At 40.3% G+C, this 144179-nt stretch overlaps 4 protein-coding genes across 8 annotated transcripts; 3 read left to right on the top strand and 1 right to left on the bottom strand.

The window, feature by feature from the left end:
- Positions 1-3830: 3830 nt before the first annotated feature.
- LOC124124369 lies at positions 3831-18857 on the bottom strand. Its single transcript, XM_046487508.2, has 2 exons — positions 18697-18857; positions 3831-6628 (listed from the first exon to the last, which is right to left on the bottom strand). Exons 1-2 carry the CDS (start codon positions 18758-18760, stop codon positions 5223-5225), a joined length of 1470 nt encoding a protein of 489 aa, XP_046343464.1. The 5' UTR covers positions 18761-18857; the 3' UTR covers positions 3831-5222.
- On the top strand, positions 9630-15722 carry LOC124129353 (piggyBac transposable element-derived protein 3-like). Its single transcript, XM_046492878.2, has 6 exons — positions 9630-9855; positions 11507-11653; positions 11913-12363; positions 12697-13182; positions 13521-13702; positions 13999-15722. The coding sequence occupies exons 1-6, from the start codon at positions 9738-9740 to the stop codon at positions 14331-14333; spliced, it is 1719 nt and encodes a 572-aa protein (XP_046348834.2). The 5' UTR covers positions 9630-9737; the 3' UTR covers positions 14334-15722.
- Positions 18858-22385: 3528 nt separating the features above from the next.
- Positions 22386-41056, top strand: LOC124124368 (zinc finger FYVE domain-containing protein 21-like). 2 transcript variants are annotated; one of them, XM_048403751.1, is made up of 8 exons: positions 22386-22519; positions 24285-24341; positions 30739-30907; positions 31222-31303; positions 34346-34443; positions 35511-35519; positions 37047-37180; positions 37493-41056. In XM_048403751.1, the coding sequence occupies exons 1-8, from the start codon at positions 22397-22399 to the stop codon at positions 37538-37540; spliced, it is 720 nt and encodes a 239-aa protein (XP_048259708.1). In that variant the 5' UTR covers positions 22386-22396; the 3' UTR covers positions 37541-41056. The 2 variants fall into 2 exon arrangements, with proteins under 2 accessions (XP_048259708.1, XP_046343463.1); XM_046487507.2 differs by lacking the exon at positions 35511-35519.
- A 27296-nt stretch (positions 41057-68352) lies between these two features.
- LOC124124371 (ectonucleoside triphosphate diphosphohydrolase 8-like) lies at positions 68353-125159 on the top strand. Of its 4 annotated transcripts, none has more exons than XM_046487512.2 (7): positions 68353-68493; positions 88978-89876; positions 110812-110998; positions 115600-115841; positions 119974-120266; positions 122079-122241; positions 124023-125159. In XM_046487512.2, the coding sequence occupies exons 2-7, from the start codon at positions 89537-89539 to the stop codon at positions 124235-124237; spliced, it is 1440 nt and encodes a 479-aa protein (XP_046343468.2). In that variant the 5' UTR covers positions 68353-68493; positions 88978-89536; the 3' UTR covers positions 124238-125159. The 4 variants fall into 4 exon arrangements, with proteins under 4 accessions (XP_046343468.2, XP_046343469.2, XP_046343470.2 ...); XM_046487513.2 differs by lacking the exon at positions 68353-68493 and adding an exon at positions 70386-70497; XM_046487514.2 differs by lacking the exon at positions 68353-68493 and adding an exon at positions 80657-80750.
- The last annotated feature ends 19020 nt before the right edge of the window (positions 125160-144179 follow it).

The raw sequence follows: 144179 nt of genomic DNA, 5'->3' as shown, positions 1-144179 counted from the left end.
TATTATGATTCGTACTAATATGGATAAATACTCTGGACCCATTTACCACCAAACATTTGCTCTGACATGACAATAAATACCGGGGGGCGCGGTCGGGTAGCCTTGTGGTTAAAGCGTTCACTCGTCACGCTGTTCTAACCCGGGTTCGATTCCCGACATGGGTACAATGTGTGAAGCCCATTTCTGGTGTCCCCCGCCGTGATATTGCTCGAATATTGCTAAAAGCGGCGTAAAACCATACTCACTCACTCACTCAATAAATACTGTATTCGACGTAATAAGCGCCCAGGGCGCTCTCAAAATTAGAAATAGGTCGACTTGACCTGGGAACACCAGGGTCCCGCTCCACAAAGCGATCTTAGCGCTACGACTGTCGTAAGTTTATGTTAAAGTATAGGAGTTACTATTGTCTTCGTGCATAGATTGCTTTGTGGAAAGGCCATAGGACACCCCTGTCAATCGGCATCGATAACACAATCAAAGGCTCAATCGTACGAAACTGCATTTTTAATGTAGAACTATTGTCCGGGGCTCATAGTGCTAAGATAACTCCCATTCTACAACATAGGCTCACAACATCTTACTATTGCTTTGGGAAACATGGCCCAAAAAAGTCATTTTGATTCTTGAAGTCCATGAGTGAGAGAAATTCTGTGATAAGCTGGTGATAAGAGAAATTGGGATAAAAATGACCCTTCCAATAGAAGTTATGGTGGGGAATGGGTCCGGTGTATTTATCATCATAATGAATACATAATACACTGGCTAATTGAGGATGGAAAATGGGGAAAATACAAACATTTGAGTATTCACATTATTAACAAAGGTTTGTGCGTGCCCCTAACAGACATCTGGCAAAGTATGTCCGGAAACAACTAGGACATTGAACAGATGTCATGCATGTCTTGATTATAATGTCACAATACCAAGAATGTGACGTCAACATGACTTGATGAAACGTCACAATTTCTGGATCTAAATGTCATGGCTACAACTTCTATAAATGATCGTGATATAAAAATGCCTACAACATTGCTGGAAGATATAAATATGATATCAAAACAAGTACTGGTGTACTATGGATCAAAACATCTTTTTACACAAGTACATCTTGGTTTAAACCAAAATGAATTAATTTGAGAAATCATATTAATACAAATACTACATTCCTCAAAGGTAGAAGAAAAGGATTGCTTCATTCTGAATTATTTCACTAAAAAATATCTAATCAAAATCCACCTAGGTAGAATCTACTTTGCGTTGCCTACAGTCTACTATTATGTCCTGTAGGGAATAACATATTGTCCAGAGTGTCCATGGGGTTTTGACCCCTTTTCCTATTGCAATAATGGCCACCAGTCACATCCATCAAGAAGAGGAACGGAAAAGAAAATGACTCCCTACTCTTTAAGCAACAACTACCACTCGACTTATAAACAAACATCTTGTCACATCACATAAACCACCAGTGAGAAATGACCTGTGTGTGATATCACCCATCGATTGTTGGATTGCTTTAAACATTCTAGAACCATATCCTTTGTCACACAACAACATTCATGCATTAGCTCAATCATATCTTTACAAAATGTCTAAGAAAATCTGTAAAACATCATATAGAACTGGTTCAACCATATATAACAGGATTATTACAGGATTTTCACACAGAGTAGAAATGTCCTGGAAGCACAAATGTATAGAACATTGTAGAAGGGAAACAGAAAAAATATATATTGCATTCCGAGGGATGCACAATAATATTCATTGTACCTAATTCTTGACAAGAAACATAATGGTCCTGTAATTAAAGTAATTTTCAAATCTTACACTGTAGTGCACAATTCTTACATTACATTACGGGACCCTCACTGTACCTGTAAGGACCCTTGAAATTAATTATTAGGGGGTCCCCTGGACCCCTAATTTTGTTGGTCAAGGTAAGACCCTGTTATTAAATTAATGTAATAAGGCATCTTGAGGTATAAAGCCTAAGCAGCCTATACACAACAGCCTCCCACCCTCCCTTTAAACCCCTCAGGTGCACATCCTGGAGGGAGGGCCAAACAAAGTCAAATATCTGTAGAAACATCCACAAGCACAGTGAAGTCAGGATCATCTTCAGTGTTCAAAATTAAGGGGGAGGAGGAGTATTTGAATCTAGGGACCCCCTAAAACATTTAACTTTGTGGTTATGACAAGGCCAACTTTGGCATTTACCCATTATTTTGAACATTGATGATGATTCAAGAACACTGAACATCCTGCAACATGCTGTTAAAGAACACTACATGGCCTGCAACATACTGTTGAACAACACTACATGACCTGTAACATTCTGTTGAACAACACTACATGGCCTGCTACATGCTCTTCAAGAACACTACATGGCCTGAAACATTCTGTTCAAGAACACAACATGGCCTGCAACATACTGTTGAACAACAATACATGGCCTGCTACATGCTCTTCAAGAACACTACATGGCCTGCAACATACTGTTCAACAACACTACATGGCCTGCAACATACTGTTCAACAACACTACATGGCCTGCAACATACTGTTCAACAACACTACATGGCCTGCAACATTCTGTTCAACAACACTACATGGCCTGCAACATGCTCTTCAACAACACTACATGGCCTGCAACATTCTGTTCAACAATACTACATGGCCTACAACATTCTGTTCAACAATACTACATGGCCTGCAACATGCTCTTCAAGAACACTACATGGCCTGCAACATGCTCTTCAAGAACACTACATGGCCTGCAACATACTGTTTAAGAACACTAGATGGCCTGCAACATTCTGTTCAAGAACACTACATGGCCTGCAACATTCTGTTCAAGAACACTACATGGCCTGCAACATGCTCTTCAAGAACACTACATGGCCTGCAACATACTGTTTAAGAACACTACATGGCCTGCAGTCTCAGTGCTTGCTACCGCAACACAAAGATCTGAGGACATCCCATTACAGGCCACATCATGTCACATATTATGCTATACACTTTCACCAACTTTAACACTTGGTCCTCAAGGGTTACATGTGTGTATCAACAAGGGCACAGTCAAAACAAGAAGAATTGAGACATCTATATCGGCAACCACATAGGTTTCCTACTGCTTCAGAAATAATCTAAGTGACTTAAAAAGTTGACATCAAAAGGTACAGCTTCAGTCCGAAGCCATGCTGGTTGAAGTGTGTGCACATGCATAAGCTAGTATGTGATTTAATCCACTCGTCTGAAACCTTAGTCTATTAAAATTTTCTTTGGTCTAAGCACAGCCAATAAGAGTCCACATTATAACACTAAAATCTATTACAAATGATGTTATAACACAGTAAGAGCTAGGTTCGGGCAAGTAGACTTCAAAGGTTTATGTCACAGACTGACAAGCTAATGCAAATCCTAAAAATGTGGGATTTGGAAGCAAAGCCTGCTTTGAATGCAGGGGAAAACGACAAATTGAAATAGTATTCATAACAAGAATCACCCTTGGCTTGGGAAATATGGACACAAATTGTGACGGACGGACAGATGGAGCCCGTTTCAGTATCACCTACAAATGATGGTGAGGGAGGACGTCTTGAGGAAAGTACAAATGTTTGCATAACAATATAGTTCAACATGTTCAAAACAGAAAAAAAAATAAATATCCGAAAGAGAGTGAGTGAGTGGGTTGGGTTTAACGCCACTTTTAACAGTATTCCAGTTATATCACGACGTGTCAGCTTAATGTGGGAGGAAAGCCCGAAGTGATGCAGGTCTCAGACGTTTACCACTTCGGTGAAACCCACGAGCACAGGTATGGTGCTGACAAACCTAGAAACATAATCGGGTCGAACCGGGATTCGAACCCACAATCATAGGTTTCTGGCGTGCCCAAGGGACGCAACTCTGCACAGCAAATCGCGACGCCTTGGCCACCCGTGCCCCCTATCCGAAAGAGACAAATATTCAGATACAGACATAAACACAACAACTACACTATGTATTGTCATTTGCTAATGATTCTTAATGATTACACCATAGTCAACATGGCCAGCTAATTATGCAGCATCACACACTCACAAATAATAACGTGGTTACAAACAATCATCTCATTGCACAGATGAGTGACACCACCTTCTACCCTGATCACCCAAAGCAGTGATTGAGTGAACATAGTATTAAAGCAATGCTTAGCACTACAGCAAAATACCACAGCGGAGGAGACAGTGTGCTTTTCTTTCATCCCTGTTCTTCAGTATGTTCAGTGTAGTATGTGAATGCTACGTAAGGTTTCAGAATTGATAAAGATATTTATAAAAAGCAAGCTACAAATATCCGTAAGGATAACACGCTTCCACTGAGCTGATCCTAGAAATCTTATCAGGGTTACCAGTAACAGAAACAGAAAAGTACCTGAAGGTTTCAAGGCAAAACTCTTTGATTTTCATACAAAAAAACGCAGGAAATCCTAGAGGCCACAGGCTTGTACGTTCATCTCAGTGAGAATTTTTTGTTGCTAAACACACGTTTTAAGGATTTGTGCAAATTTATACATTTGGAAAGCCATCATTTTACTTTAAAGTCTTTTGAATGCATGATTTATACTGATTATTGAGTATTTTTGGTTTGACAGCTTAGTATACTCGTCATATGTCCATATCACACAGGACTTAAGTTAATACATGTCTTTCATATTTGTATCATTTTGCAAGTTTCTCTGTGGATTCCTAATTATTATCAATATTATCCTTCATATAATAACAAATAAGATTCAGTTTGCTTGGTTGGAACAGTGACTTGAAAAATGGTGACAATAGAAGTTTCACATCTACGTCCTTTTACGTCCTGATTTCCAATCTGATGTTATGGTGCCTACCAACACAAAGGATTTGTTAAGGATTGCAAACTAAGTGCCCGTGGCAGGCTTATTGGGAAAATGTGTGGGATTTTGTTCAAAATTGGATTATTTCACGGTTCATAAACTCTGAGGAAATTGGAAATTTTAATTTTAAATTGCAAGTTTGTACCGACATTTGTTGCAGATTTGGGGCCGAATGTCGGCCTCTGAGCAGGTCTAGAAAAATCCCTGCAGCAAACATTTTAGCCTTACTTATCACTGTTTATCCTTGTGACGAGGCGAACCACATATAATATCCCATAATTATACTCAAAAAGCTAGAATTAATTTTCATTTTACAAGAGAATTCAAAATCAAATCTAATCTCCTGTTGTTCTCAGCTGGCTGTACTTGACACTATTATCAAGACGACTCCAAATAGAAGGTCCTCGCCTGTCTCGTGCGTACAGGAAGATCCCAGCCATAGTGAGAACAAGAGCAATCGCCATCAGCAGATACAGTATGAGAGCACCTGCAGGAACTCCCTTACTCTGCACCAGGTAATTCAAATCCACCATCCACAGGTCGTTCAAGTAGCCATCGTGATTGTGTCCATCATGGCCAAGGCCCCCAAACAGGTAGAAGGTGTTCTCTGCTCCGGTCCAGAACATTGGTTCGTATCTCCCCCCAGGCAGAGCATCCCCACGAGGATGGTTCTTCCAGAAGTACTTTGGTTCTGTGTCTCCTTCGTTACTTCCTCCATACCAGACCCATACCTTTCCTCTTGGACTGTATATCCAGAGATCGGAGAGAAGCTTGGATGAATGGAAAACGGATGGGTAGGCCTTATCCGTCCCATCCCCTCCATACAACCACAGGCGCCCTGCCGTGTCTGTCCATGCTGATCCTCGCCGTCTACACCCTGGGTGGTTGTCTAAGGAGTATTCATGCTTCCTCCCATACACTGCAGGATGGCAACTTGATCTGTACCCACTTAAAAATTCCCATGTGTTATTGTGAACAAGGTATCTCCACATATCTGATGTATACCCCATATTCAAATGCCGACTACGTATATTAGTACCTAATATGTTTCCACCAAACATAAAAAGGGTATTACCTTTGCCCTTCCATGTCGTCGGCCCATTTCGGCCCTGAGGGTAACTATCAGGCTTAGTATTTGGACTTGATGGCTTGTCGGGAGAAATAACTTCTGACCATCTTAAATCTCTGAGAGAAAATTTCCAAAGGTCATTGAAAATCTTTTTACTGTTATCCATTCCTCCAAACACATACATACTATCCAGCATGCACCATGATGCCATGTCGCCCCGCCCTAGGGGCATTTCCAGGGAAGAATTATAAGATTTTGAAGTGTAGTTATAAATATCAGATAACGGCAGCCATTTCTTCTTTTGCATGTAATACACCCAAGTATCTCCAATTCCATTGTCATCATTATCAAGACCTCCAAACACAACCATTGTTATTTTTGTAAAACCACATGCAGCTGCTTGTTGCCTTGGCGACGGAGCCTTGCTGTCAGAGGCAGCTTTACTAACAGTTCCTGAATGGACTAGGTTCCATTTTCTATCTTGCATGTTGAAGTACCATAGGTCATTGAGGAGTTTGGGTTTGCCATCACTGATATCAGAGAAACCCTTGCCTCCAAACAACCATGTGTTGCCATCTTCATCTGTCCAAACACTGCTGCCACTGCGAGCACCTGGGCCACTTGATGATGACAGTGTTCCAACAGAATTATCTCCCCCTATCCAGGCCCATTCTGCAGAGAATTAAAAAATGGTTCATTAGATCATGTATGTTCAACCATGAATCAGTACATAGTTGCAATCACTAATATATACATAGTCAGCCATAAAAGGGAAAAAAGCTTATTTCTTAACATGCTTAAAGCTATGTCACAACCACAAATACAGAATGCCATGGAGCATCCTTAGAATTCAGTTGTTTGTTTGTTCGTTGTTTAACGCTGCACTCAGCAATATTACAGCTATATGACGGCAGTCTGTAAATAAACCAATCTGGACCAGACAATCCATTGATTGACATCATGAGCATCAACCAAGTCAGCGAGCCACCCGATCCCATTAGTCGTCTCTTACAACAAGCATAGTTGCCTTTTACGGCAAGCATGGGTTGCTGAAGACCTTTTCTACCCTGGATTTTCACGTGTATAGAATTCAGAACAACAACTTCTAATGGGGGTGATCTCTGCTGTTGGTCACGTCACTGACACAAGTAACCAGTTTTTAAGAGAATCTGTTAAGACTTGATCTCACAAGCGTTGGCCTGTTAACCCGACAAACTAAGACACTAGGCTACGTCCATGCTGTTAAACTTAATGCAATTTACCTAGCCTTGGCTAAACAATTACAGAAAGGGACAAAGAGGTGATGGATGCTAGCTAATGTTACAGACAGCCATGGTGTTGTCACAATGCCATTTGGCACACTCATCCCGTTCCGTAATATACCAGGGTCTCTTTCCACAAAGCGATCTAAGCGCTAAGACTGCCGTTAGTCTATGTTAAAGTATGGGCTTTAAGATCATCTTAGCGCTACGATTGCCTTGTGGAACGGGACCCAGATCCTGAGCGGTACGGAATGATCAGATTAGTCTGAAAATGGCTCCTGGCATCAGATATTAAGGTCACAAGTATGCATGAATGACAGGGTTTTTAATAAATTAATTGTTGGGTGATTTTGACAGAGATCAACACTGTGGGGAACACTGTACGTATACTGTGGATCATAGAAAAGAACGAGGAACCCATAGACATGGCTACTGATGATAGAGCGAACAAACAAATACAAGAGCTATTACAAAATTCCCAATTTTTGTCCTATATATCACCACATAAAATGTACATATATATCACAGAGTACACTAGTTTTGAAGGACACCTATTTTCGAACAGCCATATTGAAGTGATTTTGACATGTTATAACGTAAGAGTGCACTAGTTCTGCGTGTCATCATTGGGTTCATGTAAAGTACTGTTCACCTTGTCAGGACATTCAGTCATTGTTCAGAAGTTTGGCGTCTGTGTCATGATGAAAAGGAAGAGTGAAATGGTATGAACACTATAATTTGAAAATTATTCATATTTGTGACTAGGTTTCAAACTTTCAATTACTTTTTGAGTTTTAATGCCAACCTGCAAGTAATATGTTGAGAACTGTGAGCCAAAACATGTCCGTTCATTCTTAGAAACCCTGCTTAACCCCCTGGATGCCATTTGGACATATATGTCCCTACACAAAACGCAGTTGCTGTGCCAGAGGGACATATATGTCCTTCTGAAACATCATGTTAAAAGAATTGAAATAAAATATTTTTGGATTAACCCAAGCCCATAGCAATTGCAACATCGCAAAAAGCAGTAAATTTCCAACACATCTGTGTCATTTTCACAACTCTACTGTCAATAAATAACGCATATGGAGTTAGTCAAATTCCCCTTGTTTACACTTTCGTTCAAATGTGCCGCCATTGAAATATTTTTTCATTTCGAACAAATTGCACCGACTGATTGAAAATCCATATGCGAAGGAATGTTTGAAACCTACATAAATATTTTGGTTAAAAGATTGAAAATGGTCAAATATCTACGCATCTATGTATTAATTAGCTAATGAAACCAACTAAATGCCCAGTTTATCGATGGTGAATGGAGTGTATATATTTTTTTTACAGTATTTGTTCAAGGCCTCGTTCATCACATTCATATCAAAGCGTATTCAAAAACATTCATACAGTTATACATACCTACTGACATCTTTTAAAAACAGTCTGTGTGAAAATGTGCCACTTCTCATATTCATACGTATACTTAGAAATTCCATTCATGCTTCCTAAGCCTCAAATTCTGCAAAAACACAGAAAAGGTACCGCAACTTTTTAGCCGAAACTTAAAACAAAATGGCGACCGAAGTTGAAGGTCGCTTAGCGGTACTTTTCATGAGAGAAAAAAAGTCGAAAGCATGTCTCCCAGAAGAAACGAAAACGCACATGATAAACGTTGACACACCCTTTTGGGTCTGTGTTGTTCATGCTTTGTGACTGATTATATGTAAGTCACGTTTTCGTATGTTTAATGAGGCGTGTCAATTTATTAAAAGACGTTGAAAAGTAGGTTGGTAGCAACGGCACATAGGATCTTATGCAGTGTCGAATATATTTATAATTTATTGGTTATATAAGTATATAAACAAGAACTATTTGATGTTGAAGTATGAACGTGTAAATGTCAGTTAAAATTACTTGAATACCGGTCCCCGATGAATCTATATATTTATTATTAGTTCGTTTGTCTAAATATAAATAGCTAGCTCTTTGACAGTAGAATTCATTACTGAATTATTAATAATCTTTCGTTTAATTTAAGTATGTAAATTTTGTATTCATGCGGTTTGTTATTGTTAAATACCTTATTATTATTGCAAGACTAAGTTTTTTTATTTCACGAAAACAAATGAAGCTGTTACGGTTATCGACAGTTTGGTTTCAATCATCCACCATAACGGGGTTGGCAAGAGCGGCAAATTTCCGATTGTTCGTCTGGAACGAAATACCGTGACCCGCGACCTTTGACATGACACGTCACAGAGGTTACAGGTGCCCGAGTAAAACAAAACAAAGTTCGATGTTGAAATCACCAACAGTGTTAAATATGACATCCAATGTAAATATTTATACATTATATGCTTTAATCTTTATCTTCGTGCTTTGTTTATCGAATCAGCCATTGAACACAAATCAAATTTTAAGAAACGTTCGCCTCCCGCCGAGAGCATGAATATTCATAGGGATAAAAATAGCCCCATGTGACAGACGACAACATTGCGATCGAAGCTGTCAACCAAGAAGGAATGTCTGCGGTGGGAATTGGCGACGACGATGATTTGGGGGAGTCGGACTTCGAGTCGGACATACCAGTCGATTCTCTCGATTCCGACTCCGAGTCCGACTCCCAGGAAGAGATAAGCGGTAAGTAACATTAATTCATTTTCATTAATAATTGAGTAGGTGTACTGTCAGTGCCAAACCAATGGCGGGAATAGGAATTTGTTATGTTTTTGCAATTTTCGAAATTGTATGGCTAGATGTACTCTTGACAGTTGTGATGTTTCAAATGTTAAAAATATCTACCATACCATGATCGACATAGTAGAAACAGCCAACTTCCTTGTTTAGTATTTCATGAAATATGAATCTTAGAAATGATTTGAACATGTTGAAAGAAAGGCTCTCATGGTAGTGAAATTTTAACATGTCAATATGTGGCCTACACGTGCGTTTGCTAAAGTGCAGTATGCAGTAATATTAATGGAAAATTGTCTTTGTTAAAAATTAAATTTATCTTGAAGGACACACTAGTTCACACTTTGGACCTGAAGCCATATTTTTAAAGGAGTATAATGTGTCAGTCCTCATAAATCTGAAAGGTCTTACTATAAGTTACTTATTTTGAAATATTAAAAATAAATGAATATGTGTCATACATTTTAAATGTAAATTGTTATTGATATATCATTGAGGATGTAGATTAATATTTATTATAACTTACTAAGGGGAAAGGGGAGTGGCATTGCACCAAGTGACTGTTGTCCTTGCGCCAATGGGTTGGGGGGTCAGCGCACTGAACAAATGTTCCCTCACCGGGCAGGTAGCCCGGAGCCGCGGAAGCTATGGCCAATTTTTTTATGAAAATTTACCATCATTGTAAAGCTTTTGATTTTAGTTCTAACCCTGAAAATGTTTGTGTCATGATTACACAACTGTTTCCCTGTGACTACTCAAGGAAGCCCTTCATTTGTCATTAATAAATTCATGTGGTGCACATAATGATATGATTATCCTAATCTTATCTTTATCTAGTAGTAATGAAGAATAAGTCTTTCAACATGTTCAATCTGTACTGAAACTAAAAAGGTCAAAGGTTATACATATTAATTAAAAGCAAAATATTAGTCTTGATGAAAATAAAGTTGCCACATGATTATTGATACTGTGTTGTAAAATATGCACTTGATCTACAGGGTCTGAAAAAGTTCCTTCAATAAACTAAATATATGTCTATAGGTCTATATGTATATATATAATATATTTTTATTTTTATTGAAATTTAAGATTGATAACAAACATAAAATACATTGGAGAAATGACAAACTTCCATGAAGCAATTTGCAAAATAGGAGTACATTCAAGGGAGAGGCACATTAACAAATCAATTTATCTCCCCTTGATCAATAAATTATAATAAAACATGAGTCAGCAGTTGCTGAGTTCCAGTTATGATAAGAAACATCCATGAAAATTTGCAAATGCAGCGATAGAAAAAAACATTTTAGTCCACCAGCGTTAGAAATTGGCACTTGTCCTGTAGTCCTCACCAAACTGCCCAATGGTAAAGGTATCCTAAGGACTAGTAGAAATTGGTCAATTTTAACATGTTTAAGGTTTTGCTGTATGTTATCATTATGCGGACGAATGGACAAAACTTGTTAGTTTCTACCCCTGTCCACTAGTCCATATATTATAATGATAACGTAAAGCAAAACCCTATAATAAGGAATCCTTTCCCTTAGCACTGTTATATGGGATTGTTATTAATAAGAAACATTATTTCAAATTTCAGATAATGAGGAAAACACGGAGACTGAAGAAGAGGCAGGGGCCAAACCAATGGTCCGTGGCCCCTGGCTGCCCGTGCTGGACACGGACAGCTTTGACCTCGGCAACAGTATTGACTTTGCCGAGGAGTGCGGCCCTGTCAACCCTCCAGGTAACAGGAATTGATAAATAAACATATCATTAAGTGCATGAATTAATAATCAACATAGACAATGCCTGTCATCCAAAACTGAGAAAGGAATTGTTTCATATTATATTTCACAAGGTTAATTAGATGTTTAGTTATAAATGTGGATATAAGCTGTATGATATTGCGATTATCATTACATGTACATGTATCAAATATGATGATATGTGTCAGCATGATTTATAATAATTCATGTGGTCATACATTATGATATATGTTTCAGATTACCATGCCCCTCCTATATGCTATTTCAACCAGCAACTCAGAGGAGGGGATGGAGGTGTTGATTTGTTCGACCTGCTGGTCAGGGAGACAAACAGGTATGCTGAGCAGTACCTGCAGGGCCGCACGCTATCACCGCAGAGCAGGGCTCGGGCGTGGAGACCCGTTGACCGGGAAGAAATGCGGGCATTTCTTGGACTCTTGTTGGCCATGGGTGTCGTCAGGAAGCCAACCATCGCTTCCTACTGGAATGAGGGGGACAAGAACTGGCTGGCATCAACACCTTCCTTCGGGGGGATCATGCCGAGGAATCGCTTCCAAGTCATCATGCGGTTCCTCCACTGCAACGACAACTCTGTTGCAGTGCCCCGAGGGCAGCCAGATCATGACCCCCTCCACAAGATCAGGCCGGTTCTTGATCTTGTGAATGGATCATTCGCAAACTCTCATGGGTATGTTACCTTTTTACTTTCTCCATTCTGATATATCATATGAAAAGTATTTGAATACCATTCATTATGGCACTTATTTCATGTTGCACTGATGTGAGGTTCTAATGAATTAATCTCGGTAAAATGACAATATGAAAATTACATATACCAAAAGTTATGGACTTGTTACATGTAAATTTTTATTGAAAACTTCTTAAGTAAAAAATAAGATATAAGGATCTATACCAAAACGTCATCTTGACAGTAAATAAATAAGTTGTTATCCATAAATTGTGTCTATTTAGTCATCTATCAACTTCTAAGTACTGCATATCACACAATTTCTTTTTTCAGGCTGGCCCAGAGTGTTTGCGTTGATGAAAGGATGGTTGGCTTCAAAGGGCGACATCACCTTGTACAATACATGGCCAACAAGAAAGCACACAGATGGGGGGTGAAGTTGTGGATCCTTGCCGAGGCGGGTACTGGCTACACCCATCAAGTTCGTATCTACAAGGGCCGGAACCTTGGAGGACCACCGCCCAAGGAAGGTCTTGGGCATAGTGTGGTCATGGACTTGATGGAACCGCATCTCGACAAGGGCCACCACATCATCTGCGACAACTACTTCAGCAGTCCGTCTCTCTGCCATGCTCTATTTGACAGGGGGACATTCTGCACAGGAGTTGTCGCCGTCCGGAGGAAGGGAATGCCGAGCTCTTTCGTTGGGAAAAGACCACCTAGGGGCTCGACAATTGTGAGAAGACAGGGTCCACTGCTGGCAGTGCTCTTTTCAGACAGGAAGGTCTTCACAATCCTTTCTACCATGGGTAGTCCAAGGTAAATTCAAAATATTAAATATACTGCTCAATATCCTGTTCATTGTTCAGCAGCGTTAGAAACTAACAGTTTCAGTCCACTAGTCACATACTAATAACATAGAGCAAAACCCTTAAACTTTGTTAAAGAAGGCACATTTCTAATAGTCCTTATAGGACTAGTGCCAATTTGTAATGCTGTTAAGTCAGTATGATTCCTACTCCAAGTGTCCATTTCCTTTCATACATGTTCGCTTTGATGAGTGTCAATTACTTTAAATTTCTCATAAAGATGAAAAGAATATAGAGATTCTATGTGCATGTTTCTGAAAAAATTAATATGAAATATTTTATTTACAGAATGGAGGATGGGCTTAACTCACGGGGCCGGTCTGTCACTCTCCCCTCAGTCGTTAGACTGTACAACACCCTAATGGGGGGAGTTGACCTTGGGGATCAACTCATTGGTGTCTATGATCCCCAAGTCCGCTCCGTGAAGCTGTGGAAGAAAGTTTTAATCAACTTTCTTCTCACAGCATCAGGTAAGAATTATTTTATTTATATGCAATTCAGAATAAAATAATTTGGTATCAAGGAATTTAGGAATAACTTATAATTCTAGACCTATGTCATTACTACCAACTATACGGTCATTATCCTGATAATATTAACCAATATGTAACAAATGGCATGAACTGAATACAATAACAGAATAATTTCGCATCTGGTACCACTTCCACTGTATTTTCATTGTACTGATTAATCAACATGAACCTTATCTTCTGAACAGCTATTTCATAATGTTTGATTTTAATGTTTCATACTCATTTCATTTCAGTTAATGCCTATCAGACATTCTTGAACACCCATGGTAGAACGACCTCCCGTCTGGACTTCCACATGTCCCTTCTCCACTCACTCGTCGGGAACACTCAGGTGAAGAGGAGGACTGGCAGGCCCAGGACCCAGCCTCCTTCCCGACGACTGACTGGACGTCACTTCATAGAAGTGCTGCCTGAAGGGAAGAGGAAACAGTGTGTTCTCTGCAGAAAGAGACAGAGGGCCATCGATGGCTCTGCAGGAAAGGTCAGGACCTGGTGTCCTGACTGCCACGTTGGCCTCTGTGCACGCTGTTTCCGTCAGTATCACACAGCTGATCACATTGAAGAGTGAAAGGCTGTGTGTACTGGCATATGATGGAACATGACTCATGTTCCATCATATCAACCCTTCAAGCAGTTTCCCCATCTGTGTGCTTCATTGTAAATAACTAGTGAGTGAGTAGGACTTACGCCGCACTTGCAATATTCCAGCAACATCGCAGCGAATCTTTGTAAATAGATGATAAATATATTGTATATATGTACTTATTGTAAATATTTCATGTGTGTGTATATATATTAAAGGATGTTTTTGTGAGAGAGTATGACCTAACGCCGTATTTGCAATATAACAGCAACATCATGGCGATTTTATTGTAAATAGATCATTGTCTATTGTATATGATTATGTACTTATTGTAAAGAAGTGAGTTTGTTTTATGCCTCTTTTAGCAATATTCCCGCAAAAATATGGCAGTTTAATGTACTTATGTTCATATTATGTTCTCTATTTATTGTACATGTAATTATTGTGTGTATCATGTGTATGTAAGGATCTGTTTATGAGTAGGACTTCCCACTGCATCTGCAATATTCCAGCAACATTGCAGCGAATCTTTGTAAATAGATGATAAATATATTGTATATATGTACTTATTGTAAATATTTCATATGTGTGTATATATATTAAAGGATGTTTTTGTGAGAGAGTATGACCTAACGCCGTATTTGCAATATAACAGCAACATCATGGCGATTTTATTGTAAATAGATCATTGTCTATTGTATATGATTATGTACTTATTGTAAAGAAGTGAGTTTGTTTTATGCCTCTTTTAGCAATATTCCCGCAAAAATATGGCAGTTTAATGTACTTATGTTCATATTATGTTCTCTATTTATTGTACATGTAATTATTGTGTGTATGTAAGGATCTGTTTGTGAGTAGGACTTCCCACTGCATCTGCAATATTCCAGCAACATCGCAGCGAATCTTTGTAAATAGATTGTATATATTGTATATTGGTACTTACTGTAAATACTCTATTTGTATATTTCAGGATATATCTGTGAGAGTATGACTCCATGCTGTATTTGCAATATAGCAGCAACATCACAGCGATTAATTGTAAATAGATTAAATTCTATTAATGATATATATTATATATATTTACTGTAAATAGAAAATGGATTTGTGTATATATATAAAAGGACATGTTGGTGCGTGAGTATGATTCAACGCCACATTTACAATATTCCAGTTAATTCGTGGCGATTCATTGTATATGGATTATTGATCTTTTGTTCACAATTATGTACTTCATGTAAATAGAGTGAGTATGATTCATGCCGCTTTCAGCAGTATTCCAGCTAAGATGCGGCCTTTTTTTAAAACTTTATTGTACAAAGTTTATATATTATTCACATGTAAATACTGTCAATAAATATGTATAGATTGAGAGATTTGTACATTTGTCTTATATATCTCATTTAAACAGTTACAAGATTTTTTACTGATGATACTTTTCAAAATATTAAATAAAGGACATTAAGGACAGTAAGTATAACAGTAAGGACCTTGGAATAAGAATTAATTTTCTAAAGTATTTCAAATTACAGCCATATGAAAGTGTGGTTGTTCCTCTGGAATATTAACAAAATATTCAAAAATGTTCACAGATTATTCATGTATGCATATGTAAGCATACTTTTTAATTATTAATTGATATATGGAAATCGATTCTCCAATGTTATCATAACCAATGACTTACATACATCTACACAACTAAAGAAACTTTTTACTTCTAATCCTTATTATGATAAACCCTTAAAAATTGAAAATTTCTTCTTGTCTGTATTATACCTTAACTATTGGTCAGTTTGGCAAGGACTATTGGACAATTGCCACGTCTTTGCCGTAACGTATTCTGATAAAGTTCGCTCAACAGACATAATGTTATCCATAAATTTTAGCGGTAAATGCCACGAGCAAGCGCGGACGTGAGAGAAGACAGCAAGCCGTGAACGTATTTGTTACGGCTTGCGCAAATCTGAAATGATGCCCGTTTTTTTCGAGCGGGTAACCTGTGCCTTTTGGTGTTTACAAATTCTTCATAGATTACCTTTTTTCAAATTCGTCAAACAGTACCAGGAATACATGGTTTGATTTGTATTAAATGTCCGTTGAAATATACTTCGGATAATGGTATTCATAACAGCTAGTCTACCACATCGCCATGGAAATCATTCGTCAAAAAGTTCCCGAAAGAAAGATTAATTATCGAGATCAATTTTGATTATACTTTGCACATTTCATGACAAAAATCACATATACATCCATCTGACTGTAATAAATGTTAGCTAATACAGTTCCTTTGGGTTTGTGATCAGTGGATCCATGTCTTTAATACTGCTTGATGGTCACTCAGTGGCTGCTGATGGAAGCAGGGACGGAGATGGAAATCGGGAAAATATGACCAGATCGCAACGTTTGAATCTTTGGTGAATCAATGCGTTTATCATCTCCAAATTACGACAGATTTCAGACCATCACTAGAACACTAAGCTTTGCTTACAGAATGATGTTCAAATGTACTTACTATCTCGGTTGCTGTCAAAGATGTTATAGTAAATCCAAAATCCCAAACACCGCTGAACACGGTCGACGACATTTTGAAATATTCAAAACTAAAGCTGTCGACAACAAAAAAGGCATTTTCGTATTGTTTCTACTTCATGTGAATTTTTTTTATTGTTTTGTGTTTGTATAATCGTTATTAGTTAAAAATGAAAATAAAACAACGTTATTAAGGATTCATAAAGATACGAGACTAACTCGTTCAATCGTCTGTATGCAAATTTTGTCGACGTGCAAATGGACATGTCCGCCATCGCCTGGTAGGAGTATTTACAGTGAACTGATTGACATGAGCCGTGAGGAATACCTTTCGGTGCAAGAAAAGTAAAAATATGCCATGCATAAGGGCATGTTCTTTGCAGATTACATGGTATGATTTTCTTACTAAAAAATGAATAATGACCGAAAAGAAAAATCATTTATTGCAATGAAGAAAACACAACACCGCGTATAAGTTTTAGTTTGAAATGCGATTTCGTTCTCTTCTTTCTAAAAGTACGTAATTTTGAATTTCATAGCTAAGGTTACACGTTACAATTTATATCAGCATGTAGGTAATAAACCACAGATTTTAGGGATAAGATTTTATTCCTTACTCATAAATAGTTTTTTTCATTAATATGCTTTTTCCGACATGATATGCAAACGACAACGTTACAATTTCACTAATTTACGGACAAAATGGCGTCACACATATTTGAACAAATTCGTAATCGACGATTTCGCGGACGATTTTCCACGGAGATGTTTCATTTTCAACACGGTAATCGGGAAACAAACGGGCTTTCGCATAATGTTTTTGGTTTTTACATTGGTGGAGATTTACAACCTGACAAGACGCTCAAAGTATCCAGTGCGCAATGTCAACAAAACAGCCGCCATGGACATTTTGTAAAAAATCGCATATTCAATACGTTTGCCGAGCTATAAACTACTGTTAATTACGTTAATGCTTTACAATATTTACATAGACAGTTAGGGAAATGGTTGTGCTGTTATAGTGTGAAATTTGAAAATTGTGGGTTTTATCGTTGTTACGTTACGTCGTTTTTAGACGAAAGTGTGCAGTTTCCAGAACGTCACTCGCAAATAAACTCGGCACAGCGATAGTACACAGGCTATTTTTAGGTGGCAGCCAGAGGGTTAAGTACCAAAACCAATCAGGTGTAACGTCACTTGAGTGCAGCGGAAGTTTACAGACGAGGCATTGGCGGTCACACATCTTATCGAGGATTTATTTTCTTTTGGAATGCAGCTGTATTCTATTGTTGAAGACATCACCAACTGGTATGAAGCAGAATTTGAGTTTTGATTCGCCACTCCCTCAAAACAAGAGATAGGCACTATGGTCAACAGAAAAAAAAGATTAAATGTGAAATTAATACACACAAAAGGTCATCAAAGACTTATTGGACCTAGTTGGCTGGGTTTATCAGTTTTCTAAATTCAGAGATTGAGTAAACACAGAATTCAGCAAAGTTGGCTCTAATATTCCAGTCACCGGTAGTTAACCAAGAATCGCGATGGCCTCCGACAGTCAGGACATGCCCACCTCAGAAGTCACTGTCGCATCCCATCGCGGCTGTCGACAACTATCTACGCTATCGGGTATTATGACACGCAATCATCCAAGTCACAGACACTGGCCACTGGATCCCGCACAGTCAACTATTACGACACGGATGGGATACCTTAGACAAACTGGCCCAGAATCCTAAAAAGATCCATTTTCCAGATCTTGCCGAAGAGTAATCGAGACATATTATCAACAATGCATGACATTACTTCAGAAAATTACCTTGACACGTTCCACTCTGAATGTACAAAAACACCAAAGTGTAGACGCTTTGAATACGACACATTGTCAAAAGTTTTGAACAAACTAATGGCAAAATTATCGTAAACAACCACTTATCATTCGGTCACATGAAGGCTGCATTTGGTACAAGCCCTCTAGCGGAAAAATGTCAAATACATAGGAAGTGAGTCTTACACTACTTTCCGTACGGCAATATTTCACTTAATTACATTCTTCGGATATTTCGTTTTATATTTTCTGGATTTATTTAAACGCATTCGTGTATATCTATCCGTTTGTTTGTTATTTAACTCCGCACTTAGCAATATTCCAATTACAGTAGACTCTGTGTAATCCGACATCTGTCTAATCTGACAAAACGTTTGTATTCGACATCTTTCTGTTTCGAATCCCCACACTGTTTATGGTCCCATGAACAAATCCACTGTGGTCATATTGTTTTAAATGAAACGACGTTGTTTATGTCACTTGAAGATTAGTACATGCATTTAGTATACAACCTTCAATAAACACTCAGTTAACGATTATCAAGGTATAATCTACAATTAACCAATGAACTTCTCCTTCGTGGTGCAACACCAGGTCAGAGACCATAAAACAATATGTATTTTATGGTCTCTGATCAGGGTTAATCCTTATAATGGTTTCCTTAATTGATAAGCTGGTTGACAGACTAACTGAGCGAATCATGCGGGTGTATGGCAAGCCGTTTTCACATTTATTACGGAATTACAGATATCTTCAATTGTTTTAAAATTATCTTGAAATGAATTGAAGATATCTTGAATGGAATTGATAGACGTGTACAGTTTCTTTCTTGTCTGACAATTATTAATGATATCTTTAATTGGATCTTTGATATCAGTAACGGTCAGAATTAATGATATATTGAATTAAAGATATCTCTAATTGAATTAAAGATATCTCTAATTGAATAAAAGATATCTCTAATTGGATTAAAGATATCTGTAATGCATTTGTGGATATGTATAACTTATTTCAAGATATCTTGAATTGAATTTAAGATATCTTGAATTTATTTCTAATATATTTATGTACTGTTGGATGGTAATTGTTTAATGATACCTTAAATACATTTAGAGATAATTTGTTGATATCACCGTAACATTTTAAGATATCAGTAATTGTATTATGGATATCAGAAATGAATTTAAGATATCTTTAATTATTTTTTTGATATCTTAAAAACATTATTGATATCTTTAAATAAAATACCGATATCTTTAATAAAACAATTGAAGATATCTGTAATTCTGTAATAAATGTGAAAACGGCTTGCCATACGGGTGCCTTCAGCCTTGAAACTGTCTAATTCGGCATTCCCATCCCTACCGGCCCCCAGTAGTGTCGGATTACACAGAGTCTACTATATGTCATGGCGGTCTGTAAATAATCGAGTCTGGATATCATGCCAATCGATTGGTCTAAAGGCTTGTATTCAAATTTATAACTTTTTCAAGTCTTTAAAAGGCATTTAGAAGTGATACACATAAGGAAGATAATTTATGGATGCCAACTTCTTTATTATGAGGAACACAACGTTTCGGAGTATATATGCTTACCCCTTCATCAGGTGAATGAATGCTTACTTACTTACTTACTTTGGAGATTTAACGTGCGCTTTCCGACTGATGCGTATTTCGCACACGGGCCCGGCCAGGCCATCTAATGTGTTTCCGAAAGGGGCGAAGGTGGTCTGTGCAACCCAAGAGGGGGGTTTTAGGGGTTGCTTATATAGAATTTGGGAATTTTGAGATTTGGAATATATGCCGATGGGATTGGGGAGGAGAACTAAGGGAGCTGGGTATGGTGGATGTTTGTTTGTTTATGTGATTTTGATTTGGTAGGTTATTGTGTTTTTAGATGCGTTTTATTAGTTCCGTTTTTATTAAGAATACGCCTAAGGCCTTGAAGTTTTCTAGTTTATTTTGTGGGTTTAGTATTGCTTCTAGAGTTAGAGCCTTGTTTAGATTGAGGGTGGTTTGTAATGCGGTTTGATGTGTTAGGTAGTGTGTGCAGTGGATGAGTGCGTGTTCTGGGGTTTCTGGTTGTTTGCAGTGTGGGCAGTTACCTGTAGTGTGTTTTTTAAAAAAAATTAGGTGGTTATTTAGGTTGGTGTGTCCTGTTTGGAGTTTAGTGATTACTCTGTCGATTTTTTTTGATGGATGGAGAATTTTTGGTTTGGTTAGTGGTTTGCTGAGCACTTTTTTGATTTGGCTATTTGAGTTTAGATATAGCTTATGCCATTTTTTGGTGATTTTTTGCTTGTTTACACTTTTAATTTCTGATTTTGAGATGGGTAAGTTTAAGCTTATTTCTGGGATTTTGAGGGATAGTTTAGCTGCTTTATCGGCGTTTTTATTACCGTATATTCCTACGTGGGCGGGTATCCACAAGAAGGTTATTTGTTTGCCTGCCTTAGTTAGGTCGTTGGAGCTTTTAAGTATTTGATTTATTAATTTAGGTCGGTTTTTGGTATTTTTGTTTTGGAGGGCTTGCAGGCCACTTAGGGAGTCGGTAAGTATTAGGATTTTTTTTGTGTTTTTTGGATTCTTGATTATGGAGAGCTGAGGCCATGCCCATTAGTTCTGCCGTGAATATTGATTGGTTGTTTGGGAGTCGGAAGGATTGTGTGGTTTTAGTTGGTTGTGTGGTATGGACTCCGAAACCTGTGTGTTTGGAGGTCGGATCTGAGGATCCGTCCGTGTAAATGTGACACCAATTTGGCCAATTTTCGTGTATGCATGCTAGTGTGGTAGTTTTAGCTATGTTTGGGTCGGTTTGTTTATTTATTTGGCTAGCTAGTGTTGTGTCTATTTTTGGTATTTTAAGTTTAGGGGTGAAGATATTTGATTGTTTGCAGTTTTGTTTAAGATTCTTAATTTGGTGTTCATTTAGGTAGTTTGTTCTTCTTTGGGATATGAATGCTATGAGTCAGAGAGCATATATATGTACACGGTAGAACAACAGAAGTAATAAGATGACAAAAGGTGGAAACTTAACAAGGGAAGCCAACAGATAATTGGCACTGATAGGTGATTAGCAATAGACAATGGAAGCCAACACTTTAGAGTAATTATCGCTTATAGTTATGGACAGCTGGAAGCCAGTACTAAATTAACACTGATTGGTAATTGGCAATGGACAATGGGCAAACGGTAGGCCGGGGGTAATGTGTTATTGCGTTTGTTGTTCTTACATGTACAAACATATGCTCTCTGCCTCATGGCATTCCTTCACCTACATGATGAAGGAATAAGTTTTTGAAATACCCAAATAATGTAGCCTAATAACACTACTCCCTTGAGCCCAACTCACGCCCCCCCCCCCCCCCCCCCCCCCTCCCTCCTTCATGTTATGGATGTAAGTATAATCTTTTTACATTTTTTAACAATTGAAAACAAACGCAATCAACCAAAATTGTGATACAATTTAGGTATCGTCATTTGCTTGCACTCTTCTTTGACCCATTAATTAAGTGAACATACCAATAAAATCAGGCTCCATATATTGGAATACATGTTCATAGAAATCTGAAGTAAGTAAGTAAGTAGAAATCTGAATAATTATTCAATTCCCAGAACAATGCTCACTAGCTGACGTTCTCGGCAGTTCTCCCATACAACATTAGTTTCGTGGAAAATAGAGCCTGGAAAACATGGCGGCGACTGGGGAAAAGAAACTTGTACGTTCCCAAAGTGGTTTGCGTATGGTTTGCATGAATGCAAATGACACCAGTCCATTTACATTACCAGAACCCCAATGGATCCCGGATGCAGACGTAAGATTAATTTTACTTGAAATCTTGCCTCTCTAACGACTGACAATACTGTCGTCTCAAATGTCAGTCAACCACACCCACTCGGGCCACTTTCACAAGTGGGTTTGTAAACATTGAAAGGGACATTTCATTTACTATGTTTGCGTCTGTGGAAATCATGTTAATTCATTATTATTCATCGATTAGATCAAAGCATAATGGAGATTGCAAACTAAAAAAAAAATACATTTAGAAGTTCATAAACTTTAGTGCTGCCATTTGAGACTGCATGAAGGGTGTCAGTTGAAGATTGTTGCAAATGTATTAAAAATGCCAAAAATTTGACTATATGTTATCTCTGAGTTTCTGCCATGCATGGACTTGTCTATATCAATGTATATATCAATATATCAATACTGTATATCAATGATCAGGATTACCTTTCTTACAGATTTGAGCTTTAAGAATACTGAAACATTAAAGGGGCACTGATCTCTGACAATTCACCTTTTGCCTTTGTTTTTGTGTGTGTGTGTAAACCCAGATGCGACTAGTTTGCAACCTATGCAGCGCCAGCCATAAGTGCATTTGTCGCTTTTATTGATAGTATAAGGGCTTATCATCACATTGATCAACAAAATGAAATACAGTTTTGTCTTGGAAAAAATCTGGAAATGTACACAGTAGCTGTATCTTTAGGGGTTGATTTGTCTAACATCAGTAATGGTGACAAAGTTTTCATAAATCACTTGCTTGGTACTGTGAGATTTCCGTTTACACTTTGACTTGTAATTCAAACTAAATATTTCACCTGGTCATTGCTTATTTTATCATGTGTATATGTCATAGTCAATGTGTAAAAAGACTACAATTTATTAAACACCTAAATATTCAGTTATTTTACCAATTGTTTGAAACATCTGTCCATTTGATTTATTTTGATAACGAATCCCAATCATTTTGATGTTTAATTTCATCACCCAGTTTCTGAAAATGATAGGATTAAATAAAAATGAAAGTAAAAGTACATTTCTATAGTTTTGGGCTTCTAAACCAAGTATTATTAGTCTATTGTGATGTATTTAAGTTCTTTGGAACCTTAACTATTTTGCAGTTTGGCAAGCACTTTAGTGCCAATTTCTAACATGTCTAACGCTGTAACATTAGGCAATGACCTTGTACGGGGAATGTATTCGTAAATATCAATTTTAAGGAACGATGTCCCATACGTCTGCATCTGTACAAAGTTCTTTGTAACAATGTAATATTTTAACATATGTATAGTGTTTCAGGATATTTGAGTTGTGTTTGTTTCTCAACTGATCACATAAGTTTGTTTCAGGAGTTTCACATAGGTGTCAAGTCTCATTGGTCAGCTGAGATAGCACACATGACAACTATTTTCATTATGTCCATGGTTTCTTAAAAACAATCTATTAGATAACAATGAGCAATCAATGAATGTATTATCAGTCAATCCTTTGAACAAATGTGTAGTTTTCACATTGGCACTTCAAGCCCAGAAATGGGTGTACTAGTCTGTCTTAGTAAACCTATGCACTTACTTTTGACAAATCCACTGTGCAACAGCAATTAATCAATCAACATATTTTCAGTTAATACCTTTGAATGAATGTTTTAGTTTTTTTTCCATTATGTGGCCTTAAAATGAAAGTTAAATTTAATTCAAATATTTTCCAAGCTCTGAGATGCAACACATGTTTTGACCATTGGGCTATTGTTGATGGCCAAATGATTACATGTTGCTTTCTTCATCTTTTTGCAGATGGGATACTGCATGAACAGAAATTGTCAAGCCAAGTTTGACTTTATGAAGAGAAGGGTAGGTGATACACAATATTCCATCTATTTTTCATTATTGAAAATATTTTCTATGGTGTCAAATAGTGTTAAATTGTTTACATTCTCTTCAGCTTTGTAAGTCCTGAACATGTAACAAAGGGAATGTAGCAAGACAGATAATAAGATTAATGCGGAACAAGTTGATTCAGTAGTGAGAACAATATTGAATTCAGTTCCTGTATCTGTTTATTGTCTTCTTTCCTGTTTTTGAAACATTTACCATGACTAAATGAGAATCCTTTCCACAGTCGAAAGCTAAGGTCAGAATACTAATGGGTCAGATAAACAGGTAACTGAAGTAGTTACCCAACTTGATATTTTGATGTGGGATATTGGAGTGAAGATGTACAATGTAAATACAGTTAAGTACATCTTGTCTCGTGCTGCTCGGAGGCTGCTGGGTTACTTGCCAATGGACACTCGATCACAACTTTCATGCTGTATGGCAAAATTAATTATTTTTTATTCAAAATTGGGATTTTTTTAAGTTGTTATTTTCATTAAAAAATTTGAACACTGTTTTGTCACATTGTGTTCGATGCACTTATGTAAACCTAAGCATTGACACCTCTTCCTCCTTGTTGGTCATGTGCTTCATCAGTGAAATACAAGTCGCCTCTACAACATGTACAAAGCTGTTACATTAATTATAACTCCATCATATTTTAGAATGAACTGGGAAGTTCCTTTTGTGAAATTTTTACAAACACTTGTTGCAAACTTGGGGCCAAATAATAGCCTCTGAGTAGGTCTAGATAAATCTCTCATCAGAAGTTTGTTATCAGTTGAATGAATATCCACAAAACGTATGAGTTTATAAAAATGTGTATGTATTTTAAAATACTGGTCCATCATTTAATGATTGATTCTTAGTGACTGATCTACCCACCTCTTGCAGTCCATCCTTAGTTGATGGTAAAGTGTTACAAGTTTTAGTTTTATGTCATTATGTTTATTCAAATGGCATATGATTCATAAGCGGTAACGATATTTTGATATTAATTGACAGACCAATAGACAGCAGATTGTCTTTATACAACAGTCTATGCAAAAAAAATATTTCCCCACACTTGTCTATTTGTATAACATGTGTAATTTGGGTGTTAATATTTTGATTATCAGCTGATTATTAGCTGAACTTACGAGACAGGGAAATCTTTTGCTAGTCTCGTTTCAGATATGTTGCTTAGTTGCAGACTGATATGTCAACCTATACATAACTAAGGAAGAGAATGTATGGATGTCAACTTCTTTATTATGAGGAACACAACGTTTCAGAGTATATACTTACTCCTGATGACACATCTTCCCGTGGCAAGGGAGTTAACTGTCTTTAAAAGTCCAGTTTCCACCTTTGTTGAACTAGGCTGGAATTCTTGGACTCGATCGTAGCGGCACCAGTGGCTGTTACGAGTTATGTCGCTTGTATGCCTCTCCCATGGACCAATCAGATTCCACCTCTCGTTTCACTTGCTTTTGCTTCAAACAACATGGTGGCGCCCAGTCAAGATGATCTGATAGATAATCAAGACCTATGTTGTGATAAAACAGGTCTTGCATTGCAAAGTGCATCAAGTCTAGTGAGGACCTTGATTAAAAACATGAAAAGATTTGCAAAATATCTGTTGATAACGAGTTGGCGGTGCACATGTTTTACAAATCCTGCAATCGACCGAAATCTGCATGACAGTTTACAAACAGGATTTTGATTTCGATGCACGATTGTGATTGGACTATGCATATACTCGTTAGTCTGGCCAAAATGTAACTCCAATTATACCAGCCTAGTTTGGCAAGGGTGGAAACTGGACTTTATAGTCAGATAACGCCCTTGCCTTGGGAAGATGGATGAAGGAGTAAGTATATACCCTGAAACGTTGTGTTCCTCATAATAAAAAAGTTGACATCCATAAATTCTCTTCCTTATGTGGATCACTTCTAACTGCCATTCAAAGACTTTATACATAACTAGTTCACTTAATTAAGTGCAAGAAATGAAAATGGTAACCAAGTTGTAAAGAAATAAAGACGTCCAAAAATATGGTTGCATAATGCAATTGACATGGGAATTAAATGTTTAGACACCAGGGTCCATTTGTGACCGATCTTACTCCCATCTGTAACAGCCATTACCCTTTGTCAGCACTACCACAGTTTGGTTCAAACCTAGCCTGAGTTTGTATTTTCAAGATTTTGACATTTTTATGGAAATCTGGTATATGAATAAGCAAAATTATTCTGTATTAATATCTGAGACAAAAATCCCTGCTTGACATGCCGGAGGTGACACTGTCTGACCTAGGAGATGATCCTGAGAGTGACACTGTTGTACCTAGGAGATGACTGTGAGAGTCACAGTGGCCACTGCATGCCCGGAGTGCTGCAACAGAGACTCTCAGATGAGATGACCTCATATATTACTGCCTGCTGACTCATTGTACAGTTTCAAATGATAATGTCAGGATTATCTAAATATGAAATTAATGTGGGGCGGTTGGGTAAAAGGGGTTACTGGTCACGCAGAAGACCCGGGTTCGATTCCCAACATGGGTACAATGTGTGAAGCACATTTCTGGTGTCCCCCTGCTGGAATATTGCTAAAAGTGGCGTAAAACCATACTCACTGAAATTAATGTGATAAATGTAAATGTAGTGACACTGGAAATGCATGGCAGTATGTACTGACACTGGTTTATCTATGCTTGCTCAGAGGCTTTACCTAAATCCTGGTAATATGGTTAAACAAATGTTATGGCTGTGTAGAAGTAACTTGTATAGAACTGATAAGAGACCAATAAAGGGGAAGAGGCTTAATTACTAGGGCTGCAACAAATCACTATGAGGCGAATACGATTCGTATCACAAATATAGGGTATATGAATATGAATATGAATATTAATTCTGGAATACAACAAGTCAGCAGCTGATGTATTATTTGTTATATGCAGTGTAGTAATAACAACATACATTATTTGACATGGTTTGTTAATTATTAATATATTATACATTTATATACTGCTCTTATCCAGGTACTAATATCTGCTCAAATGTGACAATGACCAGTGACCACAATACTGTCAAATTATATAGTATAAGAGTGTTGTCTTTGAAGAAATATATGCATATAATATGTTCTTATGGATATTTTTATGTAAAGGCACAAGCTTCCATATTCATAAATATTCGATTTTCGTGGGCGCGAATAACGAATTCAATTCATGAATGGATACGGTTCGATTCACTGAATACGCCAGTGAATCGTAACAGCCCTATTAAATACCTCAGAATTTAAGTCAATAAGAACATGAAATTTGAACAAAATGATGATGTTATCATGGTGTAACATTTATTCCAAGTTTCCATATAAATATTAGATCCAAAGCAAGTGATATATTATGAGTCAATGAAAACACAGATATTAAATATTAGGTGTAACATTTATACAAATTTTCATAATAATAAAGAACCAGATATATATTAGGATACAGGGAAATTGCTGACATAAGATATTAGTTTCAGTTATAGCTTATAGATAAACTCCCAGACATAGCCATTTATTAATTGTAGGACACACCCCATTGTGTATCAACAATGAATCATATTCTTTTATTTTGTTCAAGTTTTAGTTAAATAGAAGCAAGATGTTAGCCAGAGGGGGTTTGACTCTCCAACCAAGGGTACCACTTGCCCACAGCCCAGAGGGGTGTACCAACTCTCTGTGGTATCTCAAGCTATATTTAAGATATTCTTATTTTTGTCTCTTGTAAAAAAAATTGTAATTAGTCTCTTGTGACTCTGGCTCTTTGCTGACCAATTCCCCAAGGAAACCAGCACATTATTTGGAAGGTTTTGAGTTTCTGAATATGAGAACCACAGTACCATATTAATATTTTCCCAATTTGTCTGCCACTGGCACTCAGTAAAGTTTAGTTGTTTGTTTGTTGTTGTTTAACGCCCACTCAGCAATATTCCAGCTATATGACGGCGGTCTGTAATCAAGTCTGAAACAGACAATCCAGTGATTGACATCATGAGCATCAATCCACGCAATTGGAATACGATGACATGCATCAACCAAGTCAGCAAGCCTGACCACCTGATCCCGTTAGTCGCCTCTTTCGACAAGCATAGTCACCTTTTACGGCAAGCATTGGTTGCTGAAGACCTATTCTACCCCGTTAAGAAATGTAGATAAATCCCTGACTGATTTCTGGGAACTTCTAGAAATGGTGGGGAGGGGGTGCTTCTGCTTTTGCAAGTTCTTACAAACACTTTCCAAGTTTCTTGTTAGGCATTATCTAGTGTTCCAAACTAAGTACCTATTGCATAGGAAATTGTGATTTTTGTAAATTCAGCAATATTTTAATATTTCATTCAATGCAAAAATGTCAAACTAAACATTACAGTGTCAGATGATGAATAGATGAAAATGCGGTTAATTTGGGATGTCATTGCATAACATAATATAGGTTTATTCCTAAATTTTAAATTTTGATACTGTATCGATATAAATATTAAGATATCGATACTATTTGATAATTCACAGCCACAGATATGCTTACATTTATTTGGAATGCCATGTTTATTATTTATTTATTCTCTATACACATACAGAATAATTAATGTTAATATTTATCGATATATCCTGATACTTGTGAGTATCTTTTCAATACTAATATTTCACTTTTGTGATAAGTGACACATCTACAGTAAAATTTGACCGAATGAATACTACATGTATATGAACAAAATAATGTCCAGTCGTCTGTTATTGCCAACCTGATATTTACAGTAGCACTATGAATGATTAATGTGTCAGAATAAGTAATTACTTAGCCTACTTGCCTGTGAATAGTAAACATTTGAAGGCCCAGTGACATTTAAAAGGTTACTTCTTGTTGGCTTGTTCAATGTCACAGACAGCTAGATTTTAGACCCGTGAAGATCCGAGGTAGAATAGGTCTTTAGCAGCCCATGCTTGCTGTAAAAGGCAACTATGCTTGTCGTAAGAGGCGACTAACGGGATTGGGTGGTCAGGCTCGCTGACTTGATTGTCTGGTTCAGACTCGATTATTTATAAACTGCTGTCATATAGCTGGAATTTTGCTGAGTGCGGTGTTAAACAACAAACAAACAAACAAGATTTTTACATTGCAAGTTACATGATTTTGGATTGATTTTCTTCAGTTATCCCATGTATTTATTTGTAACTTCAGGCTGTGTTTAGTGGGAGCATGGAAGCCTAGTGGTTAAAGCATACCTTGTCATGCCAAAGGCCTGGGTCTGGTTTCCCCTGCTGTTATGTCGTTTGTATATCAATAAGGGCGGCGTAAGACATCACTCACTCACTCACTCACTCACTCACTCACTCACTCACTCACTCACTCACTCACTCACTCACTCACTCACTCACTCACTCACTCACTCACTCACTCTTCCTGTGAATACAAGACTAAAACAAAGGTCTAGTTTATGTTCATCAGGGAAAACAGTTTTTTCTGTAGAGTTGTGTCCCTTAGACTTACCAGAATCCTAACACCATAAGGTAGATTCACCCTGATTATCATTCTTGGTTTGTCAGCACCTTCATCTTGCTCATCTGTTTCACAAAGCTGGTAATGTCTATGACTGCTTCACTTGGACCTTAGGGCAATGGGGTACCCAAGGGGTTGAAGCATTCACTCGTCATGCTGAAGGCCAGGTTCAATGCCCCATAAGGGTACAATGTTTGAAGCCCATTTCTGGTGTCACCAGCCATAATATTACTGGAATACTGCTAAAAGCAGCATAAATCGATACTCACTCACTCTCTCACTTGGATCTTTCCGTTAATCTTGGCACAACATGATAATTAGTGATTAGGGCTGGGCTGAGTCCACATGTATGACCTGGGTACCCTACCCCCTATTACCCGACTCTACCCGGGTTCCCATAGGATGTCTCAAAATGTCCGAATGAGAACATTTTTAGCATAGCCCTGGCAAAACATATTAAGATACACGTATTAAACATTCTGGTCATTCATACACAGAAGTTAAATTAAGTTATATCTTTATTCAACCATATGAAAAATCAGAAAAAATTGGTGCATAGTCAGAAAGAAATGCGAACATTAGTGACTTGTAGTGTAACCATAGAGTTCTAGATAATTTTTGTCATTAAACAATATATCATGTGACTAACTATGGGTCCGGGTAGTCCTGTGGGTACCCGGGTCCTACTCAGTACCCACCCGACCCGGGTACCCGAGTTACCCATCCCAGTCCTAGTAATGATGAACCTTCATGGCTAATGGATCTCTTGTGCTAATCTCTAACCCACTGTACAAAAATACTCGTAACTTAAATCTACTATTGAGGTGTTATCTTCCCTTTCAGCATCACTGTCGACGTTGTGGGAAAGTCTACTGCAACACCTGCTGTGATAAGAAGTTGCCACTGCCTCGTATGTGCTTCGTCGACCCTGTGCGCCACTGCAATAACTGCTATGAAAATACTTTAAAGGAGAATGAGTTCTATGACAAACACCTGAAAACACTGCTGACAGGTAGACGCATGTTTTTCTACTACAGTTAATCTATATCAACCCAGTTCTCAATAAGTGGGGCGGGTGGGTAGCCTAGTGATTAAAGCGTTTCTCGTCACGCCGAAGACCTTGGTTCGATTCCCGACATGGGTACAATGTGTGAAGCCCATTTCTGGTGTCCCCTGCCATGATATTGCTGGAATATTGCTAAAAGCGGCGTAAAATTCTCTCACTCTGATGAGCCATCAGGGGTCAACATGGATAAAATTCCCCAATTTGTTACTGTTCTTTTCCATTTCTACAATTATGTTTTATGAGTTATCTGCCCCTTTTAGGAGGGGAGTTCCTTATGCTGGACCAGGATGAAAACTCGGACAGCTCAGAATCCTTCCTTTGTAAACTCTCCAGCAATAACAGGTGAGACATTTTGTGAATCATGATCTACTTGGTTAGTGTGATAATTATATAATCGTGCACCTGTCGGGGATTTGGTGTCAGAATAGATCCCCAGCAACTTATACCTGTAAGCTTGGGTGGTCAGGCTTAGTGACTTGATCGTAGTCTGATGGCATGGTCATTGTGCATAAGATCAAACACTGATCTGTCTGGTCCAGGCTTGTTTATTTATAGGGATCATTGCCAGAATTTTGCAGAGTGCAGCATTAAACAACGAAAGAAAACAATTTCATGTGCAGTCCCACATGGAAAGTTATTAATGGCATGCAAAAATGTGCCAACTCTCCAAGACAGATATGTAACCTGCCTTCGCTATTGTCAAGCGTTCAGTGGGTCAACGTTTCAAGGCTTCGTTGAAGAATTCTGTTCTACCTTAGCGGACATGCTCTCCATTGCTATCGTACCTCCCTCGTTTTGTGTTTTCAAGACCACGTCATTGACCATCGCTTTAATTATTCAAGCACTACCCGTTGCCATTCTTCACAGCTTGTTGTTTCTGCCTTTTCGACGACTATGGCCTGTATGCATGAGGATACACTATCTCCTTCTACAGTCGTCCCATGTTCAGCCGACCACAAACTGACCTGTATGGTCAAGACTGGTTATTGCTACAAGCGACGCATAACCATAGTTGCTCCCTCACTCACTCTTTCACCAATGTTTTGCATGGATCGGATTAATAATAGTGGTTTGGAGACGTTATGAAAGTGGCATCGCTCTGCCTTAACTATTTCATGGAATCCCCGGGCTCTCTCCTCGCTGTTCGTTTAATCTGTTGCTCAAAGAGATTGCCGTATATGTGATTGGGAATTTTAGACATTATCAAGGGACTGAAAATCGACAGGATCTTGCACCGCATTTTACTAGTCCGATCGACAGAGATTAATTTTTCTATTAATAACTTATATACATGCATCGGATATCAGGGCGATCAACTTGCTGAGGCACCGGCCATGTCACACATTCTACAGGGAACTGCATGTACAATGTTATCTCTTCGGAACTCGGATGCCGTTTTGGATTGCATGTGGAGTTTTTCACCAAGTACGAGGTATTTTGTAGAGTACTTGAGATTATCGCCACACTACAAGCTTTGTGCAGCAACATAAGACAGGATACCAGTCTAGGCAAGGTTACAGTATTCAACGCCCAGTGTCGGGATGTTTGCATAGTGCATCAGGATTTTTCTCTGGGCTGTAGCAAACCCACTTATGTTGTAATTAGAACAGACGGAGCCATTCAGCGCACTTTACTTACTGTTGATGACATGACAGTGAGTAGATATATATTGATTTTTACATCGAAGTAACTGCATCGCTACTTTTAGTTATACCTCAATGTCGTGTCAGCACTCAGCTTCCAAGACTTGGTACCTGACAGCCTCCTCACTGAAGATGGTCCTGCCGTACCAGTACTAACGTCTGTCTCCCACTGGGTCTGGGTCCACACCTATGTTAGAGCAACCAGCAGCTTCAAATGTCAGCAAGGTTCTCTCTACGGGTGTTTCATCCAAGCCAGATTTGACAGCGCCAGCTGTTGAAGATCCATCGTCTGGTATATCAACAGATGGGCTCCTCCAAGTCGATGTCCCTGTTATCACTGATGCTCGACTTCCGGATTGATCGACTCCTTGACAATTCAGATCCGAGCGTAGCACATTCCCGGGATCCACTATGTCTTAGCCGATTCCCTATCATGACCAGATCAATCATCACCGATGGGATGGCATCTGCAGGTTCAATGCTCAGCTCCCAAGGTTCGTCTCTCCCATCTAAGGTCCTCAGGCATGGGACCATGATGCTCTGGCCATCTCATGGGAGAACCTCACCGTCTAAGCCTTTTCCCAAAGTAGCCAAGACCATCACGGCGGCTCACTGTTTCTCCACTAAGACCCTCTACGACCACAAGTGGAAGGCGTTTGAGGCCTATTATCATGCTTGTGATATCTTTCCTCCCACTTTCTTTGCCAATTACTTCCATCATTTAATATATACCTGGAAGAATAAGGTATCTACTTTATCTTCCTGCGATCAACTCCACCATTGTTACTACCACGGTATTGAAGTTTCTACTGTTGCTGAACTTGTCTCTTATTCGGAGACCGCCTTTGTGGTCTAATGGTAGAGTGTCCGCCCGGAGAGCGGAATGTTTTGGGTTCGATCCCCAGCCGCGTCATACCAAAAGACATTAAAAGATGGTACTTATTGTTATCCTGTCTGGCGCTCGGCATTAAGGGGCTAAAACAAGGTCTGGTCGGCTCCGAGTCAGTATACTGTGTCTGAGTGGGGTATCTCAGTGTGCTAGCACTATAAATCGGCATCAGTCCGGACTAGTACAAGCAGCCACACACACACATATACACGTGCATGCACATTGCTATATAAGTGCAATAATCTTGGACGCGACGTTAAACCCCATTTCACCTCACCTCACCTCTTATTCGGTCCTACAAGTTGGCGGACCAGTCCTCCTATTTCTGGCCTCCCACCTTTACGACATCCTTCGGTATTGGAAAAAAGTCCAATAAGTTGTTTCAGGGTTTCACATGATGGGGAAATGTGTGTTCAGTACGCACAAATGTATAGAATGGATGCAGAAGAAAGATATATGTCAAGAAATATGAAAGTCCTGTAATTAACCCATCGGTATTTATCAGTTATCTTACAGTTCAATACACTATACTATTTTAGTATTTACAGGACCCTCTAAATTTCTGTTAGAACCCTTGAAATAATTTTTGGGGACCCTGATATTTCCTGTAGGAACTCTCGAAATAATTATTGGGGATCCTCATATTTCTTGTAAGAACAGTCGAAATAATTATTATAAGGTAAAACCCTTTTTTTTTAGGTATTGGTTTATTTTATTTTTCCCACTTTGGGACCAACTTTTGTTAAAATATTGTTATCAGATCTGTGAGCCTTGATTAAAGTATGGCATGTACAGAGCCCAAGTGGAAGAACATCTTCGTGTGTATGACATGTATCTGTATGTGCGTTGCAGACTCCTGACATTCGAGGGTGAGAATAGGAAACGAGAATCCATTTTGGTCGACCGGATTGAGGCAGTGCAGGTTGTCACTACAGATATCGATACACAAGGTGAGTCTTCACCATTGGTCCAGGATGAACCAGGTGATCACAGGGGTATGGCTGTGTTAGGACAGTAACAGTGCTAACATCTCATTGTGGAATGAGACCCTGAATCCTAAGAATCAGCTTATGAGGACAGCGTGAGATTTATATATGAAATTAGGTGATCACAGGGGTATGGCTGTGTTAGGACAGTAACAGTGCTAACATCTCATTGTTAAATGAGACCCTGAATTCTAAGAATCATCTTGTAAGGACAGCGTGAGATTTATATATGAAATAGGTTGTAATGATACACCATGCATAGGTAGATATTTACATGCTTCCCGTAAAAGGCGACTATGCTTTTTGTAAGAGGCGATCAGGTGGATGGGATCGAATGGTCAAACTCACTGACTTGGTTGATCCATTTCATCGTATCCCAATTGCACCGATCGATGCTCATGATGTCAATCACTGGATTGTCTGGTCTAGACTTGATTATTTACAGACAGTCATTTAGCTTGAATATTGCTGAGTGCGGCGTTAAACAACAAACAAAAAGACAAACAAAACAAAAGGTAGATATTAAGGTTGTGATATGATACAGCCTATTTTTTATTGATACATAATCTGATAATAGGGGGCATGGGTGGCCCAGTTGTCGAAGGTAAACGCCCGAGATTACTTTGGGCTTTCCTCCCAATTAAGCTGACATGCCATGATACAACTGGAATACTGTTAAAAGCGGCGTTAAACCAAACTCACTCACTCACTAATCTGATAATACATGACTTGTATCCTGGCACGAAATATAGCAATGCACTGACCCTTCGGTGTATTGTTACTGCCCTAATATGAATTAGCCCTTAATCCATTACTTGGCATGAAGTAGAGAGGATGGTAGGAACCATGTTTACAAGATGACTGTTTTACTGAATTTGCCAGGATGACAACAAACATGTGTAACATCCAGCTTAAGTTCTGTTAAACTGTCCTGAATTGTGGTTGCGATTCAAGTATTTGTTTGTGCAGAGTCGCACAAAATTGTGAAGTTTGAATAAGGGTTGATTCCGTTTCTGTTTTCCTGCCTTCAGACGAGGAAGGTTTGTTGATGGGTGTTGTGTGTGCATGGTTTGCTGTCATGTTTCTTGCATGTCAATGTATCAAGACTGGGACTATTTTGTTTCCAAATACTATTTCTGACGTTTGTGTTATGTTTTCGAAGCACAATGTTATTAGTTACTTTTCAACCTATATTTATGTTTACTTTATGTAATATTTCAGAATGTACTTCCATTTCTTTTTGACTCTGGGGCGGTCGGGTAGCCTGGTGGTTAAAGCGTTCGCTCGTCACGCCGAAGACCCTGGTTCGATTCCCGACATTGGTACAATATGTGAAGCCCATTTCTGGTGTCACCCCGCCATGATATTGCTGGAATATTGCTAAAAGCGGCGTAAAAGCAAACTCACTCACACTCACTCTTTTTGACTCCAAAATGTTTGAATCAGCATGTTTATTTTATACACTGTGTGTTGCCCATTGACATTCTCTCTTGTAATCAGTATGTGTAGTCTGAGTGTTGTGCTGTAAGTCTTATCATTGGTTCATTCTAGTAACATGGGAGGCCCAATGGTCAAAAGTGCTACAATTCACTGTAGAGAGTTGTTTCCCTTGGGCATGACAGAATGCTATGTTTTGAATCTCAAACTTACCCTGATTAGGTTTCTTGATTTGTTAACAGCATACCTATGGTAAATGTTAAAGAACTGCATCCCTTCATGCTTTTCTCTCACAAGTTGAACATCTTGACATGACTGAAATACTGTTCAAAACAGCATTGAACCTATTTCACTCACTCACTCCAACATGTCCAATAGCATATCATTTGCAAAAGATTTCTGCTTAAAGCCAATTTAATGAATAACAAGCTATAAGGTATAAAGAGTATCACCATATACAGAATAGGCATTAAGAAGTAGACTTTAGTATTTTCATGAAAGAGATTAATGTTTAAATTACCAGAGTATGTTTCCCACATGTCTCACTCCAAACCCATCTGGGGGCACGGGTGGCCCAGTCGTCTAAGGCGCCGCGATTCGCTGTGCAGAGTTGCGTCCCTTGGGCACTCCAGAAACCTATGATTGTGGGTTCGAATCCCGGTTCGCCCCGATTATGTTTCTAGGTTTGTCAGCACCATACCCGTGCTCGTGGGTTTCACCGAAGTGGTAAACGTCTGAGACCTGCATCACTTCGGGCTTTCCTCCCACATTAAGCTGACACGCCGTGATATAACTGGAATACTGTTAAAAGCAGTGTTAAACCCAACTCACTCACTCACTCACCAAACCCATCTTCTCGCCTGGTGACCATTAGTGATCATGGTGATGATGTCCCTCTTTCTGCAACCTTTGTGAAGGTCTGTCATGGTCAGTCGCATTTGATATCACAGTTTAAAAATTATGTGAAGCCCCCATCCTGCACTCTTAACTCATTCTTGACAAAAGGATTAATGAAAATGTCTTTATCAGTTCCATCGGCCAAGGGTAACTTTTGAATGCGGCCGATCTGGTTGCATCACCTTCCTCAACTACCTATGATGGTTGGCCTTGACCTTGACCTTGTATTCCAGGCAACAAGATGGGCACAGGGATCGCTTTGCGGTACAAGGATAACTACGGGGATAGTCAGACCGTGAAGATGGAGGTGATCGATGGCAGCAGCAGCAAGAAACAGGGCATGACGTGGGTGGCAGCCATGCAGAAGGTAGGTAACCGTGATGGCGTCCACTCAGAGCAGGCTTTCCTTATAGAAGTAAGATGCCGTCAAATATTGATACATCTTGATATTTTGTCATGATTAGGGCTGCAATGCAAACAATCATGAGATATTAATCTTGTCATAATTCTTTTATCCACATATTCTGATCTTTCTCTGTGGTCGTGAACCATAAGGAGTTGTACGTTACCCATTTGCAGTGTTGTGAATTGGATTACTAAACTTTGTTTTTTCTATAAATAGTGCATGCATTTGTGTAAAATTCTTTGTATTCACTACGTGGGATTTGTACCCTTTCAGGCCTTCAAGATGATATTCGAATCTCGAACCGACTCCTCGTATCCTTGATGGCATCCTTGAAGAAGGGGAGATACAGTCAAATTTCGCTGAACACCTACACGCAAAATCCTTGTTGGGTTTTCTTTAAGAATTCTCATTTCCTGAATACACTTACTCATGATTTGATGTTTTGTTTAAAACTCCACTGAAGAGGATATGAATTACCGAAAATCGGGTCTCCATTGTGAAAAGTTTGTTTAGTTGTTGGGAGTAGTTTTTTCAATTTTCATACATATGTACTTGAGTTTCGTTCCAATATGTTTTTGTGTGTGTTTGAAACAGTCGACTCTGTGAAATCCAATAAAAAATTAAAACAGATCGTGAAATATGAAGAGCCAGTACAATTATATGACCATTTTGAAAGCTATTCTTAGAGTTTGACTTATTGTGTCAGCTGTTATGTGCTAATGATAATAGTAAAATGTTTGCTTATTCTTGTCACACTATGGCTGAAATATTGCTGATGTGACCTTAGTTTCAACTCCCTCTCTCACTCACTCAGATAATGGGCCCATTTCTGGCGTTCCCCGCTGTGATATTGCTGGAACATTGCTAAAAGCGGCGTAAAACCATACTCACTCACTCACTCACTCAGATAATGGAGGAGGTAAATGTCTAATGATGGAAGATGGGAAGGTTGCCGGATATGGACTATATATCAGGATTATATTGCATGTAAATGTTTCAGTAATTTGTTTTTTGATTCAGTGAAACCTCATTAACGTCATGATCCTTAACTACTATATGACCACTATGTAGCCTAATATCAGCACTATATGGCCTAATGTCAGCACTGTGGTCTTATATCACCACTATATGGCCTAATGTCGGTACTGGGGTCTTATATCACCACTATATGGCCTAATGTCGGCACTGTGGTCTTATATCACCACTACATGGCCTAATGTCAGTACTGTGGTCTTACAATACCACTATATGGCCTATTGTCAGTACTGTGGTCTTATATCACCACTATATGGCCTAATGTTGGCACTGTGGTATGTGCTATGGTTGGTAGTGGTGCTAGTGTTGGTACTGTGGTCTTATATCACCACTATATGGCCTAATGTTGGCGCTGTGGTCTTACAATACCACTGCGCAGCCTAATATTGGCACACTGATCTTATGTCACCAATACATTGCCTAATGTTGGCAGATTGGTCTTATATCACCACTATATGGCCTAATGTTGGCGCACTGATCTTATGTCACCAATACATTGCCTAATGTTGGCAGATTGGTCTTATATCACCACTATATGTCCTAATGTCGGCAGTGTGGTTGTAGTTGAACTACAGATGGACTTGAGGACCAATGAGTTAATGAGGTTTGTTACTTTCTCAGTATAATTGTAGTGGTTTATGTGATGACTCAACTTCATTTCATCCATTGCTGCCGTGGAGATTGTGTTGACTCTTCTTTGTTTTAAACCGTAGACGAGAGGACGGATATAGATGCATGTTGCTTTGTCGCGTGTGGATAGCGGCATATGTTACTGCTTCTGATGACAAGTGTCAATGGTACTGCTGTAATCGATGATAGAACCAGGTTATGTTTAATGGGACTTGTCTTTCTGAATTTTAGATTCTTCTTGTAAGTGTTTTCTCATAGAGAAGTAAAACTAAGATTTGTTTTCATCCTTGTTAGACCCTGGTCAACTTGAATGATGCTTTTAACTACCAACATGTTCACTTGTGTATAATCTTCATATTCATGATGGCAACATGTTCATCCAGCTTGACTCTTCCAGTTCTGTTTATTGCACATTTGTACAGTAGCACCTGCATAATGACGGCTTTATCAAACAATATTGTAATGAGCCAAGGTAAAGGTGAAGGTGTTTAAGGACTGGATAAAGGACTCACGTCAAAGACTTCATATTTGCCGTAATAAGTGCCCTGGACCCTGTTCCACAAAGTGATCTTAGCGCGACGATGATCGTAAGCCAGTGTTAAAGTATGGTAGTTACGATCACCTTAGCGCTAAGTTCGCTTTGTGGAAGGGGGCCCTGGACTCTTAGAAAATTGACAAATTGGGGCTCTTATAAAAACCATGCATAAGTCACATTTGTTAAACTTAGTTCAAATGTCAATGAAATTAAAGCATTTTTGATATTAGTTACTGGCTATTATAAAGCCCTCACACACTGCTGCTTTTCTGAAACATCATCTGTAAAATACGAACAAAAATATGGATTGTCAAATAAGTTTTCGGGCTTTGTATGAGGCACTTATGAAGATGATGACTTACTGATTGGTTTAGAATTTGGCCAGGGGCTCTTATTGGAGCAGGGTGCCTAATATGGTGAATGCATTGTTTTGTTTCTGACATGGGATAAGGTTGATAGAACAGAGTTCCCGTCTGACCTACTGCCCACAGCAAGTTGGCAAGGTTTGTGTCCATCTACTTAGACAAACAAGGTGCTATACTGGTAAATGAGAAACTTGATGTTGTAAAGTGAGCATGGTTATTTTGAATCATGATCAGCATTTTCACTGAGGAGAGTTGCTTCCCTTCACCATGCCAGAATCCTATGATAGTGGGTTTAAATCCCAGAATCACCCTTATGTCAAACCTTGGGGGTTTCAACAAATTGGTAAATATCTTAGATCTGTATATTGCTTGGAGATTTCCACATGCCATGATGTAACTGAAATGTGTTTTCATTAATAAGTACTTGACATCTTCGTGTTGCAAGTTGTACAGTGCATGGATAGCCATGGTATGTGTGTTCACTCAAATGGGAATGATATAGGAAATATGGGTTTGTTTACCCTGCTGGTTTATGACAGCAACATTAAAAAAACAGTGTGAAACTAGAACCTGGAGCCTACTTCAGATCATTGCTGAGGTTTATTCATATATTGAATGATTCCAGAAAATACTTATATTGTACAATTTAAATTGTTTGATAGGCATTACTTAGAAGTTGACGGATGACCAAGTAAACACAATGTATGGATAACAACTGCTTTAATAACTGTAAAGGCGACGTTTCTGTATAGATCCTTATATCGTTGTCAAGCAACATCTATACCCAAACGTCACCTTCACAGTTATTAAAGAAGTTGTTAAACATAAATTGTGTCTACTTTGTTGAACAATTTACATTGAAATGTTCAATACAAGCCCGTTTTCAATTTTTTTTGCTTTACTTCTGTAAAATTTGAAACGAGTAAATCACAAAATTAAATTGGTGTGGCTTCAAATACATTAAAGTGACAAACTGTCATTGAAATATTTTTTCATGTAGAATAAGTATTGGTATCTTAGTTAAAATTTGAAAAACATTTAAATGGCATGAAACCTGAATTTAATATTGTGCCAAACTGTTATCAGTTTAATGTCTATTGCTATGGCAGTCAGTTACAGATAGTAGTATTCATTGCATGTGCTGTAGTAGAGTAGTTGTAAGTTATTGATGTGTATCAAGTTGTTTATATTTATTAATGGCTTCTTTCATCTCACATTCCTCAGAAGAAATAATTGGTTGTGTTTCTTTATAAATAAACTTTTTTTATCATGCCTATTCTGTTTGCTTAACAAAAACTTGTTAAATATTGTAAAGAAGGTTTTTTTAACAAATTCCATTTAAAATCAAGAAATGTTCTGACAAATTTCAAAGTAGGGCAATGATGTTGGAATGTATTCTGCATCAGTTGACTGGTAAAGACACACTCAGAGCAGAGACAGAGCAGGGACAGAGCGGGGACAGGGTGGGGACAGGGCTGGGACAGGGCAGGGACAGAGCGGGGGTGGGGACAGAGCGGGGACAGGGCAGGGACAGCGGGGACAGAGCGGGGGTGGGGACAGCGGGGGTGGGGACAGGGCGGGGACAGGAGGAGACCAGAGCAGAGCGCACTTGCACAAACCAGCTGCAGTGCAAGTCTCTGTTAAGGCATGATAATTAAGATAAATTGGATAGTCGTAGTGCCACAGTCACTGCAAGTCTATACTATTGTATTGGAGTTATAGCCTTTGTACTAGTCACTTCAAGTCTTTGTTAAAGTATAGGACTTTCAATAGTCATAGTGCTACAGTCACTGCAAATGTTTCTTTAGGTAAGGGAGTTTCAATAGTTGTAGTGCCACAGTCACTGCAAGTCTATACTATAGTAAGGGAGTTATGATAGCCTTTGTACTAGTCACTTCAAGTCTTTGTTAAAGTATAGGAGTAACAAGAGACCTCATGCTACAGTCAATGCAAATCTTTGTTAAGGTATGGGAGTAACGAGAGACCTAGTGCTACAATCAGTGCAAGTCTATGCTAAAGTATGGGAGTTTCAATAGTCATAGTGCTACAGTCAATGCAAATCTTTGTTTAGGTATGGGAGTAACGAGAGACCTAGTGCTACAGTCATTGCAAGTTTATGCTAAAGTATGGGAGTTACATGTCTTTTGATGTTCAGCCAAATCCTTCACCAAACAGGCTCAACATTTAAGGCGACCTGATGTGTCAGTGCTATAGCATACCAGCAGAGTAAGCAGATTTGAATGAGGCTAATGAAGCTCTAGATAATGATTTTTCAATGGAACAATTTCCTTACTTTGTGTTGAACTGTTCCCTTCACCGAGTGATCCTCATACATACACCATGGGTAGCTGCAAAAAGGCGTATTGCAATCAGAGGTAGGTCGAAGACTTTGTAAAAAGGAGGGTGCCCACCTTCAAAGCCCAACCCCATTTTTACTCCACCCCCATCCCCTTTCTACACTTTTACTCCTCTATACCACCCACCCCACCCCTTCTCACCCCCACCCAGCCCACCCCCACACACCTTTCTTTCACCCCCTCCTCCAGCCCCTAGTGCCAGATCCGCCAGGTCAATAGTCACCCATTTGTTCCGTTTGTGTATAAAATTTCATGCAGCTTCTTACCTCTGTCACATTTCAAAATCCATTCTGTCATTTTCATGTTGCTTTTTATGTTTTTATGTAGATATGTATATAGGTCCCTTCCTTGTAAATATGTAGGATTTCTACTGTTTCTACCTGTGCATGTTCACTTCACATTTGTATGGCTCTTTCATTGATAGCCAGATGACTTTTGTTCAGACTGATTGGAGAACAACTAAATTTGTTTGGGTGTTTTTGTATGTCTAAGATGAATAGAAGTTTGTTTCCCAACTCCAGATGAACAAAATGGGAGAAACATTTGACACAGTTGTATCCAGTGTGGACAGGCTCTGTGGTTTGTTTGATTTCATGCCACTGTATCCCAACTGTGTGTATCCATGAACACATAGATCCATGTCTATCACTGGATTGTCTGGCCCAAGCTTTTTTTTGTTTTTTACAGACCGTCATCATGTAGCTGGAATATTGGTGTGTGCTGCATTAAACAACAAACAAGTGAACTATTTCACATTCTTCTCACTGTTCTCAGATTAGCAAGGGTTTCGTTATTATGGCTTATTTTAGCAATGTACAGGATAGCTTCTGGTGATATTGGGATTGTGGTGTCTAGATTTGCTCATGTAAAGGGATGTGCCTTTTTGTCTTTATTCTCTGTAGTATTATTTTTTTAAGTATCCATCAGAGATAATTTTTTCTCCATTTTATCCAAGTCCTGTGAACTTTGATTGCTTTTTCTCAGTCATTGCATAATATCTTTTTGCAGTATTTAGTAACTTGATGAAAAGTGTTTTGCTTATCACTTATTTGGTATGTTACTGCCTTACTGTTATGTTTGGTACTGGTATGCTCGTCTCACTATGTAGTCATTATGTAGCCTCCTTATAAAACATGGAGGAAGTGGCATGGATGGCATAGTGGTCAAAGGTCGATCGCTCTCCCTATTTTGTACCCTACTTGCCAGGATTGTGAGTTGAATCCCGCCAACTATGATTCTAGCACCAGGCTTTTCTGGTGGTGTTTTCGTCTATTATGAAGTCGATATACCAGCAGTGTGAGACATAGATAAGTGATTTTCTTGAGTATACTGGGCACTGATTTTCATCCCAGCCCAACCCAGTTACTACCGCTTTTATTATGTTTATCATCCCCGAGTACCTTCAGATGAAAACACTGCTGTGTGTGTTGCCTCTGTCTTTACTGCAGCTGTGAACATTATTTGCTCTCACTCTGTCTTTACTCCATGAAATATGCCATATACCGCGTACTGTATTTCCTATGTGTATATAGACCTGTGAAGATCCGGGGTAGAACAGGTCTTCAGCAACCCATGCTTGCTCTAAAAGACAACTATGCTTGTCGTAAGAGGTGACTAATGGGATCGGGTGGTCAGGCTCGCTGACTTGGTTGATGCATGTCATCGTATCCGAATTGCGTGGATTGATGCTCATGATGTCAATCACTGGATTGTCATGTCCAGACCCAATTATTCACTGACCGCAGCCATGTAGCTGTAATATTGCTGAACAACAAATAAACAAACAAACAAACATGTGTATAGTGCACGCTGTAGTATAACGTACAGCAATTTCTACAGATCAGTATTTAGTTGACAAAATGTTTGACTATACACAAGAAAATGCAGTACATATTCCTTCCAAACATCTTGTCATGTTCACAAATAACAGTTTGTTGAATAAGAATGAATATCAAATATAAAATGTCACCTTACTCAAACCATTAAAAGTTGTGGATTAATAAAGTTATTGTGGCCTAAGACTTAATAGCCTAGTATCTTGGGCATCAAACTTGACTGAAATTTAGCTACGTATACCACACCAGAACACAATCAGTCCTGCTTCTTTTATCTCCCTTTATCTCAATTCACAGACTCTGTTAGCACAGCATCACATATGCACCATGTTATCACCTTCTTGTTCCAAAACTGTTGTATGAAATCAAAATATTTTTAATGTTTGAAAGGCTGGTAACAGCAAGTATGAGTACCCTCATGTTGTATATGGGACTAAAATATTTACACCCCAAGCACCTGCCGCTAGTTGCCTACCCTTCCTGGATTCTATGCCTTGTAGTTGTTCCGCATGTGCGAGCAAACTTTATATAACAATCTTGATTTCCAGGCAACTCACACATCAGCAAACCCTCTACTTATTAAATGATTTCACAATTGATAATAAAGAATATTTGAATTAACTTCTTTATCACCAATTTCCACCACTCGAAAAATATTTAAAAAAATGTTACCTTCATAATTATCATGACCTTTGCCTGAGACCTACCAGTGACTGTTTTGTTTTTTTTACTCCCTTTACTTGTATTGACAAATGTTATGTGCCTTTTAATCATTGTGTTATTTGGTAGTGTAATATATTCATATGTCATGCTGACATCTGTACTTATTATGCTCATTTACTGACAAATAGACCATATATATTGTACATTCATTGTATATCTCATTGATATCATTCCTTCATGTTAAACAAAGTGTACAAATTTCATTGCTATGGTAATGCAATATTTGAACAGGGTGGCAGTTGGATGGTTCATGGTTTAGTTCGATGATTTTGTTTATGAAGTATCAACTTTTTCCAAGATGGCTAAAGCGGGTTGTGTTAAGACTGTCTTTCATTGTTCGTAGAGTTTGTTTTGTCCTGTGCTAGGTTTATGTGTTGATGACGACAGAGTCACAGTCAATGCTCATGTAGCAGGGGCATTTCCATTTCAAAGATTTTAACTCAATTTATCATTAAGGCTAAAAAAATAATAGTGTTGGTTCTCAGGCAACGCCTGCATCATCATAAAGTTTGCTGCACGTTTCGTTTTTATTTCCATTTTAAGTTAAAATAATCCTTAAATATTCCAAGTCCAAGAGTAGTCAGATACTCTAAATACTTTTGTGTAGGCCTTTCCAAAATTGATTGTACACAACTGTTTATTTGATTGCACAGCTCTTTATCTGGTTACATACTAGTTTGAACAACCAGAAAAAACAACAACCATGTTTTCAAAAGCCATTCCCTGTGAACCAATTCTTTTATTTTTGTAAGCCTAATATTTCTACTTTGGGTTTATGATTTGTTGAGTCCAATGTGTACTGTCATGTGTGGTTTTTTTGGCTTTGATATTATATGTGTCATCATTTTCCCCTGTGGAAATTTTGGGGGAGATGACAGTACAGTTGAAACCAGGTTGTTCAAAATACCCGTAAAGTCAGATGCGGAACACAAGGCTACCGGTCCTTGTTTCTTGATGGCTGGTACCTTATGCCTGTGTCACAACTAGCACTAGTCCTGTACAATGTCTTCATGAATATCGGTCAGTCACAGTAACACATAAGAGTTGTTGAACAAATACTATTTTTTGTATATATTTCTTATATAACATCAGTGGGATGCTTACCTGGTACACTTTTTAAAACAGTTTTGTTCATATAAATGTGAAATTACAATTGTATTCAAGCTTTTCATTCATAATATTTTAATCATCATTAAGATGATTGTATTGCTATAACAAATTATATCAGCTTACATGGAAATATTTTCATGTGAATGACAATTTTTCTTTTTTTGAAATATTCTCAAATCAAAATGATTGTATGATGAGAATGCCTTATCAAGGAGTGAAGGGATGTCTACAGTCCTGATACAGTGAATGGTTGGATTCTTCTGAATGAAAGGACTAATAACCACATTGCTGTTCTCATGCATTATTTATCAACCCAAATACAAATTCACTACATACAGGAGCAGGTGGTTCAGTCGTCTAAGGCGCTGTAATTCACCATGTTCACTGTGCAAATTGGCATCCCGTGGGCGTGCCTGAACCCTATAATTATAGGTTGGAATCCCAGTTCACCTTGACACAATTTCTGGATTTGTCAGCACCATACCTCTGCTCACGGATTTCACTAAAGTGGTAAACGTACAAGACCTGCATCACTTAAGGCTTTACTCCTACGTCAAGTTGACATGCCGTGATATAACTGAAATACTGTTCAAAGCAGCATTAAGACCAAATCAGTAACTCACTTAGTGTATACAGTAAATGTGATATGTGAGTCCACAGCAAAAGTAATCCCCATGAGCATGAAACCGCAGTCGGGTTCCAGCAATATCACCGCGGGGGACACCAGAAATGGGCTTCACACTATGAACCCATGTTGAGAATTGAACCCCGGTCTTCGGCATGACGAGCAAACACTTTAACCACTAGGCTACCCGACCACCCCTGGTAGCTGGGAGGCTTCTGTGAGCATGAAACAAACCTAAACACACATCTTCTAAATGCATGCTATAATATTGGTAGTTTGTCATCCCCATAACAATCATAGATGTCAAGTACTTAACTTATCCTCCATCAGAGGTTTTGTTGATGACCTTGAGGAAGGTGAACAAGATGACTAATCTCCCTGTTGAAGTTCCATGTCTGTAATGCAGTGATGAGCTGTAGTTTTGAAAGCTTATCCGTATAGAAGGTAGCTGTAAAATCATAGCTATTTCTTTCTCTGCTGATACCAGATATTGTTCACTGATACAAAAGTGGATGTAGATATGTGTAAACGATCAACAAACGTTGGAAGAAATTTACTAAAAACAGCAGGAAAGTACATTCACAACATGAGGCAGGCATGTGATATTTCCGTCTGAAGTCTGTCTGTCTTTCTTTATCTATTTAATTAGGATGTTTGGATGTCGATCATATGACTTTGGGAGATTATATTATACCTTCCTCAACAACAAAAAAGACAAGGATTTTCTGTCTTTTTTGTGGTTCTTTAATCAAGTTAGAATAAGACATTAGAATTGCTATAAATCACTGACCTTGACCCCACAACCTGTAGGGGAGTCCCTAGGTTTTGTGCTCTCATAAAGCTTATTAATGTGTATCTAATTGCTTGAAATAAGCAGTATATCTTTATGTATATGCAAAGTTGGGGGTTTTGTGTGTGTGGAGATAAGAGCAGGTACACAAAAGATTATGTGTTCATTTACTCTCTCACCAGAGCGTGGATTTCACGGCGCGAACTAGGAAATGTTGATGCCCGTTGTGGTTCATTGCAATGGTAGATTAGCGTGGTAATGTAACACATGGGGCCTATGGTAGAACGAAACTGCGGGCATTTGTGAAATGGGAGATAACTCTTCACTGTTTACGTGGAAGGTGTTCCGATTCTGTACAGAATACTTTCACATGGACTATTGTTAAAAGGAAAGGTGGATATATGCTTGTCAAAGGAAATGCATGAATGGTTGAATGGTAAAATTAATGAGAAAATAAATGTCACAGAATACTACAGTTTTATGGTTTCATGGCGCCTACCTTATAGAAATCCCATGTTTTGCTTGTTTTTTGTAATATTGATAATGTATTTAACTTAAACGGTCAACATAGTACCAACCTGTGAAATAGCCTCAATATTTGCGATCAATACGCCATTAATATGTGGTATTCTGTTACATTTGAAAGGACCGTACAATGACTGCATCATTTAAGTGTACATAGATGATATTCACACATGTATATCGAATGTAAATTTATTTTAACTTACGATGTATGTACTAAAAACATGTATACCATCACATGTACTGTAATTTTGAATAAACACTATTTTATGAAAAGAAAACAGTTTGGTTTTATCTTGACAAAATGGTTGTCGATTTTCGGAATATGCTTTTTAATGAAGTGTCAGTAAAATCGTTAATCCCGTTTGTACTTATTGACATGTTGTGGAATAGCTTTGATATTGATATCAAACACCGTCAAATAAAACATAATCGGTTATTATCATTATTATTATTAACGTCCTGTCCAACTCCCGTTGAGGGCTGTCGGATCTCAGTGAACTTTGTTGACGGAAATTGTCCAGGTTATCCGTCGAGATATAAAGGTCGATGTGCTGGTTAAATGCCAGTAGGTTCCGGGCCATTACGATCACCCACATTACACGTTATGAAATAGAACACAGAACACCGAGGGTCGAGCGGCCAACACAGAGTTGTCGGGGTGATTTTAAACCAATTTCAAAGCCAAGCTTCCCATCAAACATAATTTGATATCTGAATATCATACGCGGTGTGAATGTCTATACAAAATAATGCACTGTCTGTCCCAGTTATATATATAAACTTTTAGCCCTAGTTCACAAACTCTACTTTTAACCATGTGAACTTCTAAGTTCCTTGGTTAGAATGTTGTATTTTTCTAAAACATGTTGACAAAACATTTAGAATTAAAATGACAACCGGCCCCCGTTGCTTCTTATTGATATACCTGAGTGTGCTATACTTCACTGACAGTTAACACGTTTCACATGGACAACATGTTTAACGGAACTTCAAGCAACAAGAATATCGAAACGGTAATCTAAACAATTATGAGGATTTAACAACATAAGAAAATATAAATATAATAAAATATTAATCTACGGTATTTTCATGTTGTGCATACTAGGCCTGCGACTGGTCCCGTTAGACATTCCAGCTACACATTTAGCACACTGAAATAGGTTACTTTTTCGTTGTCTGGAGTATAATGCGTGATGTTTAGTTTAAATTTAAGACCATGCTCGGTCGTTCTCTCGATGGCTCGATGGATCACTCACTCACTAACTCACAGGGGCGGTCGGGTAGCCTAGTGGTTAAAGCGTTCGCTCGTCACGCCGAAGACCCGGGTTCTATTCCCGACATGGGTACAATGTGTGAAGCCCATTTGTGGTGTCCCTCGCCGTGATATTGCTGGAATATTGCTAAAAGCGGCGTAAAAACATACTCACTCACTCACTCACTAACTCACAGGTGAATTATGTATTTCATTGACTAAAGACTTCATATGTACTTCACACCAACTCTTAGATAAGATGCCTCTTGGTATTATTGATATAATTCCCATGGCTCCAAACAATTTCCACTATTATCCCTTATCGCCAATATAATGTTCGTGGGTCATTCGACACCTGAGGCAACCTTTATTCAATACAAATAATCGATCTGAAACAATCCCTATTTTATTCATCATCATTCTAGGTGTTGATCCACTTTGGCTGAATATATTGTCTTCATCCCAAGGGAGCAATCGGCGACATCTAGAACTGGTTTATTGTAGCCATGCCCACCACGGGAGTCTGCTGTTGGTTGATAGTTCATATTCATTAACAGAGAACGCTTTGCCCGTCACGAGTATATGTAGAATTCACTAAACACACCTAGCTTCAGGCGAGTGGAGAGCAGCGGCTGTTGACTCAGTTGTTTCAGTGTTGATTCTGGCCGCTTGCATCGTCGTACTTCTAAACTGTATCATGATATTATTTGTATGGCTTGCTGTGAACCGTAGATTTGCAAGTAATATTGTAGCGATGTGATAGCTTTATGTACATTCATAAAGTGACGGTTTGTTGGTTCTCTCTGTATGGCTATCATGTTTCCGATAGTTGAAGTGTGTACATGGGGTTGGTTACTGCATATATATATATATATATATATATATATATATATATGGTCGGGGTGCATCAAGATACAATGCATTTATATACTACTCAAAAGAGGTTAAGGGCCACCCGATTCTTTCATATGAGTATAGTTAATCTGATATGGTTCGTCACGCCGAAGACCCGGGTTCGATTCCCGACATGGGTACAATGCGTGAAGCCCAATTCTGGTGTCCCCCGGAATATTGCTAAAAGCGGCGTAAAATCAAACTCACTCACTCACTGATATGGTAGGTTCACTAAAGTAATATCAACGAATCGGGTTGTCTTTAACTTCTTTTGAGTTCTATAATGTCAAATGCATGGGATGTCAAATTATCGGTCCTTAACTACCATATGCTAAGATGCCTTCCTCCACAACACGTTACTACTTGAACATTGCGTATGCGATTAGAGCCCGAAATAAGCCACGTATTTGCGTAAAATACGTACAATAAATCACCATATTCCAATGAATTTTCAACCCATAAAAATCCGGGGTAGAATAGGTCTTCAGCGACCCATGCTTGTCGTAAAAGGCGACTGTGCTTGTCGTAAGGGGCGACTAACGGGATCGGGTGGTCAGGGTCGTTGACTTGGGTGATGCATGTCATCGTATCCCAATTGCGTGGATCGATGCTCATGATGTTAATCACTGTATTGTCTGGTCCAGACCCGATTATTTACTGACCGCCGCCATATAGCTGTAATACTGCTGAGTGCGGCCGTGAACAAAAAAACAAAACAATTAATTTTCAGTTGCATGCGTACAAATACGCATGAAAATCTATAATACAAGTATTATACGTTCATGTAACGACACTGTGTATATAAACCACGCAAGTTAACCTGTTCAGCTTTACAGATCTTTACTTATTGCTCGGATGTAGGCGTAAACAACTGTACCGCAGTCAATAGTGCGAAAAGGTGTCTCGCTTATTGTAATTTAAACATGCGAGCTCATGTGACATGTGACACACATGTGAGCATCACATGGACAGATGGAAGTAAGAAGTCTCCGAAGCAACACTTTAAGCAGAAAATGCCCAATAGACTGGACCCAAGGAAGTAAAACATATTGGCTAGTCAAAGAAAACTATCAATACCCAGAGTACTCCATGTCTCAATCAAGTATCGGCTAGAAGCTGTTTATTGTTACATCAATCTCATTAAAATCAGATCTTAGTTCTCGCTATCGCTAAACAAAGATCTGAGGACATCCCATTATGGGTCAGGTTAAAACGACCTTTCATCCGACCAATCAAAGCGTCGCTTACCCGATCATGAAAGTGACAGTCGGAATGTGTTTTCTAAACATGCAACCTCGAAAACGTTAACAAGGGATATTCCGAACGACAGTTACCACCCGTACGTCTGATGCCGTCAAAGTTATCGTTTATCTCTCGCTTTCGTGGGATAAACATTTGAACGGAGTACGTGGGAAGCACTGCCATACAATCGCAACCATATATTAGACATTCCGGGATGTTCATTTGTTCAGTTTTCAAAATTTTATTCAAGAACTGTGTCAACGTATTTTTCAAGAGTAGTCTGAAATGGAAGTCGCCAGGTTGAAACGAGTGCCGTAAAGCCCGAGAAAGCTGTTTTCTAATTGGCTAATGTCGACTTCTTGTTAGTCATTTCAGTGGTCGGTCAAAGTTCGCGAAAGGTCGTTCTGACGTGACCCGTGATGGGATGTCCTCAGATTTTTGTCTAGCGACAGCGAGAACCTAGATCTGATTTTAATGAGATTGTTATTACATCCTAGTGTCATCTGTGATATTTCCGGTTTAAAAGAAGTCACTAACAACATCTGCTTCTAAGAAGTGACTAAACTGATGTTAATGGTGATCCGGGTCTTCGCTGAGGTCGTGTCACCGTACCCCGACGGCAATATTGCTGAACAACAAACAAACAACATAGATAGATAGATAGATAGATAGATAGATAGATAGATAGATAGATAGATAGATAGATAGATAGATAGATAGATAGATAGATAGATAGATAGATAGATAGATAGACAGACAGCTGGCGTGCTAGCGTTGAACTCTAACAGAACGAGTTCCATATGAATACAATTTGCAATATCGTGATGCCGGTATGATTTTTTACAATACGGAAATACATACAATTAAATACAAAACAGTACCCATGAATACATTTTAAGAGTGTACAATTTATGAGCCGAAGAGCGTTCGGATTTATGTTAGAAGCCCTCGACGAAATATGGCTTAAACACGGTTCCAGACAAATATAGAAGCTGACATGTGATATTCAATATATGAATTATCCACCACTTCCAAGTCCAGACTGAAAATCAAGGCAATGGATGGCGATATTTTCCATGAAATTTTCCGATAACGAAAACTAATCACATCGCCACTGGATTTACGGATTCTGAAACTGGCGTTAATAGACGAACATTGTTTGTATTAATTTCATTGCCAATGGTTGACGGCTTTGTAATTAGATATTTATTGATTTTTCTTCTTGGGGTTGAAGTAGTCGACCTCAAATAATTTGCTTTCATGTTTTACACTCGAATATTTGTCTTATCTACAACAGCGTATGTCTAGACAAAGTATTCACACATATACCATGCATAGTTATCTGATATACATGTATGTATATGTATTAGCCTAAATGTATTCTGTAAACGGGTACGACTATCCGATAGTCAATGTTGTTTTCCTTGGATGTATTTAGGATACCCCTTGTTTTGTACAAGTTCATGTTTAAAACTTAGCACGTTATGATAATAGCATGAAATATTTGTTGTTTTAAATGAAACGTTTCGATTTTGTGTACCTCTCACCAGTAGGCTCATGTTACTGTGCAGAGTTGCGTCCCTTGGGCACGCCAGAAACCTATGATTGTGGGTTCGAATCCCGGTTCGCCCCGATTATGTGTCTAATTTTGTCAGCAGCATACCCGTGCTCGTGGGTTTCACCGAAGTGGTAAACGTCCGAGACCTGCATCACTTAGGGCTTTCCTCCCACATTAAGCTGACAGGCCGTGATATAACTGGAATAATGTTAAAAGCGGCATTAAACCCAACTCACTCACTCACTCAGAATGGTACACCAGCAATGTACTGGATAACACATCAAAGAAATAAGTATTCCACTGGAATAAATCCTCATGTACGAAAGGTTTACTCTGTATGGTTAATAGTTATGGGTATTTGAACGAGGGTTAAATATTTGCAATGTTTTACATATACTGAGTCAAATTAAAAACTTCACATTTTTAAAAGTAATCCAATATATGATATACAACGGACAAATGTATCAGAGAAGGTAATTTTTAATCATTAATGTCCAAAGAAGGGTTTTAATTAACGGTGGTAGCCATAATTTGTTCCAAGCACCTACGGTATTCGGTAATAACATCAACAGTTTAAATCATAAGTCCCAAGCACGAGAATCTGATGGCACACAAGTAGCGTGTATGGCCACCATGTGCTGTGACAACTGCCACACAACGCCTCCGCATGGACCTTGTGATGCTTGTCAACACATGATTGGGAAGACGACGCCATTGTTACTGCAAAATGGTGCCAAGATCTGTGGTTGGTTCTGGAGAGTGCGCAGACTTCTGCCAAGAGCATCCCTGACGTGTTCGATGGGATTAAGGTCGGGAGACCTTGGCGGCCAGTCCATGACGTTGACTCCCGCAGTCTGAAGGAAATTCATTGTCAAAATTGCTGTGTGGGGTCTGGCATTGTCGTGTTGGAAGATCAAACCGGGTCCATGTGCTGCCATAAAAGGCAGAAGTTCTGGTGCCAGTACCTGGTCGCGGTAAGCAGCAGCGTTGAGGTTGCCACGGATGACAAGAAGCCTGGAACGTGCATTGCCACAGAAAGCACCCCACACCATGACACTTCCGCCTCGAAATCTGTCAACTTCCTGTACACAACACTGGGCGTAACGTTCATGACGGCGCCTCCACACCCTCGCCCTACCATCAGCAAATCGAAGATTAAATCACAGATTAAAGATTCATCACTGAAGGCGACTTGATTCCAATTCCTCTGAGTCCATCGTAAGTGTCGCTGTGCCCACAATTGACGTTGACGTCTGTGTAATTGAGTCAGAATCGGCCCGCAGTTTGGCCGTCGTGCTTGAAGGTGAGCAGTTCTCAGACGGTTTCGAACAGTTTGCGCACTCATTCTACCCCTAAACAGTTCATTTCTGGTTGATGTAGCCGTCAAAAATCGGTTACGGAGGTGACGTAAGACAATCTGACGATCCTCTGCATGTGACGTCACACGTGGTCGACCTGGCCGAGGGCGATCAGCGGTGGTACCCGTTTGCTGTAGACGCGTCTGTAAATCATAAACAGTCCGTCGACTACAACTCATCGTCTTTGCGACTTCAGCTACGGACGTTCCCGTCTGCAACATGCCGATGGCACGTTCACGTTGCACATTTGAAAGGCGTGGCATGACAAATGGCCGTAAAGACTTTTGTTTTCTTGTGTTTTTCTTTTTTTTGTTAATGACTGCTAACAAGTATGGCTGAAAACACGTGCGGTATTATAGCCACTTTTGCCACTATAGTGCTGTGCACATGATTTTGATCGATTCACCTGCACAACAACGAATGTTATCTGAAGACAATACGTGGCCATTACTGTTTAAATACACAATAAGGGCCCACAATGATAACTGGTCAAAATGTTAAAATTTTAGGATTGTGAAGTTTTTAATTTGGTTAAGTATATATCACAATCTGTGTTTTGTATATACTACTGTTGTTTTGCTATGAATATAACACCTGTTGTATTGCTTTGTATATATCACCTGTTGTGTAATCTGTTTCAGAGAATAATCGGGACCAGTTATTCTATGGCGTTGACATTTTCCATTTTCACACGCATGTATCCCCTCTTGTGTTGCTTTGAATATATCACCTGATGTGATGTTCTGTACGTGTATATCACATACATCATATATATGATATACCATATATCACAAGAAGTACTTAGTAATGAGATAGGATTAATTAAAGGGTTTTTTTAATTAGTGAGTGAGTGAGTATATCGCAGCAATATCACGGCGAGAAATGGGCTTCACACAATGTACCCATGTCGGGAATCGAACCCGGGTCTTCGGCGTGACGAGCGAACGCTTTATCCACTAGACTACCCGACCGACCGTTTTTTAAAATCAAGAAATGTAAGTGTACTGAGATAGTTTGTCAATACAGAGATTAATAGCAGATGATAGAATCAAACACCTTGTAATGGTATAAGATTAATTACAATTATTTTTAAAATTAAGAACTGTAAGTGAATTAATTAAGTAAATGCGCGGACATGTATAGTTGGAGAACGGATGAGCATATAGCTAAGATTTGGAGTGGAGTGTGGACAGGAGTACTTGTTTTGAATATATGAATAAATCTCTGATGGACAATGCTGATAGAGTTGCACATCTTCTTGGAGAGTATTCATTAATCTTATGCTGGTTTTTCGTGCATCCCTGTCACGGTTAAATAGGTTGACCAATATGCCTACTTTGTCTAACTGGCAAAGTCACTTACCCCTGACTATACGTGAATGGACTAATAGCTACTGTTTACCTGTTTCTAAAAATAGACGAAGCGGGTTGATACCTTGCATATATCACCTCCGGTGTTGTTCAACACATATTACCTGTTGACGTGTTCATGCCGTCTTTTGCTGACACACATCACAGAAACAAATAGTCAACAACAATGAATTGTTTTGTACAAAGGTTTACTCAATATGATTAAGAATATAGGGATATTCCATGATGGCTAAATCGTATTTGAAAATGAAACACTATAATACCATTTTACCCATTAAGTGTTTTGATATCACAAAGACATTCTGAAAATATCATCCAAGGAGAACCTCTTTCATCATATTCATAAATATTGGTACCAGCCTAAGGATAATGTAAACTACGTGTCGGCTGGCGCTCCTACGTGAGGAGACCATTATGAGTTTGTTTACAATTCGACAATACCTCCACCGTGTGTATCTGGGCAGATGAGGAGCACCTTGCCGTGTCGATGACCGTGATATATACAACTAAATATCATCTGGATAGGTTAGGTTTAGCGAGAACGCAAAGACTCTTATTCCAACATCTTTGTCCACTTGGAGATTCTAGAGCAGACCGTCGAGAGAGTCTGCTAAAATAGGATCGGGTGGTTATAATGGCTGTGGAGGAAGGAGAGTTCCTAACTCATATCCTGGTGATCTTATTTCATTGTGCCCCATAACTCTAATAGTTGCTCTCACCATTGGAGGTTGGTTTGTCTGGTCCAGGTTGGATTATACTACAGACAAATGATACTGCTGATATTTGGCAAGGTGTGAAACCCCCACAGGTAGCCCTCAACAGAGATCATATACCGATACATGTGGTATATGGTCTCTGCCCTGTATAAATATCGACAGGCATGATGGCATCGCAGATTAATTCAGTTGTGACTTTGCTGATTTTGACCAAGGTTTAAAACAAAATTGACCACTCGTTTCCACAAGTAGCACTGTATTAATGTAGGCAGGCATGATGGTATCGCTGATTAATTTCAGTTGTTTCTGATGTGATTAGAGATGAGGACAGAAGAAGTGTGCACGTGGTCAGAACGTTGCTTTTGTCAACGCGCATGTTGACGGGGAATTAGCTCTTGGGGGAAAGAAGGACAAAATCGACATCACTGTCCCGGAACGCTTTATGCACAACATGTAAACAATAAACAACAATTGCACAATGAGCGGAATACCTGCTCTGACAACACAAACACAGCAATGAGCGGACCTTCCAGCTCAGGCGTACAAGAGGTGAGCGGAGCTCCAGCTCACCTCAGGGCGTTTCCTACGAGCGGCACATCCTGCTCGAGGTTGTCCCTATGCCAGCACTCGGAATACCAAGCCTGACTAACACCGTAGTAACTGTGTAATGGTAGCTCATATATAGTAATGAACAACAATGGACAGACAAAGAGACAACGACGTTGCTTTGGACATGGGACTTCCGGGGGTGACGTACCGGCACAACTCAGGGGATGAACAATTAAGGCAATAAATGTCATACTATAAATAACAGTAATTAACGGGAAGTGATAAAGTAGCGCAGTTTGGCTGTCAGTCAATATACAATGAAATGTTGGTGAGGATTAACAACGGAGATTAGCTCCTAAAACGTAATGACAATTAAGTTATGGAGACATGGCTACAGGGTAATTTGCCTATGGAGTCAAATGTACTTCAGACAATGGTAGTCATAAATCAGTCGCTATGACACTTTCACAGATCTTAGTTCTCGCTACAGCTAAACAAAGATTTGAGGACATCCCATTACGGGTCACCGTCTTTAATAAATAAGATCCCAAAAGACCTATATGCGTTGTGTCAAAGACCTTATAACACGGTCTCTTGTTGTATATTATATCAACGATCAGAGGCAAATCCACTCATGTCAGAAGTCTCGCAGCGCTGACGCAATCTCGCGAGAAGGGGTTGGCCCTGAACACGTGACACCTGTCAATGTTTACAAGGCGGATAATCCACAATGAACTGCTTTCTCCAAAGTTCAGTGCAATTACCGACAAGATTCCGACTCTGAATAATGCTTACACATCCGCGTTCGCCACCAAACGACAGGAGAGACATTCAGCTAATTATGTAATCAGATATAGAGAAAGCAGCACTAGCGATCTGATGTAAATAGATTCAGATGATCATTATAACCGAGCCTCACACGCGATACCGCTAGTGCTGTTGGGGTGACACGTGTTGATGTAACACCACATGCTTCTCACAAGTTGAGATATTTGCACCTACATGTACACTCGTTTATCTTGAGCCCTCTGCCTGGTTTCACTTGGTTCCTTAATGAGGAATAGGACGAAGCTGCCTGTCTTCATACTTCGTAAACGCGATTGATTTTTATCTCAGAACGCGTACTGGGTCAGAGACCTTTGTTACGAAATCCGATCTGGAACTATGCCATGTTTTCAATCAGAGAATTTTAGGAGCCACATCCATTAAGTGGAAGCACAAGATTTCCAAAATTTGCATCATTTGCCCATATAGAATTCTGACGTTTAACGATAAAGAGAACGAACAAAATTGAGCAAAGCAAAGAAAAGCTTAAGTGGATACTAGCCCGGTGAAATATAGCGCCAAGAGCATAAAGTGAAATGTTCCTAAATGAAAGTAGTTGTTGACATTTATTACATCCTCGTAAACTTTCAGTCTATAATCTTTAAACCTATACGAATCAAACAACTTTAGATTTTTAAATCCTGTAATAGTCTCTCCGTTTGTGCATCCTCTTTGCCACAGGTTATTGACTGTAGAACGCCCCGACTGTTTATTGGCATTGGGACCCCTGTCCCGTTCACGACCATCAATATCTGCATACCGATACGATAGAATGACCGATACAATTAAACATGTCCTCTAAAAACCTCTTCAATCCTCGGCATGACGAGGAGCTAGAGATGCCTCTCCCCTCCAACGTGTCAGAACAATCGTCTCTTGCAAGTTTCCATCAGCCCCGTGCACCTGAAATAACACTCATAACCGCACGGGATTTAATATACCTTCTTATGTCTTGGGTCGTTTGTCGTGAGGTATGACGTGATTTAACCAGTACATGCAGTTGTTGTAGCCGGGAATCACATTCTGCTGACTGAGTGAATACGTAAATGATTTACAGACCGCCTGGAGCTGAAGTAAATCACTTGACTATCTAACCTATATAGGTCCGTGAATAAATGAAATATACTGCCGTGCAAAAGAAAGCATATACTTGAAAATTGGATTTGACCAAACATTTACAAACGTCTATAAACACGTTACGAGGCTGAAAACAGTCGCCGAAACGCTTCAGACTTGAGGTCCAAAACACAACTATGACCCGTATCAAATACATTACCACCGAATAACCATTTTAAGACACCATGGGTGTATACTTTCTTCTGCTCAGCAGTGTACATGCATGGGTTAACTGTCTTGTTAAAAGCAGTTGAGAATCCCGAATAAAAAAAAATATATATTTAAAACAATATCTGAAGACCTCTATGACTATTTCTGTGGCGGGACGCAATGCTTTCCGTGGGGATTCCTGGTAAGAATACCAGTCCCCAGTAACTTATGCTCGTCAACACTAGAGAATAAACAATCCCGATTATGTGCCGAAACAGATTCCATAGGGCGTACAAGGCAAACACACATGCAGAGACAAGGCAAATATTCTCCTGAATAAACACGGGAATATATAGTACTACTATAGTATAAGTTAAAATAGGCAATTGCATCGGGCATCATTCTTGTCACTAATGCATCAAATTTGGAAAAGTACTCCATATGTCTACCATATAACTCTTTTAAAGCTTTACTGCGGCCTTGAATGCTGTAACCTTGATCAAACAACTTCTGAGTCGTATGGCGTTCTTTGAAATCTAGGTGGAAAGAGCATGCTCGGTTGTACCTCAAAAGTTGTGAAATGTAGACACCAAAGAGTGGAGCTGCAGGAATATTGCTGACATAAAGTGAAAGTCATCCCTCTTGTCATATTGTCTTGTGGAGAGTACTTTGTCACTCTGAATCTTTATGCACAGATCTAAATATGAGGTGGGTAAATCAATGAAACGGAATTGGCTATTATATAATTATTTATTTGATGGTTATTGAACGATATCAGATCATGGATATACCTTAAGCTAAAGATAAACGTCTTAGCCAACTTTCCTTGTTTTGACTTCCGAGCAGAAATTCGGATTCATATGCTTAAAGAAACAGATCAATAAGAAGGGGAGCAAAATTAGTGCCCATGTGGATGCCTACGTCTTGCCTAAATGTCTTACCACCCAAGTTTACATAGAAGTCCAGCATTTCACACATCATTTTCTCAGTAAACTTCAGATGGCATTTGCTTTCCTTTTGGACAAATTGACCTGAACCTCTGAAAGTAGATATATAACTGTATCTGTGGTCACCACGTTTTGTAACAAAAGCCCCTTGGACCAAGGAATGAAGTGTTTCCTTAAGTATATCATAGGGATAGTGGTGAACAAAGTTGAAAAATAGAAAATCAGTGATGACACCTGGTGTTCGCGAAAGTTGCATTATTTGTATTGGTGATGCAGTGTTGTACTACTGTTTGGCATCATCCCGGGCCGAGGCGTATGTGTGTGGTGGCATCCTAACGCCCACGACCTGTACACCTAACTAGACTATACACTTCAAAAACCTTAAATGTCAGCCTGACTCAAGTTTGAACAAAACCCAAAACATACACACATGATCGTAAAGTGTCAGATGACATAAAAACAAGTACCTAACTAATTACCTTTCTGTTGGCAACACTTTCCCTGATCAGCATCCAGGAGCATTGTTCTTCGTCTCCAGTGTTCCCCAATGTCTGTCTGCGTGTGCTTGGAGACTGTAATGAACTGATACCGTTATCTCTACTGCATTAGTCTGATCAGACACACTGGCTACTAGAACTCTTTAAGAAATATCATGAAAACTGTGAACATGTGAGTGGCGGGTGCTGCCGGTAGCTTGGGCAGCACATGCCTAACCTTTTCGCGAACACCTTATGTCATCGCTGATTTTCAGTGACCCATTCACATAATTTCAATGTTATGATGCCTTTTGTACGCCAAGTGGAATCTGAATCTTCGGATATTCGAACCTTGGTCTCTGGCGTTATATATATATTTGAACGGGTATGCTTCGCATTGCAACACACAGCAGTGCATAGAAAACACACGCAGCACATGGAAACATACAGCAACCGAACGCGAGTCAACTACAGCATCACAGGGTCATATACAGCACTACAGGGTACGATACAGCATTACAGGGTAATATACAGCATCACAGGGTAATATACAGCACTACAGGGTACGATACAGCATTACAGGGTAATATACAGCATCACAGGGTAATATACAGCACTACAGGGTACGATACAGCATTACAGGGTAATATACAGCATCACAGGGTAATATACAGCATTACAGGGTAATAAGCAGCATCACAGGTAATATGTAGCATCACAGGGTAATATGTGAGTGAGTGAGTGAGTATGGTTTTACGCCGCTTTTAGCAATATTCCAGCAATATCACGGCGGGGGACACCACAAATGGGCTTCACACATTGTACCCATGTCGGGAATCGAACCCGGGTCTTCGGCGTGACGAGCGAACGCTTTAACCACTAGGCTACCCGACCGCCCCAGGGTAATATGTAGCATCACAGGGTAATATACAGCATTACAGGGTCATATACAGCATTACAGGGTAATATACAGCATCACAGGTAATATGTAGCATCACAGGGTAATATGTAGCATCACAGGGTAATATACAGCATTACAGGTAATATGTAGCATCACAGGGTAATATGTAGCATCACAGGGTCATATACAGCATTACAGGGTCATATACAGCATTACAGGGTAATATACAGCATTACAGGGTAATATACAGCATCACAGGTAATATGTAGCATCACAGGGTAATATGTAGCATCACAGGGTCATATACAGCATTACAGGGTCATATACAGCATTACAGGGTAATATACAGCATCACAGGTAATATGTAGCATCACAGGGTAATATGTAGCATCCCAGGGTAATATGTAGCATCACAGGGTAATATACAGCATTACAGGGTCATATACAGCATTACAGGGTAATATACAGCATCATAGGGTAATATGTAGCATCACAGGGTAATATGTAGCATCACAGGGTAATATACAGCATTACAGGGTCATATACAGCATTACAGGGTAATATGTAGCATCACAGGGTAATATGTAGCATCACAGGGTAATATGTAGCTTCACAGGGTAATATACAGCACTACAGGGTAATATGTAGCATCACAGGTAATATGTAGCATCACAGGGTAATATACAGCATTACAGGGTAATATACAGCATCACAGGTAATATGTAGCATCACAGGGTAATATGTAGCATCCCAGGGTAATATGTAGCATCACAGGGTAATATACAGCATTACAGGGTCATATACAGCATTACAGGGTAATATACAGCATCATAGGGTAATATGTAGCATCACAGGGTAATATGTAGCATCACAGGGTAATATACAGCATTACAGGGTCATATACAGCATTACAGGGTAATATGTAGCATCACAGGGTAATATGTAGCATCACAGGGTAATATGTAGCTTCACAGGGTAATATACAGCACTACAGGGTAATATGTAGCATCACAGGTAATATGTAGCATCACAGGGTAATATACAGCATTACAGGGTAATATACAGCATCACAGGTAATATGTAGCATCACAGGGTAATATGTAGCATCACAGGGTAATATACAGCATTACAGGGTAATATACAGCATTACAGGGTCATATACAGCATCACAGGTAATATGTAGCATCACAGGTAATATGTAGCATCACAGGGTAATATACAGCATTACAGGGTAATATACAGCATCACAGGTAATATGTAGCATCACAGGGTAATATGTAGCATCACAGGGTAATATACAGCATTACAGGGTAATATACAGCATTACAGGGTCATATACAGCATCACAGGTAATATGTAGCATCACAGGGTAATATACAGCATTACAGGGTAATATACAGCATCACAGGTAATATGTAGCATCACAGGGTAATATACAGCATTACAGGTAATATGTAGCATCACAGGGTAATATACAGCATCACAGGTAATATGTAGCATCACAGGGTAATATACAGCATCACAGGTAATATGTAGCATCACAGGGTAATATACAGCATTACAGGGTAATATACAGCATTACAGGGTAATATACAGCATCACAGGTAATATACAGCATTACAGGGTAATATACAGCATTACAGGGTAATATACAGCATCACATGTAATATACAGCATTACAGGGTAATATACAGCATTACAGGGTAATATACAGCATCACATGGTAATATACAGCAACACGGGGTAATATACAGCATTACAGGGTAATATACAGCAACACGGGGTAATATACAGCATCACATGGTAATATACAGCAACACGGGGTAATATACAGCATTACAGGGTAATATACAGCAACACGGGGTAATATACAGCATTACAGGGTAATTTTCAGCAACACGGGGTAATATACAGCATTACAGGGTAATATACAGCAACACGGGGTAATATACAGCATTACAGGGTAATTTTCAGCAACACGGGGTAATATACAGCATCACAGGGTAATTTTCAGCAACACGGGGTAATATACAGCATTACAGGGTAATTTTCAGCAACACGGGGTAATATACAGCAACACAGGATAAGATACAGCGACACAGGATAAGATACAGCGACACAGGATAAGATACAGCAACACAGGATAAGATACAGCAACACACAGCAACATACAGAAACGTAAATAGATACATATACATATGTACATACATGTACATACAAGTGACAAAATCATAAGAAATCTCCACAGAAAGCAGACTCCATTGTAACGATTCCGATTGAAACACTAAAACTTAATTCATATTACACAGCGGTAACGGTACACGTTCATGAAGGTATCAAAAGGATTTCTCAAAGTCGAAATTGTCGCAAAGACAAATTTTGTAGTTTCCTTGAAAGTGAACAAGAACACTGCAGTCTTCAAGAGTTCAAGACGTGAAAGCACCGCACGGCGTACCCTAGACTGACATATAGACTATGAAATCTTTCATTTCACAATACATTTCTCTCATCTAATGATACTGCTAGACTTGCTTTTTCACAATTTAGATTGGTTTTTGCTTAATAAAATACATATATTCAACAGTCGTGGTGCAGGACAAGGCGTACCCTGAGACGCCGTGCAAGGAGTGGGGCCTTTTAAGGCATTTGGAATATGATAGACGTATATAGAAACCCCTTGCAATTGTACGCAAACAGTAGTAAGTGCACTCACTCCGTACCAATGTATATTTTCCGATCTCTGAATGAATACTTTCCCGTAACCAAGATGGGCGAGTTTTAATTGTCTAGAATTGTTTGTCGGAGAACACACACATTGAAATATCAAGAACAAAAACAAATACTTACGAGACAAACGTAAAGTAATCCAGAGAAACCTCGTTGCAATAACAAAGAGAAAACAGTTGCAAAATATATCAACGGGACAATGATTGTAACGCGAGGGCTGAAATTCTCCGCGGAAGCTTTAACTGTAGCGATTAAATGCGTGTTGTTTTATAGCTTTTGTGGTTTTAACCACATCGAGCAACGACAAATGGTGCAGACAAGAACATATATATAGATGGAAGCCTGCATGCAGTGTCTTCGTTCACTTTCAAAAGAAACTGTAACATTTGTCTTTTGACAATATCGACTTTGAGAAAATCCTTTTGATACATTCACACACACACACACACACACACACACACACACACACACACACACACATACACACACACACACACACACACACACACACACACACACACACACACACACACACACACACATACATGTATATGCACACATATAAACACACTCACAGATACACACCCACAGCGACACACACACAGAGACACACAGACACATACACACAGACACACAAACAGACACACAGAGAGAGAGACACACATACAAACAAATTTTCACAGACAGACATGTATACACACAAGTGTCAAAGATACACACACACAGATACACACGCAGACACATTCGCAGACACACACAGACAGACATACACAGACACAGACACACACACGCAGACACACACACAGAGACACAGTCACACACGCAGACACACACACAGAGACACAGTCACACACGCACACACTAGGTCTTATGATAAATATAGATTGACTTCGGATGAGCTACATTGACCTTTCTTCGCCTACGTGTCAGATTTTAATTCTGGTCTGGAATGGTTGGTCGAGAACAGCGAGTGAGCAGTGGGACAAAACCAAATAACGTGTCTGCTATCTCAAGCTGTAGTATGTGCATGAATGTAACAGTTCATGATTACCCTAAATATAAGGACAAACTAACCAATCAGGACAAGCAACAGTCTGGACGTAGATTTTAAAATTTTAAACAGGCATGGGGCTGAAGAACATAATTTCTCTTTGACTTGTTTGGTTTGTTTACAGGCTGCCGTCGAATGACAGGAGTACTGCTGTTTTGGGTCAGGCAACAATATAATTTTCACCTCTATGTTGTCTTTAACACCCAACGGAGACGGGCTATACTCTGGCGTTGATGTTTAATTTTTATTCTGAAAACACAAGAGCGCTCATCCAAGTTCCCTTGAGTACCTCATTAAGACCACACTCGCTTGGGAAACGTAATGGTACATTTTTACTGAGAAACATTTATACGGAGAGGGGGTATACAAAGTTTGCAACAACATGGCCCTTTTTACTTATAATAAACTCTTTTGCAACCACAAGCAGAATTCTTTGGTTTTGTTGTCACAGCAAACGCAATGCCGTAAAGAAACATGTTCTTGAGAGGGCGTGTGCGCCAATCACAGCAGGGTGAAACGACAATGCCAGATTCCTATCACCATGTGTAGGAAGGAATGTGTGGTATCTGTTTGACAATCTACCCTATGTGCACTGGAAACGTTAAACACTAGTCTCCCAGTGTATCGACAGCATATACACTGTACATCTAAGTATCATTGACATTAATAGGTCACTTCCCACCAGATATATTGCATATCTACAAATTGCAATTTCGACTATAAGTAATGTTATGACGCTCCAGTGTATCACATCTGACCTATGGCCTATAAATCACAATCTGCCACGTGGTTTCCACACCCGCCTCCCTGCTGTAGGCGAGATATTTTGTCACATGATTAATTGTGAAAAAGAAACCAATCTGTAAACAGCTGTGTACGAGGATAAGCAGTATGGGTCTGCTACCGAATGACATTGTCGTTGATAAGGATCGGTTTCAGTGTGAGAAAGCACCAGTTGTTTTGCTTTACTTGTGAGATGGCCGGTGACCTAGAACGTAAAGTACTAAACGTCAGAAAAAACAAGCAGGGCAATCAATTTACGATATACATAACTGACATCATCGTGATATATTCCAAACTAGTTTGTTTCTTTGTGTTTATATAGTGATATGGTCATGACATAAACACTGTATTGATAGTTAATTTTTAAAGTGAAAATAAACATATTATTATTATCATAATTATTGTTGTTGTTGTTGATGTTGTTGTTAGTGTTGTTGTTGTTGTTTTTAATATTATCAACATCACCATTGGTGTTGTTGTGTGCCATAGCTTTAGTGGTATTTCTTCCCGTATATTAGTCGGAAGAAACCTGAGACGACAAAATTATAGAAACCATATGCATTGTTTAGCATCGTGCTGACAACAACCACTCAGAAAATAACAAAATTACGCAATTATTTCACATTACGAAATGCCACGCCTGTCTAAAAATGAACGTCTGCGAGCCATTGGTATACTTGAAGCAGGATCGAGTCAACGTGATGTTACAAGACAATTTAACGTCCACAGAAACGCCATTTGGTGTTTATGGCAACGTTGGCAACAGACGAATGCAGTCAGAGACCATCCTCGGAGTGGCAGGCCAATAATCAACAAGACAGGATTCGAAGAAAACACCTACGAAATCGATTCCAGCCAGCAACAGTGACTGCTAGAAGCATCCCTGGCCTTCGACGAATATCTTCACAAACCGTACGTCGTCGCCTCAGATGTGCAGGGATTGTCGCCAGAAGACCCGCCAGACGTCCCATTTTGACAGGAAACCACCATCAAGCACGTCTACAGTGGTGCAGACAGCGTCTACGTTGGACGGCCATGCAGTGGGGACAAGTTCTATTCACTGACTAGTCTTGTTTTCACCTCAGCCACAGCGATGGACGGATTCGAGTGTACCGACGTCGAGGTAAACGTTACGTCAATCATTGTGTCACGGAAGAAGATCGGTTCGGGGGCGGCAGCGTTGTGGTATGGGGTGGGATTACAGCAAGACAGAGGACCCGTTTGATAGTTGTAGAGGGAAATCTCAATGGACAGCGCTACCGCGATAATTTCATCGCCCGGCCTCATATTGCTCGACTTGTTCAGGACTCTCTTCAACAAAACAACGTGAATGTCACCCCCTGGCCGGCTCGCTCCCCTGATCTCTCACCAATCGAGCACATGTGGGATGAGATGTATCGGCGCCTTCGAGGTCAACCATTGAATTGTAAATTGACGTTTTGGCATGTTCATGTGGGTTTTTTTAAAAATGAAATCACGCATTTTCTGAAGTCAGTATGGCAAATTAAACCATTTGAACACTTACAGGAGTCTTTTATCTGTTGCAAACCGAAATTGTTTCAGATTTGGTAAAAAAAACATAACTTTGCATTCAATCTTATTCAATGTCACAGGATTTTTTGTTGTTCAGTATAGTTTTAGACTCTTCTAAGCCAACATTAGCAAGTAGGCATCCCAGTGGGCATCAACTGTGCTCCCCTCCTTGTTGATCTGTTTGCTTATGCATGGGAGTCGTACTTTCTGCTCGGATTGGGGGCGGTCGGGTAGCCTAGTGGTTAAAGCGTTCGCTCGTCACGCCGAAGACCCGGGTTCGATTCCCGACATGGGTACAATGTGTGAAGCCCATTTCTGGTGTCCCCAACCGTGATATTGCTGGAATATTGCTAAAAGCGGCTTAAACCATACTCACTCACTTAGTAGAGATTTCTTATGATTGTGGAAAGGGTTTTCTAGATATACTTCTACAGCGAACATGAAAGATATAGTCCTTTGAAGAATACTTGTTCCCCATTTTCTCTTGTAATTAAAACATTTCTCGATTAATATAGAAAACGTTACTCTTTTCGTCGAAACATAAAGGTGGGTTTATGTGTGTGGTGTACTGTATAACCCCTAATAAACCGTTTTTTTTACCAAGCGCCGCTTAATCGGAAACGTTCACCACATTGAACTCCGTTGCGTTGTTTAGCAAATCTAAGTACATGGTTTACAAACACGTTAAAGTAAGTAAACAGGCAGTATCGAGATTATGTACTGTCGTCGATCGCTATTCAGAGGCCTATTAATCACCAGTGTATTGCCTGAAAGTCTGAAAACATCTCGAACTGATGTTAAATGGATATGTTTGCATTGTCGCTCAAAGTACTTGATCATTTTGTAAAATACACATCGAAAGTAAAACATGATAAGAGGTTATCTGCCGCGGTGAGGGGCTCTTTGCTCTATGACGTTGCCGGGACTACTTACAAGGACATAGCATTGTCGTCTGAAACGGGATTCGTAAATTATTTGCGTGTGATATGGGAATAAAGATCAAGTATGTGTAATCAGATTCTAATCGTACGACTGATTTATGCAGACGTATTCAGGTGAAGTCATCGAGTGAAATATGTAACCCTCTTAGGACTATTGTGAAAATAAGGTCAAGGTCAAAGTTGAAACAGTGACGCGGACGTGTGTTCGAGGTAAAATGTATCAGTTTATCGTAACATTATGACGGACACTGTACCAGACGCCGGTGTTGGGCTGTGAAAACGTCGAAACAGGTAGCTGAAGCAGTGAATGTAGCATCACTTTGTCACGGACTGATTGTCCGGGGCGTACAACCAGGTGAGCGTAACCTATCGGTGGTAGCAAAGGGAATATTTTGATACTCGCAACCTGTTTTAAACAGTGTAAGGTTCAGAGTCCCGCTCAGTCAAGACAACATTACAGCTTTATGGTAGCGTTTGAGTGTTTCGATGTTTCTAGGTCACGAGATAAGAAATATAAACCGTCAATGCTGGAGAATAATCAGTCTCAGTTTTCAGCCGAAACAGATTCTACTGGGCGTTAGAGGCAAACTAGTGGTGAAAGTTAGGAACACCAATAAAGAATTATTTCTTACAAATTTCCTTATACATTTTAAATAATTAAACACAATGTATTTGTTGTGATATCATGGCCGGTAAGCGCTTGCATGATTCACATTGGCACCTACTTGATATAAACATGGCTGAAGAAGAGCATGTGAACAAAAAATAGAGATATACGCTAGGGATTGGAGGAAAAAAGCTAAAAATGCAACAAAAAGAATTAATTTGTTTCAGAAATATTATCTTCTGAGAAATTGTATTTTCATTATGTCCCGAGTAGATTTACTTTAAGATAATAATCAGGAAAATAAATGATTGAATTGTGCGCACTAACGACACCATGACCTTGAGGCTAATAGGATGAAAACATTGTCTTAAGTGCTGACAGATGTGATTGGGTGTATGGATCCTAGGGTCAAGTAGAGTGGAGGCAATCTGAAGTATACTCATTGTGTATCACTTGGCTGATTAGGTGTCATTTAATGCCGACGACGTGATCGTTGCCAGCAACCTCTGGGTTTGCCCATAAACGTATTCACTCACCCATAAACCCATAAACTCACTCATAATTTTGTTAAACCTTTTTTTTTAATATCCCCCTATTTACTTTTGTTGAGACCTGTGAAGATCCGGTGTAGAATAGGTCTTCAGCAACCCATGATTGCCGTAAAAGGCGTCTATGCTTGTAGTAAGAGGCGACTAACGGGATCAGGTGGTCAGGCTCGCTGACTTGGTTGATACACGTCATCGTATCCCAATTGCAAGGATCGATGCCCATGATGTCTATCACTGGATTGTCCGGTTCAGACTCGATTATTTACAGACCACCGTCATATAGCTGGAATATTGCAGCGTCTAACAACAAATAAGCAAAACATTTGTTGACATACGTTGAAAGAATAGCCTAAAGAAAACAACAACATCGTTCTCAAATCTAAATTTTATTTGACATGTGTGAAACTTTGGGTCAGCTGTGGCATAAAACCAAGTAATAAAACGCCTTAAGATGTATTTTTTCTGCTGCCGACCTGTTTCAAGAGGCCAAAGCTTCTTATCACACACCCCTTGTTGTAAGCCTTGACACTCGTACAAACATGCTGTATTTGCTTGGCCCATTACTACATGCATACAGTCACCGACGCATTAGGCCAATGTGCTGCTCAATACACACGCTGACGTTTACCATTCGAGTTTGAAACGTACACTGTCGGTTAAAGTGTTTATTTTACATGCTGCTAACAAAGTGTCCTTGATCTCAAATAGTTAATTTACTGAAATGGCAGGCTTTGTAAAGGCATACACGACGGACACTGTGACACTACCGGACACCTATACAATATTGCCACGCTGCTTTAGATTTGATTATATTAGAAAAAATATCACAAGCATATCAATTGTATTTTTTAAACGATATAGAGTAATGTATAAGTAAATACGTGATTTCATTTTAAATATTTTCCACACGTGTGAATGTATATCTATACATAAATAACGATTTATATACTTAATAACTAAATATTAATGTATAGCCATAAATGTATGTTTATCGTGTAGTATAGAAATATATGTTTATCTAGTAGTATAGAAATGTATGTTTATCGTGTAGTATAGAAATGTATGTTTATCGTGTAGTATAGATTTCAGTAGCATGCATTCATACTGTCTTCGTGCTTCGTTCCTTCTATGTACAAAGCTACGGAGGTTCAACATTAGAAGGGTGTTCTAGTCGAATTTTATTAACGGCATCGCAGCAAAAGCGGTAAGTACTAATTTTGAACCTGCAGTCAGACAGATTTGTTTTATCATTTGGGTTTTAAGTTTGTAACGAACTGGAATATATTTCTTTGGGGTTCAAAGAAATCTTTGCATGTAACTATCAAGCTGATTGCGTGGTGTGTTGATGCTGATAGATGTTCTATGCTGGGGGTTAGCGATACCGTGAGTCCACAATAGACGGGGCATTGAGCACCCAGGACGGTGATGCATCTAGTTTCGATAAACGACATTTTGGGGCCAAGTGATCGGATAGTAACTGAAGCAATTTTCAAATCAGACAAGGTTATACAAATACATGGAGAAGATTAAGGGGTATTTAAGGTCGATTCTGACATACAGACAGACAGGTTTATTTGCATTAAAGGCCGCGTGACCTAAAGTACAAAACTTTTTACATCATAATTTGAGTTACCACATGAAGATATAAAGACTCAAATTAACAAAATTACTTATTAAGCGGAACCGTTCTTAAAAGTTGTGTTAAGAACTTCGTAAATGGCAATAATACATTAATATCTGGCGAAGTACACAGGCTTTTAAGTGAATAATACTGCTTATTTGACAATTTAGGTAATAACAGTTTACGCTCGTCTTCATAATGTTTACAGACATATACAACATGAATCTCATCTTCAATTGCGTTGCAATGTTCACACGAACATTGTCATCGGTCAATGTTGATACACCCCATAAGGTCGATTCTCCATCTTAATATAATAAAGGGTGGATTTGTCTGAACTTGACAAACATTGAGGAACCAGTTTATTCCATCATTGGTGAGTAGTTTTGTTAGCTCGACAAAGGGCAATTATTATAGACTGCTTCAGGATCACCACTCATTTGATGACTATTTATTACCCTCTGAAACTGTATTTGAACCTCTGCTCAAGTGGGACGTAGCCTTGCTCCGAGGCTAGAGCATGCTTGCCGTAAAAGGTGACTATGCTTGCCGTAAAAGGTGACTATGCTTGCCGTAAAAGGTGACTATCCTTGTCGTAAAAGGCGACTATGCTTGTCGTAAAAGGTGACTATGCTTGCCGTAAAAGGTGACTATGCTTGTCGTAAAAGATGACTATGCTTGTGGTAAAAGGCGACTAACGGGATCGGGTGGTCAGGCTCGCTGACTTGGTTGATGCATGTCATCGATCCCAATTGCGTGGATCGATGCTCATGATTTCAATCACTGGATTGTCTGGTCCAGACTCGATTATTCACAGACCGCCGTCATATAGCTGAAATATTGCTGAGTGGGGCGTTGAACAACAAACCAACCAACCAACCAACCGAGGCTAGAGCAGCGAGCACAACGGTCTGATTTAGATTAGATTGGATTATGCACATTATGCGATTCGAGCGCTATTACTGCTTAATTCAACATGTTTTTTGTTGTGACTTCTTTACTCAGAAGTACCAAACAAATAAATATTAATATCACTCTCCAAACCGTTATGAATTTAGGATAATCTTGAAAAGCAAACGGGTATTCGTTCTTAAGAAAATGAAAAACACGTGCCGCTTGGGAAGAAGAACCTACACGTGCAGTAAGGGTATATAAATTATACGGACGGCATGACAGACACTCACACTGATACAAAACCACCCCAGAAATGCCACGACTGGCACCGTAACAACGCGAGCGAGCCCTGGGCATGAAACAGATGGGAGCCACCCATGCCCACATTGCTGGAACTTTTGGTTGCTCCCCTGTTGATGTAACTAACCTAATGGAAACGTTACAGACAGACCGGGCAGACATCAGACAGCAGATCTAGGGTAACTATACCCAATGAAGACCGGTACTTGCGTACTTGGCATCTCCGGAATCGATTACTGACATTGACGTCATCAGTGACGATTGCCTTAGGGCATATGGTTAGTTGACAGATATTGGTTGGAGGTTGGATGGAGGTCTTATGGTTTAGAGAGAAATTTGTTGGCAGGAGAGAACACCACTTGTTAACGAAAATTTGACAGCATGACAACGCCAGACTCCAAACAGCCCGAATCGTACAGAACTGCCTTGCAGCCAACGTCAACGTGTTGCCGTGGCCTGCACGCACCCCAGACATGTCCCCATAGAACACCTCCGGGATGTCATGGATCGTCGTGTTCGACAGCAAACCACATCCTCCAGCCAACCGACAAGAACTGATCCGTGCCCTCCAAGAAGAATGGTGAAGTATCCTACGTGATGTCATCAGAGGACTGAACTTTTCTGTGCGCAGGAGAGTGTTTGCGTGTCTTGTAGCAGAGGATGGGCATACACGCTATTAATGTGACGTGTCACTGAACATGAGCAATTTTAGATGTGTGTGCCCTTTGTCCATTACGTTGAAAGCGTGTTTTTGCAAACCAACCTAATTTCGGGCAACTGTCATGCCGATATCAGATACCGAATGAGATTGAGAGTTTGATCTTTTATAATACATGTTGCATCACGCTTCTGTCTTTTTTTGTGTGTTTTTTAAACTAAAGTTATGGCAAAGTTTTCTTTTGGCCGTCAGTTTATATACCCCACTCAAATATAATATACTAGCTCTGGGCCGACCAGTCCTTGTTGTATCCTCTTTTTGCCGGGCACCAGGCAGGGAAACAACAAGTACCATCTTTTAATGTATTTTGATATGACGCAGCCGTGGGTCAAACCACTGACCTTCCGCTCCTCGGGCAAACGCTCTGCCCACTATACCAAGGAGGTGGTCGATTTGTTCAGAGAGGTATGGAGACCAAACATGTTTAAGGGAACACAACTTAAATATACCTCTGGTAATTCCTGACTTTGATTTCATTACTTTATAAAATGTCCCAGTCCCCATCTTAATGTACTTAGAATCGCGGGAGTAGGCACGATTCCAGCAATATCATTGCAGGGGACACCAAGCATGTTTTTCACACATTACACACCATGTTGGGATTCGAACCCGAATCTTATGCGTTACGAGTGAACGTTTCAACCACTAGGATGTCCCACTTCCAAAACACGGAACGCAAAAAACAACACGATGAAATATTGTGCTTAAGCTCAGTTCACGTATATAGTTATGAAGGGCGTACCAGTAAAGACTGCCGAACATGCGCGACCCAGATACGTTCCCATGGATTTCCCCTCCGTGTGATTATAGGTATACCGGTGAATGCGGCCTAAAAAATACCATCTGACTGCATTTCCCCTCCGTGTGATTATAGGAATTCCGGTGAATGCGGCCTAAAACATACCAACTGATTGTATTTCCCCTCTGTGTGAATATAGGAATACCGGTGAATGCGGCCTAAAACATACCAACTGATTGTATTTCCCCTCCGTGTGATTATAGGAATACCGGTGAATGCGGCCTAAAACATACCAACTGATTGTATTTCCCCTCCGTGTGATTATAGGAATACCGGTGAATGCGGCCTAAAACATACCAACTGACTACATTTCCCCTCCGTGTGATTATAGGAATTCCGGTGAATGCGGCCTAAAACATACCATCTGACTGCATTTCCCCTCCGTGTGATTATAGGAATTCCGGTGAATGCGGCCTAAAACATACCAACTGATTGTATTTCCCCTCTGTGTGAATATAGGAATACCGATGAATGCGGCCTAAAACATACCAACTGATTGTATTTCCCCTCCGTGTGATTATAGGAATACCGGTGAATGCTGCCTAAAACATACCATCTGACTGCATTTCCCCTCCGTGTGATTATAGGAATTCCGGTGAATGCGGCCTAAAACATACCATCTGACTGCATTTCCCCTCCGTGTGATTATAGGAATTCCGGTGAATGCGGCCTAAAACATACCAACTGATTGTATTTCCCCTCTGTGTGAATATAGGAATACCGGTGAATGCGGCCTAAAACATACCAACTGATTGTATTTCCCCTCCGTGTGATTATAGGAATACCGGTGAATGCGGCCTAAAACATACCATCTGACTGCATTTCCCCTCCATGTGATTATAGGAATTCCGGTGAATGCGGCCTAAAACATACCAACTGATTGTATTTCCCCTCCGTGTGATTATAGGAATACCGGTGAATGCGGCCTAAAACATACCATCTGACTGCATTTCCCCTCCGTGTGATTATAGGAATTCCGGTGAATGCGGCCTAAAACATACCAACTGATTGTATTTCCCCTCTGTGTGAATATAGGAATACCGGTGAATGCGGCCTAAAACATACCAACTGACTACATTTCCCCTCCGTGTGATTATAGGAATACCGGTGAATGCGGCCTAAAACATAGCAACTGACTACATTTCCCCTCCGTGTGAATATAGGAATTCCGGTGAATGCGGCCTAAAACATACCATCTGACTGCATTTCCCCTCCGTGAGGATTATAGGAATACCGGTGAATGCGGCCTAAAACATACCAACTGATTGTATTTCCCCTCCGTGTGATTATAGGAATACCGGTGAATGCGGCCTAAAACATACCAACTGACTACATTTCCCCTCCGTGTGATTATAGGAATACCGATGAATGCGGCCTAAAACATAGCAACTGACTACATTTCCCCTCCATGTGATTATATGAATACCGATGAATGCGGCCTAAAACATACCAACTGACTACATTTCCCCTCCATGTGATTATATGAATACCGGTGAATGCGGCCTAAAACATACCAACTGACTACATTTCCCCTCCATGTGATTATATGAATACCGATGAATGCGGCCTAAAACATAGCAACTGACTGCATTTCCCCTCCATGTGATTATATGAATACCGATGAATGCGGCCTAAAACATAGCAACTGACTACATTTCCCCTCTGTGTGAATATAGGAATACCGGTGAATGCGGCCTAAAACATTCCATCTGACTGCATTTCCCCTCCATGTGATTATAGGAATACCGGTGAATGCGGCCTAAAACATACCAACTGACTACATTTCCCCTCCGTGTGATTATATGAATACCGGTGAATGCGGCCTAAAACATAGCAACTGACTGCATTTCCCCTCCATGTGATTATATGAATACCGGTGAATGCGGCCTAAAACATACCAACTGACTACATTTCCCCTCCGTGTGATTATAGGAATACCGGTGAATGCGGCCTAAAACATACCATCTGACTGCATTTCCCCTCCATGTGATTATATGAATACTGATGAATGCGGCCTAAAACATAGCAACTGATTGTATTTCCCCTCCGTGTGATTATAGGAATACCGGTAAATGCGGCCTAAAACATTCCATCTGACTGCATTTCCCCTCCATGTGATTATAGGAATACCGGTGAATGCGGCCTAAAACATACCAACTGACTACATTTCCCCTCCATGTGATTATATGAATACCGGTGAATGCGGCCTAAAACATACCATCTGACTGCATTTCCCCTCTGTGTGATTATAGGAATTCCGGTGAATGCGGCCTAAAACATACCAACTGATTGTATTTCCCCTCTGTGTGAATATAGGAATACCGGTGAATGCGGCCTAAAACATACCAACTGATTGTATTTCCCCTCCGTGTGATTATAGGAATACCGGTGAATGCGGCCTAAAACATACCATCTGACTGCATTTCCCCTCCATGTGATTATAGGAATTCCGGTGAATGCGGCCTAAAACATACCAACTGATTGTATTTCCCCTCCGTGTGATTATAGGAATACCGGTGAATGCGGCCTAAAACATACCATCTGACTGCATTTCCCCTCCGTGTGATTATAGGAATTCCGGTGAATGCGGCCTAAAACATACCAACTGATTGTATTTCCCCTCTGTGTGAATATAGGAATACCGGTGAATGCGGCCTAAAACATACCAACTGACTACATTTCCCCTCCGTGTGATTATAGGAATACCGGTGAATGCGGCCTAAAACATACCAACTGATTGTATTTCCCCTCCGTGTGATTATAGGAATACCGGTGAATGCGGCCTAAAACATACCATCTGACTGCATTTCCCCTCCGTGTGATTATAGGAATTCCGGTGAATGCGGCCTAAAACATACCAACTGATTGTATTTCCCCTCTGTGTGAATATAGGAATACCGGTGAATGCGGCCTAAAACATACCAACTGACTACATTTCCCCTCCGTGTGATTATAGGAATACCGGTGAATGCGGCCTAAAACATAGCAACTGACTACATTTCCCCTCCGTGTGAATATAGGAATTCCGGTGAATGCGGCCTAAAACATACCATCTGACTGCATTTCCCCTCCGTGAGGATTATAGGAATACCGGTGAATGCGGCCTAAAACATACCAACTGATTGTATTTCCCCTCCGTGTGATTATAGGAATACCGGTGAATGCGGCCTAAAACATACCAACTGACTACATTTCCCCTCCGTGTGATTATAGGAATACCGATGAATGCGGCCTAAAACATAGCAACTGACTACATTTCCCCTCCATGTGATTATATGAATACCGATGAATGCGGCCTAAAACATACTAACTGACTACATTTCCCCTCCATGTGATTATATGAATACCGGTGAATGCGGCCTAAAACATACCAACTGACTACATTTCCCCTCCATGTGATTATATGAATACCGATGAATGCGGCCTAAAACATAGCAACTGACTGCATTTCCCCTCCATGTGATTATATGAATACCGATGAATGCGGCCTAAAACATAGCAACTGACTACATTTCCCCTCTGTGTGAATATAGGAATACCGGTGAATGCGGCCTAAAACATTCCATCTGACTGCATTTCCCCTCCATGTGATTATAGGAATACCGGTGAATGCGGCCTAAAACATACCAACTGACTACATTTCCCCTCCGTGTGATTATATGAATACCGGTGAATGCGGCCTAAAACATAGCAACTGACTGCATTTCCCCTCCATGTGATTATATGAATACCGGTGAATGCGGCCTAAAACATACCAACTGACTACATTTCCCCTCCGTGTGATTATAGGAATACCGGTGAATGCGGCCTAAAACATACCATCTGACTGCATTTCCCCTCCATGTGATTATATGAATACTGATGAATGCGGCCTAAAACATAGCAACTGATTGTATTTCCCCTCCGTGTGATTATAGGAATACCGGTGAATGCGGCCTAAAACATTCCATCTGACTGCATTTCCCCTCCATGTGATTATAGGAATACCGGTGAATGCGGCCTAAAACATACCAACTGACTACATTTCCCCTCCATGTGATTATATGAATACCGGTGAATGCGGCCTAAAACATACCATCTGACTGCATTTCCCCTCCGTGTGATTATAGGAATTCCGGTGAATGCGGCCTAAAACATACCAACTGATTGTATTTCCCCTCTGTGTGAATATAGGAATACCGGTGAATGCGGCCTAAAACATACCAACTGATTGTATTTCCCCTCCGTGTGATTATAGGAATACCGGTGAATGCGGCCTAAAACATACCATCTGACTGCATTTCCCCTCCATGTGATTATAGGAATTCCGGTGAATGCGGCCTAAAACATACCAACTGATTGTATTTCCCCTCCGTGTGATTATAGGAATACCGGTGAATGCGGCCTAAAACATACCATCTGACTGCATTTCCCCTCCGTGTGATTATAGGAATTCCGGTGAATGCGGCCTAAAACATACCAACTGATTGTATTTCCCCTCTGTGTGAATATAGGAATACCGGTGAATGCGGCCTAAAACATACCAACTGACTTCATTTCCCCTCCGTGTGATTATAGGAATACCGGTGAATGCGGCCTAAAACATAGCAACTGGTTGTATTTCCCCTCCGTGTGATTATAGGAATACCGGTGAATGCGGCCTAAAACATTCCATCTGACTGCATTTCCCCTCCATGTGATTATAGGAATACCGGTGAATGCGGCCTAAAACATACCAACTGACTACATTTCCCCTCCATGTGATTATATGAATACCGGTGAATGCGGCCTAAAACATAGCAACTGACTGCATTTCCCCTCCATGTGATTATAGGAATACCGGTGAATGCGGCCTAAAACATACCAACTGACAACATTTCCCCTCCGTGTGATTATAGGAATACCGGTGAATGCGGCCTAAAACATTCCATCTGACTGCATTTCCCCTCCATGTGATTATAGGAATACCGATGAATGCGGCCTAAAACATAGCAACTGACTGCATTTCCCCTCTGTGTGATTATATGAATACCGGTGAATGCGGCCTAAAACATACCAACTGATTTTATTTGTCCCAATTACAAGAGAAGTGGTTCAGTTTGAAAACAGTCGAAAGGAAAACAAGTGCTCGACTTGTTTGACTCAGAGTAAACGATCTAGATGTGAAACACGCCCGTTGTGATGAGTAACAGCTAATCAGATTAAATGCATGCTTGCCCCGTTGCAATTGGATAGATATCAAAACAAGGTCCAGAAAAAAATCTTTAGTTTCATTACTGTTATAAAACCTCGTCGTGACTGCATGGAACAGAGCCGGGTTTCAGTCCATAACACAGAACGCTGACTCAGCGCCGAAGATTTGATATTCGTGGGGCGTAGGATGTTTTCAACAACAAAAATCTGTTCGCGAAAATGCTCAAAAAACATTTTGTCTTCAGGTTTTATCCTGAAAGTTACGAAAGTCTAACGGTGCCAATTTGGCAATTATTTCTTTTTATAAATCGATGTTTCTTTATATTTCAATTATTTGTTTATTTTTTTTCGAAATTTCTATTTTTTCTCGTGACTTCGATTACATTTTCTTTATTTCAATTATTTGCTCGTTATTTCAAGTTTATTAAAATAATCTCGAAATTTCGATTTTTTCTCTCGTTGCTTCGAATATTTTCTCGTTATTTCAAGTTTATCTCAAAAACTCGAAATTTCGACTTAATTTTTTCGTTCTTTCATTTATATTTTCGTAATTTGAATTATATTCTCGTAATTTCAATATATCTAAAAAAAATGAAATTTTAATTTTTAAATAAACTTGAAATAACGAGAAAAAAGTTGATGTAACGAGAGAAAAAAATCGATTATAAAATATATATCTATGCTTCCAAAGTGGCATCATTTGGCTTTCGTAGAAAGTAGATCGTCACCTGGACCTGTCTGTTTAACAACCCCTTGTATGTTTAGTAACTCTGACTGAAAAATATTCAGTTTGAAACTAACATGCCAGCACTACCCGGAAATTGTTGGACTATAGTGGGTGGGTGTCACCAGACGAGTGTGAATATATTTAAGTCATCATACAAATGTCACGATTAAGATTCTTCGAGAATAGGAACTGATTAGTATTAATTAACACGGCGTATTTTGCAGCGGTTGCCGGATTGTTCGTTATCCCTGTGTGTTTGTAGTTATATGAAGATACCAGTGTTACAAGTTTACAATAGGTAAGTCATAACCGGGAAATTAACAAATAATTGTTGAATGAATCAGTGAATTTCCAACACCGCGGTATTTAAACAGTCTGCTTCACCAACAAGCCCTTTATATCAAAGAGGACATGACGTAACATAACTCTACATGACATATGCTTTTTGGTATTGTATGACGAAATGCACCAACATGATGTTACTATGCGACCTTGGCCTCAATGACGTGCAGTGGTGTCGTGCACTGTAGATAACTGTTCAATTCACTACCTTGGCTAATCTCGGATCCTTTCATACAGTTTCATACCTAGACGCCGGATTAAGTGTGTGCAGAGTTGTTTAATTTTAAAGCCTCATTTTTACGTCAATTTGCTTAGTGGTCTCTTTCAAATGTCAGTCTTTTTAAAATCTCTTTTTGCGCCGCTTTGGATAGCAATCAGTTATATCATGGTGTGTCGCTGTAATGTAAGAGTGAGTGAATGAGTATGATTTTACGCCGCTTTTAGAAGGGATGGGGTGGGGAGGGGGAGGGAAGTGTCAACATTAACATCACACGACTTATTCGTTAGACAGCTATAGCAATACGTCGTGAATACCCGGGGACCCCTCGCTTGTGCAATAAAGATATGCAACTTTGCTATGTTGTTTCACTGTATCGCAGAATCATGGTTTAGCCGGCGTATCCATGTCACCAAAATAACGTGTGTATGCTGCGAGATGTCACAAGTCGTGTTTCTATGTCCGGATTCAGACAGTCTAACAATGAGTGAGGGAGTGTAAAGCGTGAGTTGTTGTCGTGTTACTTAAATCTTGTCTCACGAACTCAGCCTCAAGTAGCAGGCCCCTCTCAGTGGGTTACACCACGGACCTATATAACAAGTCCGTGGTTACACACAGTATAAACACACGTCATCCGAGACAAGACAATCATGTAATGGAGTCACATGTAAGTCATTTACGTTATTCAATGTTATTTGTACGGAGTTGTAAGCTGTATATAGCCTTGTGTATTAGGAATATAAGCTGATAAGAAGCTTATGTATACGGCTGTAATTTTCCACTTATAATAATTAACATGGTATCTTGAGAGGGGGAGACTAGAGGTTTTGAATGTGAGAAAGAGAGAGAGAGAGAGGGAGAGACAGATAGTGTGATAGAGAATGAGAGAATGAGTGTGTTAACTGTGAGATGTTAGACTGTTCGGTACCTGTGAGATGTTGGTCTGTAGGTTAACTTTAGATGTTGGACTGTGGGTTAACTGTGAGATGTTGGTCTGTAGGTTAACTTGAGATGTTGAGCTGTGGGTTAACTGTGAGATGTTGGACTGTGGGTTAAATGTGAGAGAGAATGAGAGAGGGACGGAGAGAGTACATGTCTGAAAGAGTGATATTTATAAAATCATGTCATTCTTTCACACATGTACATGTGGGGTTAAATGTGAGATGTTGGACTGTGGGTTAACTGTGAGATGTTGGACTGTGGGTTAACTGTGAGATGTTGGACTGTGGGTTAACTGTGAGATGTTAGACTGTGGGTTAACTGTGAGATGTTGGACTGTGGGTTAACTGTGAGATGTTGGACTGTTCGGTACCTGTGAGATGTTGGACTGTTCGGTACCTGTGAGATGTTGGACTGTGTGTTAACTGTGAGATGTTAGACTGTGGGTTAACTGTGAGATGTTGGACTGTGGGTTAACTGTGAGATGTTGGACTGTTCGGTACCTGTGAGATGTTTGACTGTTCGGTACCTGTGAGATGTTGGACTGTCTGTTAACTGTGAGATGTTGGACTGTTGGTTACCTGTGAGATGTTGGACTGTGTGTTAACTGTGAGATGTTAGACTGTTCGGTACCTGTGAGATGTTGGACTGTGGGTTAACTTTAGATGTTGGACTGTGGGTAAACTTGAGCTGCTTGACTGTTGGTTACCTGTGAGATGTTGGACTGTGTGTTAACTGTGAGATGTTAGACTGTTCGGTACCTGTGAGATGTTGGTCTGTAGGTTAACTTTAGATGTTGGACTGTCGGTTAACTGTGAGATGTTGGACTGTGTGTTAACTGTGAGATGTTGGATTGTGGGTTAACTTAGATGGTTGCTTGTTTGTTAACCTGAGATGTTGGTGTTGGTGTGGTTTCACATCGAGATAACCGTATTCGAGGTAAAGAGAGTTGGAAGTAGCATACAAATGTATATATTTTAGCAAAAAATACAACACATTGAACTTATAACACGCCCTTTTCGTCAAAAAGAATTCAAAGAGATAGGCGTTTAGCCATGTTAAGTAGTGTCAAAACTACCAGAGTAAACGTTCCATGAACATTACATAACCGCGAAAATCAGTCGATAGATTTGTATCAAGGTCATCGCATGTTTATAAACACTATCTGGTGAAGTAATCTACATACTTAAAAGCACATCAAACAAAAGACACTTAACAAGACACACATGAGCACCTGAAATATAAACTTGAAAGTATTTTTTTCGGCATACAGAATATAAGAAAACACGCTGAAAAGTAATCCCATGGACCGTCTCTAACAGAGGCTGCTGGGAATACGTTCATTCTATTTAGGTAGAAAAGATAGACTTACGTAATGAACCGGCAAGTCGTGATTATGAAAAGTACATCGGCGAGTGAAAACATGCTAATTGAGTAATCGTATATGCGTAATCAGTGTAAAACACAGTTGGGTTAGGCAAGGCGCTGTGAGAGTTATTGTGCACCCTCGTTCTTTCCAATTTACTTGACAGATAACAGCCCGGACTATGCTAAATTATGGCGGATGTATTACAGAGTTTCTCAAACACAACGTGATAGAAAATGTCTTTATTGTATCAATGCATGCCATTCGTAACCAGCTATCAGTCACAACACAAGTGATGCCGAGTTTCTTCATACATCCAAAATTGCTGTTTCTGTGATGGAGCTTTGTCATTCCCATCTTAAAACAAAATTCCTTTCGATGTTCTTATGCTGGGTTTTGTACATGTTGGTCCTTTTCACGAATGGATATATTGATGATGATGATGATGATGATGATTATTATTATTATTATCATCATTATCATCATCATTATTATTATCATTATCATCATCATCATCATTATTAAGGTAGGCGTGACTTTAAAGAAATCGATAATCGAAATTATCGCCGATGGAAAGAAATAGTAACGATTATCGATATTAAAATTGTGCCATCGATAATATCTTGCCTAAACTATTGTGGTGACATAACACCACATTCAGTATCAAGTATCGATAGCAGCTTAACGCTTGAACCCTTCACGGTAATGACGTCCTTGATAATATTACGATGCAATATATATTCATTTTATGAACAGTTTGTCATTTTTAAAAGTAAATAAAACCGCCACCCCCTGACATTTGACCAAATAAATAAGCTGCAAGAGATCCCATTTCATTTGATTGGCTAACAGCATTTTCTTTGAGTTCACGTTTCTGTAAACCTAAAAAAGTTTCTGTCACGCCCACTGGCGGACGAGTCTCTTTCCTTTTTTTGTGTCATTATTGCGCTGAATGATGTCCCGTTTTTCGTATCGTTATCTATGTTTTGTGTGGTAATGATTAAATGAGCAGTGTGTTGAGTTATTATTGTTGACTTATTTATTCATAAGAATATACTTTAACATATTTTGGCATTTATGGAGGTATAAACGTAAAGGACGGTGTGCGTAAATCGACGTTAAAAAAACGAACGAATAATTGATTTGTTGTGGCCTTCGTGAAGCTAGGCAAGGTCGTGATCTTAAGCTGCGTAACCGACCCACTTGGTGAGGTAAATATTCCATTTATTGATCGTGACAATAAATAACAAGTACAGTCACCCTGTAAACTCTTATCTTGTGTTGGACAGTAAATCAGTTTGAAGGCTTACTATAGATAATGGCCCATGATGCATGCATATGACATGACTACAAAAGTATCAAAACTTTATTAAGACGAACTGCAATTGTGTTAGTTCACCATCAAAGGCCTGGTCGAGTCGTTTCAAGATCACAGAGGAAGTTACCATATATGACACTGTGCTTGTCAGCATGCTGCGCGATGCTATCCCAAACTATGTTTGTTTGTTTGTTTGTTGTTTAACGCCGCACTCAGCAATATTCCAGCTATATGGCGGCGGTCTGTAAAAAATCGAGTCTGAACCAGACAATCCAGTGATCGACATAATCAGCATCGATCCACGCAACTGGGAATCGATGACATGCATCAACTAAGTCAGCAAGCCTGACCACTCGATCCCGTTAGTCGCCTCTTACGACAAGCATAGTCGCCTTTTACGGCAAGCATGGGTTGCTGAAGACCTATTACCTTAACAGGGAGTCCTGCCCCGAGGATGTGGATCATCGCTCATGATACTGATCACAGGATTGTCTGGTGCAGACACGATTGTTTACTGACCGCCGTCATATGACATGAGCATTGCTGGGTGCAGCGTTAGACAACAAACCGGCACTTACTTATCTATGAAAATTGGGTGAGTGGCGGGTGATACCGGTAGAGAAGGGCATGCTTTTTCTCTCACGAACATTTGGTGTCAACAGATTTTTAGTGATCCATTCGTATATTTTTCACTATTTTGCCTTTTACGCCCTTATAAATAATCGAAACATATTCTCTGGTGCTGACGTTTTGAAATAAACTGTTTTGTTAATCAGCAGCTTGCCGTCTTTGGGTTAGAAGTATGATGAATAAACGAAAGAATAATGGGTTTTACGGGGAAATGAACTAAATAAGCCATATATCAAGCAGTCTTTACTTTAAAAACTGGGAAGGTCATATGTCTACAATATACGCGATACATACATGCATGTAGTATAGGGTGTTATTTGACTGGAGTATATTAACACAATACCACAGTTTACATGGCATGAAAGAAGAGGTGCAAGGATACATCTCTTTACATTACCGTCAGCTTTCATTTATGTCCCAATTAATGGAAATGGGGGATCAACAAAATAGTATTAGTGGGTTTTTTTAATTCCTGTATGTCAACATTAAATGAACAAACAAGAAAAATGTGAAGCACCTCTCTGTCTCTCATACAGGCCCTGAAACAAAACTATCTGAAAACACGTTGTACAGGTGTGTAGGTACTGAATCTATAATCACCGGTTGTTACGTATTGATTATTTGTATGATGATGCGGGATGCATTCATGGCCAATTACAGCATGGAGATCCTGCAGGAGTTTACCGTTAACTGGGCATCTGGGGTAGTACAATGACCCAGATAATTTAAGGTACTACCACCTAAAATTCAAGGAGGGGCTGGGATTGGGTTTTTTAAAAGTGTTTGTTTTCGGCTCCTCATTTACCCTTTACAGAAAAAAAATATGCGTGTTTTTAAGCAGTGACCGAAAAATATCCTGTCTCTAAATAAAATATGTCCAAGTGGATGCACTCATTGATACAAATTAATGTTTTTTGAACCAGGGGACATAATTTGTCAATTCTGTGACTCTAGTCTGATAGAATATCTAATTTATCGCCTCTTACGACAGGCAATGCAAGGCTGGTATCTATTCTAACCCAGATCTCCACGCGCGAAATCTCCGCTTGAGTTAGTAGGGTTAACGCCGCTTTCCGCGGTATGCCGTATCACGGCGGGGAAACCAGAAACATTGGCCGCGATCCCTGTTAACTTTTGTTTTCTTTGTTTGTTGTTTAAAGCCACACTCAACAATATTTCAGCTAGACCAGAGAATCCAGTGATTATCATCATGAGCATCAATCCAAGCAACTGGGATACGATGACATGCATCAACCAAGTCAGCGAGCCTGACCACCCGATCCCGCTAGTCGCCTCTTACGACAAGCATAGACGCCTTTTACGACAAGCATGGGTTGCTGAAGAGTTGAGGTGAGGTGAAATGGGGTTTAACGCCGCGTCCAAGATTATTGCACTTATATAGCGAGTGTGTGTGTGGCTGCTTATGCTAGTCTGGACTGATGCCGATATATAGTGCTAGCCCACTGAGATACCATGCCGCAGTTTAACATGAATACCTGACTCAGACATAGTATACTGACTCCGAGCCGACCAGTCCTTGTTCAAGCCCTTAATGCCGAGCCCCAGACAGGGTAACAACAAGTACCATCTTTTAACGTCTTTTGGTATGACACGTCCTGGGATCGAACGAGTATTTTCTAGTTTTTACCACTTTGTTAAAACCCATGACACAAACCTAGAAATATCATCAGAGCGAATCTGGGATCATAGATTTCTGGCACACCAAAGGGAGAACACTCTGCACAGTAAAACATGTTTGTTGATGATGCCTCGCACATGTGAATATAAAACCCCAACGCCAGAGAAAAACCAGTCTCGATTATCCACCGAAACAGAATCCATTGGTATAAAAGGCAAAAGAGCGGTGAAAGGTGTAAGAAAGTTTCGGTAGAAATAAGTGATGACATCAGCTGTTCGCGAAAATCAGCTTGTCCTGTCCTGACCTACCAGTACCACTCGTCACTCCCACAATTTGCATAAACAAGTAAGCGTTTGTTTGTTTGTTGCCTGGCGCCGTACAACAGTACCCCTTTAAAGTTTTCAATAGCTAATCAATTTCCATAACATACGGACACGAAATGGAACTCATGGACATATTGTACATGAACGTTTAAAGCAACGCTCAGTTGTAGCGTCTTCAGGCCATCTAGACGAGAAATATTCAGCTTTACCTCGGAACAAGCCATTCGTGACCAACTCGTGTTATTCCGGGACAAGCCGAATAGGTCTTCTAGCAGGTTACGGAAAGGGGGAGTGGTGACGCAAGGGAACAAGAAAAACTTCGCTTATCTTCGGTTACATCCGGGATACACGATGTTCATTTGAATATATCTGGCAGTATATTTTCAAAATATAACAGTAACCCACAGGTCATTTTGTTTTATTCAGAACCAACAGCTGTGGTCTCATTTTCACTACTGTCACAGGTGTAGGTTTTATGTGAAGTAAACGTTAATTTACAGTCCACGGCAACAGACAGGTCTAGAACCGTAACACGTGTTTCATTTGGCGTCCGGAAACGACTTTCTTGGCTTGATATATGATGTCTATATTGACGCAGTCACTTGTTGTTAGCGCTAACAACCATCTTGGGGAACTCCCCTTTTAGCAATTGAGAAATTGTATTCACCGAAAAAGAATCGGAAGTCATCGACATTAAAGTAACGGAAAGGGGCGAGCATCACCGACTGTCGTCGGTATCAAACTTACGTCGCCATTTCAAGTCTGTCTCCCAGACGCTAGAGAATATATTACAAAAGGGGTCAAACTCAAGTCTAGAATGATTAGACAAGTCTAGATTACCCCAGCAGTTCTGGGTTCCATTTGGATTTTTATTTATTTTGTTATTTTGTAGATATATATGTTTTTAATTGAGATAACTTTATTTCTGGGGTTAAGTATAAGTCTATCACCAGTTCCTATATCCGCAGATATGTATACACCTGTCCATTTATACTACTGAATTAGGTGATTGGTGCCACATGGCCCAGCCTATCTCTGGACTGGTTTCCTTCTCTTCCGCTATCGCATTCATTCGATTACTCGCAAACAGCAGGGACGGTGTTGTCTAGATTGTTATCACTGCTGTTTTCTGCGGAGTAAAGACGCCATTTTCTCATGTTTATACGTACTTTTTGTTTCAAACATTGGTATTTAAAACTTTTAAAGAAACACTTATTCTTACATATTTTCCTTTCCGCTCTCCTATTTTTTACCAAAATGTACTAAACCTTTCCGCTGTGAGCGCTGATTTGACACGATAGCGTGTAATGTACGTGCATATTTACACGTGTGCGGACATTAAAGACTAAATCATTCTCCTGTAGATGACTCCGAGTAAACATATTTATATCGTTGAAGGTTTTGTTCCACAAACCGACCGTAGCATTGCAACCACCGTATCTCTGCGTTAACATATTAGTTACGTCAGTCGTAACGGTAAAAATGCTTCGTGGAACGAAGTCCAAGATGACTAGTATAGAGCGCAGGTCAACAAAATCATCAATCATCAAAGAGAATGTTATAATTCAAAACACAAACACATCAGCGTACTTTGTTCTGCTCGTATGAACATATGTTGCGTTTAATGGGCGTGAGCAAGCACATCATTCAGCAAGCGCTTGGCATAGTCAATCTGATACAACGATTTGTTAACGAGCTTGATGCATGACTAACATTTCCCTGCAAATAGAAAACACAACACTTGTGCAAGTGCTAATTTCTGTAAAAAACTGAAACCCTATTAAAATTCCGATAATTGCATAATACTTGAAACAGATTCTTCCCGTTGTCGTAGACTTATCACGGATCAACATGTATCCGCTTTTAACGCTGTCTCATTTGACAGCGACCTTATTTGATAAATCGCAAGCCTAGCTTTAATTATTTTTGATGACATTGTCATACCTAATAATCGTTGTTAAAGGCAAGGGAATAACGCGTTAACAAGCCGACAGCAAGCGTTCTCGGGGGATACTCTGGTTTATTTTATATCAACTACCAAGCGATTCCATGTTTGTCATAAGGAGCTCATTTCATTCCAAGCCCATACCAAATGCCATGATTGCAAGATTCTATCACAGAGTCTGGTTTACTGGTTTGTCTAGTGTTCCCACGGGGAAATGTGAATTCCCAGTTTTCAGCGTCTGTATATTCCGTCATTATTCCGGATTTGATTTGAAAACCATAGGATTTATAGATAATACAATTACCCACACTGGGCATAGCTTGTCTATTGGGACTAGGCCATTGCCAGTGCTATCGGCTGTAAGAGCCGAGTAATAACGCTCGCACACTGACTGTCGAGGGGGTGATGGCAGGCGGCAGATCGCGGGGCGGTGTGGCGTTAGTTTAGCGGCCAAGTGAATGTGGTATCGGAGCGTCCCTCCATCGCCCGAGATGGTCCCCCGTATCTGAATACTCTCCTCCCTGCGGCGGCAATAACACCACCGTCTCCCCTCGTTTCCCTCGCAAGGATTCTGTCTTGAGAGAACGTTTGAACCATTTGTAGGTATTGCCTCGCGCGGGTTATGTAATAACTTAGCGGGAAAATGTTTGACCATTTTTTTCATGGGGATACGGGAATTTATATTTAGTTCTCAATGAACGGGGATCATCATTTCCATCTTGTTCGTTTTTCAGCTGTTACCGACGACTCTGAAGACGAGACGAACTGGGAACAGTCCACAACCTACTGATAGGCTGTGCCCTCTGCAACACGGAAGTGGCTGTATGTTTTACCTGGACATTTTGAATTCGTTGTGCAGCTAAGCCTGGATCATCCACGATACGTCTCGATCTTTAAAGGACTGCACTGAAATAGTAAAGTGGGTGTTCATGGATCACATTATGAAGCTGTGACCACAGTGGGTAAAATACAAAAACACGTTACAGTGTGTCGTCTGCTTTGGCAAAAGTGTTCTGCTGGTAGGTATCGTCTGCTGTGACGGCAACAGGTGTGATGACACCTATCGGCAGCGTGGCCCATATACTCCGGTGGGCTCTGCTACGTGTTTATGTCTGGGCCAAGTCAGTCACTCACTGACCGGACAACTGTGCCCTCTGGTGCTGTAGGCGTATAGAACCGCCCTCAAGCTGGATGATATGGATGGTGCTTGTTGTCGAGTAACATTAAGTCAAGTCACAGAACAGTAGCTTATATATATATTTTTTATATAATCTAACCAAGAGGGTTTCAGTTATGACCAAGTTCTATACAATCGTGTTGACCTTTGCGGTGTACCTGTACTCAATTGTCACCTGTGTTAATTCGGAGGGAGAGACACAGTTTGGGGTGATGTTGGACGCAGGTAGCAGTGGCACTAAAATTAAGGTGTATGAATGGCAAAACACAAGAGTAGTGACAGATATTCCCTCCATGGATTTACGATATGGACACAAGTTCACCCCTGGAATAGGCCGTTATGCCACACACAGAGAGGGCTTAACTAAATATCTGTCTACAATTGTGACCAAAGCTAAAGACATTGTTCCAGAAGAAAAGTGGACGTCAACACCAATCTACCTGATGGCAACTGCTGGTAAGTGTATCATAGTTTGGCGTACTACTCTACTGTACACTGACCTAACAATCTCTAGACTCAAACATAATCTACCATGTAAATTAGAGCAAGGTTGTAAGGTTTTTACAGCGATATATATCTTTTAGGTTCGGGGGGGGGGGGGGGGGTTAGGGTGTGGTAGGTATGCGGTTCATGTGCCCACTCTTCTCCAACAATGCACGAGTTCAATTCCCAACGTGGGTACCATGTACGGCGTCCCTTGATAACTTTCCCGATAGTAGTGTCGGACCCACAGTTGGGTTTGATAGGCATGCGTAAATAAATGGAACACCAGCCTTTGTCAACATTGATCGGGTGACGTAACAAGCTGGGGTCGGAATCTGCTAGTCCAATACTCGATAACTTACAAGTCATGTCTTATTTCTGTGATTAATGACGTCTAACATGACAGTTGAACTATTGCATATACGATATGCTGCACATGTAAGGGGGGAAAGAAGGTTGAAATGATCCCAGATAACTGATTAACTGATAAGGTTTATATACATTGCAACATGTGATTTATGTCCGCTATCTACGAGAGAAAGAGAGAGAGAGAGACAGGGAGAGAGAGAGAGAGAGAGAGAGGGGGGGAGAGGAGAGAGTACATGTCTGAAAGGACGTTTCTTTGTTTGTTTCATGTGGATTTACGCCCACTCAGCAATATTCCAGCTATATGACGTCGGTATGTAAATAATCCAGTGATTGACATCATGAGCATCGATCCACGCAATTGGGATACTTACCATTCAGTACAGACTTCGAACAAGAGAGAGAGAGAGAGAGAGAGAGAGAGAGAGAGAGAGCGAGCGAGAGAGAGAGAGCACTTCGAGAGTCATAGTTTAGTACTATTTACTGCAGCATAAAGTATGTTTTGACGCTCATTCAGCGAGGAGGATATATTGTGTTATCAATAGATTCACCGTCATAAAACAGGTCGTAGGCTGTGTGGGACTCTCCGTCGTTGATAAGGTGGAGGTTATGTATCGTGGTCTAACCTTAAACAAAGCCACCCCACTAATACCCTACGATGTACTGAAGTGCATTTTTATCAACTATGACGTGACCCTGCTTTTGGCCCCTACTTGACCGTCCTGTTCTTTGTGGTTAAATCTGTCACAAGTAAAACTGACGGGTGAACTATATATCTGTAGTGAGTGAGCGAGTGAGTGAGTGAGTGAGTGAGTGAGTGAGTGAGTGAGTGAGTATGGTTTTACGCCACTTTTAGCAATATTCCAGCAATATCACGATCTGAATGCATGTAAACACTGATCAAGTGAACAGCTGCAGCACTTAGAAAGAGGAAGCTTTATCTGATGGGTGAGTAAGTGAGTGAGTTAGAGTGGGTGAGTGAGTTTGGTTTTACCCCGCTTTTATCAATATTCCAGCAATATCACGTCGGGGGACATCAGCAATGGGCTTCACACATTGTACCCATGTCGGGAATCGAACCTGGGTTTTCGGCCTGACGAGCGAACGCTTTAACCACTGGGCTACCCGACCGCCCCTATATATCTGTATGCCGCAACGCCACTAATATATAGCACAACTGCGTCAGTATAAGTCTTTCTGCTATTGTCTCGTGTCGCCTAGCACAGCCAAAGGGAGGCACGGTGGCCCAGTCGTGTGAGGCCCGAAAATCTCTGTGCAGATTTGTGTCCCTTGGGCACGCCAGAAACCTATGATCGCGGGTTCGAATCCCGGATCGCCCTGCTTATGTTTCTAGGGCTGTCATTAACATACCCATGCTCGTGGGTTTCACCAAAGTGGTAAACGTCTAAGACCTGCATCACTTTCCTCCCACATCAAGCTGGCATGCCGTGATAATAGCGGAATACTGTTCAAAGCGGCGTTAAACCCAACTCGCCCACACTCACTCATTTCTCGTCCTTTTTATTGTTTCACCATTCTGTATTGTTCATCAGCACTGTGATTCGCCCACATGGCTATGACACATGTCAGTGTCACCTTTGATTGAAACACGTTCAAATTGTAGATTTGACATAAAATAGCCTGTCTCCAAAGTTTCTAACACTTGTTAATTGATTTAATTGTTGTACTTAGCTAATGCTGGTTATTTACTCCTTGTGTAATTCCCATAGCATTGACTAAACGGTAGCTGAATAAATATATCCCACCCACATTCCGGTCCGAAAAGAGTGAACAATTAATATCTCCCGACAAACGTAATAAAACATTAATAACAACAAAAACTAAATTATTGACACTATTAATTATAATAAAAATTATAATGACGATAAAGTGGTAATATTATATTGTCTGGGTTTGAGGAAAACAATTGATCCCGGAAAAATTGGAAAGCAAATAATTTATCTTCTGGTTTACACCCCACCCCATCCCCCGTAAATGCAAACATATTATGTTTCTAGAACGCACAGACAGACACACACCCCCCCCCCACCCCCCCCACCCCCCCCCACACCCCCCCCCACCCCCCCCCCCCCCCCCCCCCCCCACCCCCCACCCCCCCCCACACACACACACAAAAAGACCCAAAGACTGGAAATGTTGTGATATGTCAATTCGCACCTCACCGGGGTTGAACGCTTACCCACACATATCAGCCCTAACCTTGTGAGTGTCTGCCTTGAAAAGTGGCATCTGATTGTATCAGCGCTCCCTCCCATAGCCAACAGGTCACCCTGATAACGTCATGAGATCACAGATAATGTCAATACCTCACAGCATACCTTTAGCCTCCACCAAACAGCCTCGTACGCGCGGGTTTCCCAAGCAGTGCCCAGTCTGTCAGACCTATTTCTACCACGCTAAGTGCAGGTAAATATTATTCCTTTACGATTCGACCATTAACTTGTGTATATAGCCAGTCAGTATGGCCGATGATAGTTCGTTATAGTTACGGCAGCTCATGCAGTCCCTGGGGGCTGGGGCTCAGCGGTAGAGGCGTTGGCTCGGCGGTCGTGTGTGTGTGTGTGTGTGTGTGTGTGTGTGTGTGTGTGTGTGTGTGTGTGTGTGTGTGTGTGTGTGTGTGTGTGTAGGATTGGGGGGGGGGGGGGGGTAGCAGACCCGGGCAGGGGATCACTAACAGCGGCGTTACCCCCGAGGGCATCCATAGCGGCGGTACCCGGAGGATGGGGGATCACCGAATGGGTTTACCCCTGGTAGGAGTAAGTATCACCAGGGGCCTGTGTGGAGAGCACCATGTATGTTTGTACACTTGGTGTTCAAGAAGTAGGATGAGTCGGGGATGGATTAACGGAATCTACACGCGAGTTCACCTGGTGCATATTTATGCAGAACGAATCTAGAACATATTTTGAAACTTACATAGCATAACATGTGCACAGAGTGCAGTTGCATTTGGAACTATAGAGTTACAGGCTAGCCCATTTGACTCTGCGGAACCGCACCTATTCTATCAGTTTTAAACGGGTTCCGTTTTCCTCATGTTCATGACAAGTCAGGCAGTAATGTTGATATGTGGCTGTTCTTCGGATCAGTGAAGTCAGCTAATTCACCTTTAACTTGTTTCCTTATTAAAACGTGAAACTTGTAGTTATAATTTACTCCTTTCCCGTAATTGAAAGGTGAAGTGAACCCCGTTTATGCCCTTACGATCGTGAGTTAGCTCCTTACTCCCTACAGAATCGTGAAGTTAACTCCTTATTCCCTGTTCTGTCTTGAACGCCTTGTATGTCCTTACGATCGTGAGTTCGCTCCTTATTCCCTACAGAATCGTGAAGTTACCTTCTTATTCCCTGTTCTGTCTTGAACTCCTTGTATGTCCTTACGATCGTGAGTTCGCTCCTTATTCCCTACAGAATCGTGAAGTTAACTCCATTTTGCCTGTTCAATAGTAAAGTTAACACATTATTCCCTGTTCTGTCTTGAACTCCTTGTTTGTCCTTACGATCGTGAGTTCGCTCCTTATTCCCTACAGAATCGTGAAGTTAACTCCATTTTGCCTGTTCAATAGTAAAGTTAACACATTATTCCCTGTTCTGTCTTGAACTCCTTGTATGTCCTTACGATCGTGAGTTAGCTGCTTATTCCTACAGAATCGTAAAGTTAACTCCTTATTCCCTTTTCAGTCGTGAGGTTAACTCCTTATTCCCTGTCCAGTCGTGAAGGTAACGCTATATTCCCAATCACATCGTAAAGTTAACTACTTATTCCCTGTTCAATTGTGAAGTTACACCTTATTCCCTGTTCAATTGTGAAGTTACACCTTATTCCCTGTCCAATTGTGAAGTTACACCTTATTCCCTGTCCAATTGTGAAGTTACACCTTATTCCCTGTCCAATTGTGAAGTTACACCTTATTCCCTGTCCAATTGTGAAGTTACACCTTATTCCCTGTCCAATTGTGAAGTAACACCTTATTCCCTGTCCAATCGTGAAGTTTATACTTTATTCCCCGTTCAATCGCGAAGTTAATTCCTCATTCCCTGTCCAATCGCGAAGTTCATCCTTTATTCCAAGTTCTTTCGTCAGGTTACCACCTTATTCCCTGTCCAGTGGTGAAGTTGTCTCCTTTTTCCCCGTTCAATCGTAAAGTTAACCCCCTATTCTCCATTTAATGACAAAGTTAACTCCTTATTCCCCGTATAATCGTGAAGTTAACTCCTTATTCCACATACAGTCGTGAAGTTAACACGTTATTCCCTGTTCTGTCGCGAAGTTAACTCCTTATTCCCTGTTCAATCGTGAAGTTAGCTCCTTATTCCCTTATTCTGAAGAAATAATTAGCTTGGTATTCATCAATGAGTCGCGAACCGTGAGTTGTGAGTTGCTATCAACTATAAAACCTATAGAAACCACAGTGAACACAGTGAACACAGTGAACACAGTGAACACAGGTCTTGGTGGATCATTAGATGTTGTTCAAGGACGGACCACATCCAGAGTCGCGTCAATCGTGAAGTTAAAACCATGTTTAATGTATACTGGTACAAATGTCACAGTGAGTAGTAATAAGATAGCTGTGAGAGTTACTTAGTGTCTCTTCAATCTTTTCTCGAGGAGGAACGTTTTTCTAAGGGCGTCAAAGACTTTCAGGGAATTCTTGAGATGCACATTTCTTTATGACAAGGTGGTTTATTTCATTGCTGTCAACTTGACGTGTTATTATTTATTTATTTAAGCAGTGGATTGGTAGAGTGGGATTTTATTAACCTGATGTTAAACTGGAGACAAACTGAAGTCTTTTTCTCGCTTTTCGGTTTCATTATTCATGATTATCCTGTTGAATATTTAAGCACAGTGTCCATTGGACTAACCACAACATCCGCTGTACAGTGTAACCTCCCTTGTCAGAACATCTACTCGTCGTTGTTGTCCGGATTAACAGATTTTCGAATTTACTAAGAAAGAAGAATACTGAATAGGAAGTAAGTGTTTGCTCTCGTTTATCACGGAGGAGCAATATCTGCGTAATGAGTAATACATTCTCCGCGAGGGAGTGTGTGTTCCTGGAAAACCAGAACTTATAATTATTATGTTTTCTAATTAATATTTTAATGCTGAGGACAAGGTATCATAAAGGCTCTTTTGGCCAACTGAAAATGTCAAAGCTTCGGGAAAGTTTAAATTATTGTCATAAAAGCTGTGGAACTATTGTCCACAAGCATTACACAAATGAGAGAAAATGGTTGATTTTGGGAATCTTCGAGAGTAAATCTAATTTAGTAAATCTGTCACCTTAGCTGTTATGTTTGTACTGCATTTATTTACATATGTTTCCAGACATGCTAATGGCCAAATAGTTGGGGGCTTTTAAAATCGCGTCATAAGAACCATTATGACTAGTGTTCCCTTCATTTGGTGTTGATATAAGTTAAAAAAATATTACATAATAATAAAAAAAGCTCTGTTAAAAGTAGAGTCCATTGTTTGATTCCGACTATATCATGAAAAAGTGTTCATCAAACCATGCGCAGGTTTTGGAGATATCATTCTGATTCTCATTCATATTAACACTGCTGATAACTGATAACGAAATTTAAACGATTTTATCATGTTCTCGTTCCTTTGGGCCAAAAGAACCTCGTCCTTCCACTACGATCTCCCCATTTACCAACAGGAAACACTGAGTAATTATTTTTTAATTTAAAAGTTTCACCAAAGATAGCCGTCCACCATTTACACACACTCGAGATTAATGGTTTGTTTTGAACGTAGTGTTTATTTAAAAAAATGAACTGATGACTGAGCTGAATTCTATGTTGATAGAGTATTTACACGAGGCATGTTGTACAGGCAGCGTTGCCTATATAAATCATTATTTACGTTGATTCCCAAGCACTTGACGGTTGAATCAGAACACGTATACACGCATTACATAAGCAGCCAACTGGCGCAAGCGAGTCTCCACTTTACACCAGCGTGCGTGTGGGTATTTATGTCTAGGGTTTCAATTCATCGCTTTGACAAGGTATGTTTGCTCATGGAATGGATTTCCAGTATTGACTCTCAATGGTAGAGTATACGTGAGCCCTGCTGTGTGTTTATTATCACACTGTAAGTGCTGTACCATCAGCATGCCACACGCCGAGGGCATCTGTCCTGCCTATATAGTGCTCAGCCATGCGTCGCCCAGACCGCTGTACTTCCACTTAATCTTTGCCGAACCAAACGTGAAACTGCAATCAGAAACAAGCGGTTGTGTCCGGTATCTGTGTCTTGTCTGCACAACAGTCAGGCAATACTGACGAGCACCGTATAATACTTAATAAATAGAGTTTTTGTTTTTTGTTTTTTTGTTTTACGCCCCACTCAGCAATATCCCAGCTACATGACGGCGGTCTGTAAATAATCAAGTCTAGAACAAATAATCCAGTGATTGATATCATGAATAACGCATTTGGGATCGATGACATGCATTAGCCAAGTCAGCGAGCCTGACCACCCGATCCCGTTAGTCGCCTCTTACGACAGGCATATTCGCCTTTTACGGCAAGCATGGGTTCCTGAAGACCTATTCTTCCCCGGATCTTCACGGCTCTAATCAATAGAGAATATGTATGATCATAGGCCAAAACCTCATCAATTTAACCCCACAAATGTGTTTGATTGGTAGTTTAATGTCTACTGGAGTGAGTGGGTGAGTTGGGTTTAACGCCGCATTGAACAGTGTTCCGGTTATATCACGGCGGTCATCTTGATAGGAAAGCCCGAAGTGATGCAAGTGATGCAGAAATCGAACTCACGATCATGGGTTTCTGGCGTGCCCAAGGGACGCAACTCCCTACAGCGAATTGCGGCGCCTTAAACGACTCGGCCACCCGTGGTGCCGTATCTGCTGGAAAGACCTGGCCTACAAAATAATCTGGAATATGTTGGTATGAGGTCTCTAATGTGCAGAAAAAGAGGAACCCCGAAACACATGTATTATGATTTGATGATCCAGTCTGATGATGTTTTTACGTAAATAGAAAATGTAAATACCTGAGAATAAGCAGTCTCGTTTATCCGATTAAACAGATTCCACCGGGCGTAAATGGCAAACTAGCGGTAAAAATTATATGAATGGATCACTGAAAACCAATGATGACACCAGGTGTCAGACAAATGGATCTGACGTTGTAAGACGTACATGGTCTTGTCAAGTGTATCCACAGACGGGGAAAGACAGCGTGCACCATAGAGCGTCATAGATTATCAATATACATCTAGTAAACCAGAAACTATATCATGTAAAATTTTGCTTCTTTTACAATAGTTCATAAAGCAATTGTTTCTGTAAAAAAAAAATCACTTTTGGATTAGTTCGTATGATAGCATGATTAGAGCATTCAATGACGAGAGATTATGTTACGTCAAGACAAATATTAAATTTCAGTGTACAAAATCATTTGAATCCTCTAAGTTGTACTTACTTTGAAACTTGTAAGACTTTTTAATCTATTGTCTTTGAAATCTAATTAAGACGTGAATAAAATACAATACCAAACATTTATAAGGGGGTTGTTATGATAAACATAAGCAAAATTGAAAGCAGATCAAACATATTTTTAGATCCGTATGTGAAAATTTGTTTCGTGATACTTCCGTTGATCCACCAACGCTTACATACAGTCTGACACTTACGTTAAGGAAAGTATAGGCATGATCATGAAACGATTAGGTGTCTGGGAGTCGACACTTTTAAGGGCTTATATTCATTAAGGCTAAATGCTGAGCATGCCAACGCACCGATGGTCGGGGATAAGCTACCACTTGAACCTAAATACAGTAAACTACGGTTATAACGAACTCAAAGGTAGCACTGATTTTAGTTGGATATAACCGTAGTTCGTTATAAGCATAAATACAACGAATGGCCGAGACTAAAAATATGTTCGTTATATCCGTCAGTTCGTTATAACCGTGTTCGTTATAAACGTAGTTTACTATAGTTGCCACTCTAGCAGGTGAACGCGACAATGACCATCTATCGTGGCACGATCGTGGTGCCTGCAACCAGCTGAAAGTCGTCATCTGATGACTCTCATGACCACACGGCAATGTCCCTGGCGTACAGTGAGAACTGCCGCAAGTCAGACTGTCTAATGTCCCTGCATTGCCACATCATTGGGGGATGTAACGCCTGAAGACCCGTAATGTTGAATAACATGCGAAAGAGGAAACGACTTCAGTCTGTGGGTGTATATGTGTTTCGAATCGTTGAGAAAGAAGTCTGACATTGACTTTTCGCAGGATGTTTTGGCAGCGTAGGAAAGGGAAGGGCGGCGCAGGGAATGGAACAGGTGCATTACACAAGCAGAATGAAGGGGAGGGGTAGGAAGGAGGGGGTGGGGGTAGTTTTTCTCTTCCTACATTCCGATGTTCATTGAGAGAATTGATGAATGAAATTTTTATATACCGAAGGCATAATTCGTACTCTTGAATAGCACCATTCTAAGTGAATGAACCCCTGATACATTTCGCCATGCTTGTGATGTCTATCCATGGTACGACCCAGAATATGTACAGGGCGTCGTGGAAAATGTTAATTATGAAACATTTTGCATTAGGTCCGTACACAGCCTCAGACGCATCCAGGCCACCACACCTGATATTGTCTTTTTTTTAATAAATCCAATGAAATTTATGAGACTGTCCAACACATTGTGAGTGGATGCCCAGCTTTGGCACAAACACAGTATCTTAAGCGACATGATGGAGTGGCTCGATCATTTTATTACCGTCTTCGCCATGCTTGTGGTTTTGGCACAGAGGTTTATCCATGGTACGACCCGGAATATGTAAAATACAAATTTCTTTGGAATAGGCCCATTTTCAGCCTCAGACGTATCCAGGCCACCACACCTGATATTGTCTTTTTTGGATAAATCCAGTGAAATCATTTATATCATCGAATACTCTGTCCCTTTTGACACTAATGTGATTGAAAAAAGATTCAGGAAAAACATGGTAAATATGCGGACCTCGCTTACGAAATGTCACGCTAATATCCCAAGTACCAAGATGTCCAACTCCCCATTGTTCTCAGTGCCTTTTGGTACCTCCTAATCTTTTGCCTGACATTGGGAGAGTACCCGGGTTTGCTGCCAGGAATACAGCCCTTCTGACAATCTGGGTAATGCAGAAGGCTGCTCTGTTGGGAAGTCTTCACATTCTCTTGTGTTGAATGTTCTTGGTGGGTTCGACTAGGCAGCGCTTCCTGGGAGAAGTCCCATTCGCTGTCTGGGCTGCGTGTAGTGGGGGCAAGGGCCCTGAGCTGACAGTGAGTCTAACCAGCCTGATTGTGCCAGAATCACCCGAACCCTCACTGCTACATTTATTTATTTTAATCTGTAAAATATAATGATGGTAATAGTAATAATGATAATAATAATGATATTCATAAAGGAATGCCAGAAATTCTACGGACTTGGTTCCACTGTCGTTACCATGTGCAAGGAGAACGGTTGCTTCCTGTTGTCTTTACTGGTGTCTCCTATTCCAGATTAAAACAACAAAGTGTTTAGTGTATATAGCAATATTAGTTGTATTTGATTAAGATAAGGTTTATCTTGGTGTATTTTCCTCCTCTGTGATGCCTTCTGATGTGGGGCACGATGTCTTTGAGGGCTTAACTTGAAGTTCTTAATAATCCACACTTTTGACAATTGGAGAAAACGTAGTGTCTTCTGCACTGAAACCACGTGGGGATTCTGGCTCAGAATAGGCTCCCGTTCCTCAAGCTTGTCGTATTGTTACAATCTGGGACATTGTTGGTTGTATGTGATCCTTGATGTTCCTCTCCTTTTACTCACCAAGTAACAAAGGACACGCTAAAGGACAAAATGGCTTCTGCAAAACGTATCGTCGTGTGATCTTAATACGTATATGTACCTACATTTCCCTACATCGATAAGTATTCGAAGTCTACAACCTCTAGTTACCAACTGGTTACTGACAGAGAATGGGAGTCAAGCTGTCTCGTACAAATGGAGGCCGTTTTGTAAGGAAAGTGTGTCCTGTGTCACGTGATTAGCAACAGTTAGAATCACGGGAGATCTCGCGTATCGGAACATGGACTATCGAGGCGTGGCTTGTTACTCATGCAGTCTGCCACGGGTTTGTCTTGCCCAGACGCGAATTAACAAGTCGACGTGATATTGCTAGACGATTGTTGGCTGCGGCATTAAACAACATTCACTCACTCATCTTGAAAACCTAGCCGAGAAGACTAAGCCATGTCAAGATGACACCAACAGTGCTTACGGACAATCATTATTACACGTGTGCTTCCTAGCTTATATGCGTGTGCTTCCTAGCTTATATTAACAACTTTGATAAAAAAAACAGATATTTATTTTAAGAACCACTGTTCCTTCACGAGCCTCTGCTAAATTAGAACGGGGAAGTATGAGCGACAATATAAGGCAATGTGGTTACAAACAGCTGGCTGTTCAAGTTGTCGCTCTACATATGTGTGCCGAATTTACACCGACAACAGAATGTGTGTTGATATTACCCTCAATGAATACAATTACACGCCATTGACGCTGGCTGATGCAGGAAGGTGGGTAGAGATCATTGCTATTCCTGTGTTTGTAGTGCCAACGTATTGCACAGGGAAGGGCATCCATTGCATGGAAGTGAGTTAACTATTACTAGGATTGAGAAGTGTTTACCAGCCTTTAATTGATTTAGTGAGTTCATTGATTTGCTTTGTTTGTTATCTGAAGTAATCTCGACGGCATACTTTGCCTGTATGGAATATGCAGGGGCGGTAATTTGTGGTATTGGGGGCTTTCTGAGGTATCGATCAGTGACATGGATATGCTTTGAGCAAAAGCAATGTGTTATCCTCATAACTGACACGCATTGTCTAGTTCGTTTGTGATTAGAATTACCAAATACACACTGGGTGGCGTATAGTATATTTAAGGTTGATCTTGTACTGTAAGTGCGTGATTTAGTTCCATTGTTGCTTTGAGTAGTATTTTCATCATATAACAGTACAATAGGATCAAGACTTTCATTTACTCAGGTCGTTGCTGGTCTACCACCGACTTGGGGTTCAAACCCAGACGAGCGGATCTTAGAAACTAAGGGACACAACTCATTCTGAGTGTCTTTCACCAATCGACACCATTACACGCGAAAGAATTGGGTGGTATCCCTGTGATATATACGGTATCCCTGTGATATAGGCGGTATCCCTGTGATATATGCGGTATCCCTGTGATATAGGCGGTATTCCTGTGATAAAGGAGGTATTCCTGTGATATAGGCGGTATTCCTGTGATATAGGAGGTATTCCTGTGATATAGACGGTATCCATGTGATATAGGCGGTATTCCTGTGATATAGGCGGTATTCCTGTGATATTCTTGTTGTAATAATGTGTCGATATCACCGTGTTATAAGCCATGATACCATGAAATCCATGGATACAGACGGTATACATGTGATATAGGCGGCATATATGTGATATAAGTGGTGTTATTGTGATACAGACTGTATATCTATCATATTGTCGATATCCCTGTGATATTGGCGGTGCCCCTCTTGTACAGTCGATATGCCAGGGCGGTATACCTATGACAGAGACGGTATCCATGAGGTATCTGTGTGTGTACATCTTGAAAGATTTATCCTTATAACATGCACGGGGTTTACCTGGAAAACATCATGCTATTAATAGAAAACATGAAAACAAATGAGTTGTGAAAGGACTTGGGTGAGGGTGTATTTAACTGAGTTACCTGTTTGTACTTGGCAGTTATAGATTGCGTCACGCTGGTTCCGTTATGAGATGGTAACCGAGTTCATGGAAACTCAGCAAGACCATCTTGTGGCTGCTGCACACCGTATACACAGTATGGAAGAGTAAACGAGACACAATTTAAAATGATCTCAATTTATCTTTAGTCGCCGTTATTGTAAGGTTATCAAGTCTCATCGGACATAGCCTTTATACATAAACTGGTACCGCTGTTGGACAGTGCGGCCGCCTGGGTATATAAAAACAGACATATCAGTTTGCGGGAGCCCAGTCTGGTTCAATCAGAGATAAGACGTCTGCTCTATCCCGGGCGTGTCGTAAACCATCGATTCATCAGATTATTGGCTGCTGATGGCGTTGGAGTTTTCTAAACGTAGCGTAAACTATGCGAAAATACAAATCCGTTGTTCTATGTATAAAGTCAACACATTGCGTTCAGATGTTGAAGTGTTGTCAATGCGGTCATTGTACTTGACGCTGGTTGCCATGTGTGCCGAACATTAAGCTTAACTACCGACCAAAGTCAATCTTGGATAATTCTATAATTTGTGCGGTAATGTCGCTGAGAGATCTAGACTCATTGGCATCGTTCATGAAAGTAAAGCATTATTGAAGAGGTTTTCACAATGCTTTCATCTTGTTTACACAACTGATGTACATGCTGGTGTGGATGTTGAACTCAAGGTCATAAATGTTTTACTGTTAGGTTTTACGTTAGGCATCTGTTTTAATGGGGTTAACTCAACACAGCGTTTAGGAATAGCCAGACTGGTTGCGTCAGTTCTAGCGGCGTGCCTCAACCGCAGTGCTAAACTTTAAGAGTGAGTGAATGACCATGTTTTTACGACGCCTTTAGCAACATTCCAGCAATATCACCGCATAACATCGAAAATGGACTTTACACATTGTATCTATATGGAGAATCGAACCCGGGTCTTCGGCGAACGCTTTAACCACTCGACCACCCTACCAGGGGTGGAGGGGGGCGGGGTGATTAATCATTTCATTGACGAAAACAAACTTTTAAAAGAAACTGTATCTTTGTCTCGCACAAGTATAATGGCATGTATTTGTACGAAATAGATGATTTATTATGAGATTATTTTTTTTTATAAAAACAAACCTAACTGTAAATTATTACAATAAAAATGTTTGTGTTTGTCGCGAACAATGATCGGAGGGAGAGCAAACGCTGAAAAGATGTAAACAATCTTGGAAAAGAAACTTTATCTTTGTCTCACACATGACAAATGTGTACATACGAAATACATAAATAATTATGAGGATATATTTTTAAAACAACCCTAATTATAAGTTATTACACTACAAACGTTTGTGTATGTTTTGGACAATGATAGGATAGGGACAGGCGGGGATAGTTGACCCTGTTTCCGTGTAGGCCAGCATGAATAATTGACGGGTCAGACTACAGGGTTAAACATACAGTATGTTTTGCATGTGGGAGGTAACTCTTATAGCGAAGTATGTTCATGGTTATGTAAGAAATACACACTAACAACGTTGTGGGTTTAAGTTTTAACAATATCTGCACGTCTCCACTTATCTCGTTCATCATAAATATAATTGCAACAATGTAATTATTACTTGTCAACAGCAAAATTTACTTGCCATTTCCAATTTGAAACACGACACCCGTGTGTTTTGAGCAGACGATCATTCAACCATATTGCCAAAGAAACTTGCAACAAAAAATTATGGTAAGAGGTATTTTGACTAATTTTCTCCAAGGATGCGATAGATTTCTTCCTTACAATGGTGTTCATTGTCTGCCGTAGATTTAATAGCTCTGTCGGGTTTTTTTCCAGCTAGAACTAGACTAGAACTGGCACTTCTTTATATGGACGGATAGCACGCGAATCTGGTCATGCAGGGTATTTAGGGTATATCAGCTTCCTGATACAGTGTCATATCGTGAGAGGACGTTTAACTTCTTTGATGAGCATTTAGAAGTTGGAGTTACTAAGTAACGATAGGATTTATGGGTGAACAACTTCTTTATTACAATTAATGCGACGTTTCGGTGTAGGTTCTAACGCTGTTATCAAGCAAGTTATGTTGAGGCAGGAAAAAAGTATTTATCCAATCAAAATGCCAAGCAGTCGTTATGTCAGATCATCCTTCACTCACTGTCAACGATGTTACGATTTGTCACCACTCGCCCCTTTCCGTAACCTGCAAGAAAACTCGTCCCCCTATCAATGAATGTTATGTGCGAAAATACGACAAACCAATCAGAATGCGCGTATGATTTCAAGTTCTTCGTCAAAGAATCCCTCAGAAATAATTTTTGATTTTAAATATGTCTTGCATCCAAAAATATACCCAAGACACAGTTAAATGTGTTCAATCATACTGTATAATTCCACATGTCCGATGTGCTTTAAATTGCATCTGAATTATATATAATATGTTGGAAAATATATGTGAACCATTAAGCAACGAGTTGACAATTGTTTTGGGTATGCCCGTTTGCGCTAAGACGGAACCCGGTCACAAAAATGGCCACGAGATGGGCACGAGTCGCTATTCGGCTTGTCCCGGAATAACACGAGTTGGTCACGAATGCGATGTTACGGGAGCACTGAATGTGGATGTCGTCAATGGAGTTTTTGCAACTTTTCTTACACTAAACATGTTTGTGTTACCCAGCCACAATGATCGAAGGGAGCAAACTCGATGATAGGAGTAATTGTCCGATAGATGTACACACATGTATAAAAGAATCCATATCTTTGTGTCACGCATGTATAATAATATTTGTCATACGAAATGCAGAAATCATTATGGAATATGTAATGGAATATATGCATGTCTGCACTGGTCTAGTTCATTATAAAATAATATTAAAACAATGTAACTATTACTTTATAAATACTAATTATGAAAACATACTAATAGCTTTACCACTGTAGATATACCATTTTTTTTATGCCATTCCGCCCAGCCATTGCGCCACTGCCATAATTGTTCGTTCAACTCAAGACAAAGCAACATGTTGCAGACACATAATGAGCGAACAGGCCGAACAAAAGAGTTTTATACCATTCCATTCAGTTAGAGTGAGTGAGTTAAAAATTTAAGTAACATCGGCAATATTTCAGCCATATCGTGACTTTCAAGGGTTAAATATATTATAAATACATGTAAACTAAAAAAGCTGTCAAAACCATTCAGTAAGAAGTGTAAACAGTTATCATGTATGATTGTGTCAACTTAATACATCTGGTTTATTGAAAATACATTAAAAATGTTTAGAAGTCATTGTTATGAAAACATATTATAAATTTTGTTTTCATGATACGTTTGTTTTCTATTTTTCTATTACATATGTATTTAATCTCAGATGTGTCATGTTCTCATTCCTGATTCTGAAGGTACCACATGCAAATTAGGATTTGTTTCACACGAGTGACATTTGTACGCTTTATGACAGTGTAGGTACTTGCATCAATAGGCAGGAATGCTACAAAATTCTTCGTGCCGTGTTGATCCTCTGGATCAAAGTTGTCTTGTTGAACAATGTGATTCGGTATTACTCAGGATGAAACGGTTCAGTACACAGTTGACATTATCTAGCCATGGTTGCGCTTAAGGAGAATCCATTTGATTTGTTTTGGTGGTGGTGGGAGGGGGAGAACAATATATTTGTTTCCTTTGCTATTTCCATCAAACCATATTTACTGACTACCATCAAACAATCTATTCATTTTCACTATTACTTTCATTATTATCACTGCCAAAGACTATTCATTTTTGGCCTATTTCTGAAGAATCTATTGATTTAAACAATCTTCCCACCCACCCCATAGAAATCAAATGGATCCTCCTTTATGCTCAAGGTTGATGTTAGTTTGGTATGGAAAGAAGGTGTATGCAGAGAACTACTCGTCGTGATCAAGTAGATGTTTCAAGGCATTGAAGCATCAACGTTAAATTGTCATCTACCAAATGAGAAAAATCCCTCAACTGGGGGAAGGCTTCCCTTATCGAAGTGCACGAGGCCCTGAAATATTAATTAATAATGTTCTTAAGATATACAACATCTTAACGAGCGTGATATCACATTTCTACAAGTGAGTACATTTCCTGTATTTGCCCATCGACCTGGAACTTCGTTGGCCTTTGACCTCTGGTCTCACCATCCAAAACCAGCGACATTAAAACAAAGAAAAGACTTGGTCAGTTCGAATCATCGCTGTCATCATAATCTGAAATTAACAAACGCGTATTTTCTGAGGGCGTTAATTACGAATAACGGTTGTGCAATACCACATCGCTCCATTACCATTATGATAAGTGTGTGTTTCAAGTTGTCAAAGCTTATCTATTTTCAAAACAAGAAACAAAACAAAAATATTAAATATTAAAGACTTTCTGCTTTGACACGTTTGTTGGCGATATGTTGCAGCGTCATTTTCCTAGTGAAAGAAATGTTCAATTGTGTTTCAACTATCTGAATGGCATAAACTCACCGCCATCGTCTCTGTGTTCTGATATTGCGCCCAATTCGACACTTTTGATGTTGACCTTTGACATTAACCACTTACAAACACACATCTATTCCAATACCATTACGCACTGTCAGCCTTTGCAACAGCCATGAATTCCAGATTTTTGAAACTCCGTTCACTACTGACCTGATTCATAATAAATAGGAATATTTCAGTGACTGTCCAAATAAACACAACAGAACCCTTTCCAAAGCCACAAGAAGTCTCTCCTATGAGCAGAGTCGATTGTACGATTCCGACTGTATCATGGACACAGTGACATATGCTGAGGGAAACAAATAAGGGAACACCACTTCATCACATTGTTCCTTTATTTATATGATATTTTCACCCACAGTGCAGTACGAAGCTTGTGAATTAACCTGAAATAGAATTAAGGAACTCTTGTACGTTCATGTGTTCCCTTATTTGTTTCCTTCAGTATATTAACACACCGGCACTCCAAATGTTTATCACTGTTGTAAAAGCTATTCAAAGAAATATACCCGCATTAGTTGACCTTGACTTTCAAGATCAAATAACACAATACAATCCTTGACCTTAAGTGACGTTGTCGAACCTGACTATAATTCAATATTACGGACTGGAAATTGCCTTACTATCCAGGGACTATGACCCGACATGACAATGTGCCACAAATCAGTCAAATATAGCCCCATCCTTCAGATCATGTACACCTACTTAAGTACATTTCCGATCAGGCTACATCATTTTGTTAACAAACCATTAGTGGGCGACCTCGACTGTTACCTTGACATTTGACAACTGAATGGATTTAAGTGTATTCTCATGAATATTTCGAATATTTTTGCCGTGTTTTGTGGTGAGACTTCCGGTCTTTCCATTCATGGATGGAATATCTAAATATACAACGTCAACGCCGGCGAATAACCAGTCTCGATTATTCGCCGAAACAGATTCCATTGGGCGTAAAAGGCAAAATAGTAGTGAAAATTATGTGAGTGAAAATGGTCTCAAGTTAGGGACAATTGTGGTATCATATACGTTAAAGCGTTCGCCCGGATGAAATTCCCACGGGGGTACAATATGTGAATTCCATTATTGGTGTCCAATGCCGTGGCAGTGATGGAGCGACTTATTGTCATATGTCAAGTTCTTAGGAGGATATAGTATCTCATCCAAACATGTTGTCACGAGGATAAAGTATTGGTACAATTCATCCAATCATATGTCCGGGAATGTCCCCAGGGTCCACCTGTGCAAAGCGCTCTTTGTACTCCCATACTCCCAACATAGACTTACTATAGTAGGGTTCAGATCGCTTAGTGTAAATATAAAACGTCAAGGCCAGAGCTTAACAAGTCTCGATTATCTGCCGAAACAGAATCCATTTGGGGTAAAATCTAAAATAGCAGTGGAAAGTATATGAATGGATCACTTAAAATCAGTGATGACACCAGGTGTTCGCGAGAACGGTATGCATATCCTGCACTCCAGGTAGCACCTGCCACTCACACAAATACATCAACTAGATAGCGGGTCCTTGAGTGTACGGCCTACCGACTACTGGGCAGCAGTCACTTTCAGACGAACACATACAACAGCTGATGATGATCTGTAGATCAGTAGATCTGATGATGCTCTCACGTATCTGTTGCATCACCAACATGATCACATTCAGCTGAGGAAGTAAAACCGCCAAGATGACAGAACTTGACATGTGTAAGTGGAGTTCTTTCTCCTCACTGTCTGTGTTGAAAACATCCCTCTGTACAATCCGTCAGTGGTAGGTAATGCAATAGCGACATTCAGACGTAACAATGACAGAGATGTGACAGATGAGTATACGTTTTGGTCTGCAGGTGCCCTGTTAGTTATGAAACGCTGTATTAGTCGGGAACGCTATAGGCAGCTCGTGTTACACATTCTGCAGTACTATAAATATCCGTCGTATGTTTCCTTCTCTGAAGCCGCACATGTAGGATTCCCGTATTCCATAGCTTATGTCTGCCAGGACATCGTATGCATCTTGTTTTCAAGAGCGTTTCAAAGCATCTGTATTTGATGATCACACGATATACGGTTCTTCTGGGGAGCGAACAGCCAGTCATTCCTTAGCGTATGTACGACACAGCTTGACATGTATAGAGCGGTTGTAGGAATTCCCTTGTGATAAGCATTGGTAGGAAACATTTTGTGATAAGTGCTATCGGGCTACTTCCAACCCCCTGGAGTTCTCTAACATGGATAAGTAAAAAAAACATTTTTGTGAGCCTTAATACATTTAAATAGAAAGTTTGTGAGAAATTAAATAGTAGTCTGTTCATAATTATGCGCGCGTTTCTGACTTAGATAGGATGCCATCCCATTTCTGCATGTACTCTGCAACGCAAATGTTGCCTTCTCCTCCTCCATGTGTCATTGTATACTCAGCTTCCGATAGACGTGTGTCATGGGTTCGAATCCCATATTCAAATGAATCATACATCTTGGTATATACAACATGCCCGTGCTTGTTGGTTTCATTAGAGTAGTGAACATCAACAATATCTGCCCCTTCCAAATACGTATTAGTTTGATTCAAGACATTCTAGCTCAGGACGGACAGCTCATCATCATGGATGGAAGGGATGGGCGTAGTCTCTGTTCTTGACCTCTCAAGAACAACGGTCTCGCCTTGAACACGTCAACGGCATGTATGTGGAGGAAAGAGTTCATGGTTGTGTGCGTTGGGTCCAACTTTCTGCAGAAGGCCATCGGAGGTCTGGGTTGTTCCTTTGCAGTGTTGAACCGTGCATCTCCAATATGTTGTGTCATCTTTCTGTCTGTTAACCTTGAACTTGTGGCCAGCATGGTAACCAAATCTACCTCCGCGTATATTCGGGAAATATCTGACAGCAACAAGTGCATTCAACATTCTGACATTGATATGAACATGACTGCTAACATACATACACTCTGTTTGATTTGTTAATCCTCATTTCTCATCTGAATGGAGAAGGAAATACAAAGTCTCCATCCCACTCATGGCGTTGTCCTGACTAAAAACAATTTCATATGATAGGGTTATCTTCTGTTTACAACTTAGGCTGCTGAAGCTGTGTAGAGCAGATTAATTAGCATTTCCTTGGTTAGCTTCTTATCCCCTATAGAGTCTCATGTGGCCTCTTCCACTGTGTCGATACACGTCAGTGAACTCCATCTCCCCGAGGCAAGAGAGTGAACTGACTTTAAAAGTCCAGTTTCCACCCTTGCCGAACTAGGCTGGAATTACTGGGCTCGATCGTAGCGCCACCAGTGGCTATTACGAGTTATGTCTTTTCTATGCCTCTCCTATTGACCAATCAGATTCAACCTTTCGTACCACTTGCATTTGCTTCAAACAAAACGGTGGCGCCCAGTCAAGACGATCTGATCGATAATCAAGATCTATATTGTGATAAAACGAGTCTTCCATCGCGAAGTGCATCAAATCACGCGAGCGCCTTGATTAAAAACATGAAAAGATTTAGAAAATATCTGTTGACAACGAGTTAGCCGTGCACATGCTTTGCAAATCTTGCAGTCGACCGAAATCTGCATGACAGTTTACGAACCGGATTTCGATTTCGGAGCGCGATTTTGATTGGACTATGCATAGACTCGTTAGTCCAGCCAAAATGTAACTCCATAACACCAGCCTAGTTCGGCATGGGTGGAAACTGGACTTTTATAGTCAGTTAACTCACTTGCCTCGGGAAGATGGTGAACTCATGCTTTAGATCATCTGGGATCAGATTTACTCATGCGTTTATAGATCATCTATGAATAGTTTAGTTTAGAAATTAGATTATATGGGCCTTAACCATATCTTTTTCCACAAAGTAGGATCATAGATATGCATGGATGAACGGATAGACAGATGCACTTTTAACTTGTTCCCTACAGAATGTTACTTGTTCCCTACAGAATGTTACTTGCTTCCTACTGAATGTTACTTGCTTGATACTGAGCAACAGACAACGACATACAACTTTGGTAGTCTACACTCACTTTCACTGGAATTCACTGAAACACATGCGTTATATGTTCCAAGCCAATATCTAAAGAACAACTGGTGTGCAGTCATGAGTGAGTGGGCGGGGAAAACCCCAGAAATAGAACCCGGGTCTCCGCGAACCAGCGCTTTAATCTCCAGGCCAGTGAGCTTGAAATATATTGAATAATTTGTATGTTTCAGGTGCCCGGATTTTAGACGGCCACATTGCCCTTGGCCTATTAAACCGGATTAGGAATGTTTTATCAAATACGACATTAAACCCATTCCGGTTTAGAGGTAGAAATGTCCGGATATTGTCTGGCGAAGAGGAAGGTGTGTTTGCCTGGATATCGCTCAACGCTGTCAACGGATTCTTCGACTCGGTCAAGTGAGTATAAATGTCTTCCTCTGTGGTTATCATCCTTGGTTTGTCAGCATCATGCCCGTGCTCGCTGAGTACATTAAAGTCACGTTGTGCTTTTGTATACTCCCCATGGAGCTGAGAATGAAAAGGGAGTCCACACTGATCCATCTCTGAGCGCACTGAACATGATAACCAGTATAGAAAAGCGCCAAATAAAAATGGATTGTTGTTGGGTCGTTAACAAGGATTGTTATTATCCAACAATTTTATTTCTTCATCAATAAGTGGACATGTCGTGATATATAAACACAATTTACTCACGCTTTTTAGTGCTGGAGTGTTAGAGGGCTGATTTCTGAAATATACTACTCAAAAGAAACGCATAGGTAATTTGTTTAATATATTTATAAGATGGTTTGTTGTTGTATAACGCCGCACTCAGCAATATCCAAGCTATATGACGGCGGTCTGTAAATAATCAAGTCTAGACCAGACAATCCAGTGATTGACATCGTGAGCATCGATCCACGCAATTGGGATACGATGACATGCATCAACCAAGTCAGCGAGCCTGACCACCCGATCCCGTTAGTCGCCTCTTACGACAAGCATAGTCACCTTTTTTACGGCAAGCGTGGGTTGCTGAAGACCTATTCTCTACCCGGATCTATACGGGTCATATATTTACAAGTGCAAACATAGGAGTTACATGACCATTAGGAACAAAACACTGTTACACATGTTGAGATCACTGCAGATGTTGAGACAACAAAGGACACATAAAGAAAGGTCAAGGTCAAAGACTGTCAGTAACGGTTATGACCACCACAAGTGCATGCTTGTCTGGCATCGTCTTCCCACAGACTGAATCAGATTGTGGATTACAAGTTTTGGAATGTTCTGACACACATCCCGAAAAGCCAAAGGCAAAGCCGGTCAGGTCTGCGGCTTGGGATGGCGTCGCACACGTCAATCCAATTCGTCCCATAAATGTTCAGTTGGGTTGAGATCTGGTGATCTTGATGGTCAAGGAAGAACCTGAATGTTGTTCTGGGGCAGGAAACCTGTGGTTAATCTTGCGGTATGGGGTCGAGTATGTCATGCTGGTAAATGACGTTTTGACGGTTCATGAATGGATATGACGTGAGGTCTGATTTCATCACAGTAACGCCGCGCTGTGAGATTGCCTTGCACCTGGATGAGTAGGGCTTTACGCCGCTTTTAGCAATATTACGGCAATATCGGGGGCACCGTTCTCCCACTGTACAAGATGCCCGCCCATACCATAAAACTCACACCACCAAATCTGTCCACTTCCTGCACGCAGTTCGGAGCATACCGTTCATGGCGGCGGCGGTAAAGTCGTGGTCTTCCGTCAGGACGTCTGTGTAGAAACCGTGACTCGTCACTGAAAAAGACGGTTCTCCATCTCTGTAATGGGCAGTTGAGATTGCTTAAACACCACTGTCTGCGTAGTTGGCGCAGTTCGGCGCAAAACGTCCATGTCGACGTCGGTATACACGTTGTCTTCCACCCGTCGTTAAAGAAGAAAACGTGACTCATCGCTTAACGAAACGCGTCGCCAGTTCCTGAGATTCCATGCCTGTACTCTGTTGCAACACCGGATACGTTGTTGACGGTGTAGACGTCGCAAGACAGGTCCAACTTTTGGTCGTCTCGCTCGAATTCCCACTTCCCTCAGACGATATCTGATGGTTTGGTCGGAAATTCTTCGCATACCAGGCACTTGTCCTGCAGTGTCCGTTGCTGTAACAAATCGATTCCGAAGGTGATGCAACCAGATGTACCGATCCTGAGCAGGGGTGGTCACTCTTGGTCTTCCACTTTTGGGATGATCTTGAGTCGTATTAGTGCGGGTATATCGATCCCATAGTCGAGATCCCATGGTGCTTTGGTGAACGTTGAAGTGTCTTGCAACGGCAGACTGGGACTCCCCTGCTTCCATTTCGGTCAGCTGCAGTTAATCTTGGCATTTTTCTTGGCATCTCTGTAATGGGCAGCTGAGATGGTTTAAACACCACTGTCTGCATAGTTGGCGCGGATGCGGTCTCCTTGGGCGCGCTGGTCTCCTTGGACGTATACCAGCGTCACGCAGACGGTTCCTGGCGGTTTGATCGGAGATTCTCCGGAGTCCAGGTTAAGCAGATGTGGTTGAGATTGCTGTTGCAAATCTGTTCCGTAATTGTCGTAGACGGATGAACCTGTCCTGTGCGGGTATGGTGACACGTGGTCTTCCAGAACGAGGCCGATCACGTGTTGTTCCATGTTGTTGAAATCTGTGCCAAAGCCTCCCTATCCCGATCGCGACTCGCCAGCCTCTAAACGCCCAATGTTTTCGCTGCGTCTCTGAAAGTTTAGGCATAACTTCACATGAGAATTCACGTCTTTAAACTGTCTCTAAAGCAAGCAGACCCCATGTTATTTATTGATAATGATACACACGATGTACGTGCTAAAAACGCATGAAATTCTTTCTCTCGCGCCCTTTATTGATAAAAACGGACGTGGTTGCGTTTTGGCGATTGGTAAACAGTGGCAATGGATGAGTAAGTGAGTGAGTATGGCTTTACGCCGCTTTTAGTAATATTACAGCAGTATCGGGGGCACAAGAAATGGGCTTAACACATTGTACCCATGTCGGGTATCGAACCCGGATCTTCGGCGTGACGAGCGAACGCTTTATCCACTAGGCTACCCGACCACCCGCAGTGGATTTAAACTCGGAAACGACTTAAGTTAACGTTAAGCATGGACATAACAATTGTACAGAGATTCAGGATTCCTCTTAGTTCAGATGAGAAAATATGGTCTATGCATTTCTTTTTTTTCTTTCAGTAGTTTATAAGTGACATGTAATATATGACCTGTACATGGGAGAAAAAAACCTACAATGGATGAGACTAATTTAAAAAATTAACACTTATGAATCGGTTGAATTGATTCGAATAACACCAGGTGTTTACAAAAGGGTTTCCTGTACGGCCGGCAAGACTTCCTGAAAGACGGTGTGTTATAGTAGGGACATATCACATTCAGGAACTTATTCTCCACTTAATATTGCTGGAATATTGCTAAAAGCGGCGTAAAATCAAACTCACTCACTCACTATTCTCCTCTTAGTTTAACGTCGCTTTTAACAGTATTCCAGTTATATCGCGGCGTGTCAGCTAAATGTGGAGGAAAGCTCGAAGCGGTGCAGGTCTCAGACGTTTACCACTTCGGTGAAACCCACGAGCACGGGTATGGTGCTGACAAACCTAGAAACATAATCGGGGCGAACCGGGATTCGAACCCACACTCATAGGTTTCTGGCGTGCCCAAGGGACGCAACTCTGCACAGCGAATCGCGGCGCCTAAGACGACTGGGCCACCCGTGCCCCCTCTCCTCTTATAACTAAGCTTTCCCTGAGAGTGAAAATGTTTTGAAAGTATGGATCAAGTAATTAGTCTTGAACCCAAATACCAGTCTTTCTCGTGAAATCAGCAACACAGCCGTCTTTCCGTAACAGTACATGTAACCCTGACCGATGGTGTATTCCGCCGTATTACGGTAGAGCTACAACATATAACATAAAACTGTTGTTCTTTTACCGGTCTTCAAGATCCATGGTGAACATGCAATAGGGGATCAAGGCATGCGTAAACATTGCGAGGCAGACTCTTGCCACTCTTTCAACATGAGGAGCTTGTTATCAGAAAACATTTGAATTTTATCTCACATATAGACGATTATGTGTTCATTTTCAGAAACATGTCTAATGGAGATGAGATTAGTACATACGTCTCCATGGTAACATATCACTTGATGTAGCACCTAATTGCGATATGTCTTTTAGTGATTAATGCCCTATCAGAAAATATTATCATTTTCAACATTTCTACTGAAACATCAATGTTATCTATATTGCCTCACTTACGTGCGGTTCTCGGTTCATCTCACAGAATCATTGATATCACAACACGGCATACACCGTTTATTAAAATACATAAACATATTATGTGTGTTTTAAACTAAATAAACACATTCGGTGTATTTTGAACATCACCTTGGATACGAACCGTTTTACATTGAACCGTCCAATGTAAAACGTATGACAGTGTAAATTAATGTTAATCCAGTCACTGGATTGTCTGGCTAGACCCGATTACTTGCAGACCGCCGTCATGTTGCTGGAATGTGGCTAAATGCGATGTTTAAACAACAAACAAAAAACGTACTCATCTACTCATCTACAACCACTCACCAAAACCACTGACGCAACAGTGAAGTATTTAGTCCTGCGCCTTTATATTTATATATATATATCGGCTTTTAGTAATATATATCTTACCCATTACAAATATTATCATATATTGTTATATAAGTATTATATATATATATATATATATATATATATATATATATATATATATATAATGGGTATTTATATTACTAAATGACAAGGCAAGTCTAGATCAAATTAAGCCAAGTATAGTTTCCTAGGTTCCTAGCAATTGCAATTATTTTAATTAAATTACAATTATATTTTCAAGAAATGCTTTCTTCGACTAAATGTTAGTCTATGAAATATTGTCACTTCGCTACATTCATGTTGTGTTCGCAGACCAATGAACGAGTCTCTGGGGTTGCTGGAGATGGGCGGGGGCTCCACTCAGATTGCCTTCATCCCATCCACCCCTCTGTATGCGGGGGAGTTCCAGATCTTCCTCGGGGGACGCCGGTTTGACCTGTACGCACACAGCTACCTATTTTACGGAGCCAACTATATCAAGGAACGGGTGAAGAACATTCTAAAGGCGTCCAGTCCGGAGTCTCAACAGATTGACCATCCATGCAGGCTTATAGGTCAGTCAGAGACGCCGGCGACTTGCGGATCAACGGTGACTGGGGAATACAGCTTATGTCAATTATCTGACTGATACCTATATAAGGCTACATGGTACAGGGGACACACGGGTGATTATAACCCGTTGGTGTACATGTTACTAAATATTTAGGTTTGTGGGAGAGTTACGGGAGTCTGAGAGTTACGGGAGTCTGAGAGTTACAGGTGTCCGTAGGTTACGGGTGTCCGAGAGTTACGGATGTCGGAGAGTTACGGGGGTCGGAGAGTCACGGTTGTCGGAAAGTTACGGAAGTCGGAGAGTTACGGGTGTATGAGAATTACGGTTGTATGAGCGTTACGGGAGTCTGAGAGTGACGGGTGTCCGAGAGTTACAGGTGTCCGGGAGTTACGGATGTCCGAGAATTACGGATGTCGGAGAGTTACGGGAGTCTAAGAGCTACGGAAATCGAAGAGTTACGGGTTTATGAGACTTACGGGTGTCCGAGAGTTACGGATGTCGAAGAGTTACGGATATCCGAGACTTAAGTTACGGAAATCGGAGAGTTACGGGTTATGAGAATTACACTTGTCCGAGAATTACGGGAGTCTGAGAGTTACGGGCGTCTGAGAGTTACGGAAATCGGAGAGTTACGATTTATGAGAATTACAGATGTCCGAGAATTATGGATGTCGGAGAGTTATGGTTGTCCGAGAGTTACGGAAATCGGAGTGTTACGGGTTATGAGAATTACTTTTGTATGAGAATTACGGGAGTCCGAGAGTTACGGGTGTCTGAGGAGTTACGGGTGTCTGAGGAGTTACGGAAGTCGGAGAGTTACGGGTGTCTGAGGGTTACGGAAGTCGGAGACTTACGGGTGTCTGAAAGTTACGGGTTTCCGAGAGTTAGGGATGTCGAACGAGAAGCACATGCGAGTGAGTCAGTAAACAGTGAGCAATTATTCAGCTAAAACAAATTGAGTGCACATATCAATTCTTGGCAAGGCAAAGCATGGTTGATAGCAAGATCAATGATAACGCACAGGTACGATTGCACACAATACTCCACGTCACAGTGAGCACACGGGCCTAGCTGTAGCAGGCTCTGACAAGCCGGGGGTCCTGGGGCTGCTCTAACCCGGAATTCCCAGTGGGCCAGAAAAGAGGTGATGAGAGAAACCCATAAACGTGCAGGTGAAAACCTTGATTAGATACCAGCCCGCCAGAGACTTATCAGGGAACATAGTTTGATGGTGACTGCATACCAAGACTTTATAAGAATAAAAGCGTCAGAACAATTTCCATAATCATAAGAAATCACTGCCAAGAGCAGAGTCCATTGTGCAATTTCGACTGCATCATAAGCAAAATCATGAGCATAATCATCAAATATCATGTTTTTTCAGGTGAACAATTGACTTGCCTCCGCATGTGTTTGTGACGGGTACCACCGGTGGAGCAGGATACGCCCACCTTTTCGCGAACACCTGGTATCATTACTATTTGATAGTGATTCATAAACACATGCTCATGATATAGTCGGAATTGTACAATCGACTCTTCTTTATATAGAGATTTCTATTGGATATGGAAAGGATTTTGTCGCTATATTTATTAGAAGAAATGCAATTTGCGGCTTAAATCTTCACCATCTGTGTACACATACAGAGGATGTGTGTCTGAGTGTCCGGCTCATCCTTGACGAGATTAATGAGGTACGGCCGCTGACAGCTTCATTCATCTTATCATCAGCTAATATTGTGATATATGAAGGAAATACTTATCAAAACAATCTTATCTTGTTTTGGGGGGAAGCATTTCAACATCCTGTATTTTTTTCCCCTGCCTTCTGGTTGAACGGAAATCCCCTTGGCTAGAATCAGCTTCACACAAAAAAAACAATGTTCGATGTATTAAAGGGGGGCTCCATGGTATGGTTGAGTATTACCTTTTGATACAATTTAAGTTTAGCAGAAGCGGGTTCCTAATAGCTTGAATCAAACTTGCTATAACTGCCAGATGGTTCAAACCTTGCCCCGCTTTAAATATGACATGGCTCTGGTAAATGGCAGTTCCAGTTATTTGAGATCCTGCTCATACACATTTTGAGGTATATCGATGGAGTTAGTCCTGCACCATGACCGTGGAATATATTTATTTTATTAAGAAAAATAATCTAGAAACGCATACAAAAGCAAGTCTAGCCAGCTCAAGCTAGCTCTACACCACATCAGCATAGGGAATCTTTTTTAATTTTTAGAGTCAAGAAGGATATTGTGTAATATATGATTTCAGAGACTAAATGATAGTCTACGATGGAGTTAATGATAACCGAACTTACATCTAGACAATGCAGCTTCACACACGGTACTGATTACAACGTCGACACCCATACCTGTTATGGGCACCACACGTGGAGCATTAGTTCTGCACCATGACCGTGGATTATATTTATTTTATGAGAATAAATAAATCTAGAAACGCATACAAAAGCAAGTCTAGCCAGCTCAAGCTAGCTCTATTCCTCAGCAAAGGGAATTTCTTCAGTCAAGAAGGATATTATGTAATATAAGATTTCAGAGACTAAATGTTAGTCTAGTGGAGCATTATCCCTCGTTAATTCTTCATATACCTCATCACCCTGTAAAGCATTCAGATAGGATGCAAAAGATTAAAACAAAATGTAGACCGTTTCTTTCATCCTTTTCTTTGGCCTCGAAGCGTATGGTTGCCACGTAAGTGTATCAAGATTGTATACTTATATAAATCATCGCCATCCGACCTCCAACCAAACACACGTGTCTTGTGGTTTCGCGAAGGGGTTTTCAATTCCTGGAGAATTTCAAAGTTCATGTTATGTGTTCCATCAAATGTCATGCCTGGCGAAGTGTTGACTTTAGATCTTGGTGATTTGTGACTTGCTCCCTGTTAACCCTCCCAAGGCTATCAAAACACACACATAGTTATATTCCGCTCGCGGTACAAGCTCTTCACATGGTTTTGAAATTATCCGATTGTTCAGAAAGCCTGTATGTTCGGTGTATATGGAGGTTAAAAGGTCACAACTTTAGGCACAAGTCTTTGAAGGTATACAAATTGTTAGGAGTGATCAAGAAACGCGATGTGAAACCATAGATACTGTTGAAGCTGAAGGATTACATCAGTTGACAATGTACCTTTTTGTGATGCGTTTTCACCCCGCTTTGGCCCAAGGTGAATTTGTCAACCTGTTTTTTTTCAGAATTTATGTTCGCTCATAAATTAACAAGGCACTGACTGAAAATACATTCAGTGACTGGAGATGACTCGATATATGACTGGCTTTCTCGATCTACTGACTGTAGGAATTCCCAGCGAAATACACAATGGTAACCGTTCATCTGCCTGAACGTTCCTTGCTAATAAACGGTGGAAAATAAGGGTTACATTCTAGTTAAAGGGGTCATTAATAACCACGACTCGAACAGGATCTGCTACACACAAACAACTTGCAACGAGCGATGGATGCTTTATTGACTACAAAATGTATACGTACACTCGAAAATTCCCTTTGATTCATTACTACTTGTCATTAAATTTCGATTAGAGAGTTCTGTCCTGCCTTTATTTCTAATTTCTCATCAATGATATATTATCAGTCGGGATATATCCGGTTAAGCACTGATGGGGAGGTCATGTACTGTCACTGTCCCCTGTGCGACTATATTACAGCTGGTGTGCTCTGTTTGCTTTGTTATGTCAGTGGTACAGTAAACTGCGTTTATAACGAACACGCTTATACCGAACTGACGGATATTACGAACTGTTTTGGGGTCCTGTCCATTTGCTGTATATAGGATGTATATGTGCCTATAACGAACTACGGTTATAACGAACTAAAATTAGTGATACCTCTTAGTTCGTTATAACCGTAGTTTACTGTATATTAATGTGCTACACTCAACACTGACCCACGTCTCTTATATAAATATATCAATATTTTTGGCCATAATATAATAATTCATAAAGTAAACCTTGCGTTAAAATATTGTTCATGTTATCACTAGGATCATAACCATGCGTCTTAATAAGGTGTTGGTCGTGTTTTACGCTTTTTTATAACATGACATCGGAGAATGTACATAATGCATCATTTATTTGTGACTCTGATTACAGGTGATGATGAAAATGGGACCACTGATTCTGGACAGCCATTAAAGTTTCAAGGAACAAGTGAGCCGAGTAAATGTTTACAAGTATTACGTCAGCTGGTGTCGAAGGCCCCGGATGACCGGTGTTTCCCGAAGCCGTGTGCAATAGGCTCCGTGTACCAGCCCAGTATCGGCAGTATGTCTTTCTACGCTACCCAGGGATTCGTCTACACGCCCAAGACAATGGGGTCTTTAGATGCCGACAAACACCTGAATATTACTCATCTAAAAGCAGCGTCTATTGTCTACTGTGAGAAGGTAATTCACGTACACGACACGACGTATATGTGACGGAGAAGCAAGTCAATATAAACCTCGAGCTTTATTTAATCTACAACAGTTAACCCTCGTTAGTCCAGACCACGTTAATCTGGAAATCCCGACATCCAGACAATCACTGTTTGAAAAGGCTACATACATTGCCGGACAAAAGAACGTACTCTGAAAAATTGGATTTGACCCAAAAATTGCATACGTTGACAAAACGTTATTTGGGTAAAACAGTCGCCGAAACACTTCAAACATAAGATACCCGTAAGATAACCACGATACCCGTAACAAAAGCATCGCCATCAAATAAACATTTCTGGTTTGTTAAATGTTAGCCACCATCAAACATGGGTGTATACTTTATTTTGCCCGGCAGTTTCTCTACAATAGAATATGTCTCTTTCCCCACGATCCGTTAATCCGGACGATTTCAACGGAAGCGGTAGCGTCCGGATTAACGGGAATTTGTTTATGATGATTATATAGTCGTGTGAGTTAATGTGTCTAGTCGGAAAGTGTTCGTCAATACTTAAACCATCGCCCTGAATACATACGGCAGCTTTGCGGTGCAGTCTGTATTTTAACCAACGAATCAAGCGACGGTTTGGTTCCACCAGCGAGTGCTTAGACCAATGAGCCCTCTGTTTACAGCGCATAAACGCAAATGTTTCTCACCTGACATCATGTCCAGCATGTTTTACTGTCATGCAATGGTGGGGTTCGTACAAAGTTCATTTGACTGCCGTTTCATTACCTGGATAAGATTAGGCACACTACCACTACACCGCAAATGGCCGTGTGGTTTCTCTGGTTGTAATGGAGCATAGTGTATACAAGACCCTGAGGTATTGACGATGGTGCCTCCAGCACCTACAAGCGAAGTGATCAGTTTGATCAGGTTGTGACTTGGCTGACTGTGTGTCATCATACCCCGACGGCGTTGTAGGCTGCTCACAATGTCAATCACTGGTTCATCACGCCCTGTTTTACGTGACATATTGCTGATCGAGTTTATCTTGCATGTGTTTTTTTCTAGTTCCATCGAAACTAATTGAATAACACTGAGTATCCGATAATATCCACTGCTCCCAGTGATCTTCTCATTGTTATACCACCTTTTGCTTAAGGGTACCAGTCAGCTATTTTCATCGATCCCAATTGCGTGGATCGATGCTCATGATATCAATCACTGGATTGTCTGGTCCAGACTCGATTAGTTACAGGCCGCCATCATATAGCTGGAATATTGCTGAGTGTGGCGTAAAGCATCAAACCAAACCAAACCAAAACCAAACCAGTCAGCTAGTAGATATTGATTCAGGGTCCCTGACTCTTTACAACAAGTTCCAGATGGCTTCTGTGGTCATGGACTTGAGTCTTGCACTCACGTGAACATGCCATTGGCGGTGGATATGAGTATTTCTTGCTTCTTAGTTTTACTAATAAATACGTTAATGCTCACCCTTTCTTTGAAACATAAACTGCTGTAAAAGATGTTTTTTTATATATTTTATTTTTTATTGACTGAAACAAAGAGCTTATAAATGCTTACTCGTTTTAATGAGGTATTTACTTCGCGCAGTATGGTAACCTATTCATGAAATTATAGAAAAATTTTAAGGAGATTCCGCAGAACCAAAAAATAATTTGTTGTTACCTCAGTAATATTGTTAGCACGGGACCCTGGAAGGGTTAGGGTAGAACTTGAGCTCTGGACATTGGGTCCATGGTTTCCAGAAATCTCGTGATCCTTGACAGTTCCGTATGTTCAATCTGTTAGTTTCCACCGTTCTGTTGCAGAGTTTTGAGGCCGTCAAGGCCGAATACTCTGTGAAGGCCAAGTTCGCCTCTGACGAGTGCATGATGGGGCTGTACATACCACTCTTGTTGCAAGAGTCCTACCAGTTCGATCCCCAGACCAGTAACATCGTTGTCGAAGATAGCATTCAGGGAAACAAAATTGGTAAGTCATGTTTGATTCTTGTTACTATTTCCATTTCTGTTTACAAAGTAAAACGCGCCTAAAACATAAATGCTTAAAGTAGAGTCCACTGTGTGATTCTGACTATGTCATAAGCAAGTGTTCAGGAATCACTGACAAATAGTGATGATACAAGGCGTTGGCGAAAAAGAGAGTGATATCAGCAATGTCACGACGAGGGACACCGGGAATGGCTTCACACAGGGAATCCAATCCGGGCTTTTGGCGTAACGAACGAACCAGTGCTTAAGAGAGAGAGGGCTTGGGTTGAAAATTATAACGTACTGCATCATTATGACTAATATTATCCCTGTGTGTTGCCACATTAACTTTCCCTTCGCCATGACCCTGTTACTTCATCTCAGTTAGGACGGAGGCATAGTCTGGTAGTTGATGCGTTTGTTTGTCACGCCGAGGACCCGGGTTCGAATCCCCTGAAGGGTGCAATATGTAAAGTACATTCTTGTTTCTGGAATATGGCTAAAAGCCCCGTAAAGCTGTGATCACTCACCCAATTATTACATCGACGGAACGTGAGTTCGCCGTGTTGTGTACACTGTCGTGTAACTGCCATGAGCTAAAACTGCGTGCTGTGTACAACATGGTAGATGTTTCAGACTGGTATTTTGCACTGTATTGTGTACAGCATTATCGTGCAACTACCCCTAAAAACGAAACTGTGTATTTACCAAGTGACTGGTGTTTCAGACTGTTATTTAACACTGTAATATTCACAGCATTATCGTGTAACTACCACAACATGAAACTGTGTATTTACCAGGTGACTGGTGCTTCAGACAGGTATTTAACACTGTAATATTCACAGCATTATCGTGTAACTACCACAACATGAAACTGTGTATTTACCAGGTGACTGGTGTTTCAGATTGGTATTTTACACTGTAATATTCACAGCATTATCGTGTAACTACCACAACATGAAACTGTGTATTTACCAGGTGACTGGTGTTTCAGACTGGTATTTTACACTGTAATATTCACAGCATTATCGTGAAACTACCACAACATGAAACTGTGTGTTTACCAGGTGACTGGTGTTTCAGACTGGTATTTTACACTGTAATATTCACAGCATTATCGTGTAACTATCACAACATGAAACTGTGTATTTACCAGGTGACTTGTGTTTCAGACTGTTATTTTACACTGTACTATTCACAGCATTATCGTGTAACTATCACAACATGAAACTGTGTATTTACCAGGCGACTGGTGTTTCAGACTGGTATTCTACACTAAAATATTCACAGCATTATCGTGAAACTACCACAACATGAAACTGTGTATTTACCAGGTGACTGGTGTTTCAGACTGGTATTTTACACTGTAATATTCACAGCATTATCGTGTAACTATCACAACATGAAACTGTGTATTTACGTGGCGACTGGTGTTTCAGACTGGTATTTTACACTGTATTTTGTACAGCATTATGGTGCAACTACCACAACATGAAACTGCATTTACCAAGTGATAGATGTGTCAAACTGGTGTTGTGCAATGTATTGTGTACAACATTATCGTGTAAGTACCACAACATGAAACTATGTATTTACCAGGCGATTGGTTTTTCGGACTGGTATTTTACACTGTAATATTCACAGCATTATCGTGTAAGTACCACAACATGAAACTGCATTTACCAAGTGATAGATGTTTCAAACTGGTGTTGTGCAATGTAGGGTGTACATTATCGTGTAAGTATCACTGATGTAACTGTGTGACTGTGATTGCTGTTTCAGACTGGACAATGGGGGCCATGTTGTACGAGGTGAACATGCTGTTCCAGTCGTGGAGGTTGCTGCCACACACGCCCGTATCGTGTCAACCAGTCAGTTTCACGGCTGTCCCGGCACCCCCTCCCGAGGTCCGACCAAGTAGTGCCCTTTCTCCCTGTCCCGCCTTACAAACTGTGCTTGTCTGTGTACTCGTGGTTATAATGGAAACAAGGCACTGATTGGTGCTTCGTTGTGTGTGTCAGTGTCATCATATACCCATCGTCGCCTGTGACAGACCCAGTGACACTTAATACTTGATGATGATAATAATGATAGTAATGATAATAATGATGATAATTATCAGGTATTGCTGAAGCTGTGTCATACATGTTTATGTCATTAACTATAATCTGTAACACCTTCACTATTGCAGCCACGAGTCCAGAGAGAATGGGTGAGTGAGCTGGAATTTAATGCCGCATTACAGTATATAAGTTATCACACGGCGTGCCCGCTGAATGTTGGAAGAACAAACTGAGAGGTGATGGTCGTAGGCGTTCTCCAGCGGTGAAACCCACAAACATGGCTCGTAAATAATCAAGGAGAAGCAGCGGTAGGCCTTATGACGCTTGACCGGACGTCACAGAATAGCCAACTCTAGTCTAAATGTCCCCCAATATAATGTATTTAATCCGAGGTTCATTATTTAATTTGTGCTTTACCACTGCTTGGGGAAGAGGCTTCGTAATAACCACGTTTCGCTTCTTCTTTTCAAACTGAGAATAACGACACACATTTTGTCCAGTGCAGTGGTGTAATATAGTCAAGAGGCTGGAGAAGTCTACAATGAAAGCTACATGTGTCATTCATCCCTGGCTCTGGGGAGGAGATATCGTCTGTCAGGTGAATGTCTTGTGCGTCTTTGAATTATATGTTCATTATCAATCAAATGTATGTTCAATTTTCTCCAAATACTTACCAAACTCTCCTACTATAATGTGATACGGTTCAGTCACCTTGATCATGGCTTACCACGCCGAATGTTGTTGTTATCATGATACTGAGACCTATTCCAATATATCGTATACACCTGTCTATGTAAAGTGTCCCATGTGTTTGCCAAATTTGTATAATAAACATTTGATACGTCATTTCACTACACGATGATATATATTTTCTTTTTGGATACGGGGGCGGTCGGGTAGCCTAGTGGTTAAAGCGTTCGCTCGTCACGCTGACGACCCGGGTTCGATTCCCGACATGGGTACAATGTGTGAAGCCCATTTCTGGTGTCCCCCGCCGTGATATTGCTGGAATATTGCTAAAAGCGGCGTAAAACCATACTCACTCACTCTTTTTGGATACACGATAATGTAGTTAAACGAATCACAACTTTTATATATTAACATTCAACGAATACATATTAATGTTTAAGTCAGTAGGCAAGATATAAATAAATACATTTCCAGCAAATACACAACGCTACCACAACGTTGTGGGCATGTTACGTTGTAACGTAACGTTCGGTATTGTTGTGACAACGTTGCATTACAACCCCAAGTATCAGGGGGTACGGGTGGCCCACCGTCTAAGGCGTCGCGATTCGCTGTGCAGGGTTGGTCCCTTGGGCACGCCAGAAATCTATGATTGTGGGGTCGAATCCCGGTTCGCCCCGATTATGTTTCGAGGTTTTTCAGCACCATACCCGTGCTCGTGGGTTTCACCGAAGTGGTAAACGTCTGAGACCTGCATCACTTCGGGCTTTCCTCCCACATTAAGCTGACACGCCGCGATATAACTGTAATACTGTTAAAAGCGGCATTAAACCCAACTCACTCACCCAAGTATCATTTATGGTTATTTTCGTAAAAATAATTATTCACAATTTAAATGCAGTCCTAGATATGAAGAAGTACTTTTTAAACCTAATGCATTTATTTAAATGATAAAAGAAAACAATACCGATATTCGAAAATAGGGGTCAACAACAGCTCTGTCTCTTGACCGCCATTTCCAAAGTACAGTCAGACCGTATAGACTTGTTGGTTGGTTGTTGTTTAACGCTGCACTCAGCAATATTCCAGCTCTATGACGGCGGTCTGTGAATAATCGAGTCTTGAACAGACAATCCAGTGATTAACATCATGAGCATCAATCCACGAAACTGGGATACGATGACATGCATCAACCAGGTCAGCGACCACCCGATCCCGTTAGTTCCTCTTACGACAAGCATAGTAGCCTTTTACGGAAAGCATGGGTTGCTGAAGACCTATTCTACCCCGGATCTTCACGGGTCGACCGCTCAGAGAACCACATCACTAACACTACAGTATTTAAATGGAACTTTTCACGCACTTCATGTTAATATCAGCCCTGTCAAGAAGCGATGAGAATCTATGACAGGCATGCCAGTCATGAATAAAGGTGTATAATAATGCAATGCTGCAGGAAAGTATTTGGGAAATGTTACATCATAACGTTGCCACAGCAAAAACGAAACGTTGTAGCAACGTCTTTGTGTATGCTGGGTGAGTCATTTAGATGATCGACAAACAAGCATACACACCCTGGAACTAATGTCGGCGTTCCTTTTATTCTACCTCTGGTATAAAACTGTAACTGTCTGTTATGTGTCAAGGAGTTAAGATACATTTTTCATCAAAGTATTACGCATGCTTTATCTTACATAGTTGAATGTTAAATGGTTTGATATTTACGTCAATAAGCTTCAAGAAAGTGTTACAGCAACGAAAACAAAGCTATACACGCGAGGCCGCACCAAACGACCGAAGAGCTCGATGTTACACAAGTTCTGTACGTTACACAAGTTCTGTACGTTACACAAGTTCTGTACTTTACGCAAGTTCTGTACGTTACACAAGTTCTGTACGTTACACAAGTTCTGTACGTTACACAAGTTCTGTACGTTACGCAAGTTCTGTACGTTACACAAGTTCTGTACGTTAAACAAGTTCTGTACGTTACGCAAGTTCTGTACGTTACACAAGTTCTGTACGTTACACAAGTTCTGTACGTTACACAAGTTCTGTACGTTACACAAGTTCTGTACGTTACACAACTCATAGAGCTAAAATCACTTAATGGATCTCCAATACAGTCATTTAAACATGGCCTATCTGCAGTCGGAGCGCTGAGATCTATTGGTAGAGTTCTTTTTTTAAACAGAGACTTACAACAGTTGGTGCAATTATTGGCAATCATTATCAGTTCTACACATGTTCCTGACAGCCCCCTACAGTAATGTACATATGCATCACGTTTCAACTGATCCCAACTGACACGATAGAGAATCAATGCACGTGGTTTTGATAGCCTATATTGTTTATTTGTTTTTTGCTTAACGCTGCGCTCAGCAATATTCCAGCTATATGTCGTCTTTCACGACAAGCATAGTCGCCTTTCACGGCAAGCATGGGTTGCTGAAGACCTATTCTACCCCGGGTCTGATAGCCTATGTTACCTATATATAATGTACCTGTTCTCATTACATAAATACGCATTTATTGAATAACGATTCAAAATAATATTTTAAAAATCTACAATCTATCAGTTTTACTTTTTTTTATTGAATTTTATTTTCAATCAATTCAGTCCAAGGTATACACTGCATTTGTAATATACAGTGGATGGGAACGCCGGTTAAAGTTCAAAGTCACCACTGTCCCAGCTATAGCACGGTAGGATGTACCAGACGAACCAGTGACTGAACGCATGATCAGTGACAAAATTACATACTGGGCCCCTTTTATTCCCCGAGGGGCGGTCGGGTAGCCTAGTGGTTAAAGCGTTCGCTCGTCACGCCGGGTTCCATTCCCGACATTGGTACAATGTCTGAAGCCCATTTCTGGTGTCCCCCGCCGTGATATTGCTGGAATATTGCTAAAAGCGGCGTAAAACCATACTCACTCACTCCACGGCACGGTCAACTTCTATGAATATGATACAATAAGCGTAGAAAGCACATACCGATTAGCCAAGTATTGGGAAAGCAGTGATTGTCCATCTACCAACACGCCATCTCGCCGGCTGTAGGTTGCATCAGAGCGATGCCCTGTTCCCCGTCACCACATTGAGTGAGCTGTACTATGTTTCCGTCTAGTGGAGACCCTGGGGAACACGGCTGGTATTTCACGTCTAAATAATACCATTAATCGTATTAAATGTAATTCGGTTTTGAGGACTGGTGGTAATGAAAATCAGATTGCCTGAATGAGATTCAATCTGGTATCGCAGCACTCCAGTCAACGCAACAGTCAGTATATAGCATTAAACAGGGGAAAGTGTTCTATGATTCAAATAAAGAAAACCAAATTACTGAAATTTAGATATAGATTTGCTTAATTCCATTTATTTAATGTAGTAGCAGTGAGTGCAATATTTCACAGAGGTAATCTGCAACAGATCAGATTTCGGTGTATAAATGGTTATGTTGGACAAAGTGAATAAATGGAGATTATCGCGATTGTGTTTTGTACCCTGTACCATACTCTATGGTGAAGACGTTAATGCGGTCTTGCCCCGTAAAACAGTTTTCTCACAGTGTCACATGTTTAAGTTTACTGTTTGATGTTACACTCGACTGTACAACTATATGAGTGAGTGAGTATGGTTTTACGCCGCTTTTAGCAATATCCCAGCAATATCACGGCGGGGGACACCAGAAAAGGGCTTCACACATTGTACCCATGTCGGGAATCGAACCCGGGTCTTCGGCGTGACGATCGAACGCTTTAACCACTAGGCTACCCGACCGCCCCTACAACTATATGACGTATAATCATAAATTAAGTAGATATTAGAACATGCGCTATTAATCGATAGTTTATTCATACGAACAAACATTTCTTATGATTATTCACGATTAGTCACGATACATAAATATAAAAAATTCTATAACACAAACTTAATAAAAAGGCCTTCGGATGACTTGAATGTGGGGAACATTTCGACGCTCTGGCGTCAATGGATAATACGTTGTAAAGGGGAGATTACTTTTGTAATACGAACTCCCACAGGTGAAGGTCGATTGGTTATAATACTCTGATAAATTTGGCGTTGGAAATACGTCATGAGATATCCGTGTTGTGAATAAACCGACAAAACCCTTTCCATATCCAATAGATATCTCGATTGTACAATTCCGACTATATCATGAGCATGTGTTTACGAATCACTATCAAATAGTAATGATACCAGGTGTTCGCGAAAAGCATATCCTGCCCCACCGGTGGCACCCGTCACAAACACGTGCAAAGGCAAGTCAATTGTCTACCTGAAAAAAACCTCGGGAACATATGGTACAAAATAGGGAATTGCATTGGACATTGTTTTCGTCACTGATGCATTAAATTTGAAAATGTCCTCCACATGTCTAATATAAACGTTTTGAAAGCTTTACTGGGGCTTTGAATGTTGTAACCTTGATCAAACAACTTCTGAGCAAGAGCCGTGTGAAATCTTGAAATCTTGGTAGAAAGAGCATGCTCGATTGTATCTCAAAAGTTGCAAAATGTAGACACCAAAAGCTGGAGCTTCTGGAATATTGCTCGACATGAAGGGAAAGTTGAAGTCATCCCTCTTGTCTAAAGCATTCTGTGTGAATACCAGACACTTCGTCAGTGAGTGCGTTGTAGACGATGTGGTGTCTGGGCATATGTAGGACGCAAGGGGGTTGTCGACGGAGTCTTGGTCCGTCACTGAAGATACTATAAAGTCGCTATTTAAATAAATATTCTATTGAGAGAGAACAGCACTTTATGGCGGTACTACTTTCAGTCCGCCTCAATGCCGCTATGGTTTTCAGATAAATGGCAGTGAGTACATATAAAACACCCCTCACTTTAAGCGTGGTTTTCCCATGGGCACCACTTGCACTCCCCTTTCTGCAGATCTGTTTCTTTATGCATATTAATCAGAATTTCTGCTCAGAAAGTCAAAACAAGGTAATTTGGCCAAGAAGTTTAACTTCAGTTTCAGGTGTGTCGATGATCTGATATCGTTGAATGACCACCAAAAAGCCAATTCCCGTCCACTGATTTACCCACCTGATCTAGAAATAAAGGAGACCCGTGTAACCGCCTCATCTGTTTCATACTTAGATCTATGCATAAGGATCCAGAGTGACAACACACTCTCCACAAGACTGTATGACACGAAGGGTTAGTTAAGACTGTATGACACGAGGGGTGAGTTAAGACTGTATGACACGAGGGGTGAGTTAAGACTGTATGACACGATGGGTGAGTTAAGACTGTATGACACGAGGGGTGAGTTAAGACTGTATGACACGATGGGTGAGTTAAGACTGTATGACACGAGGGGTGAGTTAAGACTGTATGACACGATGGGTGAGTTAAGACTGTATGACACGAGGGGTGAGTTAAGACTGTATGACACGAGGGGTGAGTTAAGACTGTATGACACGAGGGGTGAGTTAAGACTGTATGACACGAGGGGTGAGTTAAGACTGTATGACACGAGGGGTGAGTTAAGACTGTATGAAACGAGGGGTGAGTTAAGACTGTATGACACGAGGGGTGAGTTAAGACTGTATGACACGATGGGTGAGTTAAGACTGTATGACACGAGGGGTGAGTTAAGACTGTATGACACGAGGGGTGAGTTAAGACTGTATGACACGAGGGGTGAGTTAAGACTGTATGACACGAGGGGTGAGTTAAGACTGTATGACACGAGGGGTGAGTTAAGACTGTATGACACGAGGGGTGAGTTAAGACTGTATGACACGAGGGGTGAGTTAAGACTGTATGACACGAGGGGTGAGTTCAGACTGTATGACACGAGGGGTGAGTTAAGACTATATGACACGAGGGGTGAGTTCAGACTGTATGACACGAGGGTGAGTTAAGACTGTATGACACGAGGGGTGAGTTCAGACTGTATGACACGAGGGGTGAGTTCAGACTGTATGACACGAGGGGTGAGTTAAGACTGTATGACACGATGGGTGAGTTAAGACTGTATGACACGATGGGTGAGTTAAGACTGTATGACACGAGGGGTGAGTTAAGACCGTATGACACGAGGGGTGAGTTAAGACTGTATGACACGAGGGGTGAGTTAAGACTGTATGACACGAGGGGTGAGTTAAGACTGTATGACACGAGGGGTGAGTTAAGACTGTATGACACGAGGGGTGAGTTAAGACTGTATGACACGATGGGTGAGTTAAGACTGTATGACACGAGGGGTGAGTTAAGACTGTATGACACGAGGGGTGAGTTAAGACTGTATGACACGAGGGGTGAGTTCAGACTGTATGACACGAGGGTGAGTTAAGACTGTATGACACGAGGGGTGAGTTAAGACTGTATGACACGAGGGGTGAGTTAAGACTGTATGACACGAGGGGTGAGTTAAGACTGTATGACACGAGGGGTGAGTTAAGACCGTATGACACGAGGGGTGAGTTAAGACTGTATGACACGAGGGGTGAGTTAAGACTGTATGACACGAGGGGTGAGTTAAGACTGTATGACACGAGGGGTGAGTTAAGACTGTATGATACGAGGGGTGAGTTAAGACTGTATGACACGAGGGGTGAGTTCAAATTCCAATAGTCAACTATCCCTTCATGTCGAACAATATTCCTGCAGCTCCAACCTTTACTGTCTACATTTTACAACCTTTGAGGTACAACCGGGCATGCTCTTTCCACCAAAATATCAAAGAGCGTCATACAATTCTTGCTCAGAAATTGTTTGATGAAGGTTACAACATTCAAGGCCCCAGTAAAGCTTTCAAAACGTTTATGGTAGACATGTGGAGGACATTTCCAAATCTGAAGCATCAGTGACATAAAACAATGTCCGATACAATTCCCTATTTTGACGTTTGTACAATATGTTCCCGAGGTTTTTTTAGGTAAACAATTGACTGACTTTGCATGAGTTTGTGACGGGTGGCACCGGTTGGGCAGTATACACTCACCATTTCGCGAACACCTGGTATCATTACTATTTGATAGTGATCATGATATCATAAGAATCGTACAATGGGCATTTCTTATGAATAGGACATTTGCCCTGGGTTGACAACTGAGAACGGTCACGTGACTGCTGTCACACGGATATAAAATTGTTTTCTCGTCCAAGCCACGTGACCATCTTAGGGCTGACACTTGGAGCGACATTTTTGGAACCAAATCTGTTGAAGGGAAACAAACATAAACATGCCCATTGGAACCTTTTATTTCATTTAAAGAAAGAGACAGCACGTCAAGTTGTGTATATTTTATCAAATGATAGTTTGCATGACAACACAATATTTTTGGGACATGATATTGCCTGTATTTATCTGTAGAACTGGTGTTTCTAATTAAATAAAGCGAAAAAACCCTTTCCATATTCTATAGAAATCTCAGCATAAAGCAGAGTCGATTGTTCAATTCCGACTATATCATGAGCATGTGTTTATGAATCACTATCAAATAGTAATGATACCAGGTGTTCGCGAAAAGTTGAGCATATCCTGCCCCACCGGTGGCACCCGTCACAAACACACGCAAAGTCAAGTCAGTTGGTCACCTGAAACAAAAGGTCTTTTTATGCTTTGATGTTTCTGGTTTCCGTGCCTCCATGTTGCTGAGTCCATAGATCTTATAAGGTTTACAGGTGTGCATGCGAATGGGTTTGACACCTGTTTACCACTATTTTGTCATTTACGCCCAATGGAGCTGTTTGGGAGATAATTGAGACTGACATTCTCTGGCGTTGACCTTCCATATTTCATCTTCTAGTGACTACATTTAGACTTATGACCTATAACTTGCACCTCAAATGATGATAGCGATTACAAGAAATTACAAACTGATATTCATCTCCAGCTTGAAAATGGTTACAAGCCAAACACAATCATTCAGATTTATAAAGACTGCCCACTTGCCCACTCAAAATATTTGTGAACATGTCCTTGGAAATGGAATAAAATCTACTTTTTAAAAAAAGACTGCTTTTACTGATGTTAAATTTCATACATTTACTATACATTCCGAGACACTATATTTTCTCCAACTAGTTCATGTTTCCATGTTGTAAAGTCGATGACCGATGACACGTGACGTGTACTCAGGACCCTGCATACAGAACCCAGCTCAACGTGTTTTTCAAACTTTATTACGATTCTGTCAACATGCTTCACACAAAATTCCTCTTAAAATATAACCTCATATAATAAATATCCCACCTTGAAATTGTGTTCCAAGCATGATATCAATTACACCACGACTCAGAGTTGGGAAACGTGTAGAATGATACAACATTGAACAGTATCTGGTGTTACGATGCTGATAAAATTATACCTTTCATAAATTTAATTGATAATTGACTATAAGAGTAGACATAGATTCCTAGGGTTTCTAGATAAGCCAATAAACCAGGCGCCTTAATGTGAAAACAGTCCAGCCCGCAATAAAGCAGCAATAAAACTAGATACACCAAGATACAGGAGGAGCTACCGCCGAGCCAGACGTGGAGATACAAGCCTAACATACTTCCCTGAAGAGCAAAGTAAGTGTGTATTTGGTTGTGTAGCCACTCTGTGCCGTGTCGGGCCTCACACATCTCATAGTAAAGATGAGCAAGAGTTCTTGTGATTTCTACATGATAGCAGATGATGACCAGGGAAGAATTGGTGTTTCTCTATGTCAAGTGCAAAGATCAAACTAAATCTGTAGAGAGAAATACATCCCTGTCTATTCTATTCTCTGCTGGGACGTATGGGAGCTGCCATATATAAGGAATATTCCAGGATTCATGTGTAAATTTATACTTGGACTAAAATCTTATAATATGCAACACTGGCATCAAGTTCAAAATCAACCCTTTATGGTGCTTTTAATAAAAAATTTTAGCTTAGAATGGTCTTTAAAAGTATGAATTATATTTATGTGTAACTGTAGGAGCTGAAATCTGAATGATTGTGTTTGGCTTGTCACCAGGGTCAAGCAGGAGATGAATATCAGTTTGTAATAATTTGTAGTCGCTGTCATCCTTGAGATGCAGGTTATACCACCTACACTTTATGTGTGCAGTACATTAATAATTTGATGGTTTCAACTGATACACCCACTATTCGAAACGTAGCTATCGTTACTTATATAGCAGGCCTGTCCTCATTTCGCCTAGACCCTTATCAAAACAAATTTACAGCTGACTGCACATAAGTCAAGTGCTGTGTTACCTCTAAAATAATGAACTGACCCAAAAGAAGGTTAAACAGACAGGACAATCTTGAAGCTTCATACATTGTTTAATAGCTGATATTTACATTATGCAGTAATAATAATAATGACTCATGATTACTGTAGCTTTAGTACATATCCGACGGCATCAAGAAATTGCATTACAGTTTTTCTTCCACTCCGCTCTCTGAAGATTTGCCATTTTGATGCTGACTAGTAAGCTGATAGGTCAGGTACATATATACCAATGCTTGTGGTTTCTGGAAATATGGATAACCAGCAATGTATGCTTGTCGTAAGAGGCGATTAAAGGATAGGGTGGTCAGACACGGAGGCTTGATTGATTGCATCTCGTCGTATGCCAATTGATTTGGTCATTTTCTTGATTTATGGACGATATGACAATGAGTACATATGAAAACACCACTCACTTTAAGCGTTGTTTCTCTGCGACGTCACCTTCCCCAGACGTTGCTGGTGGGGTGAGCACGTGACATGTGTCCCTACGTGTCGTAAGAGGCGATTAAAGGTTAGGGTGGTCAGACTCGAGCTTGATTGATTGCATTTCGTCGTATGCCAATTGATTTGGTCAATTTCTTGATATATGGACGATATGACAATGAGTACATATGAAACACCACTCACTTTAAGCGTTGTTTCTCTGCGACGTCACCTTACCCAGACGTTGCTGGTGGGGTGAGCACGTGACATGTGTCCCTACGTGCCGTAAGAGGCGATTAAAGGATAGGGTGGTCAGACTCGAGCTTGATTGATTGCATCTCGTCGTATGCCAATTGATTTGGTCAATTTCTTGATTTATGGACGATATGACAATGAGTAGATATGAAACACCACTCACTTTAAGCGTTGTTTCTCTGCGACGTCACCTTACCCAGACGTTGCTGGTGGGGTGAGCACGTGACATGTGTCCTGAGTTGACAATTGAGAACAGCCGGATGAATGTGCTGTCGCACGTTCAAAAATTGTTTTTCGTCCTTGCCACGTTGCTATATTTGGAATGACACTTGTAGCGACGGTTCTGGAACGAAATCTGCTGAAGAGAAACAAATAAAAACATGTTCATATCAACGTTTCTCTGACAAAACTCCATGGCTCTTGAGAAACCAACAGACTGCATTAGTATCCTGCTGTCCGTTCCACAAAGCCATCTTAGCGCTACGACTGACGTAAGTCTATGTTAAAGTATTGGAGTTACGATCGTCTTCGCACTACGATCGCTTTATGGAACGGGGCCCTGGGCATATCTTCATGCTGTTTATGTTGTAATTATGAAGTATTCTAGTGTCAATGTCAGTCTATTTTCTCAAGTTTACAACATTGACTAATTTTAGTTTGTATGGATAGAGGTATTGATATAAAAATTAATATGGGTAAACAAAACTATGCCATCTCCTTGGAGACCCGTGAAGATCCTGGGGGGTAGAATAGGTCTTCAGCAGCCCATGCTTGCCGTAAAGGTGACTATGCTTGTCGTAAAAGGCGACTAACGGGATCGGGTGGTCAGGCTCGCCGACTTGGTTGATGCATGTCATCGATCCTAATTGTGTGGATCGATGCTCATGATATTAATAACTGGATTGTCTGATCCAGACTCGATTATTTACAGACCGCCGTCATATAGCTGGAATATTGCTGAGTGCGGCGTTAAACAACCAACCGACCAACCAACCATCTCCTTGGAAGCCGACCCAAAACAGTAACAAACATAAATCTCGGAAACCCTGTTCTTCAACATCTGTGGCGCTAATGTTGTTCAATAAAACTAAGGGATAGCATAACCAGACAGAAGTCAATTTCACAAGCTGTGTATATTTTATCAAATACAAGTTCATGTGACAGCACAATATTTTGTGTTGACAGGTTCTCGCAAATATATGTGAAAGTAAATTGCCTGTAATTATCTGTAGAACTGGTGTTTCTAGTTGCAAGGTAGACTAACATCTAGTCTCTGAAATGAACATATCGTACAGAAAAAACAGTTGTTCAGTTATCTTAATAACAAATATAATAAAAGGGAGACCATTGACTCTCTTCATTTCCTGATACTGCAGTAATCTAGACTTGCCAAACATTATAGACTTGCATGGGCTGTATTTAAAATATATTGGTATCAGGGTCTGTAAGACAGATTAGTTGCAAGGTATCCATGTTGCTGAGTCAATACATCCATATCTCATCGATTGTAACACTGTTGTATTTACTTATAACGTTTACAGGTATAGGTACATCATGTCATTATATATTGTATGTAACGCCCTAAATTACGTGTCATAAATGAATTACCATGTATGCATGTTCAAGAAACATATGTATAGTTGATCATGTGTCAAGCGGGAGATGTTACGTTTGTCAGAAAGTTAAACGATATTTTTCTGTTCGTATATGTGTTTGTTGGCCTGTAAGAGCCAAATGTTTATTTTGATTTGACAGAGATGTTTATTAAGTATTTCAGCATATTGATCTTGAGAAAAGAAAAAATATTGTGCGAAAAATTCCTGTGAATCATTATTGAAAGGTATAAAGTAGCTTGTAAATCTACAACTGGATGTTAATGGGTTTGACACCTGGTGTCATCGCCGATTTGCAGCAACCCATTCAGATGTTCACCACTAGTATGCCTTTTGCGACTAATGGAGATAATCGAGACTGGTTATTCTCTGGCGTTGACGTTTTATATTTCATCTTCTAGAGACTAAGCTTAGATATGTGCACATAACTTCAAACAAATAGGTCAAACCTAGACTAACATTTAGTCTCTGAAATCTTATATTACACAATATCCTTCTTGACTCTAAAAATAAAATAAAAATCCCTAAGCTGATTTCAGAATAGAGCTAGCTTGAGCTGGCTAGACTTGCTTTTGTATGCATTTCTAGAAAAAAATAATTCATAAAATAAATATATTCCACGGTCATGGTGCAGAACTAAGGTCAAACCATGTCAATGCAAATGTAAAACGTCAACGCCATAGAATAACCAGTCTCGATTATCCGCCGAAACTGTCCAGAGGGCACAGACTCATTCTCTAATGATGAAGTACAATCATAGTTAGGTTTTCCAGATGGTGTGACTAACGCGTGGTCATAAAAGATCGACTAACCGTGGAGATATTATATGCTGTAATATATATTATTTAGTCTATTCTTCATATAAGCAATTTACGATAAGTTCGGTAATAGGATATACCAGACATGGAATTAATGCTAGGGATGGTAAAAGTTTTCATGACAAGGCAAATACAACGGTTTCACAACAACGATAAGCATTTGCGCATGTGCGGATGAGACTGTCGTCAAAGAAACGTTTGAAGATTGTCCTTAGTAAATCTCTCTTCGTCACCGTTGGAATGCGAGATATATAACCTTGTTTTTAGTTATATATTTTCCTTGTGGGTAGGCTGTTAGATAGATTAACAGTGATTAACAGTGATTACCTGTTCGGGGAACGACACCAGTTTCTATATTTGTTGTTTAACGCCGCACTCAGCAATATTCCAGCAATATGACGGCGAACTGTAAATAGTCTATCAACGCCGTCGGGCTTCGATGACATACAATCAACCAAGACGTCCAGACTTACCATCCGATCCATTTAATCGCCTCTTGTGACCAGCATAGGTTGCCGGGATTTGTTCTAACCCGGAATACCCATGTGAATGTGTTTTACTGTGGAAATCCAAAAACAAGTGTAAAGGCTTTACCACATTTATAGGCTAGCGAACCTATTCTCGTGCACAGACGGGCTTCGGTTTTCAAACTTGTGGTTCTATGCACGACCAATTAGCTGCGACCTTGCGCTGTACAGGGGTACACGCACCAACGGCTATTCCTACTTCTACAAATACACAGAAGCCGTAGACACGTCACACATTCTGTCTCTTCGCGTTAGTAGTAATAAGGCAAGTAAACAGTTTATATCTCGACCAGGAGACCAAACAGTTATTTTAAGTTCAGCTACTTAAACTTAGGTGAGGTGAGGTGAAATTGGGTTTAACGTCGCGTCCAAGATTATTGCACTTATATAGCGACGTGCATGCACGCGCGCGTGTGTGTGTGTGTGTGTGTGTGTGTGTGTGTGTGTGTGTGTGTGTGTGTGTGTGTGTGTGTGTGTGTGTGTGTGTGTGTGTGTGTGTGTGTGTGTGTGTGTGTGTGTGTGTGTGTGTGTGTGTGTGTGTGTGTGTGTGTGTGTGGCTGCTTGTACTAGTCCGGACTGATGCCGATTTACAGTGCTAGCTCGCTGAGATGCCATGCCGCAGACTACGAGCCGACCAGTCCTTGTTTTAGCCCCTTAATGCCGAGCGCCAGACAGGGTAACAACAAGTACCATCTTTTATCGTCTTTTGGTATGACGCGGCCGGGGATCGGACCCCGAACCTTCCGCTCTCCGGGCGGACGCTCTACCACTAGACCACGGAGGCGGTCCTTAAACTAAGGAGTAATTGGATTGTGAATGTGTCGTTTTAAACATTGATCCATTGTTATTGTGACACTATAATAACATGATTTCTCCTTCTATTTTAATGTTTCCAATCGTCAAGCTGTTAGGTCAATGACCGGGAGTATACGTGACGTGTATTCAGGGCCGCTCAACGCTCATTCTGTAAACATGCTTCACATAAAATTCCTTTAAAACATAACCTCGTTTTATAGATATCCCACCTTCAAATTGTGTTCCAAGCAAGATATCAGTTTCACCATGACCCTGTTGCTCTCTTTTTCCGTATTTCATGTTTATCAGAGTTGGGAAACGTGTAGAATGATATGAAAACTTTAAGAGTATCTGGTGTTAGAATGCTGACAAAGTGAAACCTTTCATGAATATAATTGATAATTGACTATTAGAGTAAACATAGATTCCTGGGGTTTCTAGATAAGCCAATAAACCAGGCGCCTTAATGTGAAAATAGCCCAGCCCGCAATAAAGCAGCAATAAAACTAGATACACCAAGATAAAGGAGGAGCTACCGCCAGACGTGGAGATACAAGCCTAACATACTTCCCTGAAGAGCAAAGTAAGTGTGTATTTGGTTGTGTAGCCCCTCTGTGTCGTGTCGGGCCTCACACATCTCATAGTAAAGATGAGCAAGAGGTTACTGTGATTTCTACATGATAGCAGATGATGACCAGGGAAGAATTGGTGTTACTCTAAAACCTGAAGACATGTCCATTCCAAAGATCAAACTAAATCTGTAGAGAGAGAGAGAGACATCCTTGTCTATTCTATTCTATTCCCTGCTGGGACGTATGGGGGCTGCCATCTATAAACAGCATTGCAAGCTTCATGTGTAAATTTATACTTCGGCAATAATCGGATAATGTGCAACACTGGCATCAAGTTCAAAATCAAATCAGCTGCATTCAATATTTTTTTAGCTTAGAATCGTATTTAAACGAAATAACTATATTTAAGTGGAGGACTGCAAGGTTCCAACATCTTCGAAATGAGACAGGGAGATCTGAAAAAGAGAGCTAAAATCTGAATGATTGTGTTTGGCTTGTAACCAGGGTCAAGCAGGAGATGAATATCTGTTTGTAATAATGTGTAGTCGCTATCAGCATTTGAGATGTAACACATGCACAGTACATAAGCTTAATGTTTTGATGGCTTCAAGTGATGTATCCACTATTCAAAACGTAGCTAGCATGAGCCACTTCATACCGGGACTACTTGCTATGGCAGCTCTAAATCAAGTATAAAGTATCACTTCTTCAGCTTGTCCTTGATAGACTAATAGGACTTGTTTCTGTTCCTGATGGTGCTTGGTCTGAGGGCTCTGCGCCGTCATTGTGAGACTGTGAGAAAGAATACAATTTAGAAGAAAAAGAAGAAGATGTACGATAAAATATGAAGAAATGATATAACTGCTGCTAGAATCAGTTAAAGGATGGGCACGATGCGAGGAACCATCAACCATATCCAGATGCCGAGGGACGGATACACCTGGTCACACGGCAGCATCGCAGACTGTGACAAGGACACGGTAGAAAAAAAAACAATATTACAAACAGGCGGCCGATATAAACCCTCTCCAATCTCGACATGGCCATATCCCGGGAGACATTTCACTATGGAGTAAACATAATCACATCGACATGACGAGACGACCGTGGACCTACAGAACACACAATTAGCACTCATAAATTTATAGCAATGAAGTTTGTCTTGACAATTAACTGACAACATTTTAATATTATTGTTGCCATGAGAGGTAAAAATGAAGATAAATTAAATTTGACATTGAACCAAAACAATCCTGAAGAGAAAGTGATTTCAAGCATAAGATACAACTATTTCTAGGTTGTGGCAGGTTGACTAAGACAAATCATTGTGCATGCCTTTAAATGCGAGGAAGGCGCTTGCAGGTCATGCATCATACCGCTTTTTCCCACCACAATGACTTGATGACACACAATGCACTTGTTTGTGTGAGTAGTTGAAATGACCGAGGGTTCTACCGTGAACTGAGGGCCACAGATACCATGACTAATGTGTGAGATGTGGGGTTTGTGGTGAGAATGTTATGAGAATCATTCACAGACGTGCCCTACACACCGATCATGCTGGTATTACAATCAGATACTAGTATCTGACACGTTGGTTAAAGAAGACTTTTCCTTTTACAGTTTCTTTCTAACCCATCCTATATGTCCATGGCAATAAGACGGTTAATTGTGTATTATATTAAAACAGTAGCAGACTACTTTTCGTGTCCAGAGAGCAGCGGTACACCAAGACAGCCCTCATCCTGAGTCCTTCTTCTCACTTACCTGTCAAAACTTCAAAACAGCATCAAAGGGGCAGTCAATCTTTGTACACCTGTAACATTTCTATGTTTTGGAGTGAGTATGGTTTTAGCAATATTCCAGCAATATCACGGGGGACACCAGAAATGGGCTTCACTCATAGTACCCATGTCGGGAATCGAACCCGGGTCTTCGGCGTGACGAGCGAACGCTTTAACCACTAGGCTACCCGACCGCCCCTTATGTTTTGGAAACAATCAAATCGCCAGGAGCTTCGTTAAATTTTCACAGCACATGCATATGCACTACTCGGGGCGTCTGTTTATTTATCCATGTACAGTTTCATGTCTTCTGTATGTAGAACCTGCGCGAAGAAATCGATAACAACCTTAATGCAAGATGAATGTCAGCTATGTGATTTTACGTAGCCAATCTTAACTCGGTCTCGGTTATTTTATAATTATCATTTCAACTTATCTCCGATAACGTTGTTATTAATATATATTTTCGACATTCATAATATATATTTTTTCCTTACATATGGGACCTATCACAGACATCAGTATAGTGTTATACAGTCTCCTTGAAATCAGGGCGTCTATATATAGTGTGATACAGTCTCCTTGAAATCAGGGCGTCGACCTGTACACAGTGTTTTTCAGTCTCCTTGAAATCGGGGCGTCTATATATAGTGTGATACAGTCTCCTTTAAATCAGGGCGTCGACCTGTACACACTGTTTTTCAGTCTCCTTGAAATCGGGGCGTCTATATATAGTGTGATACAGTCTCCTTGAAATCAGGGCGTCTTTATATAGTGTGATACAGTCTCCTTTAAATCAGGGCGTCGATCTGTACACAGTGTTTTTCAGTCTCCTTGAAATCAGGGCGTCTTTATATAGTGTGATACAGTCTCCTTTAAATCAGGGCGTCGACCTGTACACACTGTTTTTCAGTCTCCTTGAAATCGGGGCGTCTATATATAGTGTGATACAGTCTCCTTGAAATCAGGGCGTCTTTATATAGTGTGATACAGTCTCCTTTAAATCAGGGCGTCGATCTGTACACACTGTTTTTCAGTCTCCTTGAAATCGGGGCGTCTTTATATAGTGTGATACAGTCTCCTTTAAATCAGGGCGTCGACCTGTACACACTGTTTTTCAGTCTCCTTGAAATCAGGGCGTCTTTACATAGTGTGATACAGTCTCCTTGAAATCAGGGCGTCTTTATATAGTGTGATACAGCCTCCTTTAAATCAGAGCGTCGACCTGTACACGGTGTTTTTCAGCCTCTTTGAAATCAGGGCGTCTATATATAGTGTTATACAGTCCCCCTGCTAAAATTCCGACCCACATGAAAGCTATGTAAAAGGAAGCATGATAAAAGCTTCTATGTGCTTACACTGAAGCCTAACTGATTGCCACACGCTTGTAGATGTGTGTTGTGTATTTCCAATGCTTCATGATGATCAAGTAGCACACGCCTACAAGAAATCAGCCGATGCCAGTTCAACCAAAAGCTTTTGTAAATGAGGTGTCACTCTACCTACACGTACTCCTCACTCAGCCTGATAACCAGATACATGTATATCGAGTATTATCAACAAATGTCGTTAGCACATGTATTCGCCTCATTGGGTATATCAACTGTATCTCCATGGTAACATTATCAGGCGCTTCCTACAGATACCACTGATTTACACACAGCTGTCAACACACGACACACCGCCTCGGGCGTCACATATATCAGCATGTGGAACAGACCAGCTGTGCCGAATACGCACAATAAAACAATACATTCATTTAAACAATGAACAAGATATGAACTGGTTAACAGATTCACCTATATTATGACCTTTGTGTTACAGGCATGGAGGGAAATTTGTGCTACAGCAATCATTTATGGGTACAGTAAACTACGTTTATAACGAACACGCTTATAACGAACTGACCGATATAACGAACTTATTTTTTAGTCCCGGCCATTTGTTGCATATATGCTGTATATATGCTTATAACAAACTACGGTTATTACGAACTAAAATTGGGGGTCCCTTTGAGTTCGTTATAACCGTAGTTTACTGTATTTAGCTTATTGCAAAATACCTATTGAATTCTATGTCATTACCACAGTACAAGCTTTTGTTTTGAACACTTATGTCAACTGTTTTTACCATGACGGCTTGTTGTGACACATGTTGTGTCACATGTTGTATGTGTACACATTAGACATAATAAAATTGCATAAAATACAAACAACATCGATCAGGCCATAAAAGGCATATGAGACACAAAGGACAATGAAAAACATTATTTATATAAAAGAATTTTAACCTATAGGATTGCAAAACCCGATAAAAATGGATTACAAATTTAAGTAAGGAAATGTTGCCTACCTGCAAACATCTTTTAAATAAGTGCGGCAGGAGGTTTTATATATGTGTTACAGTTCATTAAGAACACTGTCTGGTCCACAGGAGTGAATGAAATAAATATAGGATCAGGCTTTATAATTCTCAACCATAAATCATTAAGAAAGTCCTTCCTTGGTCGTACTAAGGACTATCGTTAATCTTCGAGACAGGGATTTGGTGGTTCATATACCGGACCCAGCATTATATCTCTCTTGGTACGGATTTGTATGGTGCTTTGAAATGAGTGAGTAGGGCTTAACGCTGCTTTGAACACAAACTTTGAGTGAGTGAGTTGGGTTTAACGCCGCTTTTAACAGTATTCCAGTTATATCACGGCGTGTCAGCTTAATGTGGGAGGAAAGCCCGAAGTGCTGCAGGTCTCTGACGTTTACCAATTCGATGAAACCCACGAGCACGGGTAGGGTGCCGACAAACCCTAGAAACATAATCGGGGCGAACCGGGATTTGAACCCACGATCATAGGTTTCTGGCGTGCCCAAGGGACGCAACTCTGCACAGCGAATCGCGGCGCCTTAGACGACTGGGCCACCTGTGCCCCCCACAAACTTTGAACATGCGTTGAAGCACAAAAGTTGCTAGTATTGATGCGGGGCATTGGCAGATTTCTGATACCAAGTTCTTTGATCAAACATTAATGTAGTGATGTTAACATAATGATTATGTTGGGGTAGTGTGCTAACCTTATCGCGAACACCCGGTGTCATCACTGTTTTTTCTGTCATCCGTTCACATAATCTTTTTCTGTAAGTTTGCCTTTTAC

This window comes from Haliotis rufescens, unplaced genomic scaffold, assembly GCF_023055435.1.
Source record: "Haliotis rufescens isolate VD_foot unplaced genomic scaffold, xgHalRufe1.0.p SCAF_3, whole genome shotgun sequence".
Lineage (NCBI taxonomy): Eukaryota > Metazoa > Mollusca > Gastropoda > Lepetellida > Haliotidae > Haliotis > Haliotis rufescens.
The sequence above is the reverse complement of the archived record's forward strand: the minus strand, read 5'-3'. Positions and strand labels throughout refer to the sequence as shown.

What these genes read in the sequence shown, in the direction of transcription:
- LOC124129353 (XM_046492878.2), top strand. Translation starts at nt 9,738, where the DNA reads ATGTCTGCGGTGGGAATTGGCGACGACGATGATTTGGGGGAGTCGGAC. An exon ending in CGGCCCTGTCAACCCTCCAG is followed by an intron (nt 11,654 to 11,912) that starts GTAACAGGAATT and finishes TATATGTTTCAG; the next exon opens with ATTACCATGCCCCTCCTATA. An exon ending in TCTACCATGGGTAGTCCAAG is followed by an intron (nt 13,183 to 13,520) that starts GTAAATTCAAAA and finishes TTTTATTTACAG; the next exon opens with AATGGAGGATGGGCTTAACT.
- LOC124124369 (XM_046487508.2), bottom strand. Translation starts at nt 18,760, where the DNA reads ATGTGTCGTATTCAAAGCGTCTACACTTTGGTGTTTTTGTACATTCAG. An exon ending in TCAGAGTGGAACGTGTCAAG is followed by an intron (nt 6,629 to 18,696) that starts GTAATTTTCTGA and finishes AATTCTCTGCAG; the next exon opens with AATGGGCCTGGATAGGGGGA.
- LOC124124368 (XM_048403751.1), top strand. Translation starts at nt 22,397, where the DNA reads ATGGCGGCGACTGGGGAAAAGAAACTTGTACGTTCCCAAAGTGGTTTG. An exon ending in CCTGAAAACACTGCTGACAG is followed by an intron (nt 30,908 to 31,221) that starts GTAGACGCATGT and finishes TGCCCCTTTTAG; the next exon opens with GAGGGGAGTTCCTTATGCTG. An exon ending in GGGTGGCAGCCATGCAGAAG is followed by an intron (nt 37,181 to 37,492) that starts GTAGGTAACCGT and finishes GTACCCTTTCAG; the next exon opens with GCCTTCAAGATGATATTCGA.
- LOC124124371 (XM_046487512.2), top strand. Translation starts at nt 89,537, where the DNA reads ATGACCAAGTTCTATACAATCGTGTTGACCTTTGCGGTGTACCTGTAC. An exon ending in CCATCCATGCAGGCTTATAG is followed by an intron (nt 115,842 to 119,973) that starts GTCAGTCAGAGA and finishes CTCTGATTACAG; the next exon opens with GTGATGATGAAAATGGGACC. An exon ending in CATTCAGGGAAACAAAATTG is followed by an intron (nt 122,242 to 124,022) that starts GTAAGTCATGTT and finishes TTGCTGTTTCAG; the next exon opens with ACTGGACAATGGGGGCCATG.